Below are 121,896 nucleotides of genomic sequence, written 5' to 3'. Positions count from 1 at the left end.
GGGTTCCTCCCTCCCCCCACCTAGTGCTGGGATGAAGCTTGATTAAAGCAGAGGTCTCAAACTTGAGCACACCCCAGCATCGCTTGGCAGGCTTATTAAAACAAAGATGGCTGGGCCCCACCCAGAGGTGCTGATTCAATAGTTCTGGGGTGAGGGCAGGTGAGGATCTGCATTTCTAACCAGCTCTCTGGTGCTAATGATGCTGCTGGGCCTGGAACTACACTTCAGAGCCACTGGAACTGGAAGATGCCTGAGAAGGTGTGCTGGCCAAGAACAGGGGTGTAACCCAGATTTGTAAAAGGAGCAGAGAAGTTGCCAGTTGCCCTGTGTGCTGTGTGGACAGCTCCCTGCTGCTCTGGCCAGGGAGGACTGAGTGACCACAAAATGTTTAATCTGTGATTTCTGCGGATCAGGCCTTCCCCCACCCCTCCGCATTGTGAGAGAATTAAATTCAGACCTTCAGGGACTGTGATCACTGAGAATATGGTGCCCTCCCCCATCTGCCATCCAAAGTAAAACAACACTAAACCCTGAAATGACTGTAAAAGGAAGTCCAACAGGGATCTGATTTTTCCCATGCCGGCTACTTTAAGGATTTTTTTTCAAATATCAAAACAGTCTTTGTGGTGGTGAGGGATGAATAAGCGGAGCACAGAGGATTTTCAGGGAAGTGAAATCACTCTGCACGATAGCATAAGGATAGGTACATGTCATTATGCATTTGTCCTAACCCATAGCATGTGCAACACCAAGAGTGAACCCCAAACTAGGGACTTCGGGTGACCATGGTGTGTCAAAAAAGTTGTATCAATTGTAACAAATGTACCAGTCCGGTGAGGGATGTTGATAATGGGGTAGGCTCTGCAAGAGCAGGGGCAGGGGATATATGGGAAATACTTTCCTCTTAATTTTTCCCCCCTTTATTGATTTGAGAGACAGAGGAAGTGAGAGGGAGAGACAGAAACGTCGATGGGAGAGAACACTGATTGGCTGACTACTGCATGACCCCCACTGGGGATCCAGCCCACAAGCTGGGCTAGTGTCCTGACCGGGAATCAAACCAGCAACCTCTTGGTCTACCACTGAGCCACACGGGCCGGACCTTTCTTAATTTTGCTGTGAACCTAAAAATGCTTTAAAAAAAGTCAATAAAAAACAAACAAAAAATCAAATAATCTTTTAAATGTGTGTTTCGGGGCTGTACCTGCTTTGCTGAGACCTCAAGCATAGCCTGACCTGCAGTGGGCAATGTGGTGTCAAAGGAACCGGTCCCAGGCTCATCCTCTTCCCCTTCACTTTGCATGTCTTTCCCTCCAAGCACCATCCCCTCTTGTAGACATGAACCTCTTGCCTTAAAGGAAATTCCCCTTGACTACTCTCTGCCCTTCCAGCCACCTTAATCTTTAATTTTCCCTCTTTTATCCACCCAGCCAAATACCCCATACCTGTTCTCTCTCTCTCTCTTTTTTTTTTTTTTGGTACATGCCCCTAGTGGGAACCGAACCCGGGACTCTCTGGTCCGCAGGCCAACACTCCAACCACTGAGCCAAACCGGCCAGGGCGTACCTGTTCTCTTTGTTGGTTCCTGGCTCCCCCTCCAGCCTGACTTCTGGGCAACCCCCAGCTCCCCTAGGCTGCTTCCCCCACTGACTTCCTTCTTGCCAGATCCAGTGACCTGATATTAGCACGGGATTCAGAGTCAGAAGACCTGGCAGGAGCTCTGTCACTCACCAGCTGTGTGACAGTGAGCAAACTGAAGCCCTTCTCTGGGCCTTGAGTCCATCTCTTTGAAAATGGTTTACAATCTCTGCCTTCCATGAATGCCAAGGAGTTCTAAAAGTTCAGATTCAAGTATGTTAAGAAGGTCCACCATTTGGTGCAAATCAGATGTGATAAGGTACATGACAGAGCTGGATAAACTGTCAACTGCGCCCCACCCCCGCATCCATGCATTGACATTGACTGTTAGAATGATCAAAGACTGAGGTTGCTGGGGGCACCTGCAGACTGTGGTGGAAAGAGCAGGGTGCTGCTATCAGGCCTGGGTTGAATCCCAGGTCTTCCCCTTACAGCTGTGTGGACTTCGGCAACTCCTCGAGCCTCACAAATTCCTCACTAGTAAAAGTGGTTTATGAATCTGAATTTATAAAGTTAACTGGAATCATGAGTCCTGATTTTTAAAGGTGAGAGCACTGGAGTAACAGAATCATCATAGCTCCTTTTTTTTCTGTGTACCTACTATTTGCTAAAAACTTGCAATGCATAACCTCATTTAATCCCCCCACAACCCTTTGAGTGAGGACTGTTCCCTCCTCATTTTACAGACAAAGAAATGGAGGCACAGAGAGGCAAAGTACCTTGTCTAAGGTCACACAGTCAGGAGGAATAAGAGCTGGAGTTTGAACCCAGGAGGTCTAATTCCAAAGTCTATGTTCTATGGCTTCCCATTGAAGGAGCTCCGTACAGGTAAGTGGGAGGCTTGGCGGTATTATTATTAGGGCCTCTGCGAGTCAGCCTGGGAATTGCCATTGCCCCGGGGCTACGGATGGCAGGTGTGTTTGTGGATGGGGGTGGGTATGTGAGTGATGCTCTCCCCGGAGGAAATGTCTTGCAATATACACACCTTTCTGCTTCATCCTAGACACAAGTGTCTTCTCAACATCCTGCCAGGGCCTCTCAGGCCTGGCTGCCCCTCCCCTCTCTGGCAGGTTTGGGAGAAACAGACTTGGAGTTCCCCCATCCTGGATAGGGGGAGAGATTCCTCATCTCGTGAGGCTGACCCCGGTCTGGGGGCCTGGAGTTACTAATAGCAGCCTGCAGGGCTGTGTCATCCAGCTGGTGACTCAGGGCACCAGGATCAGCCCCCTCCTCATCCTGATGGGGCCTCCACCTGGGTGAGGGGCTTAGAGGCCAAGCTATGACTCTGGTCAGGCTTAGAGAGTACCCACCTGGGGGTGTATCCTGCTTCGTGCCTCCTCTCCCAGGTCCTTGGCTAAACTGTGGCATTGGAAGAAGGGACTGAGGAAATGGGGAAGGGGATGTGGTAACCAGACCACTTCCTGCTATTGCTGTGTTGAAAGCCAAGCTCTCCCCAAGTTCCCCTTGATGGGGGTTGGAGAACTAGGGGTAAAGGAGGAAGTTGAGAGGGAGTGAGGAAAGGAGGCTCCCTGTTGGGCTGACTCCAGGAATCAAGTTCCGAGGTTCCTGGTGGAGTGTTCTTTTCCTGCTCCCCAATTGGTAAAAACAGCCAGCAGGTCCAGAGGCAATCATAATTAGAGTAGCCCAAGCACTTATTACCAGGCACTTTATATCTATTATTTCACTTGACCCTTATACCCCATGAGGTAAGCACTATTATTACCCTCATCTTACAGATGGGGAAACTGAGGCACTGGCCGGTTATGGCTACTACACAGATCACACAGCAGATCCATGCCAGCGCTGAGCTCTGAACGTAAGCAGCTTGGCTCTGGAGTGCAGGCTCGTAGCTACAGTCCTGGCTTGCTCTGTGACCTGGGAGGCAGATTCTCTACTCTGGGCCTGCCTCAGTTTTCTCATCTGCATGATGGGGGCAGTTGGAGTAGATAAGTATGCCTCCCTCTTGTGATGTTTGTCTTCCTGGTAATAAATTACTCATTTGATTTCTTCCTACTGGACTCTCAGCTCCATGAGCATAGGACAACTGTCTTGGTCACTACCGTATTCCCAATTCTTAACATAATGTCTAGCCAGTAAAAAGGTCAACCAATATTTGTTGAGAAAGTGGTCTTTAAAAGTTTGAGGATCATCATCAGTGGTTAGAGTATAGTATGAAAGTTTTGGACCCTTTACATAGGAAAATCAGCATATACCAGTGGGGGTGACTTTGTCCCTCTTACCCACCCAGGGGATATTTGGCAATGTTTGGCAACATTTCTGGTTGTCACAACTGGCAGGGGGAGGTGCCACTGGATCTAGTAGGTGGGGGCTGGAGATACTACCAATCATCCTACAATAATAGATGGGACGGCCCCACCACAAATAATTATTTGGCCCAAAGGTCAATTGTGCTAAATTTGAGAAATGTGACATATGTACTCAGATATGACATATTTTGTACAATTCATGGCAAGTTGGGGGTGGTTCATAGATTCTCCTAAAGCCCATGTTAGCCTCCAGATGAAGACCCTCTGGATTAATGAGTTTCTTTGTTTCCATTTCTAAAATCATATTGCTCTGACCCCATACTCTCAAGCCTGGATTATAGTCCCCTGGGGTCCCTTGTCCTAGCCTCTGATTCCCCAAAGGTCCAAGCTTCCTCTCTGATCTTTAGTGAGTTCAGGGGATGAGGGGAGAAGGGTCCAGGTTTAAATCTCCCCCCACTCCTCTCTAACCCCTAGTTATCTCTGTTCCCTGTAAATGGCCATAAACATAAAACACTTCAGAAACTAGGAGCCTTAGGCTTGAATTCTGGTTTTGTGTATTAATTCACTGGGTGATTAAGGCGAGTTCCTTAACTGTTCTGAGCTTCAGTTCCCTCCCCTGGAAATGGGAGGGATACTCATTGAAACTGCCTCCCAGATGGTGGCGAGGATGAGATGAAATGTTTATAGGGAAGTTATCCCAGTATTCCACAGTAAATCTCAAAAAATGCATTATTATTATGGCTCACAGGTGAAGTGACTTGCCCAAGGTCACATAGCTGGGGAATGGCAGAGCTGAGACTAAAAACCAGGACTGTGTGACTCATTCATTAGTGAACTCTAAAGTTTCCACTTTCCATAAGGGAAGCTAATTGTCTCCATCTCATAGACTCATTTATTAGATAAGCACATGAAGTGCCTGGCACAGAGTAAGCCCTATAAATACAGCTTGTTGAATTTTTATTGTTGTCCTTCTCAAATAACGCCTTCAAGAAGGTAAATGTGGATCCTGGTTGGCTGGGAAGAAGGGCGGGAAGGAGGCTGCTGGTTCATTAGCATAGGTGGTGATCATTGGGGCTGGAGCTTGTGTGGGTGAAGCAGAGACCTGAAAGGGCTCCTGGAGATATCCCCCCCACCCCATATTACAGTTGAAGATTTCAAAGCCCAGAGAGGGGAAGGCATTTACTCCAGGTCACACAGCAGATTAGAGACCAAGACCCCAGTCTCCTGATTCCAAGTTGGAATCATGATCTTGGCCCAGATAATTAAAAGCAACCATGGCCGGCCCACTGAGGACTTGCAACATACACCATCTTAAGTGTTTTATGCATTTGATCCTCACATCAATTTATTTTTTATTTTATTTTTTTTGTACATGCCCCTACAGGAACCGAACCTGGGACTCTCTGGTCCACAGGCCGAGGCTCCAACCGCCGAGCCAAACCAGCCAGGGCACCTCCTCACATCAATTTAGGGACAAAGAGCCCTTTTTTTTTTTTTTTTTTTTAATCCTCACCCGAGGACATTTTTTTTGTTTTTTGTTCAGGTAGAGCAGGAGGGAGAGAGAGGAACAGAGAGAGAGAGAGAAACATCGATGTGAAAGGGACACATCGAGTGGCTGCCACCCGCACGACCGACCAGGGCCGGGGACAAACTGCAACCGAGGTACATGCCCTTAGCGGGAACCGAACCCGGGTCTCTCAGGACCGCAGGCCGACGCTCTAACCGCTGAGCCAAACCGGCCAGGGCCAAAGAGCCCTTTTTTACAGCCAAGGAAACAGATTCAGAGTGGTGAGGACATATGCCCAAGGCACTGAAGAAGGAGAGGAAAGCCATGTGTGCTGGCTGCCAGGGCCACGAACCCCCCTCCACTACCCCAGGGAGTCAGCCCCTGAACGTCGGGGGTTGCCCAGGTGGAATTCCCCAATCCTGCCTAGCGGAGCCCACTCATTTTGGGCCGGGTGGAGCCAGGGAGAGGAAGCTGAGTCAAGGGAGGCGTCCAGGGAGGAGAAAAGTGGGAAGAACCTGAGAATGTGGAGAGGGACCCACAGAGGGAGTCTGACCAGGAAGGGGGGGTGTCACTAGGTTCAGAAAAAGACCTGAGAGAATCTTCCATCCCCTTTCCTTAAGCTGACCACTGGGGTCTTCAGATGAAGGGCTCAGGGAGTCCTCCAGTTTTGTCTCCCACCCTCTCATAAAGTTCTCACATGCTGTGCAGTTTGCAAAATCCAACCTTCCCGTATGGGCCTGCGGTTTCCTGTGGGTCTCTGTGGGGTCCTGCCTGACTCAGCAATGGGGACTGTGGGCAGCAGGGAGAGGAGGAGGTGGTGTAAGCCCTTTCCTTGTCTTACCATGCTGGGGCTGCCCCCACACACACACACACCATCCCCTGAGTCAGCCCCTGCCTAGCCTGGCGGCTAGGGGCGGGGTCACTGATGCAGATAACAGTGCCTCCTTAAAGCCCCCACAAAGGGCAGCTGCAGCCAGACACTGCTACCCTCACCATGAGTCCCTGGCGGTCCCTGGTCCTGGTGCTCCTGGTGCTGGGCTGTTGCTCTGCCGCCCCCAGACCACGCCAGCCCACCACTGTGGTTTTCCCAGGAGACCTGCGAACGACTCTCACCAACAAGCAGCTGGCAGATGTAAGTGAACACCTCAGTCTAGAGTTGGAATCCCAGGGAGGGCATGGGGCCTCAGGAGATACTTTGGGCCACACTGGGGGTAATGAGTATGTTTAGAGAATAGAGGTGTCTAGGATCAGGCACTAGGGGATGGGTGTCCTGTGGAGGCTCTGGGCATGGATGGCCAAGAATGGGTTAATGATAGTTTCCTAGGTGGGCAATGGGAAATGGTGTGGGGGAACACTGGAAGGTTCTGGAGTGTGCATGGGCTGGGAGTGAATAGGGGTAAACCCTAGGGGCCCCTGAGGTAGGAATGGCCAGGAGCATCCAGGACTGGGAGGGAGCTAAGAATGTCTACAGGGAGGGGAGATGCTTGCACCCAAGCAAAAGTACTGACGTCCAGGGAGCAAGTCCTGGGTACAATCAATGCCTTGTTGCTAGTCCCTGAGCTCCTGGGGGGATGGAGTTCTGGCCCAGCAGGGCAGGGAAAGGGAGTCAGTGCTTTAGATGTCTTTGCCCCTCCATTCATAGGAGTATCTGTTCCGCTATGGCTACACTCCAGTCGCCGAGTTGAGCAGCGACAAGCAGTCCCTGAGTTCGACGCTGAGGCTTCTCCAGAAGCGCCTGTCTCTGCCGGAGACTGGTGAGCTGGACAGCACCACCCTGGAGGCTATGCGTGCCCCGCGCTGTGGCGTCCCAGACCTGGGCAAATTCCTGACCTTTGAGGGCGACCTCAAGTGGCAGCACCAAAACATCACGTACTGGTGCGCGGCGGGTCCCGCTGGAGCGGGAGGGAATGGAGTGGGGAGGGGAGGTGGGTCTCTGTGTGCACACCGGCAGCAGATGAACACGTCCTGTCTCAGATCCATGCCTGAGTTTCACGTGCAGCCTGGGGCAAGTGGCCCCACCTCTGAGCCTCCATTTCTTTTGGGGGGAATGGGCCTCCCGATCTGAGTCCTCCTGCCATGGCCATTTGGAGTGTCCAAGGGAAAATGCAGCTGCAGTGCTTTATTGATGAAAACCTGGAGCTGAAGTCGCTTACACATGGTGGTTGCTGCTACCCCGGCTCCCGCCTCTTACTTCTGGCTGGTCTCTGTCCTCCTGCCTTTCTCCTACAGGATCCAAAACTACTCGGAAGATTTGCCGCGGGACGTGATCGATGACGCCTTCGCCCGTGCCTTCGCGGTCTGGAGCGCGGTGACGCCGCTCACCTTCACTCGCGTGTACGGGCTGGAAGCCGACATCGTCATCCAGTTTGGGGTTAGGGGTGAGGAAGCGAGAAGGGAAAAGCCAAGAGGGCCTTGACCGGGGACAGGAGAGGGAGGACCACAGAGAGTAGAGGGAGCCCTGGGCCCAGCTTTCTCTTGTCTGTGCCCAAAGCCTTGGCGGCCACTCCCCCTTATGGCGCTTCTTCCTTCGCGACAGTGCACAGCGCGGGGTCGCAAGGTTTGGGTAGCAGCTCGTGGGTGGGCTTTCACCCCCCATTCAGTCCAGCACCCCTGGGGTATCGCACAATCTGCACATCTGTACCCAGACGGCTCTCTTCTTCCCATCTGCTTCTTCAGAGCACGGAGATGGATACCCCTTCGACGGGAAGCACGGGCTCCTGGCACACGCCTTTCCTCCTGGCCAGGGCATTCAGGGAGACGCCCACTTCGACGATGAAGAGTTGTGGTCTCTGGGCAAGGGCATCGGTGAGATCCTGAGCCACCGCGGCCCCATTCCCTTTCCCCATTCACATCCATCACAAGCCGCCCTGACCCGGGTCCCTCCCCCCCTGCAGTGGTTCGGACCTTCTTTGGAAATGCGGATGGCGCTCCCTGCCACTTTCCTTTCACCTTCGAAGGCCAATCCTACTCCGCCTGCACCACGGACGGCCGCTCCGACGACTTGCCCTGGTGTAGCACCACTGCCGACTTTGACACTGACCGTCAGTTCGGCTTCTGCCCCAGCGAGAGTGAGTTCCGGGTCGCGGAGAGGGTGGGGCGCCCACCATCCTCGGAGTCCAGAAACCTGGGTTGTAATCCCAGCTCGGCCTCTAATGCTGTGTGGTCTGCAGGTCACCCTTCTGTTCTTTGGGTCCAGTTTTCTCAGCTGTGAAATGAGGAGAGGAGGGATGCAGAACACAGGTGGCCTGTGGGTCAGTAAACTCAGGGTGATGTGTGGGCCTCCCCAGGACTCTACACCGAACACGGCAATTCGGAGGGCAAGCCCTGCGTGTTTCCTTTCACATTCGAGGGCCGCTCCTACTCCTCCTGCACCACCGCTGGTCGCTCAGACGGCTTCCGCTGGTGCGCCACCACAGCCAACTACGACCAGGACAAGCTTTATGGCTTCTGCCCGACCCGAGGTACCTCTGCCCCGCCTGACAGATTCAGCATTAACCCTCGAAACTGATGGGTCTCCTCCACCCATCAGTTTGTCTCTCCACTTGTCGTTGGTCCTCTGGACCGGAACTCTGTCCCCCCCTTCCCCCCCGACTTCCAGTTGCCACCACTCCATTCATGTGGCTTGGCCTTTTAGCCCAGCCTGCTGCCTCTCCCTTGGTCTCCCCTCTCCAGGCCTAACCTGGGCTCAGCTGTGCCCCACATCGCCCCCTAGGCTTTAAAAATGGTGCCAAGATTCTCTAGCTCCTTGTTTGACCCGCCCCTGGCTCCCTATTGGACCCACTCACCTGGCTCACCCAAGGCCCTGGGTCTCTTCAGTGGACTCTACGGTGACCGGGGGCAACTCGGCCGGGGAGCCGTGCGTCTTCCCCTTCGTCTTCCTGGGCAAGGAGTACTCGACCTGTACCAGGGAGGGCCGCGACGACGGGCACCTCTGGTGCGCCACCACATCGAATTTCGACAACGACAAGAAGTGGGGTTTCTGCCCAGACCAAGGTGGGCAGGGTTCCAAGGTTCGAAGGCTGCGGGTAGTGGGGAGTGTGGTGATGCTGACGGCAGGGGCTGGGAGCGCGGCCCAGGGCTCACGTCTCAGGCTTTCTTTTCCCTCCAGGTTACAGCCTGTTCCTCGTGGCTGCGCACGAGTTCGGCCACGCACTGGGCTTGGATCACTCGTCCGTGCCAGAAGCTCTCATGTACCCCATGTACAGCTACACCGAGAAGGAACCCCTGCATGAGGACGACGTGAAGGGCATCCAGTATCTGTATGGTGAGGTTCTGTGGCAGGGATGAAGGGAGGAGGGGGAAGGGTGGAGAATGTAGTGGAAGGAATTGGGACCTCATCATCTGCCTGTGGAGGAACCCGGGTCTAATGGGTGTAATTGCTGTGGGGTCAGCGCTTGGAGATGGTGGTAAAGAGCCCAGACTCTAGAATGAGACAGAGGAGGGTTCAAAAGCCAGCCCAGCCTCTTCCTGGCTAGGTCACCTGGGATATATTACTTCACCTGCAATTTCCTCATCTGTAAAGTGGGGCTAATAATAGTACCTGCCTCATAAGGTTGTTAAGAGGTTTAAATGAGTTAGAATAATGCCTGGCATGTAGTAAGCACTACATAAGCATTTGACATTTTTATTGTTATTATCACTTAGCATTAGTATTATTTCATTTAAAGAATGGTGGTATTAAAGAGTATACTTCATAGGTTTTGGTTTTTGTTTTTTTAAGGTTACACAAGCTAAGTGTGAGTTTATAAAGCTTTTAGTACTCCTTGGCGCTCAGTTTGAGTGCTCAAAAAACACTTCTTTCCCATCTGTGGGGTGGGGGTGGGGATGTTCCTGCCTGTCTTATGTTCATAGGGCCCAGGGATAGGATGAATACGGATTGAATGAAAGGTGAATGTAGGAAGGGATGAGGCCTCTCTGTGGTTGGGGGAAGACAGGCTCCAGCAGCTAAAGTGAGGGAAGTTAGTGCCAGGGGGGAAAACCGATAGGCTTTGGGGAAGATTCCAGGGCACAGAAGTATTCCGGATAGGGGTGTCTCATTTGGTGTCTCTTTTTAGGTTCTCGCCCTAAACCTGAACCTCGGCCTCCAACTACTGCACCTGAAACCCAGCCCACCGCGCCCCCAACGATCTGCACCACTGGCCCTCCCACTGCCCGCCCCTCAGAGAGCCCCACTGCGGGCCCCACAGGCCCCCCTTCAGCTGGTCCTACAGGTCCCCCCACGGCCCGCCCCACGGGTCCCCCCACGGCTGGCCCTTCTGCGGCCCCTACAGGGTCTTTTTATCCAGAGGATAATGTCTGCAACGTGAACATCTTCGATGCCATCGCAGAGATCGGGAATACCCTGCATTTCTTCAAGGATGGGTGAGGGGCAGGGATGTGTGTTGGGAGTGGGGAGAGGGTTGGAGGAGGGACCTCCCTGTCCCTCCCTGCCCACTGGAAGGGCACTTTGGTTCAAGCTTCAGTGCCCTTCCATTTCCTTTTCACATTCCCAGGAAGTACTGGCGATTCTCTGAGGCTCAGGGACGCCGGGTGCAGGGCCCCTTCCTTATCAGGGACACGTGGTCTGAGCTACCCTCCAAACTGGATTCCGCCTTTCAGGATCCGCTCACCAAGAAGATTTTCTTCTTCTCTGGTTAGTTTCCTCCTTTCTCCTTTCCCTCCTCCCCATCCTCACCAACATAGGACAAGAGACCGAGGATAATCCTTAAAACGTCATGTGCGGATTTAAGAAAACGCGCCCCCTCCTGGCGGATGCAATTCAGCAAATTTGACGGGGTCTGAATTTCAGCTCCCCTCTTCACCGAACCCCAGCACCGTCGTACCGAGTGGCTCTACTTGTGGGCACAGAGACTGCGGACACGCCAGTCTCCGAAAGATCTCGCTGGGTTTTCCCTTCTGGCGTTCAAGGAGAATGTGTGCCTTCTCCCTGCCCCCAGGCCGATGTGACCCTTCTTTCCTGCAGGGCTCCAAGTGTGGGTCTACACAGGAGCGTCGGTACTAGGCCCGAGGCGTCTGGACAAGCTGGGCTTCGGCCGGGAGGTGACCCAAGTCACCGGGGCCCTCCCGCGCGGCGGGGGTAAGGTGCTGCTGTTCAGCGGACAGAACTTCTGGAGGTGAGAGCCACGGGGACCGCCGGCAGGGGGAGCTCGTGCGCCATTTGCCTGCCCGCCGCTCAGCACCTGTCTTCTCGCCGCCTTCCTGCAGGTTTGACGTGAAGACGCAGATGGTAGATCCCAAGAGTGCCAGCCCTGTGGACCAGATGTTCCCCGGGGTGCCCTTGAACACGCACGACATCTTCCAGTACCGAGGTGATGGCTGTATACGGGGCTTAGGGGAGGGTCCCTCTCCGAGATACCTCTTCTCATGCTAGGCTCACCTGCTTTAGAGATTGGTCACATTCTGAGCGAGAAAGGAAAGGGCCCTGGCGATTGAGGCAAATGTCCCCAGCACAGTTATAGAGGCATGGACCTTCCCCACACCACACAAGGGCAAGGGGCACAACTAGAACTAAGATCCAGATTTCTGGCTTCCCAGATGAAAGCTCTTTCCCCTATGATACAGGACACATGGTTTGCACGAAGGTTCATTACTTTATTATACAATATCTGTCGAGAGCCAATAATGTGCCAGGCCCTGTGCTGCCACTGGGAATATAGTGATAAACAAGGCAATTCATAGCTGTGTATCTTTGGGCAAGTCACTGCTATTCCCAGAGCCTCAGTTTCCCCATCTGGAAAATTAGGATGCTAGTTGGAGTTATACCTACTCTCTCCTTTTCACTGCTCACATCCAATCAATTGACAAGTTCTGCTGATTATACTGTGGAAATATTTACTTTCACTATCTCCTTTGCAAACACCCTAGTCCAAGCCATCCTGGTTGTCCAGTATTGTTAATATATTCTTTGGAAGTAGGGAGGGGTTAGGAGTGGAGGCAATAGTTTTGAGGGTGACTCCAGACCTATTGCAAGGTCAAAGAAACTAACATGATCCGACCCCTCACCCCGTCCTACTCCATCTGTCGTTCTCTCTGCTCACTCCACCCACACTGACCTTCTGGCTGCTCTTTGCCCACATCAAGGTCGATCCTCGCTCAGGGCCTTTGTGCCAGTTGTTCCCTCTGCCTGGAAGGTTTTTTCCCTCAGATTGTCACTAGGCTGTCTCCCTCTTATCCTTCAGGTCTCAGCACTATACCCACCTTAAAAAGAGGTCTTCTCCGACTCTCATTATCTATTCATTTCCTTGCTTTTGTTTCCTTTCCACTGTCAAAACCAACCTAATTTATTTACATGTTTGCCTTACTCCACTAGAGCAGTGCTTTCAGCCTTTTTCATCTCACGGCACACATAAACTGATCACTAAAATCCTGCGGCACACCAAGAAATCTGTATTTTTGCCGATCTGACAAAAAAAATAGGTATAATTTTGATTCATTTACACCAGATGGCCATTGTTGTGTTGGCTGTTATTTTTTTTTTAATTTGAAAATCTAAGGGAAAAGAGGTCAGTGCCCCTGACTAAATAGTCAGGTATTGCACATTTTAAAAATTCTGCGGAACACTGGTTGAAAATTGCTGCTCTAGAACGTAAGCAGCAAAAGAACTGAGACCATGCCTGCAGTTTTTCTCTGCTTTATCCCCAGTGCTTCTAACAGTACTTGGCATGATAGGTCTTTGTTGAGTGAATAAATGAGTGAATGGATTTGCTGAATGAACGAATGTTGAATGAATTGCCCTGAGCACCTACTGTGTGCCAGGCTCTGTGACAGTGCTTTGGACATCCGGGTCTGTGCCTTCCAGCACCTCTGTGAGAGAGATGAAGTTGTCACATGAAAACCTTGGAAAGATGTAGAAAGAGCAGGAGGGATGATTGTAAAGATCTTGTTTCTGCTTCTGTATGTATATGTGGGAGGTTTGGAATCACCCCGCTTGTACCTGCCTCTCCTCTGCAGACAAAGCTTACTTCTGCCAGGACCGCTTCTACTGGCGCGTGACTTTCCAGAATGAGGTGAACCAGGTGGACGAAGTGGGCTACGTGACCTTTGATGTCCTGAAGTGCCCCGAGAATTGAGGCTCCCCATTCTGCTTCAGCACTGCAGTGTGGGTCCCCACGGGGCCCATCCCGATGGAGAAGGAGCCAGTTTGCTGGCTACAAACTGGTGGGTCTGTTCTGAAAGACTAAGGATGAGTGGAGGTGGGCTGGGCCCTCTTGTTCCACCATCCTTTTTTGTTGGAATGTGTTTAATAAATTTGGATTCTCTAACCTTGAGATTTATGTATTATGTATGTATGTATGCAAGCACATATATATGTATGTATGTATACGTGTGTATTTAACCAACAGAGTGCTTACTATGTGCCAGGCAGTGTTCTAAGCACTTCATATATATTAACATATTCAATTCTTCCTATTAGGAAAGTATAATGTGATTATTCCTGTTTTACAGCCAAGGAAACGACCTATTATTTATCAAACATTTATTGAGCCCCTACATGGAGCCAGGTTCTGTGCTAGGCACTGGGGATAGAGAGATGAATTGGGCTCTTTCTGTCCTCAAGGACCTCTCAGTGGTCCTCTAACTTTTGGGTGCATAAAACTACCCTCAGAACTTGCCTAAAATGCAGACTCCAGGCTCTGCCCCCAGAGAGTCTAACTCAGTTATAAGAGTGGTTCTGTGGCCAGTGGGGGTGGGATCACAGTCGGAGAGTGTGCAGTTGTGACCCTTTATCCTAAAGATGTGTGTGTGTGTGTGTGTGTGTGTGTGTGATTCTGTGTGTTGTGCTTAAAGTCAGGGAATGTTCCTCAGCCAAGATGACACCTGAACTGTGCTGAAACTAGGAGGATGAACAAGAGTTTCTTGTAGAAGTAGGACTGTCTTCTAGGAGAGTTGTTTACCAAGAACCTAAATGAATTTACTCTGTAACCCTCACACACCTGCACAAAATAACACATAGAAGGATGTTTGTACTGGCAACAACCTAAGTGCCTGGGGGTAAGGCAGTGGAAAAATAAAATATGAACTATATATGGATGATGATAGTGAAATGAACAGTTAAAAGTAAACATGTTTAGGTATTAGATTATAGAGTCTAGAAATATAGATATAGGCTTTAATTACATGTTTTAATTGCTTTGGTTGTCATGTAGCTTATAGTCAAATATTAAGAAAATATGTTAGTTGCCCGGCCGGTGTGGCTCAGTGGTTGAGCATCAACCCATGCACCAAGAGGTTGCTGGTTCAATTCCCGGTCAGGGCACATGCCTGGGTTGCAGGCTTGATCCCCACTGAAGGGGTGCAGGAGGCAGCCAATTGTTTTTTCTTTTTCTCTCTTCCTCTCTATCTAAAAATCAATAAAAACATATTTAAAAAAATAACATATGTTATTCCTAGAGGCCTGCCTGTAAAGCAAGTTTCAGGAAAAATGTTTAAAAGTACACTTTGCCTGAGATAATAGACAAATGTAACTAGTTAAGCACAAAACAACGACTTAAACAATAACCAAGGTCACAAGATGTTTAGTTTCTGCCTCTTGCTTTAAAGATAATATCACTTGATGTGTCTCTCACATTGATGTTTCTTTCTCTCTCTCTCCCTTCCTCCCTCCCTCTTTTCTACTCTATCTGAAAATCAATGGAAAAATATCCTCGGGTGAGGATTGAAAAAAAAAAATAACATCACTGATGCACAATTATGAGATATTTTGCAGAATCTTGGTTCTGCAACCTAGTGAGATCATCTGACTACAGTGACAAAGACACCAGACAAGATGATGTCAGAAACTAAATCAGACAAAGGAAAATTGCTGAGGCTTGCACAAGAACTAGCCAATCAGTTTCACCCATGACCCCTAACTCCTAACCCTTGATCTTGGCCAGTTTTGAAAGCCATGAAGGAGTTTGGGTTTTGATCAAAAGTTATCAAGGAGTTTGGATTTTGAACGCTAGTTTGCTGTTTTCCTGGCTTGGTGCCCAGCCAATAAATTTCTTTAATTTTTCCACTGCAAGACTCGGTGTTCAGTGTTTGGCTTTGCTGCATGTTGAGTGGGCAGACCCTCTTCTGTTTGGAAACAATAGTAGCTATCCCTAGTACAGCACTCACTATATGCCAGCACTGTTCCACGTGTTTTCTGTGTCAACAGAGCTAATCCTTAAATCAACCCTGTGAGACAGGTACTATTACCATATAGGTACTGTTCTTATTGCCATTACCCCCTGCCCGATTTTACAGATGAAACTGAGGCACAGCTCACCTGAAGTCTCATAGCTGGTGAGCGGTGACAATGGGATTTGAATGTATGCTCTTGGTGAAGAGAAAAGCAGGCAGTGTTGGGGAACTACAAATGGCTCAGAACTCATGTGTGTGTTTTTAGCAGGTGGATGAGAGGGGAGCAGAGAAGATTCTGGAATGATTGAGGTAGGAATGGTGGGTTGGACTAGATGAGAGAAGGTCTGAATGCCAGGCTGAGGAGTGTGCACTTGACCTCAAAGGATGACAGAGGGACTTGACTGAAGGGTGGGGCAAATGAGTGGAGCAAATAGACATCCTGGATGCACACACTTCAGATTTGATCATCTTCTGGACCCAGGGTTCAAATGAGAGTTTAAGGAAGGGGTAAGAGAGCTTCTCCCTAGGGTTCTCTGGGTGGAGCGCCTTGCTCCTAACTCATCCATTTCTTGTTCAGGAATGATCAACTCCCATTGGCATTCACAGATTCCTTATTGTGGCTTGTTTAAAATTCCTCTGGACCCCTGACTCTAGATACTGTTCCATTTCTCTACTCCCCATCCCCATCTGTAGTAGAACTTCCTCAAAATATGGATTTCTACTCACTGTCTCCACTTTCTCAATTCCCATTCTCTCAGCTACTTCTAGCCTTGCTCCCACCTTACTACACCACTGAAATCAGTCTCTTCAAAGCCACCCATATGACCTTTCTGCAGCCAGATGCAAGGGAGACAGTGGGTACTCCTCTGTGCTCACATACCATCTCTCAGGTTCTTTGACACAATTGATCATGCCTTCTTCCTGAAAATGTTCATCTGGTCTCTGGGACTCCTCTTACTCCTGTCTCTCCTCTTACCTCACTGGCTGGGTCTTTCTCTTTCCAATCTCTAATTGATAGTGTGCCCTTGTGCTCAATCCTTGGACTTCTCTGTGTACACTTATCGTCTGTGATCTTGTCTAGCCCCACAAGCTTGAAGTAGCATCTCCAAAATTTTATCCCCAACCTTAGCCTTTCCCCTGAGCTCCAGACTTGTAGGTTCAACTGCGGACTCTGCATGATCCTCGCATGATTAATAGGCTTCTCAACCTAACAAATCCGACTGAACTCTTGGGCTCCACCTTCCAAACATGCTTCTCCATCTTGCTTCACTATCTTAGTAAAAGACAGCATCATCTGCCCTCAATCATGCTTAAGCATGATTTTAAAAACCTGGTCAATCCTAAGATCTAGGAATCTGATAAACTCCTTATTCTAGGACAGTTTCTCAAACTCGGCACCACTTCGTGCCAGATAGTTCCTTGTGAGGGACTGTAAAATGTTTGGTGTCCTCCTCCAGGAGGTAGCAGGATCGATCCATGGACAAATGCCAGACTCATTCCGACTCAGTCCTCCTCCCCATACCATGGACCTCAACGTGGGGTGGGGGGAGTGCAGGGAGATGATGGTAAACCTGTGGCTCATGGTCAGGCAGCCTTGGTACAAGCCTAGATGGTGCAAGTTGCCTCTACCACCAGATGCCAGTACCATCCTCTCTCTGGTTGTGACAACCAAAAATGTCTGAACATTGGGAGCTCAGCGGGCACTAGGACCCTGCGCGGCGCCGCATCCGGCGGGGGGTTGGAGGGAATCCGCATTTTCTGCCTCTTAGAGCCAAGCTGCGGCCACTTGTACGATCCGGACCGTAGCGCGGCCTTACGGCCCCTTTCCCCACCATGAGCCTCAGGTTCACTGTCACCTCGCTGCCCCCCGCAGGGCCCGCCGGGACCCCTGACCGAGAGTCCCACAGGCATTCGGCCGCTGATGTCTGCCACCTCTCAGGGGAAGACGCCAAAGGTAGAGGCCGCAGGGGGCGGGGCCTGAATGAGTGGGCGGGGCGAGAGAAGGGGCGGAGCCACGGTAGGCGGGTCTTCTGCTGGAAGGGGCGTGGGTTCCAACCGCAGGCTAGAGCGCGGAGAGGAGCTGAGACCTAGCGGGGCTGGAGAGGAGAGGGATGGGAAATTGTGAAGGGAGGGGCCAGATTCGAGGTGGGCGGGGCCACGGGAAGACATTGGAGCCAAAGACGAAGGGCCGATCTTGTGATGGAGGCGATAAAGTAAAGGGGGGCTGGACACTAAAGGGGCGGGCTCATCTCCGGTAGGAGGCGTGGCCAGAGGGGAAAATGTGGAACCAGGGGACGCAGAGGGCGGTGTGATTAAGGGTTGGGTACGGAGCCAATGAGAGGAGGTAAGACTAGCTCGGTTTGGGGGCAGAAAAGGGTGTGACGAGAGGGAAAGGGGGTGGGCCAGGAGGATAGGAGTGAGATCAGGGTGGGGGTGGCGTTGAGGGTGGGAGGAAAAATGAGTCCGGATTGCTGAGGCAGGTGCTGGGTCCGTCGGTCACAGGTGCGTGACAGATCCTCCAATCTTCCGCCTCCCTGGAGGCATCGTGGACAGCGCCGGGTAGCCGAGGAAGGAGACGGTAGAAAGGGAAGTTAGTTTAGACATCGGGCAAGTAGATCCTGGGAGGATCCCATGGGGACTCCAGTCCTGACCCTCAGGGACCCACTTAGCTCCCTCTGCTCCAAGACCAGAAGAGATGGATGGAGCCAATTCCAGAGGGATTGGGGGCGTCTTCTTCGAGGGCCCAGTGCAGTAGTCTTGTGATGGAAGTTGCAGGTAGGGTACAGAAGAGAGAGGAAAGGCAGGATCCTTCTAGCCTTCGGTGAGAAATAGACATCCTGGATGCACACACTTCGCAGGGGGCTCTTGTTGGGGATCCCCCTCCCTGGCTCTGTGCCGCTCAGGTCTAGGAGGAACTTGGCGAATCCGCCTGGAGTGGCCCCTGCGCCGGGAGGAGGAAGAGCCTCCCCGGGCCGCCAGGGGTCGCTGATGAGCCGCAGGTGAGCTCACCCAGTCTCCAGCAAAACTAAGCACCTCAAACCCTAGAGGGGCCCTTCAGGGGTTTCTTTGGCGAATCTCCTCATTGTATAAATGACCAAACTAAGACCTAGATTTCCACTGGACTCCAGCCCATGAACCAATCGCTTCCTGGACGTGGCCACCCGGATTTCTTGGGCTCCTTCCACTCTATCTTTTCCATAATCTGTCTGCCCTCTTTCTCATTTTCATGAATGTCCTTATCATCCTTGCAGATTCAAAAGTCAACTTCAGGAGCCATTCTCAGTGCCTTCTTTCCTCTTTCCAATGAGGGGGTCCTCATGTCTTGACCACTCCATTTCCCAAACTCCTGAATTTGGCCACATTTTTCCTGTCAACATTACCTTGGTCCAAACCTCCATCATCTGTCACATGGCCACCACCAAGCCTCCTCACTGGTCTGCCTGCCTTCAATTCTATCCTAACCACACTCCATACATGATTCCCATTGCTTTAGAATAAAGGCCAAGCCATCATTCAAACATGTTCCTCGTGGGCTCCTGGTATACTTGATCGTGTTCATCTCTCCAACTCCATTAGCCAGGGAAACTCCTACTCACTCTGTAAGTTATTTAGCTCATTTAACCTCTTCTGAAAAACTTTTTCACTTTCCCTCACTCTGAGACAGAGGCAGTCATTCCTCTTCTGCCCACCCACTGCATCATTAGGGCACAGTGGATGGAATGTCTCCTGCAACTCAAGGGCAGGGACAATATCCTTTTCATTTTAAAAAATATTTTTATTTAATTTATTTACTTATTTATTTTTAAAGTATAGTTGACATACAATATTATATTAGTTTCAGGTGTACAACATAATGTAATTTATAAAGTGATCACCATGATAAGTCTAGTAACCATCTGTCACCAAAGTTATGATATTATTGACTATATTCCCTGTGCTGTGCATTATATCCCTGTAACTTATTTTGTAACTGGAAGTTCGAACCTCTTAATCCCCTTTGCTTTGTTCACAAATCCCTCTACCCCCTTCCTCTCTGGTATCCATCAGTTTGTTCTCTGTATTTATGAGTCTGTTTCTGTCTTGTTTTGTTTGTTCATTTGTTTTATTTTTTTGATTCCACATTTAAGTGAAATCATATGGTATTTATATTTCTCTATCTGACTTGTTTCACTTAACATAATACCCTCTAGATCCATCTATGTTGTCATAAGTGGCAAGCTTTCTTTCTTTTTTGTATGTCTGAGCAGGGACCATATTTTTTAATTTTTGCGTTCCAAGTTCTAAGTCCACAGCCTGGCACTTAGCAGGGACTTAATGCTCATCAGATGAGAGGGGGAGAGGCTGTAGGGTCCTGCTTCTCCTGCCCCTGCCTTCTCTCCTCCCATTCCTCACCCCCTGACCTGAGAATGAGACGGTCCTCTCTCATCTCAGCTTTCAGTTTGGAGTGTGCATGTATCTGTGCAAACTGTATGTGAATCTGGAAAACTGTGCTTGCGGCAGAGGTCTTGTGTATATGTCTTTGTGTTTCTTGAGGGAGGAGCATCCCACACTAGCTCTAATGACCTCTGGGATGGTCAATAAGTCAGTACTTATGTGTGTCACTGTATGCCAGTGTGTTGTTGGTGGGCATGTTGATGTGTGTATTTCTGTGTCTATCTGTAGGGTGGGTACCTGTGTGCTGAGTTTATTGGATGTTCCACCTGGAGAATGATTTGGGTGACTTTTAACCTCTTAAGGACTTGAAACAGACTCCAGTACCTCCTCCTTGATATATCATTGCATGGGGAACTGGACAAGGGTTCCTTAGGGAAACCAAGTATCTGATGGTGTCTTTCCCACAGCTGTTCTTATATCAGCCCTATGACCCTAAGGAGGTACTCCCCCACCTTTTGTTCTCACTCATGCCCACAGGGAGAGATGGCAGCACGTACAGGGTAGGGGAAGGCTTGGAGGAGGTTTTGCAGGTCTCTTGTGTATGAGCATTGCCTTTCATTCTGGACCAAGGGAGGGGAGTTTGTCCCTGGAGGTGCTTCCTGCTGCCAGGAGATCAGCTATAGGTGGGAACATGACTACAGGGATGAAGGAAGCAAGTTAGAGGCTGAGCCTTGAATCTACTGGTAACCCTGTGCTGCAGCCCCATGCCTCAGCTGCCTCATCTATACCATGGGGAGACTGATGGCTGGATTGAAGTGGACCTGACCAGTTGTTGTAACTCTGAGCTACTCCCCTGCCCCTTTATACCACTCCCTGCTGTGCCTCCGTTTTCATTGAGGAAGGCAGGGTACTAGAAAGAGCCCTGGGCCTGGGTTAACACTAACAGGAATTGGGATGTGTCCCCATAGAGTGAGAGGGAGCCAACTTATGCTCCTTCCAGGACGATGGAGCAAGACCACAATAGCCCATCCATGCTCTAGCTCAGACTCTTTGTGTGGCTTTGCTTCCCCTCTCTGCACCTCAATTTCCTCATCTGTTTTATAAAGGAGTTGACCAGGAAACTGTATGAGGGTCTTTCTAGCCATAAACAGGCTAAGATTCTTTGATAATCTGGAAGGATGAAGTCCTCTGCTTTTCCCATACCCAAACCTATAAATTGGGAAGAATGACCTGGGTTATTGGTGTAAATATATGATTTATACCTGTCCAAGAAGTTCTCCAGTCACCTCGTCCTCAAGTCAGGGCTCAGAGCCTCACTGCCCAGTACCTCAGCCCAAGGTGAGCCCTGGGAATCTCCATGGCAACAAACTGGTTATGAACGTGGCTGCAGTTGCTATGGTGACAGGCCTCTCTCTCTCTCTCCCTCTCTCTCTCATCCCCCTCATCTCCCCTCCCCTCTTCTCAATGAACCAGAGAGATCTCCAGGCCTCGGCTCTCTAGGTGGGGTGGGGGTGAGGGTGGGTGCAGTGAGAAGGGGGTGCAGGTTGAGAAAGAGGGAAGATGGGCTGAATCTGAAGGGGAATGGGAGACTGTTGGGGTGCCACTGTCATGGTGATAGGGCTGCAGCCTGTTAATTAGCCCCCGGTTGCCACGGAGACAATGGTGGTTGATGTGCTCTGCTGTGAGCCTTGTGTGTGGGGTGTGCTGTACTCTGGACTCATCAATTCACTGAGAGGGTTTGGGGTCTGGAGGACAGGGTGTGCGGGGGAGAGAAGAACAGATGAGGGAGTTCAGGCCTTGGCTCCATGGGGTCAGAGCTGGGGGTTGTAAATTAAGTCCTGGGGTAATGATATGGGCATAAGGATGGACAGGGATTGAGTCACTAGGAGGAACACTATGCCTGCTTTCCATGAAAGAAGGACCCAGTCAGGTGGCCCCAGCTTCCTCGAAATGGCCCCTCATTTTGGTTCAGCGGATGGAGCCCTGGGCTGGAGGTAGGGGAGCTAATTCTAGTCCCCAGTCTGCCACAAGTCCACCTCATGAAGAAAATTTGCACACTTCTATTTCTAGACCAACTTCCTTCCCCATAAACGGTGAGTGATAAAAAATAATTTATAAAAGTCTCTTCTAATTCCCAAATCCTGATACTTAGGAGGCAGCTTCTCTGAACACTTTTTCTCTCTGAGGAACATAAAGTGGGAGAGGGGGTCAGTTTTAGAGACTCAGAGTTCAGAAACAGGAGCCCGCTCAGCTCTGCCTCTTGTGTGCTTTCATGAGAGGGTTCCCCTCTCCCTAGATATTCCTAGGGCTCTAGGAGGGGATGGAGTGCTGAGCTGGCAGCCACGTTCCTGGGGCTCAGAGCTGAGGGACACCTTGCTGGTGACCTTACTGGCCAAGCTGGCAATGCATGAGGCTCCTGCAATGTGTTTTCTCAAAACCTCACTGCAGAGCATTGGCCTGGGGCCAGAATAGGGACCAGTCTCCTTGAAAGGTGAGGGGTGTGAAATGAAGGTCTGGGGTCTGCCCTTGGGGCTGTGACTTCACTGAGTCTGAGCTCCTTAGGAAGGGCTCCTTGGCATTAGTCTGAGATACTGGAAAGAGCACTAAGAGTTTTCAGAGGGAAGAAGTTCCATGGATTATGCAGCTTCACCCTTTCATTTTAAAGATGAAGTTACTGAATCCCGAGAGAGGACCCCCATCTTGCCCAGGGATACACAGGGTTCTGGGGCAGAGGACAGGATAGCAGCATTATTTCTTGAATTCCAGATGCCTCATGAGATAGGAACTCTCTAGAGGGTGGACAGATTGGAACCCAAGGGAAGAGGAGTCACTCCTGTCTTCACCTGTACTCCCTTGGGATGTAGGTTTCCCTCGTGGATGGGTTCAGTCCCGAGGTGGCTAGGCCTCTGGGCTACAAATGAAAGACATATCCCCAGGAGAACATCCCAGGTCTGAGTTTGCTGGGGGTAAAAAAAAACCCCACACCAACCCTCTCAGCACTTAATTTATTTCACAGCATATCCCCGGCAAGCATACTACCTGTTTTACTATGTTACCTGTCTCTACAGAGGAGTGGAAAACCATAATGCTGCTACTGGTGTGTGTAGTGGAGTGCTCAGAAGTTCTTGAACACTAGGCTACTCTTCTTTTAACCCCTGTCACCAATCCAAACTTATTTCACTTTTTTTTGTTTGTTTGTATTTTTTCCTCTTGGAAAGCTAAGGTGAATTTTCACACCTGCCTGAAAAGCTAGCTCTTCACCCTGGTGTCCTTCCAGCATCCACAGAACCCAGTGGCAATGATACCTTATTGATGGGTCCCTCAGGGGCTCCTCTCAGTCAGCCACGGAAGACTGTGGTTGCCTCAGTCTGAAGCCACCGACAAATGCGGGCACGGGAATCTCAACCGAGAGCCCTGTCCATGGTCCTGAAAAGTCACATTACCAGAACTGGATCTCCAGTCACGTGGATGGCTTTAAAGGACTTCTAAAGGCCTTCTGGGCCCACCTTCAGTTGCAAGCCAAGAGGCCACTCCAGTCTGGTAATTCTGAAACCTGAGCACAAGAAAAGGAACAAAGTTCATCTCAGACACAGTCCCTGTTCCTTTTTTAGTAGCCACGATTCAGAGGTCTTCTTTATTGGAGACAGGGGCAAGTTAAAAAGAGGTTGTGTTCACACACACACACACACACACACACACACACACACACACACACGAGCAGAGTCCTAAACTGCAATAAAGCAACCTGGATCCTAGACCAAGTTCTTCTATTCACTGGCATTGTGTCCACATGTAGTCATTTATTTCTCCTCTTTGGGTCTTAACTTTCTCATCTGTAAAATGAAAGCTGTGCATGAGATAAAATGATTAATGTCATCCCTTCCAGCCCAGGAACTCTTGTGGAACTTAGAGGGCTAGTGGTGGGGGCTAGCTAGGGTGGGTCTGAAAATCATTTACCCTTAATCTGTTCTTACCCTTTGATGTTTAGATCTTTCAGCGACTCAAAGTGTCCAAACCTCTGATGCTACTTTCTGAGATGTCTCCACCACAGGCTCCAGCCTGGATCTAGGGGTGCTGAGGGGTCCCAGGATAATCAATCTTCTAGGAGACCTGTGTCAGGCAAGGGAGAGGAACACAGACAGCATGTCAGCTCTGGAATTCACAGAAAGCAATCCTGGATTAGGGGATTAGACACTCCTGCCCCAGGAGAAAATCTGGTCCCAAACCCACAGGCGGCCTCATTCCCCCCTCCCCCATTCTGTCCCTGGCTTGCCTCTGACTGGTCTGCCTTCCCTAGAGCCTGCACCGTCCCTGGTGGGGAGTCAGCGTTCCCTGGAACCTCACTGATGCTTTTTCTCCTCTTCACCGTGTCTCCTTCCCAGTGTCATTCCACAGTTAGAGGGTCCATGTCTGTGGACTCCAGGGATTTTTCTTGGGGATGAGGTGCTAGGATTCTTGTCAGTCTAAGCACAGTGAGAGGGTTCATTGCAACTCCTCAGGCTCCAGTTCTCCCATTTTAAGACTGGATGAGCCAGATAGTTCAGCCCAGTGACCCCAAGCCCCCTCCCCCACCATGGGTGCAGCACAGTGCTTCAGTTAAAGCTCTGGCCTCTCCACACCCCCAGCACCAACCTCTTGAACAGCGATATGAGAGAGGGTCTGGCTCTCCACCCCTCTTCAGGGCTTGCTTCCGGGCTTTGCAGACAGGCTCTCCAGGGACCCATATTCCATGGTGCCCCACCCTCGAAGTCTCATCTTCCCCCTAGGGGTCGTCCCAGACCCCTAGCCAGGCAGCCACTGCGGGGCCGCTTCCCCGCGGCCGCGACCTAGTTCCCTGCCGTTATTTTTAGGGCGCGGGATGGCACCTGCCCACGTGCCGGCCCCGCCTGCGCCGGAGAGTGGGGGGGCGGGCAGAGCTGTGTCTGCTCAAGGGAGGCGAGGCCCCTACCCTCTGCAGCACCCTCTCTATTCCACCCGTGCAAGCCCTCAGTTTTAGTGCGAGGGGTCCACCAGGCGAGCTCTGCCCGCCCCTCGTCCCCTCTTCTTCCTCCCTCCTGCTCTCCCCCCCAAAACCTCGCCAGTGGCTCACGCCTCCTGCATACGGGATGAGGTGAGCAGCGCCGCCGCTGAGAGGGGGCGCGCGCGGGTGTGAGCGTGTGTCCGTGTGCGAGTGTGTGTGCGCCGGGCGGGCGGGCACTGCAGCTTCTTCCTCTGTGGAGCGGAGGGCGAGAGAGAGCTAGAGCGAGCGAGAGAGCGGAGAAGGCGGGCAGAGGGGCGCGGGCGAGGCGGCGCAGCCATCCCCGGGCCCGGCGCGGCGCCGCCACCATGCTCAACAACCTGACTGACTGCGAGGACGGCGATGGGGGAGCCAACCCCGGTAAGCAGCGGTACGGGGGCGGCGAGGAGAGGAGGGCTGTGGGGTTAGAGGCAGAGCGGGGGCCGCCTCCTTCAGAGAAGAGGCTGGGAATGACTGGGGCGGTGGGCGCCCACGGCGGCCTGGAGCCATGCTCCATTGGAATGCGCTAGGCGCTGTCCGAGGTGCTGGAATGCGCTCCGCCTGGGGCAGGGCTGGGGGCCGAGGGGTTGCCATTGCCCACTGATGGGGGGCGGGCAGACGTAGGTTAATCGAGCGGGGGAGGCGGTGGGAAGGGTATGGAAGAGCTAGAATGGGCTGACGTGGAGCTCGACGGGCGGAAAGAGGGCTTATTCCTCCCACAAGGGACCCCGGCGTCCTGGCGCAGAGTATTGACTGGTGGCGTGGTGGTGGTGGGGGAGCACAGTCTGCTGCAGTCCCTCGCTCTGAGACTTCCAGCTGAAAGATGAAGGGGAAGGTACCTCTGAGGGGTTGGAGCCATATGACGGTCCCGTCCCGGCTGCGGTGTCTCCTTATGAGGACACTTGGTGCAATCTAGGCCCCCTCCCCCAAAGCTGCCTGAGGTCCGACTTCAGAATGAAGCATACCTCCCCCGGAGATTTTCAGCTCTACTTTGCGGAATCTGCCTCTTCTTCTCGCGTCCCCGTGGGTTCCTATTCAGGACGGGAAGCAAGATCACCCTCCTTTCTTCCCTCTTTCCCCTTCCTCTCAGTACCCTGGGATGGCAGTGAGGTTTCCAGGGCGGGGCAGGGGGGAGTCTTTTTAGTCAGTTCTGCTAGCTTTCTCGGTAAGGCCTCAGGAATGGGGTTCCAGCTGCTGAATCCCCGGCGCCGCGGCGCGGACACTGCGGACGCGCTGCGGTGGGTGCGGAGACTCGCTAGGAACCGATGGGTTTGGAACAAGTCCTTGCGCTGCCTCGGTTCTCCCCCGCCCTCCTTCGCTGTTTCCCAGCTCCGAGGTCTTAGGGGCCAGCCACCCCGTTGGGCTCCCAGGCCCCCCGCCGCCCCCCAGCGGTCTCAGCCATCCATCACGGCTGTCAGCCGCCCCCACCCCCCACCCTCCAGCGGCGCTGCGTCCCTTGCTCACTAGCGCGCCTCCTGCTCCTGCTGTCTGCGCTCAGTGCCTTCAAACGTTCCCCTGGGCATTGCTTGACCCTCTGGGCCCAGACTCTTGCAGATCTCCCCAGGGGATGGCCGAAAGGTCCCAATGGCTGAAAGAGTGGGGTCTTCCAAGGACTGGCAGTCTTGACTTGAAGTCCTTCGGATCTTGAATCGAAATCAGAGCCAAGTGGCCACTTGGGAAGGCTGTGGACACCAGGGTCCCCAATCCTTTGTCTGAGACCCACTCTTCTTCTCTGGGTCTGAGTGGTATACAGGGGTCTTAACTACTGGCTGGTCATCTCATCTATCTCCCCAGTGACACTGGGGTTGCCTCATCTCAAAGCTTCCCCCCTCCCCAACAAGCTTAGTCTGGGGCGGGGGTGGGGGCCAGGGCGGGAGGGAGGGTTTGGTTAAGTGGAGTCTGCATCAGCACCGGGCATCCCAACGCTGATGCGCAGGGAACGAGGAGGGGTCATTTCTGCCTAGAACCCCCTTCAGATGCCTCCACTATGAGGTCAGGGGCTCAACCTGAGAGATAATCTCTCTACTAGCCTAGAAAAGGGGTATGGTCCGATCCCTGAGGTTGGTGCCTTACTGAGCCTTGGGGTTTCCATGGGGTCTCAGGAGGCCTAGAAAAGAGGCACCTATGTGTGCAGAGAGGGAATCAAACTAGGAACTCCCTTCACTTCTATATCCTCCTTATTAGTTTCTAGACTCTGAATGTAGTAAGACCATCTGGAGACCCTTTCTCTATAAATAGTGTCCAGGACCTGGAACTAGAGTGGTCTGAACTTGGATCAGGCGTTTTGAGTCCCAGAGAGAGAGAAGGCCTCTCAGAAGCAACTGGAGAAGATGGTTGGGGGCTTTAAGGACCTGCTGGGGTTGTGGGAAGAGGAATCCTCAGAGGAGAGTCCCTGGCACCTCTGATCTTAAGTTCTTGAGGATGTGGGTGGGAGGAACCTGGGTGTTGACCTCGGGGAGATAGGAATGGCCCAAGTGAAAGGACTCCTCTGGACTAAATAAGAATCCAAGGATATTATCTCTGGCCTCCAGGTCTTTTTTCGTTGAGGTCTGACGCCCTTCCCCACTGCCCCAATCTCGCTTGGGGATTCCCCCAGGCCTGGCCCCAGGCCCACCGGGAGGAGGCTCCTTAGCCGCGCCGCTCGCCTGTTTCCTCCCCGGGAGCTCTGGCCGCCGCAGCTTAATTGAAAGCCGATTCGGGCTGAGAGCTCCCAGGGGGCGGGGGCGGGGGCGGAGAGGGCTCAGCCTCAGTCTGGCCCTACCTCTCTTGCGCGCGCCACTGGGCGCTCCCCCGCCGTCCTGACTGCTGGCTCTAGGGAATCTGGATGAGTTCCCCCTTCGCAATCCTGCCCCTTTGAGAACTCCTGAAGCTCAGCCACCCCATACTGCCCCCAACCAGTGCGCCTGGCGTTCCAGGGAGGGGCAAAATCAGCTCTGGCAGACGAGGCTGGGAGCCTGGCGTCCAGTCCAGTCGACTGGTGGAAAGACAGGACCCAGAACAAGCCTACAGAGCCGCCCCCTCCCCGACCCTTATCTCCTGGCTGAGATCCTGCCTGGAGTCTGGCTCCGCGCTGCGCGCCGCGTTACATAAGCGGCTGCGGGCGCGTGGCCGGCTCTGCGCTGCGCTCTCGGCCCGCGCGGTCGCCTTGGAAACCGGTACCGGGCTACCTAGTTGCAGAGTCTCCAGCCAGGACTCCCCACTTCCTGCCCCGCACGCGCCCCGGGCCTCCACGAAGGAAGAGGGGCTTGGGAGGGGGCGTGAAAGGCAGAGAGGAGGGGCCCTCCTGTCTGGTTGTCTTGGCCCCGGCGCTGCGTGGAGAGGAACCCAGTCCCACAAGAGACCGGGCCCCTGAATCTTGCAGCTGGGGAAGTCCAGGCTGGGAGGGGCACCACGTATGCTAATAATAGCCGTGATCGTAATAGCAGCAGCAATAGCTCCACTCTGTGCCAGGCATACACTACAGGCATCACTTCGCTTAATCCCAACGGTCCTCTCAGTGAAATACGGTTATTATTCCGTTGTACAGGAGGAAACTGAGGCTTAGAGTTTGAGTTGCCCAACATGGCAACACAGCCAGTGAAGCTGGGACTAAAACCTAAATTTTGACGCTAACCTTTTTTCTTAACCACTAAGAAATGTGTCTTCTCATTTCCCCTCAACCCCACTAGTTCCTATCATAGCTAGGTGAGAACACAAGACATCTTGTCAGCATTTTAAAAGGAGAAGTAACCCACCTCGCTTTTATTTCTCCTGTTCTCCGACTCCAGACAGCTCTTCTGAGACCCTGGGGTCAGGAAGGGAGCCTGGGGAAATTTCTGTCCAAAAACTTTTTTCTGAGCACCCATTATGTGCCAGGCTTCTACTGGGAGGGCAGATCTACTATTCTCAGGAACTCACATATGTGAGAAGAAAGCGCAGGTGGTGGCCCCCTGTTTGGGGACCAGGAGTACCTGACTTTGATGGACAAGGTGAAGGTGGTGGGCAGGAGACAGTGAGTTTCCTTTGGGCCTCACCTCTTTCCCCCTTTACAATTTTGAGTCAGGATGAGATTGGATTTATAACAGGTCATTCTTTGGGGATGGACCCTGGCTGGACTAAGTGAAGTTTCCAGGAGGTGAGGAGTTTGGGGAGGATTTGGACTGAAGGAGAGAGAAGAAGGGGGAGAGAGAGGGGAAGTGGAAGAGGGAGAGGGAGAGAGATTTTAGGAGATAAGAGCACAGGTAATTCAGAATATGTAGGGCCTCAGCTTCACTTGGACTTCGGTCTGTGGGGAGTTTCTGCGGGGTCCAGGGAGAGATCTACTACAGGGATTCGGCCCTGGCACTGAGGAAGGGGGATGGCTGGAGCTAAAGGACTGTGCCTATGGGGGTCCCTAATATCTCTTGTAAGGGACCCTCTCCTTGATGGTGAAGAGACTTTCTCCTTGGGTGATCTCATCCAGGCACATGGTTTCACACACTTCCTACACACACTGTTTTATTTTTATTTCTTAGTTACTCCCATTGCTTTCTCCTGCCCAGCCTCTTTGCTGGGTCTCAGATGAATCTGTATATCCAAGTGGCTTCTAGTCTTATTCAGTTGAGTGTCCTACAGTGCCTCACTCTCTATCAAATTCAGCATATTCTCTACCTCAATCTCCCCCTTTCCCATTTATTAAATAGCACCACAACCCACCTATTTATCCCAAACCACAGGCATTATTCTAGATTCCTCCTTTCTCCACTCCCAAACATCTGGCATAGAGATATGTGCCAATAATTCCCGTCCACTGTCCTGCATTGCGCAGGTCTGGGTCATCAGCCCTTGTCTAGATGATTGAAAGTCCCTAACTAGCTAAAGGCCAGAGTGATTGCTCTAAGGCACAAGTCTGTTCATGGTACTTCTTTGCCTGAAACTTTTCAGTGACTTCCCATTGTCCTCTGGATGAGATCCAAAATCTTTAACATGACCTGCTAATTGTGTAAGGACCCAGCCCACATTTACCATACCAGGCTCATCTTTTCAGATGCTACCACCCATTCTTCAGGTCTACCCACCCTCATGCTCCTTCTTCAGACTCCAGCCAGATCAGACTTCTTTCAGCTCCTCTAGCCCACTCTGTTCACTCACCTCTGGGCCATCGAACAGGCTGTTCTGCTCTTCTGTCTGCCTGGAACACCCTCCCGCCTTCCTCCCAGTCTATCTCTTACTCATCCTTCAGTTCTCAGCTGACACGTCACTTCCTCTGGGAAGCCTTCCCTGACCTCCCAGGCGGGGCTGAATTTCTCTCCTGTGTTCCTATAGTCCCTTATTCAGCTTCTATCACAGAACTTACCAGTTTGGGTTGAAAGTTCCTGGTTACTGGCAGGAATGGTGTCTTATTCTGCCTTTTACTTTCCCTCCATTCCTGTGCTCATGTTAGCACATGGAAGACATCCAGCAAATACATGTTGACTGAAGATGAATGAGGGCATAGAAGGTGCCAAGGGGATCACTTTTCTAAGATGTGGCGTATTCTTGGGGCCTCAGGCTGTAGTTTTCTCTGCCCTTCCCCCAGAAGAGAGCATGCTTCTACCCTAAAACACCAGATGGGCCCAGTTATGGTCAAGGAAGGGACCATGGAGAGTCTAAGGTGCCCTGATGAATGAAACGGGACCCCTAAGAGTGAGGAAGCACTTGCACATTTATTAAGTACCCAGTACATGCCAAGGAGTGCACTAGGCTCTTTATACCTGCTGTCAACTAAAATTCTGCAAGGGAGGAATATTAGCTCCATGTTTCCAGTGTGCAAACGGAAGATCAGAGAGTTCAAGTGGCCACACAGCTGCATTGGCCCAGGCAGATGGATGACAACCAGTTGGTGCCAGACCACTGACTCCTCTGCCTTCTCAGGTGATGGCAACCCCAAGGAGAGCAGCCCCTTCATCAACAGCACCGACACGGAGAAGGGAAAGGAGTACGATGGCAAGAACATGGCCCTGTTTGAGGTGGGTTTCCAGGGGTGTTGGGCCTCCACCCACAGTTCATCTCTGCATTTATCAGATGCTCCCTCACTCCCTCCCCCTCTAGGGAAAGGTGCCCTCCCTCCTCTCCATCTCTCCATCCAGCCCACCCACCTTCCTCTTGAGCCTCCCCCACCTCCTTCTCCTTCCCTTTCCCCTGCTGCCCTCTCTCCCCATCTTACCCTCCTCTTTCCCTGTTCTCCTTGCCTATTCCGCCTCCTTTCCCATCTCACCCAGTCTCAAAGGGGTGCCTTCCTTATCCTCGAACCTCTCTGCCTCCTACCATTTAGCCTCCCCTCCCTTCCTCTAGCCCCCAGCATCCTAATACTGCGACCCTCCCTCCACAGGAGGAGATGGACACCAGCCCCATGGTGTCTTCCCTGCTCAGTGGCCTGGCCAACTACACCAACCTGCCCCAGGGAAGCAGGGAGCATGAAGAGGCAGAAAACAATGAGGGTGGAAAAAAGAAGCCAGTGCAGGTGAAGGCCTTGGGGAAGAAGGGATGAGGGAGGACGCCCCGATGGAGGGGAGAAAAGATTGGAGAGGGAAAATAGATTCAGATGAAGGGATATGAGTTGGGGGCAGAGAGGGAGGGGAAGAGGTGGGAGATGAGGAAGAGAGATGGAAGGGAGGAAGGAGGGGTTGGTTTGAAGGAGGGGTGATGCAGGCATGAAGGCTGGAAGATGGGGGAAGGGCAGGGATAAGAATCAGAGCAAAGAGGGATGAAGACATAGGGATGGAGAGAATAAGAAAGTGGGGGATGGTCCTGGCCTGTTTGGCTCAGCGGTTAGAGCGCCTGCCTGGCCTGCGGTCCAGAGAGACCCGGGTGCGGTTCCTGCTAAGGGCACGTACCTCGGTTGCGGTTTGTATCTGGCCCTGGTTGGGTCATGCGGGTGGCAGCCACTCGATGTGTCTCTTTCACGTCGATGTTTCTCTCTCCCTCTCCCACTCCATCCGAACAAAAAATGGATAAATGTCCTCGAGTGAGGATAAAAAAAAAAAAAAGAAAGTGAAGGATAAAGGAAAAAGGGAGGAGTGAGCCTGGGGTTTTGGTAGTGATTAGGGGCTACAGAAACTGACACTGGCCTCTCTGACAGGCACCACGAATGGGCACCTTCATGGGCGTGTACTTACCGTGCCTGCAGAACATCTTTGGTGTCATCCTCTTTCTGCGACTCACTTGGGTCGTGGGCATCGCAGGCATCATGGAGTCCTTTTGTATGGTCTTCATCTGCTGCTCCTGTGTGAGTGACACCCTCCCTTCTCCCACCGACAGCTGGGCTGGGCAGGGACCTGGGGATGGGAGAGGGAGGGGGGAAGCATGAGACCTGAGCTTTTTATAGGAACCACTGCATATGATCTTTGAGAGTAAATTAGGTCTGACTGGTCCTTCCTGCCTCTCCCAGGCTGGTCCCTGATGGCTCTTAACCAGGTTTCACCTGGATGTGCATTGTGTGTGTATGTGTGTAATTACACAAGTAATGCAGATTCATTGATGAAAAAGATAGGTGTGCAGAGAGAAAGAACATTCACCTACAGTCACACAGGAGTTAGCATTTTGGTAGGTTCAGACTCAGAAAAAATGGGATTAGGTGTCACAAACAGCGTTGTAAGAGAAGTCTTCCTATCTTCTCTAAAACATCCAATATTCACTAGACACCTACTTCTCGTCACATTGCCGCTTCTTCACACGTGACCCTCCAGCCACCTCTGCATGTGAGGCAGACAGTGCTGAAGCTAGTCCCCTGTTTTGTAGGTGAAGAAACTGAGGCTTAGAGAGCAAAATGACTTGTCTCAGGTCAGACAGCTGGTCAGAGGCCAGGCTGGGATCTCCAGAGCTCTCTGATGCTATAGCTTGTACTAGGTCCATTGAATGGTGAATCCGAGCTTTCCGTGACAAGAAGGACTTGGCGGGAGCAGAAGTTGGAGGGGGACCAGGGAGAAGCTCAGTGGAAGGGGATCTGTGGGTTTGGCGGGTATTTGGCTCCCACCCAGGCCTCTGTGGCCCCCACTTCAGCTGCCACTCTGATGCTCTCTCTTCTCGCAGACGATGCTCACCGCCATCTCCATGAGTGCAATTGCAACTAATGGTGTTGTACCCGGTATGTGACTGGGGCTTCTCAGAGGGGAAGAGGCCTGAGTGGTTGGGTGGGGGGCCTGGGTAGTTGGAAGGAGGGATAGTGCCCTGAGGCCATACTGCAGAACTGGGGGCTGGGCTATGATGCTTGTGGGTTAGGCTGGGACAGTTCTATTAAGGGGAAGCGAGGGAGGTGATTGATGGTGTTGGACAGGGCAATGCAAGCTCTCCCTTTATCTGAGACCCTCTTCTCCAACCTCCTATTTTCTGAGCCATGACATCTTTAGAGGGGTAATTAGCAACATGGTAATTAGTGCTGCCAAATCCACTCAGAGTAGCTCGCTGGGTCTCCAACCTGTAAGGCCCACGAAGCCCAGAGTAATCCCCTTCCTGCCTCTGTCCCTGAGCCCCCTCACCCCTTAATGGCAGCCCAGTGCCCCGTGAACCTATTGCTGATACCAGGTTTTTTCTGCAGCTGGTGGCTCCTACTACATGATTTCCAGGTCTCTGGGCCCAGAGTTTGGGGGCGCCGTGGGCCTCTGCTTCTACCTGGGCACTACCTTTGCTGGGGCCATGTACATCCTGGGCACCATCGAGATCCTGCTGGTGAGAGGGGCCGAGGAGGAGGTGTGGGGCCCCAGGCTGTCAGTTAGTTAACCAGTGCTCCCTGGACGCCTCCCATAGGCCACTCAATGAGGCCAAATCAGATGTGGTTGTGTCTTTAAAGAGGTCTCCGTCTAGTTGGGGAGACAAGATGCAGTAATTACGTCACATGAGCAGCTGCCGTTCATCAGGCACCCACTGTGCTCTCAGCAGAGTTCCAAGCGCTTCACAGTCATTATCTTGAATCCTCCTGAAGTTTAAGTATTATTATGCCCATTTTACAAATGAGAGGCTCAGAGAGATGAAATGACTTGCTCAAGGTCACTCAGCTACCAAGTGGCAGAGGTGGGTGGATAAGAGTAAAATCATGATAGAAATAATAACCATGCCACACAAGAGTGACCATTTTGTGGCTGCCGACCACATGCCAGGGACTGTGCTAAGTCCTCTATGAATGTCCATTACAGAGGGCTAATGACTAGCGGATTGCGAAATGGAAGAAGGCTATGAGGGAGCTGAGTAAAGGGATCTGTCAGGAGCAGTGATGATGAGAAGTCAAGTCCCTGGGCAGTGTTTGAAGGAGATGGTTACTGACTTCAGTCTCCATTCTTCCTGCTCCTCCAGGAGGAGGTGGGAGCTGAAGAGGGTTTATAGAAAGTGGGGCTGACGTTTCCCAAGCCCCTACTTTATCCAGGCCCCGTGGCCTGCAATGTATCATTTTATTTTATCCCTGACTCTCCCACGAGTTAGAAGATGTCCCCGTTTTACAGATGAAGAAAGCAAGGCTCAGAGACTGTAGGAAAGGATATGAACATGTGGAAGGGGTGTGAACCTGTGTCTTTCTGACCCCCAAACCAGTGATTGTTTACTCTACCACACTGCTTAGAAAACTAGGACTAAGAGATGTCACAGCTTCTGGTCTGGGGGCAGAATGGAGGAGCACAATGGGTGGGGAATAAAAGACCTGGGGAGCCACATTGTGAGAGAATAATACTAGACCTTTATGACTTTTACAAAGCTAAATAATTTGAAAATTATTATAAAAGCAATTCTGCCCCTTGCATAAAATTGGAAAAATAACAAAGAATGCAAAAAAGGAAATAACAATTGCCCAAAGAAAATCATTAATATTCGGGTGTATTTCTTTCTAGTTTTTTCTTTGTGATAATGTGTTCTCTCTTTGCATAACTATGTAGATTTTCCTAACTAACTCAAAACTCTCTTTGTAAATATAATTTGCAAATGCAAATAACTTTTATAAGATTACAAACACATTAATATTTAGTAGAGAAATTATAGAAAATACAGATGTGCAAAAAAAATACTCTCCACATTTTCACCACTCAAGGAAAACTACTGTTAACATTTTGATGTATCTACACACACAGAGACACTATTATGCATATGTGTATATGTTTACGTATAAGTATACATGTATATTTACAAAAATGAGATCATAAAAACATTTTTTAAAAACTTGATTGTGCCCTGGCCAGTTTGGCTCAGCGGTTGGAGCATTGGCCCATGGACCAGAAAGTCCCGGGTTTGATTCCCGCTAAGGGCACATACCTTGGTTGCAGTTCATCCCCAGCCCCAATTGGAGTCATGTGGGTGGCAACCAGTCAATGTGTCTCTCTCACATCGATGTTTCTCTCTCTCTCTTCCCTCCTCTCTTCCTCCTGCTCTATCTGAAGATAGATGCAAAAATGTCCTCGGGTGAGGATTAAAAAAAAAAAAAGTAAAAACTTGATTGTTTTTACCTAATATAACATGGATACCTTTTTGAGTCAGCTCATATAAATCCATTTATTCTTGGAATAGCCCCATAGTCTATATGGGAATATCATAATTTATTTGCCTAATCTTCTAATGATGAATAATTTGTTTCTGCCTTTCTATCAGAAATAATGAAACCTATAAATAATCATTAAGAATTATATTTGATAAAAATAATAGAAATGAAAATTGCTCTCAACATCTTTGCAATATTATTTTTAATGACTGTGTAATAGTCCTTGTGGGCTAGCCCATGATTTTCTTCACCATTCCCCTATCATTGGATATCATTTCTAGTCTTGCACTACTGTACATTTGCTGTGACCAGAATCTTTTCTCCAAAGCCCTGCCTGCACTTCAGGTTATTCTCTGGGGTGACTCCCAGTTGATTCTTACTCGGTTACTTGCCTGACCTCCTTGCCCCTTTCCCACAGGCTTACCTCTTCCCAGCTATGGCCATCTTTAAGGCAGAAGATGCCAGCGGGGAGGCCTCAGCCATGCTGAACAATATGCGTGTGTATGGCACCTGTGTGCTCACCTGCATGGCCACCGTGGTATTTGTGGGTGTCAAGTATGTCAACAAGTTTGCCCTTGTCTTCCTGGGTTGTGTCATCCTCTCCATCCTGGCCATCTATGCTGGGGTCATCAAATCTGCCTTTGACCCACCCAGTTTCCCGTAAGTGCTGCTGTTCTGAGCCTAAGGCATCGCCCTCCTCCCCCCTGGCCTAGTTCCATGGTCTGCGCACCATTCTCTGCCAACCCCTTGTTCCCACCTCAGAATCAGTGGACTTAGACAACCTCCTTGGGAGGGAAAAATCTCTCCTAGTTTGGGGGCAGACTATTTAGAATGGGATAATGTTTCTGGAAGTGGGCACCGTTTCTCTTGTGAGGGTCTAATGCTTGCTCGTGGGGTTGAACTTAGGAAGAACTAAGTGGAATAATTTCTGGAAGGATAAACATCGTGTTGGGGAAACATTTTGTGGGTGGTGACAACCTCCAGGAATGGGGCAGTCACATAGTTTTAAACACCCTTTTTACCATGGGAAAGGACACAGAAGAGAAGGTTTAAGAGCTCCGATCTCTGTTGGTCCTGCCTCTTTCCCTAGGACAGGTTCCCCTACCTCCCACCGCCCACAAGGGCGGGGAATGCAGAAACTGCTGTCCACGGTGCTGAAATATAACATTGCACTAACGTGGTGGTTCACGGCCCTAGGCCCTGGCTGCATACTAGAATCACTTGGAGGGTCTTTGGAAAAACAAACAAACAAACAAACAAACAAACAAACAAACAAACAAACAAACAAAACCGCCAATTCTGGGCTCCAGCCCAATTAAATCAGAATCTCTGGATATGAGGCCCCGGCATCTGTTTTTCAGAGCTCTCCTGTCGGTTCTACTGTGAAGCCAGAGCTGGGTTATGTCCCCCCCATCTTCCTCCCTTGTTTCTCTCCCTAGGATCTGCCTCCTGGGGAACCGCACACTGTCTCGCCACGGCTTTGATGTCTGTGCCAAGCTGGCTTGGGATGGAAATGAGACAGTGACCACAAAGCTCTGGGGCCTTTTCTGTTCCTCTCGCTTTCTCAATGCTACCTGTGATGAGTACTTCACCCGAAACAATGTCACGGAGATCCAGGGCATTCCTGGCGCTGCCAGTGGCCTCATCAAAGGTCTGGGGGAGGGAAGAGGGCTGGTGTCTAGGGAATGCTGCAGGGGTTGCAGGTTAAAAAATTAGGATTAAGGGACTCTATCTGGGATTTAAATTCAATCAGTTTTAATTGATCACCTACTCTGGGCCATGTTCTGTTCTTGGGATTGTGGAGGGGTAGAGATGAAAGGTGGCCTTTGATGATCTCATCACCTAATAGAAAAGAAATCCATTAGTTTAACAAGCACCTACAAAGTGCCTAGCACTGTGCTAAGCACCAAGAATGCAATGTAAATAAGTCACAGGCCTTGGCCTCAAGAAGTCTAATGGCAGACACAGATATATCAGCAAATATGCATAGATGTGCATTCAATGAACAGAAACCTCCCAGGAGAGGGAGTGGTTGTGTGTAGAAGGTGATGAGGCAAGGCTTTCTGGACTCATCTGAGACAGCTTTGAAGGACAAAGAAGAGATTTTCAGTGATATTAGGGAAATAAAGGAATCACAGGCAAGAGAACAGCTTGCTTAAACGCATGCAGACACAGAAGAGCAGATTGTGTCCTTCCAACCACAAGTAATTTGGAATGACTGGGGCACAAAGTGAAAAAGGAGGGGCAAGGAATGATGCTGGAGAGGCCAGTATGAGCCAGACTGTGGTGGGTCTTGGAAGCCATATTGAAGAGTTTGAGTTTGGACTATACCCTGAGGGCAATGAAGAGCCACCAAATTGTTCTGAGTGAGGGACATAGCCAGCTTGTCATTTTTGAAGGTTTACTCTGACTGCTAATGTGGATGGGCTAAAATGGGAGAGAGAACAGAAGTAGGGAGTCCAGCAGGAGGCTACACAGTCCAGGTGAGAGATGATGGTTTTCTGACCTAGAGTGATGGAGTGACGTCAATGCAATGGAGCAGTGGTTCTCCACCAAGGCTGTTCTGCCCACCAAGGAGACATGTGGCAACGTCTGGAGATGGTTGTGGTTGTCACAACTGGAGGCTTATTACTGGCCTCTAGCATGTAGAGCCCAGGATGTTGCTAAACATCCTACAATGCCCTCCACAACCAAGAATTACCTGGCCCCAAGTGTTGATAGTGCCAAAGTGGGAAACCCTGGAAAGGAGAGAAGAAATATATTTGAGAAATATTTAGGAGTGGTGGACAGGAGCTGGAGATGGGTTCGAAATGGAAATGGGGAGAGGGAGCAGTTGAGGGCAATGCCATGGTGCTTGCACTGACGCTAGTGCCATTTACCAAGCTAAGGGATCCAGGAAAGGAGCTGGTTTGGGGTGGGTGGGTATGAGATCAGTGTGGGATATTGAATCAGTCTGAGATAGGTGTGTCTTTTTGCCCCAGTAGACTGGGCTATTTAAGAGCAAGGACCAAATCTGATTCGTGTGCAAAGCCCCTGCATGTGGCCTGGCCCAAACAAAGCAGTAGCTTAGTTAACGTCAGTAGAAATAAAACAGAGCCAAGGCTCATGGGGATTGAGAGGTGGTTGACACTAAGCCTCCTTTCCACCCACCCCACCTCCTGGCCCCAGAGCTACGGCACTCTGACTTCTGGTCTTTCCTGAGTATCCTGTCTCTCCCACAGAGAACCTCTGGAGCACCTACCTGACCAAAGGAGTGATTGTGGAGAAGCATGGGATGCCCTCGGTGGGCCTGGCTGAGGGTGCCCTTATCGACATGGACCATCCTTATGTCTTCAGTGATATGACCTCCTACTTCACTCTGCTGGTTGGCATCTACTTCCCCTCAGTCACAGGTGAAGGGGAGCTCAGAGAGGGAGGGCTGTCCCTGGGAGTGGATGTGTAGGAGACAGTCAGTGATATCACGGGGATATTTCTTAGTCCAGAACCCCATCACATAAGCAGAAGCCAACAACTCAAGTCCCACTGGACAGATAAGGGAATTAAGGCCAGGAAAAGCCAAGCATCCTACCCAAGTTCTCATGCAAATCCATATGCCAAGACCAGATCCCAGGCTTCCTGACTCCGAGGCTGGGGTCTTCTCTCCCCAGTCTGTCTGGTCTCCTGTGGCTCCTGTCCTAGCTGCTCTGTTCACAGGGATCATGGCTGGTTCTAATCGCTCCGGGGACCTGCGGGATGCCCAGAAGTCAATTCCTACTGGCACCATCCTGGCCATTGCCACCACCTCTGCTGTCTGTATCCTGTACTGCTGGGCTGGGAGCACATGGGCAGTGAGGGCTAGAGAGTGGGCAGCTGCTGCTTCACCCGCTGCCTCGGGAGGGGTGGTGATGCAGGGGGAACACCACGCAGGACATTCTCCTTCATTCTCTGCTGCAGACATCAGCTCTGTTGTTCTGTTTGGGGCCTGCATTGAGGGGGTCGTCCTACGGGACAAGTAAGTAAGAGAATCAGTGCTGATGCTGTTTTGGGGGGTGGGCATAGGGGCCCACGTCCTGGGAAACAGACCCAACAGGAGTGCTGAACCCGTGCGAGGGGCTTTGTGGGAGGGAGGTGACGGGGAATTGCTTGCCAACTCAGCTCCTTACATTCTATCATGTCACTCCAGCTCAAGAAGCTTGGATAGCGTCTCACTTCCTTTAGGATGACACTTTCATTTTCTTTTTCTTTAAAATCTATTAATTCATGTAATGTTTCTTGGATTTCTATGTGTTGGTCACGGTCTGGGGTTCTGGGGGTAACAAAGATAAATAACCCATGATTTTTGCCCCGAAGGAGCTCTTTGGGGATGGAAACTGTACTTGTCAACAGACTTGGGGTGCAGAGCAGTAGGGGTGGTGATAAAATAAAGCACACGGGCTATGGAGGCTTCGATCCGGTCCTCAGAGGGCGTGGAGGAGGAGGCAATGCTAGAAATGCCTTAAACACATTTTCTCATCTGTCCTTCCCACTTTAAATGTCGAGTAGAGATTACTTAGCCGGTTGGGGGGAGAGGCATTCCAGGCAGTCGGAGCACATGAGCAAAGGTGGAGGAGAGAAACAGCTGCGTGTGTTTGCACACGCGGGCGCCTGGAGCTATGAGCAGTGAGCCTCGGGAGCACACCCTTCTGAAGGAGGGCGAGTAGGAGGCCCCATCCCAGAAGCCAGTTTCTTTGTTCCCACCCTGACTTCTGTGAGGTGGGGGCTGGGGGACACGAGGCTGGAGACAGGCTGGAGCTAGTGCTAGAGGCCTGGTGGTACCAGGACACCGGAGTTTTAGTTTATAAAAAATGGGGGAAACTCCAAAGGGTTTTAAGCCGAGGAGTGACCTGGCCAAATGGATGATTTGCATGTATTACATCTATTCGCTTTTAGGGCAACTGAACCTCCACTTATCTCATTGTATTGACTCGGAGACCTCTCGTAAGAGTGCAAGGGATGCAGCAGGTCACCAGTATAACCCGTCACCTGATCCTTGAGGTCCTTCAGCCAGCGGCCTGTCTGAGCACACGTCTGCTCTGCTCACACACTTCAGGGACAGGGCTCTCGACCTGCTCAGGCAGCAGCTTCCATTTTTTTAGACAATGCCATTGTTGGAAAATGCTTCTTTCGATCCTCACATCACCTACCATCACCAAATGATGAGGCTAGAACCCCCATTTTTCAGATGAAGACACTGAGGTTTTAACAGGTTAAGAGATTGCCCAGGATCACATAAGAAACACAAGTGACCTTATTGGAATCACTGTCACTACCATGTCCCAGGCACTGTGCTGAGCATTTTACACGTGTCGTCTCCTTTAATTCTCTCACCTGTTGCATGAGACGGGTTTATAAGTATGCTTGTCTTACAGGAGAGGAAAGCGAGGCAAGGAGAGGTTAAGTGACTTGCCCAAGGTCACGCAGGCAGAAAGTGCCCAGGACATTAGGGACTTTTCTCTCCCTTTGCCCCTGTAGAGCCCAGCTCTGTGGTGGGCACCATGGGTCCAGAAGTTGGTCCAGAAGGGAGAGCTGCCTTGGAAATCCAGGTGGAATTTCTCACCCAGCATCTCCTGTCCCTTTGCTGCTTCATTCCAGGTTTGGTGAAGCTGTGAATGGCAACCTGGTGGTAGGCACGCTGGCCTGGCCATCCCCTTGGGTTATTGTCATCGGATCCTTCTTCTCCACCTGTGGGGCTGGGCTGCAGAGCCTCACCGGGGCCCCACGCCTGCTGCAGGCCATCTCCCGGGATGGCATAGTGCCCTTTCTGCAGGTCAGTGGGGGGCACAGTGTGGGGAGAACAGTCCACTCCCTATGGCAGCCAGGCCCCTGCCCAGAGAGACTACAGGGTAAGCCAGGTCCACAGTAAGCCTTGACCTGCCTTTTGGGCTCCTTCCGCTCTGTGTGCCTTATTTGGGATTTGGCCCATGGTCAATACCATCTTTTTGGGCAGAGTTGTCTGCTCTTAGGGGAAAAATAAATGGCCCTCCTTTGGCCTAGTGATGTGGCAGGGACTCAAGGAGGCAGCCAAAGTGCAAGTAGGGGGCAACTCTCTCCATGAGGCTAAAAAAGATATTTGTGGCGCACATAGTCATGGCCACTTGCTGGCCTCCTGTAGTTCCTCTCCCATCTGTTCCCTTTTTTCCCCTTAAGGGAGCATTTTAATTTCATTACATCTGGGTACCAATGTCAGTGTGGGTGAGATACAGCAAAAGCCCAGTAACCCCTTGGGTACCACTACCAGATGAGAAATCCAGCATCCTCTCCCTACCTCCTCATTGGCTAGGGGATCCTGCCCCTGCTGCACTGGTCCTCAAGACTGGAAGAGACACAGGAGGTCCTTACGGTCTCAGGCTCCCATGACGATTGCTCTGTCCTCAGGTCTTCGGCCACGGCAAAGCCAATGGAGAGCCAACGTGGGCCTTGCTCCTGACCGCCTGCATCTGCGAGATCGGCATCCTCATCGCATCTCTCGATGAGGTCGCCCCCATCCTCTCCATGTGCGTGCTGGCCTCTTGCCTTTCCTGCAGCTCCGGGGTCTCTCTCCCTGGATCCAGCAGCCGTGACCCTGGGTGACCCACCCAGACACTTTACCATCCCCAGAGGTTCCCCTCTGTCTTAGACACCTGTCCTTTGTGATAGAGGGATCTATCCCCACATGCGTCAGGGTGTGTTGTAAGGGATTTGGCCTTTGAGCCCCTGCCTAAGCACCAGAATGCGATTGGGCCACCTTCCCAATTTCTCTCCCCCTTTCTCCCTTCTGTTTCTCTTTCTGTTTCTGCCTCTCCTTGCATCTGCCTTTCCTGGCCTTTCTCTGTTCCAGGTTCTTCCTGATGTGTTACATGTTTGTGAACCTGGCCTGCGCGGTCCAGACGCTGCTGAGGACGCCCAACTGGAGGCCACGCTTTCGATATTACCACTGGTGGGTGCCGCCCCCACAGAGCCCTCCTCTCACCTCCACCTCGAGGCCCACCTCACCCTAGCACATCCCCTCCTGGTCTAAGGATTCCAAACTCCGGTTTTGGTAGCCCAGCTAGCATGTAAAAGGTCCTAGAGAGAGTTTTCCTATAATCACAAATAATCATATAACGTAGCCCAGTCGGTGTGGCTCACTTGGTTGAGCACGGTCCTATGCACCAGGAGGTCACGGTTCGATTCCTGGTCAAGGCATATGCCAGGGTTGTGGGCTCAACCCCCAGTAGGGGGCGTGCACGAGGCAGCCAAGTGATGTTTCTCATCAATGTTTCTATCTCCCTCTCCTTTCCTCTCTCTGAAATAATTAAAAACACATAAAAAAATAATATAACACAGTCATAAATGGTCTCAGCTATAACCCCTCCCTGTGCATAATGCTCACCAGCTTACCATCTGGATGAGGAAACCTCAGTTTCTCCAGCTGTGAAATGGGATGACAACTGTTCCCACCTTCTAGACCCCTTGTGAGCATTATGGTGCTTGGTGCACAGAAGATGCTCATTGTGTGCAGGCTGAGGTGCTTCTGATTATTTTGTTTTAAGGCCCTTCATCCTCACAATTGACGCCTGAGACAGGGCAGGAATGATCACGCTTGCTCTATCAGAAGGAAGCAGAGGTTTAAACAGGGGAAGGGCCTGGCCCCAGGCCTCAGCAAGGCCAGGGCTTATCTGGATGAGAGCCCAGGCTGCCTCACTCCTACCTCAGTGCTCCTGCTTTGCCAGTTGCCTCTTCCTGGGGGCACAGTCTTCCTGGGAGATCCTGCCTCAGAGTCCATCTGGCAAGGCGGTCTGGCAGCGTCTGAGGCCCTGGGACAGGGAGGAGCGGTGACTCAGGAGTCGGGTGGGGCGTGGGGTGATGCCCTGTCTGTGGCAGCTCATTCATTCGGAAGCTCCTGCGCCCCTGGGGTGCTCTTGGGGATGATGGCATGAGTTCCCCTAGACCCGGTCCTAGTCTCCGGGTCCTGGTACCAGCAGTAGCCCTGCCAGGGCTCAGAGGCCAGGGCTCCTCTCATTGTCTAGGACGCTCTCCTTCCTGGGCATGAGCCTCTGCCTGGCCCTCATGTTCATCTGCTCCTGGTACTATGCCCTGGTGGCCATGCTCATTGCTGGGCTCATCTACAAGTATATCGAGTACCGTGGGTAAGTGCGGGAGGAGGGACGGCTGGGAGAGACTGGGGTCAGAGGGGTGAGGAGGGGCATGGGGTGCTGGTGATGGGTGGCTGAGGGCTGGGGGGGGGTGAGGCAGGAAGCAGGGTAGAGTAGAGGAGGCGTGGCATGGGGTGGGACTGGGAGCTAGGGCATGAGAGTAGACGGAGAGGCTGAAGCTTCCAGAAAGGGAGGTGGCAGAAGCGACATGCATGTCCTTTCTGAGCCGGAGATAGATGGCTGCCCTGGGGACCGGCACTGCAGTGTGGACTGGCCCCCCTGCCGCCCCTGGCTTTCTGCCCTCATATGGTCCCTCCCGGCCCCCAGGGCAGAGAAGGAGTGGGGCGACGGGATCCGAGGCCTGTCTCTCAGCGCTGCCCGCTATGCGCTCTTACGTTTGGAGGAAGGGCCCCCGCACACCAAGAACTGGAGGTGAGTGGTGTGAGCACAGGTGTGAAGAAGGCTCAAGGAGGGCGAGGATGGAGCCTCCCTGACTTACCTCCCCTGCTTCGTTCTGCTGAGTGGTGGGCTCATCCTCTCCCCCAGCTCCCTCTCCCCCGGGGCTGGTCTGAAACCTTCCCACCTACAGCACCGAGGCTGGGCGGAGTTCCAGACATTTGTTCTCCAAAACCTACTCCCATGCCAGCCTCCTGACTATCTATTCATCCATTCATTTATTCCATTATTTGTTTTTTAAAAATGTATGAATGCATGGTATGTGCCAAGCCCTCTTCTGATCTCCGGGGACACAGTGAGCTCACAGTTCCGTGGAGCAGGCACACACAGGAACAGATGAACATAACATCATGGAGCATTTGCTCCGGGAGAGGCAGAATCATCCACTTTGAGAGATACAGGGCTTTTTGGAAATCTCTCCATTTTGTGGATGTGGAAGCCAGGGGGACCAGAGAGGGTGTCCGAGGTCACGGAGGCAGCGCCTTCACCCCGCCCCTCAGCCCCAGGTGCTCTCTAACCCGCCGCTCTGCAAGCCCCACCCCTCGCCCACCTCTCTCAGGTTCACTCTGCCAAGAGCAGAGCCCGGCACTCTGAGCTACGCCTTGGACGTCACTGGCGTGTCCTTGATTATGTCTACTACACTGGGGCTTCCACAGACCAGGCCTTTGCATTATTTGTCTGCGAATTCTCAAATGCTTAGCACAGGGCCTAGCCCAGAGCAGATGGTTAGAGAATGCTATTAAATTGATGGGTGGTTGGATAGACGAGCTGGCTCAAGGAAATGAATGGATAAATAGATGGGTATGTGGCTACATATATATGTATGTGTGTGTGTGCGCGTGTGTGTGTACATGTGTGTGTGTGTACATATACATGTACATATGTACGCACATACATATGGGAGGGTGGGTTGGGTGCATAGATTTGTGAATGGATGGTGGTAGGTTGATGGGGTAATTAAGTGAATAATGCATGTGTAGGTAAGTTAATTTGCATACAAGTGGATGACTGGAGGATTAACAAGGTGGGTGGTTGAATGGATTTAGGGATGAGTGAGGTGAGTGGAGAGATGGATGTATGGGGGGTGGTTAGATGGGATGATATTTAAAGCGATGGATGGATGGATGTTTAGGTGGAGGGGTGGGTGGTGGGGACATAGGTGGCTGGGGGTGTAGAGGACAGATGGTTAGTGGTTCACTGGTGTACGGCATATAAGTGTATGTGTGTATGGTGGGTGGGGCCTGGGTGGGTGGCGGAGGGATCACGTGACGTTCCACCCTCTTCAGGCCACAGCTGCTGGTGTTGGTGCGTGTGGACCAAGACCAGAACGTGGTACACCCACAGCTGCTCTCGCTGACCTCCCAGCTCAAGGCGGGGAAAGGCCTGACCATTGTGGGCTCTGTCCTGGAGGGTACCTTTCTGGACAACCATCTGCAGGCCCAGCGGGCAGAGGAGGTGCGTGGGGGCTCTGGCGGGGGGAGGAGGCAGGGCACTCAAGACGACAGTCCCTCACGCTTTCCTTTCTTCCACCTTTGGGATCAATGGGGGCTCAGACTTTGCTGTCCTCTTTCTTAGAAGAAGGGTCTAAGGGCGCAGGGAGTGAGTTCCTTAGACTCCAAACCAGAACCAAAGACTCTCAGAGCCAGAAGGGCCAATTTTATGGATAAGGAAACTGAGGCTTAGAAAAGTCAGATCACTGGTCTTAGACAGAAAACAGAGACTCAAATTAGAACTGCTTGACTCCTACCCCAGACTCCTTGCTGCCAAGGGTAAGCCTTCCAAAGTGTTTTCACACGCACGGATTCTTCCTGCCCCCTCGCGGAGCGGAGTCAGCAGGGTGAGGATCCACATTCGGAACAGGAGGAATCTGCTGCATGAGGGGAAAGCGACTTGCTGAGTCACAAAGCTGGCTGGAAGCACAGTCAGGATTTGAACCCGCGTCCCTGGCTCCATGCTACTGGCTCTGTCCCCACCTAGTGGTCTGTGCCCACAGAGCGGCGCACAGAGCCAGTGTGGACTGGGGCTTTGAGAGGCACTGTCGGAATCTGGTGGGTGGCCCAGGACGTGGGTTCTGTTTCCCATTCAGGCCTCTCCCCTCGGGCTGCGACCAGTTGTGGAGAGAGCAAAGGGAGCCCCAGGGAGGTGAGGTGAGCTGGGGAGGGGCCCCCCTAATGGCTTGTGACAGTTGCTGTTTCTGCCTCACTGGGCCGTTCACACCAATCTGTCAGGGCCCAGAGATGGAGGCTGCCACTGGTCAGCTCTATTCAGCGTGCAGAGGCTGAGGATGTGCTGTGCCCCGGGCTAGGCACGGGGCAGATGGGAACGTGTGAGACCAAACCCCAGCCCTCAAGGTGGTCACAGGCTGGCGGGGAAGATGGACATTCACAGGAGGCCCCCAACCCGCCTGACGCTGATAGGTGCTTTGCTAGAGTCAATTACAAGAGTAACAGAAAATGCTGAGTGTTCACAGCCTGCCAGGCAGTACACCCACATCGTGTCGTGTCATCCTTATTCCTAAATGAGGTAGCTGTCACGATCCCCATTTGACAGACGAGAAAACTGAGGCTCACAAAGGTTAGGTGATTTGCCTAAGGTCACACAGCAGGAGGTGGCAGAGGTAGCAATTGAAGACCCTCTGTTTGCCATCAAGGTAGTGGTTAAGAATGTGGGGGATGGGGTCAGACACCTGGAGTTGAACCCCAGCTATAGCATCTGTTAGCTGTGCTCCCTTAAGCAAGTCTTACTTCCTCTAAGCCTCAATTTCCTCATCTGTCAAGTGAGAGGAATAACACTTTCCTCACAGTACAGGTTGAATGTGCTTTTTTAAAAAATCCTCACCCCAGGATATTTTTCTCTTTATCTTCAGATAGAGTGGGAGGGAGAGAGGGAGAGAGAGAGAAACATCGATGTGAGAGGGACACATCCACTGGTTGTCTCCCGAACCACCCCAACCAGGGCCGGGAAGGAACCGCAACCGAGGTGCAAGCCCTTGGCTGGAATCGAACCAGAGACTCATTGGTCCGTGGGCCGATGCTCTACCACTGAGCCAAACTGGCCGGGGATGAATGTGCATTTAAAACACACATCACTATGTTAACTTTTAAAAATTGTTAAACACATTGGCCATGCAGAGGAGACTAGTTTGACTTTGGGCGGGGTGGGGGGCAGTATCTGAAGAAAGTGACGTTTGACTGGGGGAGGGGTCTGGGTGGTAGTGGAGAGCTTGCAGGGGACTGTATGAGCAGGCAGGTGGTGGGAGGTGTGGCGCTCCGTCATGAAAAGCTTTGATTGTTCAACAAGGAATGGGGGCCGTGGGTGATGGGAGCCATGCACAGTCCTGGTGCCCCAGCCTGACATGCGCAGAGCTGAACTGTAGGAAGATCAGGACCATGGAGGAAGGGAGGCTGCAAGGAGCAGGGCAGGGCTGGAGCGGCCTGAGGCTGGGCCTCATCTGATGTCCCCTCCCCACCCCCCAGTCCATCCGGCGTCTGATGGAGGCAGAGAAAGTGAAAGGCTTCTGCCAGGTAGTGATTTCCTCCAACCTGCGGGATGGCGTGTCCCATCTGATTCAGTCTGGGGGCCTCGGGGGGCTGCAGCACAACACGGTGCTCGTTGGCTGGCCCCGCAACTGGCGGCAGAAGGAAGATCATCAGACGTGGAGGAACTTCATTGGTAACGCTGGGTGGGCCGGGGGCAGTGGTGGGCTGGGCGGGAGGCTGGGGGTTCTCTCTCCTTTGGGCCTGGGGTCGTCTCCCAGGCATGACAGTTGTGGGCTCTGCACATGCAGGTGACAGAGTTCAAAGTCGGCACTGTGCCAGGTATTGTGCTAGGTGCTGGGGACTCAGGTGTGAAGGAGACAGTCTTGACTCCTGCAGGGCTTACAGCCCCGGGAGGAAGACAGTGCAGGGCGGTGGTAAGAGCTACAGCTTTGAAGCCACAGAGGCCCGTTCTAAATCTCACCTCTGGTCCTTCCTAGCTGTGTGATTGTTCACAAGTGACTCACCCTCTCTGAGCATCAGAGTCCTTGGTAATAGTAATATAATGATGGACGGGTAGAGACTGGTGTGCCAGACAAGTTGAGGCTCTCTCTGAGTCTCCAGTTCTCTCAGCAGTCCTGCGAGGGCTAGGCATTGCTATCTCCATTTTATGGGTGTGAAACTGAGGCACAGAGGGATTACGGAGTTTGCTCCAGGTCACACAGCTGATAAATCAAGAGGCTGCCTTGTTAACTCCGGGCTACTCTGTCTCCTTAGAAGGTAGATCATAGCTACAAAGTAGTTGGAAGGATTAAATGAGGCCATGCATGGTTGAGTTCTTAATAATCAGAAAGGGCAGGTGGGGAAACTGAGGCCCAGACAGAGTGAGAGGCTTTCCCAAATCCAAACAGCAAGTAAGTGATGAGGTCCAGGTAGTTGCCGGTCTTCTGACGACTCAGCCCCAGGCCAAGGCAAGCAGGGGTGAGGCGGGTGCTGGGAGCCCTTGTGGCTGCTGCCAGGTGCAGGAGGAGACAGGGTCACTGTTTTCCCATCTGGCCTCCCCCAGAGCTGGTCCGGGAAACCACGGCTGGTCACCTGGCCTTGCTGGTCACCAAGAACGTCTCCATGTTTCCCGGGAACCCCGAGCGCTTCTCCGAGGGCAGCATCGACGTCTGGTGGATTGTGCACGACGGAGGCATGCTTATGCTGCTGCCCTTCCTGCTGCGGCACCACAAGGTGAGCGTGCGCGCGCGCATGTGCGTGTGCACCCGCACACCTCCGTGGGCGAGGCTCGCGGGCTCTGGCCAGGGCCAGCCTCTGTGTGAGCTCCTGGGAAAGGGATGTGATCACCTCCTTCGTTCTGAGATGTTAGGAACTGACTGTGTCTCCCTTGCAGGTGTCCTTGCATTGTAAAGGAGAGCAATGCTTAACCCAAGCAAGTGATACTTTAATGGGGGACCCTCACCTAAGCAGGGGAGTTTTTGTAGGGAGTGGCCGCTGAGAGAGAGGATTCGGGTCTGCATGTATGTGTGGCAAGGCGGGTGGGAAGGGTGAGGGACAGGGTCCTCTCTAGGTTCCTGCCCGGGGCCTCCTCACTACATCTGGGCTGGACCTTTCTGGGTCCCTTTCCCCCTCCAGGTCTGGCGGAAGTGCAAGATGCGCATCTTCACTGTGGCCCAGATGGACGACAATAGCATCCAGATGAAGAAGGACCTGACCACATTTCTGTACCATTTACGTATCACCGCGGAGGTCGAGGTGGTGGAGATGGTGAGTGTCCAGGAGTCACCCCTGACGTTTTGGAGTCCCACCCACCCAGCCCTCTTTCCTCTTGGTCCCAGCCCCAGTCAGGGCGATCCCAACAACCATCAGCATATGATGCTGGATCCCTTCCCCCATCCACTTCTTTTTTTTTTAATCCTCACCCGAGGACATTTTTCCATTTTTTGTTCAGATAGAGTGGGAGGGAGAGAGAGGATGAGAGAGAGAGAGAGAGAGAGAGAGAGAGAGAGAGAGAGAGAGAGAGAGAAACATCGATGTGAAAGGGACACATCGAGTGGCTGCCACCCACACGACCAACCAGGGCCGGGGACAAACTGCAACCGAGGTACATGCCCTTAGCGGGAACCGAACCCGGGTCTCTCTAGACCGCAGGCCGATGCTCTAACCGCTGAGCCAAACCGGCCAGGGCCCCCATCCACTTCTTAACCTCTCACATATTCACCTGAGTCTGCCCGTCCGTCCATCCATCCATCCATCCATCCATCCTTCTCTTTGTAAGAATAGCCATGTCTAATAGTGCTCATGATATGTGAGGCACTGTTCTATGTACTTTACATGTATTGGTTCTCATAGCAACCAATGAAATAGATACAATCATCAGCATTTTCATTTTACAGATGAGGGAGTTGAGGCCCAGAAAGTAATCTGCCCAACAATGCTCACTAAGTAGCAGAGCCAGGATTCAAACCCAGGCATACTGGCTCTAGGATCACACTATACAGCCTCTCATCCATCCATTCTCCTCGGTTTATTTATCCATCAACCCATTCTCTGTGTAATCATTAATCTACCCATATATTCATTAATGTATTCATTCACTCACTCACCCATCCATTCATTCATGTATGTATTCATTCATCCCTTTGTTCCTTTTTTTATTTCTTCTGCCTTTCCATTCAACTTGGTAATTAATTAAACTACTCATTCATTCATTCACCAGTTCACGTGACTGACTGGTCCTGGGCTGGACTGAGGAGGGAGGGATCTGTTTGCCTTCAAAGAGCATCATTGTTGCTTCCCACAACTGTCCATGAAACTAGGTCATTGGGTGGGGAAGCCCTAGGCTGGCAGAAGGAAGGGGGCCTGCCTCTCTTCCCTTGGCCTTGCGTGTGAGCTCACGGTTCCCCTTTCCTCCCTCGCGCCCCCACCCCGTCCCCACCCTGCCTGCCCACAGCATGAGAGCGACATCTCAGCTTACACCTATGAGAAGACTTTGGTGATGGAGCAGCGTTCCCAGATCCTCAAACAGATGCACTTAACCAAGAACGAGCGGGAACGGGAGGTGAGGTTGCCCTGGCTGGGCTCTCGGAGCCTTAAGCTGCTGCCAGCTCTGGGCCTGCACAGGTTGGGGATGGCTCAGGGCTGGCACACTTCACCTACTGCATTACTCATCACCCTTTTCCTTGTCACTGGGCTCCCCAGCAGTGGGGTTACACACTGCAGCTGCACCTACCCAGCCTTTTGGCCAGGATGCAGAGAGGCTGTGGCATGGGTGATAGACTTGCCCTCTGTGTGTGACTTCTGGGGCCCAAGGGAGAAGAGCGGATCCTAATTATGTGTGGATGATGGACAGGCTGCCAGTGTGGAGGACAAGGAATCATGTGATAGCCCTTCAGAGAATGGGTAACAGGTGGATATTTAGAGTGTGGTGGGTGAGTTCTCAGGGATAATGATGATAAACCTCCTGTAGGGTCTGGGTGTAAGATCTAGGTGGGGATAATGTGGGACCACTAGTCCACTGGAGTTTGGATGAAAGTCCCACTCCAGGGTGCGGGATCCTTGAGGAGTGAATGATGGTACCCAGGGGCCGGGGATAGGAAAGCCCTCAGAGGGGGTGACAGGTTGCCTGGGGAATGGGTGGCAGATTCTATAGGTAAGAGTGACAGACCATGACTGATGGTTCTCCCAAGTGTGGATAATATATTTCTCAGATAGTGGTTGAAAGATCCTCAGGGCAATAAGTGATGGGTACCCCCTTGAGCTGGGAAGGATGGAGCCTCTGAGAATGTTATCCAGGGGTGACAGTGAAAATTGTGCATGTGCACTGACCAGTCAGCGCTGACCGGACCATAGTGCTGAGGTAAAGCCCTTGCAGGGCCAGGTGTTAGCCCTTTAGCTGCTGGGTGGTGGGGAGGTCAGGGGCTCTGGAGAGGTGTTTGAGTGGCTAGGTCAGTGGGGCAATAGCTATTTGGTACAGAGGCGGTATTTTAACACTGGTCCAATTCCCAAAAGTGTGCGTCCTGGCTGAACATCAACGCTGGTGGTAGCTCTTTGCAGGGCATGGGTGGTAACTCAGCAGAGCTGGCACCGACCTTTGTCACTCTCTAGATCCAGAGTATCACAGATGAGTCTCGTGGCTCAATCCGGAGAAAGAATCCAGCCAACACTAGGCTCCGCCTCAATGTCCCAGAAGAGACGGCTGGTGACAGTGAGGAGAAGCCAGAAGAGGAGGTATGCAGCTGGGGTAGTTTGGTTCCAGCCAGTGGGAGCAGAACCTTTGGCCTCCAAAGGAGTCATGTGCTGTCCCTTTGTTCATCCCTCAGGTGCAGCTGATCCATGACCAGAGTGCTCCCAGCTGCCCCAGCAGCTCACCCTCCCCGGGGGAGGAGCCTGAAGGGGAGGGGGAGGCAGATCCTGAGAAGGTGCATCTCACCTGGACCAAGGACAAGTCTGTGGCAGAGAAGAATAAGGGCCCCAGTCCTGTCTCCGCCGAGGGAATCAAGGACTTCTTCAGCATGAAGCCGTATGGGTCTGGGGGCTCAGGGCTGGGGTCTGGGGTGAATGTACAGGGACTTTGCACGCCACGGCAGAGCCAACGTGCAGAATGAGTCCTGGGCTGGCAGTTGGAAGACCCAGCCCACACCTGTCTTGGTTTCCCATTTGAGGACTTGGGTGCCGGGCCTGATTGCTAAGGGTCAGAACTCCTGGCAGTGGGAAGGTGAAGGCTGGGAGACTGGGAGACCAGGACCCGTGTGCGGTCAAGGTGGATGATGGTGACTCTAGTCCCTAGCCTCTTCTCCTTTTTCTGACCCCTCTCTTTTCTTCCTCTTTGCTTCTCTTGTGTTTCCTGAAGGGAGTGGGAGAACTTGTAAGTGCTTCAGAATTTTTTATTCTCTTTCCTGGGTTGGCCAGAGTCCCCGCTCTCCTCACTGTATCATGAACCCTCAATTCATGCCCCTGACCTCTGGGGTCTCTGAAGAGCTCAGCTTGGAGAGGTCTGGGTTTGGTGGTCCCTGTCTTGCGAGAACTGGGTCCCAGCAGCCCAGTGCGGTTGGATCCAACCCGCCCCTCTTCCAGGCTCATGGGCCCTCCCCGCACCTTCCTCTGCAGAAACCAGTCCAACGTGAGGCGCATGCACACGGCTGTGAGGCTGAACGAGGTCATCGTGAAGAAATCCCGGGAAGCCAAGCTTGTTTTGCTCAACATGCCTGGGCCTCCCCGTAACCGAAACGGTGATGAAAATTGTATCCTGGACTTAAAATTTGGGGGAAAGAGGGAGGTGTTAGGGAACCTGGGTCCTAGCTCTGAAACGGAGCACCTGAGCAGGTCCTGCTTCAGGATCAGCACCTCGTACAGGGCCGCGGGTCCAGAGGTCCCGGGCGGCCCAACACGCCCCAGTGCCGTCCGGAGAGAAGGGACGGGTCTTTTTCCTTGACCGGCGCTCAGACATGGAGTTCCTCGAGGTCCTCACCGAGCACCTGGACCGGGTGATGCTGGTCCGCGGCGGTGGCCGCGAGGTCATCACCATCTATTCCTGAGAGCCAGGACCTGCCACCCGGGCCCGAGCGCGCCCGGCCCGCGGCCCCGGAGCCCTCGGCGCGCACCCCGCCGCTGTCACCGTTTACATACAGACCCTGCGCCCGCGCCCTGGCCCCTTCCCCCGCTGCCTGCAGTCCGGAGGCCACGTCAGTTGGGGTTGGCTCGGAGGGGACCGCTCCCACGTGGAGAACGGAGCCTGGCTGGCGCGCTGCCCCGTCGCTCCGGCTGCTCTGCCCTGTTTCTAAGCCGGGCCTCTCCCCGCCGGAGGGGACGCTGCAATAAAGGTCGGGAGCAGGTGCGGAGAGGAGCTGGGGCTTTGAGGACCCCCAGACAGTCCGGTTGGCCCCTTCTCCTCTTCCCACGCCCCGCCCCGGTCGGTCCTGCTCCGCGCTCCGCCCGCACCGCTCCTGACTCCGGGCGGGCGCGGGGTGGGGCGGCCGCGCTCGGCCTCCTCCACGGTCCCTCCTTTCGGAGCCTCGGGCGTGGGCCGGCCGAGCCTATACATAGTGTACAGGAGACATCGCGTGTATTTTTAACGTCCCCATATTTCCGTGACTAGAAGCGCAACGGACTTCTCGCGCCACTTTCGAGCCCCTGCTCGGGGCACCCAGGGCGGCGGAGGCTCGGGAGGCTGGGTTTTCCTGGGCGGCCAGGGTTTGAGAGCAGAAGTGCTTTAGGCCCAGGCGGGGGTCCTGGTCCTGGTCCCTCGACACTCCTGCCCCGCTCTCGCCTCCTCGTCCGTTCAGTGCGCCCTCGGCTTCCCATCCTTCCCTCGAGTTCTTTTCGGAGATGAGGTGAGACGAGTGTCTGGCTTTTCTTGGATTCGCCACCCAGCGGGTGTGAGCTTCACCGCGGCTGCAGAGATGCACGCAGCCTCGCGGGGCTCTTATGCAAGCTGGGGGCAGGATGGCGCGCGGGGGTAGGGCTGGGGGTGCGGTGGCGCTTCTCAGCTTCTCAGGGGGAGAAAGGGAGAGAGGACTCGCCCTACCCAGGAAGCCCGCGCCGGTGCCTTCGCTGGGGGAGTAGGCGCCTCTCCTCAGCCGGCTGCTCCCCCTACCCCATGGCTCCTCGCCAAAGACTGAAATCGGGGAGCTGGAGGGCGTTCCCTACCCGGAGTTTCCTTTCTGGGACTGGTGAGGGAGGAGGCCCAGCACTGCCCCTGATGTTCCTTCCCCTAATCCCGTTGGGCAGCTCCAGCCTCGGGGACCCAGCCACTTTCTCCGCGTCCCAGGGAGGACCCTCGCTGTTTAGCAGCAGCCTCTAGCTGCGTCTCCCAGGCACCTGGGCCTGGGGAGGGCTGGAATCGCCATGTGCTGGGTTCTTAGCGTCTCTCTGCCCTCCTCCCACTAGGATCCAAGGCCTTTGGCTCCTCCAACTCCAGTCCTTGGCGCTTCTGCCCCACCAGTCCGGTCAGAGGTGCCCTCTAATTCCTAGAGAAGGCGCATTGGCCAGGTTCCCTTCCCCCAGGGCACATTACTAAGGGGGACAGGCACTGCATGCTCCTTCCAGTGCCCTCTGGGACTGCCTGGGTTCAGTACCTCCAGTCCCGGGGCCCTGACCTTCACACCTAGTTACACATGCTGCCCACCTCCCAGAGCTGGGGCTACTAGGTATTCCTGACCACACCACCTCCTTTCCTTTGAGTCGTAGGCAGAGGTGTGACTGGAGGTAGGTCTAGACGTCTGCCAGTTAGGCCAAGGCCCATCTGAGATTTGATGAGGGGGCTGGATACTCTTCCAGGTAATAATCAGAAAGGTAGAGATATTAGACACCAGCCTCCTTGCCCCCTTCCTCCAAAAGACCTCTGAGAATCACAACCTGGTCTAGCCTTCTGGGGGCCTGAGCATCCCGGCTGAAGTGTGGGCTGGGCAGAAGGGAGAGGGGCTGCATCAATGCCAATTAGGGAACCAAAGTTGCACTATCTGGGCCCAGACTGTCTGGTTGGCAAGAGCAGTCTCCGTTGATGAAATCAAACATCCCACAACAAAAACCCAAGTTTTCTGTGCTACATGTGCAATATTTGTTATGAATGTTATCATGTCATTCATCAAATTATCTTTATAATCATTGTAGCTAGATGTTTCATGTCCATCCAAGTGACTTTTATTCTGAGTGCAATATTTCAATAGCCTTGTAGTGAAAACTAGTGTTGCTTTTGTTTTAGGCGATCTACGTGCAGGGCAATGCAATGAAGTTGAAACCCCTTGTAAATAGGAGAGGTTGCAAACCAAATCAAGAGCATTTATTACTATTATTAGGCCTGCCTTTAATTTTCAGTGTGTTTCAGTATTCCGCATTCTGCCTCAGTATTGATCTTGTGTTTTTTTTTGTGCCAATATGAAAGGAGAGGGTTGGTTCTTTCCTTTATTGTTGAATGCTCCCACTTAATGCTTTACAGCTTTTACTGTATTAATTTTTTAGACTCCCGTCTGCACAAAATGCAATAAAAATAATTTTATTATACCCTTCACAGCCTGAGGTATGCTGTTTGGACACAGAAGGGGGGGAAGAATTAGTAGGTGGGAAGAGGCTTACTCAACGTGGCTCTCCAGGAGTACCCCAGACTGCTATTAGAATCACTGACCTTCACTGACCTTCACCCCCCAGGTCCGGCTGCCTCGTTAGTATACTGACAGTTCTGGGGCTCTGTTCTAGAGGGACAAAACAAGTGGCAGCAGGGGCTAGTGGACAGAGCACTACCAACATCATCTCCTATGAGGTGGAGCACGCACGCGTCAGGTTGTGCTGCCTGCATTTTTGTCCCTAAGCCACTGGAGGCCTTGTGCCAGTCACGTCACCACAGCCACCCCAAGTTTGCTGATGGAGCTGGCTGTTATAAATGCTCTCTAAGGCTTCCACAGGTTCTGTAACTCTATGGGTCTGTCAACTCCCTGCATAATGGGCAGAACAGAGGGTGGCAACTGAGATGAAATAAAAACAGGAGAGCACCCCACTCCACTGGCCAAAAATGGCCTCCTCATAGGGCTGTTTTCGTTTACTAGAAGAAGAGGACGAGCCTGCCGACACACGGAGTCTACCACAAACAAGGATGTTTAACGCAGCATTGTAACTAGCCAGCAGGCTTCTGCTCTGAACTGTTCCTAAAGCTGCTAACGAGGTGAGCTAAGAGAAGCTAGGGTTAAAGGTTCCGGGGCCTGAGCACAGGCTGACGAGGGGGCAGGCCTCACAGCAGACTGGAACTAGTCAGCGCTCCGTCAGGGCCCCTCATCTTCCAACCCCGGGGAATGCCCCGAAAAAAGGTCCTGCAGATAGTCACGCCCAAAAAAGACGACAGAGCTTTTCCTTTTTCATTTTAATTAAAAAGTAATCATCTCATCTTATTAACAACACAAATTCCAAAGAGGGAAAAACACTATATAACACAAACAGGTCAGAACATAAAATGCTGCCACCTGGGGACCTTGAGTTTTTGAAACCATTGTTCGCTTAGCCACTGGCAGGGACTCAGCTGAAGTCAGGGCTGTCCCTTGTCTCTGCCAGCGGCCCCTTGGGACTGTGATCCACAGGGCTCTAATGAGCACCATCCCTAGGAGAGGGCAGCTTCCTTTGGCTCCATTTAGAGCAGCAGCCGTAAGTCCTCCCTCCAGTAATTTCACTCTGGCTCAAAAGTTATGAACAGCCACCTGTATCAAGGACATGTCCAGCTACCAAAAGTCTGACATCAAAATGGTCCCTACCTCCTGCTACTCAGAAACAGAACAAGAGTCCTGATGAAAACGAGAGATTGATTTTTAAGCCCAAAACTCAAAACAATCACTGAAAAATGGGTGTTCAATGCCAGAGTCTAGAGCTGCCTTCTCAGAACTGACTCCATCACACTGCCAGTGGAGGAGGCTGACAGAAATGTTAAGGGGGGAGGTGGTGGTGGTATTGAAAATGGTTGGGGGCCCAGATTCACAGTTCGTGTTAAACTGCCGGTGACTGGAACTGTTCAGTCCATGGGAAAGCCTCCAATGAAATGAAAGCAAAAGAAGAGAAAAATGAGAAAATCCAAAACCAACATTACTGGGTCAGGCAGAAAAATGTCTGCTGTGTGGCTGCCACGGACATTCCCAAACTCCAGAGTAGCTGAATTATCAATCTGAAAGCGGACCCCTCGACATGGGGGTGCGGCACAATGACACCATGCCTGCCAAGCCCAGTCTGCTGTGCAATTCTGGGCAGGAGCTGGAGCTCTGCTTGGCCTGTGAGGCTGGAAAATAAACAAAGGCAGTGGCTACTGACATGAAAATGCCGTTCCAAACTCAGCCAATTGGAGTTTGGCTTTTTCTCCTCCACCCCGCCCCCCAAATCCAGCTGACAAAGAGCCCAGAGAAACCCATGTTTGAAACCCACAAAATATAAACTGAGCCCAGACATCTATACTGCCACCCAAGTGACCCCAGAAATATTTATTTTCTACAAAAAACAAAAAACAACAAAGAAAGACACACCCCCAAATGCAATATAAACTCTGACTCTGGAAGGAATAAGCAACACAGCCTCGGGCAGAAGAGAGCAGGTGGTAGAAACTTATGACACTTGATGTGACCTGGATAGGTGCAGAGAACATCCTCCAAATAACTATTTAGAACGCAATAGGTGGGAGGCGGCCAGGGATGAGGGGGCAGGGAGTAGTTGAGATGGAGCCTCAGTAATGCCTCTGGTAAGATCCCATGGGCGCCTGGGGCCGCCCCACCTGTGCTGTGGTTTGGCTAACCAGGTGGGAGAGAGCAGGGCCACTCTGGATCAGGGTGTCCAGAGCCTTCTGTACACTTGGATTGTCAAAGTTGATACCTGTGGAAGACACGGGCCTCTGGCTAGCTATGTTACTGGCAGGTGCCAGGCGACTGGAAGGCTGGCCAAAGAGCCCTTGGGAAGGAGCCCCAGGCCTGGGGCCCATGTTCCGAGCAGATCCTGCCTGTCCCAAAATGTTTGGAGGCTGATTGCCAGAGGCCTGTGATCTTTGCTGAGGCTGGCTGTTCACTGCTGTGGAAAAATTCTGGTTCTGGGTATTTCCGGGAGCGACAGAGGGAGATGCGGAGCTATGGGCCACAACCGTGCCACTATTGAAGAGGCTGAGGATTTTGGCCTGAAGCTCCTGCTGGGAGGTGGGGGGTGCAGCTGGAGTTGATGTAGCAGAGGGGAGCACTTGGCCGCTCTGGAGCTGTTGGGAGCTTGGCTGTGTCTTCAGCGAGGCACCCGAGGTCGCCCCGAGTGGTTGACGGGAAATCGGGCCTGCAAGACAGGAGGAGGAGGTATCTGGTTGAAAGTACCCTCCTTGGGCAGGAGGCTTAGCAGTCCAGGGAAGAACAACAGTCATTGATCACATCAATTACACAGTACACAGACTTTAACATCAATTTCCCAAAGGGACCACTCCATGGCATGAGCTGTCTCCAGAAGACAGCCTAGTACCCCCGGAAAACTAATTAAAGATAAAAGGGCATTCACCTCGGTTATCAGGGAGTTAGCAATACTAGTCTGCCCATCGCTAGATTAACTAAAGCAGCGGTTCTCAACCTGTGGGTCGCAACAACCCTTTCACAGGGGTCGCCTAAGACCATCGGAAAACACATATTTCCAATGGTGATTCATAAGAGTAGCAAAATTACAGTTATAAAGTAGCAACGAAAATAATTTTATGGTTGGGGGTTACCACAACACGAGGAACTGTATTAAAGGGTCACGGGCATTAGGAAGGTTGAGAACCACTGAACTAAAGAGATCAGAATTCTGTGCCCCAAACTTAAGTCATCATTATATCAGTATAAAGGCCCATGGACGAACACAAGGGGTGGGCTCATTTCCCTTACCCACCCCAAAGAGCCCCGGCCCTCCCACCCTCCCAACAGAGCCTGGGAATTAGAGAAATGCAGAGTCAGAACTTCACCTCGGCCCTGCCACGTAGCTCACCAGGGAGAGAGTCGGTGCTGCTCCTCATAAGCCGCTCCTTCCTCTCTCGCAGGTAGTTGATGATCTTGTCAGTCTCCTCGGCGGTGAGGTACCTGTTGTCTGCCAGCAGGTTGATGAGGCTTTGAATGGCTGGAGGATGGCCCCCGCGCACGCCTTCGTCGGGGCCTCCCCGCTCTCTTTCCTGCAGAATGGCCTCACTGGCCATCTTGGCGGCCTGCCTGGCGATCTCCTCGCGCTCCTTTTCCCGGCACTCGTTCTTGTAGCGCTCGTAATTCCTGGCCACCAGCACCATGGCGTCCGCCTGGGGCATGTTGCGGTGCTCTGCAGGAGGGCATGACAGGAGTTACTTTCTTCCCTGGCAGATTTCAGTGCCCACTTGCTGAACTCTATCCGCCAAGCCTTCCCTAACCTCAAACCAGCAAGAAAACCAACTCAGTAACAAAAAGTCTTGGGATGGGGGATAAAGAGGGGAGGGGAAGGAAATGAGACTGGGAAGACAGGTGAATGGATTTCTTTGGTGGGGAATACACACCTTTGTACAAAGCTGGTTCTTTGTGGAATTCCTAGATCACAGACTTGTAAAACCAAAGAAACGTGATAGTCTCCCACAGATTCAAAAAGACCCCGTGGGGAATAACCATGGAAGGCAGGCTGCAGGGGGTCAAAAAGCCCTTCTGTAAAGCCTGGCTCTCCACTGTGCTTCTCGGGAGAGAGCTGGCCTACTGTTTTTGAATTCTTAAGTTCAAAGGTCATGGATGAAGACCAAATTGTGACCCTAAATAACCTCCTCTCCTCACCCATGGGCAACACGATTTACAGGGTTGCTAGACAATGTCTCAAAACCTTAGATAAATGAACTCACACATCTTGAGGACTATTCCTCAGACAGTCAGTGACCCACTGGAGAGCTTTATGTATTTTATGGTTACGGCTGTAACCGGTCAGGCAAATAGAGATCTCGAGTGTGGTGGAAAGAGGGAAAGGTCTGCTGTAAGAACAATAAGCAGGGCATCAACTGGCCAAGTCTCAACATTCTGGGTGCAAAGCACTAAAAGCCACTTCAGGGCAACTCTTCAAGGAACCTACCCTGGACCTCTAGGAGATCAGAGCCCCCTCCCTGTTCCCACCGTCCCTCTGCTCAGCACACTTACAAATAGTATCCCAACTGCCTGTTGTATTCTCTGTCCCCCATTACAAAGTGTGGAGAAGGCAAGGATTCTATTGCATTCAGTGTAGTATGCACCAGAGGTGTGCTGGAATTTCTCACTGGTGAGAGCCAACTGTGCATCTCTTCCCAACTCTCCCTGAAGTGACTTCATATTGGTAGTTTGAACTAAGACATGGTAAGAGCATTTGCACCACAAACATCAGCAAATGCTAAAAACCACACTGCCCTCATCTCCCCACCCAGAACTGGTTGTTAAACACTTGCCAGCACACCACTGTTTATACCTAAGGGCTAAGAATAATGTCTTATATAATATAGCAGGCCCAGAACTGTATCCACTAAAAGAGTATCAGACAAATAAATGACTATGTAAATGCCCTCCAGTACACATTTGAGCTGAAATATATGAGTCACATGCCCAAAACCTGCTTCTTCTGAGTAAGGCATGAAAGAATTAATGGACTAGTGACTACCTCAGGAATTCTGACCCACTTGGGTCTCCGTACCTTGTGGGGTTCCAAACATGATGTTGACTGTACAGGAGCGGTGAATCTGGTGTTGCTGGGTGATGACAATAGCAAAAGGAGACCCTCCCCTGCTAACATCCTCCAAGGCTTGTGACAGTGAAACCTCTGTGTTGAGGAAGATCAAGTCCACTACCATGCCTAGATCTCGTACCTTCCGCCCCACAGATTCAGCATAATCTCTGTTAAAACAAACAGGATCCAGGTGAGCACTCCATGACCAACTCCCCATCTGTGCACTGCTACCTCAGCCAGCTGTGTGTGTTCCTTTGGAGAGTTCAAATCCTAGCCCACCCAGTGTCTTCCCAGTGTCCTCTTCAGGCTCCAGGGATATAGACCATTTCCTTCTCTTTACACTGGCTCAGAATGGTTACATATTAAGTTACTGGTAGAACAGTATTTAGTAGTCAGGTCCTTCTCTTGATTCTCTAGTCCAGAGGTCCTTTTTAAAACACCATCTCACTGCCTAAGACATACCTGTCTTTGGGGAGGCTGCATAACAGTGGGAAAAGCATAGGCTTTCATGCTAGAAAGGTGGGTTTGGATCCCAGCCCTAACATTTACTTGCAAAGTTGCGAAGTTTTAACCAGATCCTTTTCCCTCTTACAAACCTCAGTTTCTTTACCAATAAAACAAGACTAATATGGCTCAGCTCCTAAGTCATTTCCTTGGCCTTCTCTCCAATCTAAATTAGATTCTTGATGTATTTCTTCTCATAGGACCTGTGGCCAATACATCTGCCCAACTAGGGTGTAAGCTCAATAAGAGGAAAGGGCTGTGTGTTAGCTTACCATTATAGCTCCAGTACCTAGCATCTGCCATACATACAAAAAACCCTGCTAAGTGAATACATATATACCAAGATTATTGTGAAGATTAAAAATATGTAAAATGCCTAGCACGGGGGTAGTATAGAGCAATTGCTCAGAAAATGCTATTATCATGAGTTAAAAAAACAAACAAACAAAAAACCCCATTTCTATAGTTAAAGCAGCATCTATTTCTAAACAAGGCAACTCAGAGCCTGTGAACTCTGCTTGATGCTTGGTGTCTCAACACCTATCTCCCTAGCCTTTGCCTTGAAATTAGCTCTTTAACCCCAAACTGCTAGAAATACATGAAGTTATTTACTAATCACCGAGGGAAAGAACACATAGCTACTGTCAAGCCTGCAAGCTGCTATACTCCCTGCTGCTTCTCTGCTCTGCCTCCTGAAGGAAAGAACGTAAAACAGAGGTGGAGTAAAATGGTGCTGTCAACTCTGGATTGACTAGCATGGTCACCTAAAGAGTTCTGCAAGGCCAGGGCACTTCACAAAGAAGGCTTGGTACTTGGCTCACAAATGCAGAGACATGCCTAACAAATTACTGGGGATTTGGAATCGTCCCATGAAGGGGGGCATCTACTACTTTGCCTGACCAGCATGTATTCTCACTTCCATTTTCCTTTGGGAAAGCATTCCTCTCTAACACAGTTCACATGGCTCCACAGGACTAATCCCAACGTAAGCTTTAGGGGTGGCCATATGATCTAGTCCTGGCCAATTATGGCATCCCAGCATTGCTGGCCAAAGTGACTAGTCCAGCAATGGGAAAGTAAACCAGGTCAGTCTAATGAAAAACAATTCCAGGACTTTAGGTGGAAGCACTGGGAAAGAAAAGCTCTCTTTCTATTGTGCTTGCTAAGCCAAGACGATACTTATCTAGGGCCAGTGCCACTGTGCCATTCTGCCTTTTCAAGTAGAATGCCTATCTGAGAATGAAGGCAACACAAAGACCAAAAATTGGTAACATGGAGGTGGCCATACCTGAACTTAAAAAATTAAATTTTTAAATTAAAATTAAAAAATTTCCCTTTGAGGCCTAAGCCACTTTGTAATGAATTTTCTGTCACTTACAAGAGAAATAATTCTGGCTAAGACATCACAGCAATGCCAGAATACACAGACCAAGTTCAGGGGTAGATCTACCAAGTAGGAGCCTGAATTTCAATTCTGACCCTTCCCTTTACTCAGGAGAAATATCCAAAGGGTTCTTACTTCGTCTGCTTGTTGACCACAATCACAGAACAATCAACAGGCCTCTCAGCATCAAAGCGTCTCTGGATTTCTTCAAAATATTGACGATAAAGCTCTTCTCTACGCCGTTCTTCACGTTTCAAACGCTCTGTAAGATACCACCAGGGAAAACTAAAATATGAACTGTGCTTTCTATAAAAATAAGTCACAGGCCTTACTTTGATCCTGAACTATCTGTAGACAAAGGTCATAACACACACACACACACTCTCATTCTCTCTCAGTATTAATCCTCTAGACTCTCTCCTAAAAATAACCATTAGTATTATTTTTTTACTATTATAAACTCATTGAAAAGAAATAGTTGGATTAAAGGGCATGGTCATTATAATGCTTCATCTGATATATACTGCCACACTGTCCTCTAGAAAGGCTCTTAGTAATTTATTCCCCACAGGGGTGAATCACCAAGTGCTATTACTACACATCTCAGTCAACACTGGGTTTTGCTATTTTAACTTGTTAACTTGACAGGTAAAAGATGGTATTTCATTATTATTGTAATTTGCATTTTGGGACACTTATTTAAGACTCTTTACTGACAAGTACTTATAATTTCCTTTTTTGGGGGAAAAAAATTAGGCAGTAAAAGTTTTATTGCAAATTAAAAATAAGCCTTGGCTGGACTGGCTCAGTGGTTATTAGAGTGTCAGCCTGTAGACCGAAGGGGCTTGGGTTTGATTCTCTGTCAAGGGCACATTACCTGGGTTGCAGGTTCGATCTTCGGCCCCTGCAGGGTCATGCAGGAGGCAACCAAATAGTGTGTCTCTCTGACATTAATGTTTCTCTCGTTCACCTTCCCTTCCACTCTATCTAAAAATCAATGGAAAAATATCCTTAGGTGAGGATAAACAAGAAAAAAACAAATGAAAAATGAGCCCTGGCTGGTTAGAGCACTGGCCTGCAGACCAGAGTTTCCGGTTTGATTCTGGTTAGAGGCACATATCTGGGTTGCAGGTTCAATCCCCGGCCTCAGTCCGGGTTGTGTGGGAGGAAACCAACTGATGTGTCTCTCTCACATTGCTGTTTCTCTCTCTCTCCCCCCTCCTACCCTCCCTTCCACTCTATCTAAAAAAAAAATAAACAAAAAAATACATTGAAAATGAGGTTCTTAACTCAACCAAGTATGAAGCAATGTAAAAATCTTTAAAGATGTATTGAGAAAACCAGGCTTTTAAATATGTTTGCCTATACCTAAAAAAGAGATGCTATTAGGTATGAATTATAAATAAAACAAATGAAAAAAACCCCAAACTCCATGCTGCATAGATAATACAGATAGTTATAGTTATAATAGTAATTTGCATTTAAAAATACTCTTTACTGCCGGGCCTGTGTGGCCCAGTGGATTGAGCGTTGTTGTCCCATGGACTGCGAGGTCCGTTTGATTTCTACACAAGGCACATGGTTGGGTTTCAGGCTCAATCCTCAGTGGGGGACATGTGGGAGGCAGATCAAAGTTTCTCTCTCACATCAATGTTTCTCTCTCTCCCTTCCTCTCTCTAAAAAAAATCAAAACAAACACATTAAAAAAAATAAAAACAAAATGTTAAAAAAATACTCCCTACATATCAATAGTCTATTTGTATTTTTTCTTCTTTTTGTGAATTGCTTAGCCAAGTCATTAGCCCCTTTTCAGTTGGTTATTTATTAGTTTCCTCTTTCTTTTGTAAAGTATTCTACCAGTAAGAGGAATAAACTGTTTCTGCTACTTTACCTTTTGCACGAGACTGACTTTCTGGGCCTGGAGGGCCCCGTCCATCAAAGCTATCCCTGTAACGGTCAAAGTAAGAGTCATCTTTTCTCCTGCCATAGTCATCCATTCGCAGGTATCGGTCATAAGAACTTTCTCTCCTGTAAAGTTAAAGAAATTAGCACAGAATTAAAATTGCCCTATCCTGCAAAAATCAGATACAGAGAATTCTTCAAGACCTAGTCCCTATGAGGAAGTAAACATAGTCAAGCACAGGACTTTGGGATCAGACAAACAAGGTTTGTACAGGCATACCTTGAAAATATTGCGGATTAGGTTCCAGACCACTGCAATAAAGTATCACAATAAAATGAGTTGTAATCTTTTTTATAAATCCTCACCCAAGGACATTTTTCTATTTTTTGTTCAGATAGAGTGGGAGGGAGGGAGAGAAAGAGAGAAACATCAACATGAAAGGGACACATCTAGTGGTTGCCACCCACATGACCCAACCGAAGTACGTGCCCTTTGCGAGAACCGAACCCGGGTCTCTCTGGACCATAGGCTGACGCTCTAACCGCTAAGCCAAACCAGCCAGGGGGAATTGTGATCCTTTTGCTTGTGGAGGTTCTTGTCTTAAATTTGTGAAGCGCAATAAAACAAGCTATGCCTGTATCTGAGACTCACTGCTTATTAGCTCTGCAGTGAGAATGAGTTAAACTGCCTTGCAAAATGACTGGATGTGCAGAAAAGTGCTCAGCATAGTCCCTGGCATAAAGCAAACACAAAATAACTGGTAGTAATTATTGATATTAGTTTTGAAAAATCATTCCATGCTCCCCTTCTCCCATCTCTTTCCCTGTGCTTTTTAAAATTTGTGGTTTGAAAAAAAAAAGGATGTGTATTTGTATATGTATATATATAAGAATTTTCCATCACCCTAAACAGAAAACTCTGAACAGAAACTCTGTACCCCTTAAGAAGTATCTCTTCATGCCCCATCCCTGTAAACCTCTCATCTACTTTCTGTCTCTCTGAATTTGTCATTTCTAGATACTTCATATAAATGGAATTACATGATATTCGTCTTCTGAATCTGTTTGGCTTATTTCACTTAGCATAATGTTTTTGAGGCCCATCCATATTGTAGCAGGTGTCAGCACCTTCCTTTTTTATGGCTGACTACTATTCTATTGCATGGATATATCACATTTTTTATTCATCTCTTGATGGACTTTGGGTTGTGCCTACCTTTTGGTTACTGTGAATAGTACTGCTGTGCTATAGTGTCTGTATGTCTCTTTCCAGTTCTTTTGGGTATACTCAGGAGTGGAATTGATGGATCAAAGTAATTCTATTACATTTATAGCTTTCTGAGGAACTGCCAAACTATTTTCCATAGTGGCCACACTATTTTACATCCCTACCAGCATTGTAAAAGTGTTCCAATTCCTCCACACCTCACCAACATTTGCTATTTTCTATTTTTTAAAAAATAAATGATTATAGCCATCCTAGTAGGTATGAAGTAGTATCACTGTGGCTTTGATTCGCATTTCCCTGATGACAGGGATGTCAGGTATCTTTCCTCATATATATTGGTCATTTGTGTATCTTCCCTGTGCTTTTGCATGCCAAAACAATTTGCACTCCATCTTTTTTCCATTTGCACAATGTCGCCTTCTACAGGCTGTGGGGAGAGACCCAGATTTGTTCACTAAAATACTTATTGAGCAGCATATATGCCATTTGATAGACAGTGGAAATATAAGGCTGATAAAAACCACTGCCCTTCAGTGTTTTCAATTAGTTTAGTAGAACACATAAAAAAATAACAGCCCTGGCTGGTGTTGCCCAATGGTTAGAGTGTCGACCCACGCACCAAAGGGTCATGGGTTTTATCCCCAGCCCAGGTTGGGGCTTGTGTGGGAGGCAACCAACTGATGTGTGTCTCTCTCACATCAATGTGTGTCTCTCTCCCTCCCCTCACTCTAAAGAAACCAATGGGAAAAAAAAATATCCTCGGGTAAGAACTAACCAAAACAAACAAACAAACAAACAAACAAACAAACAAACAAACAAACAGTTAAATAAAAAACAAACAAACAAGCAGAATAGCTGTACATGTACCTGTACATGGGATCTCGGGAGTCTCTCATATTTCTGTATCTGTCGTACATGGGGTCTCGGTGATCTCGAAAATCCCTAGAATCTCTTAGATCACGGAAGTCTCTAAGATCCCTCATGTCCCGAGCATCACGCATACTTCTGCTGTCTCTGTGATCCCGAACGTCTCTATCTCTGTGGTCCCGCAAGTCTCGAGGGTCTCGCATGTCTCTGTTATCCCGGGCATCCCGACCATTTCTGCCATCCCTGGGCTCTCTCCTTGGACTTCCTCGAATTGGGGACCGATCTCGTCTTGTATCTCGACTGTCTCCAAAGCCATATGGATCTCTGTGAGAGGCAGCAAGAAGACGCTAAGACAAAGAAATTGAAGGTAGGTAACCCTTCAGCTCTTTTTCAGAGGTAGCCCCCACCCTCCAAGCATTTTTTTCTCTAAAACATGGTAGCAAAACAGTGAGAACATGACTAAAACTTTAAGAACAGTCACTCATTTGTCCAGCAAATAAAGACTAGTAGGTTCTACAATCTCAAAAGACTGGGACAAAGAAAGAATATATGACCCAAAGCCAAAGGTTTTGACTGGGGTCACAGTACTTAGCAGGCTTCAGGGAGTAATTTGGCATTCCTTATGCATGCCAATCTATCATCTCAATCTCAACAGGCTTTCAAGGTAAAAGTGTCTTTCTCCTAGAACCTATTTTCTCCCACCAGACCTGTTTGAAAGACATTTTAAAAGGGGAAAAAAGTTGAGGAGACACAGTAAGGGGCAAGACTCATGAAGAAAAAATAGAGCAAATGCACAATTTCATACAAAGTTAATGGTGATCAAAGGAGTTGTCCTTGAAGTACAAAAAACTTCACTTAAAATATCTAGCAGGATAATCAAATTAAGGGAAAAAAAAAGAAAAAGTATAAAATGCTACATACAGTAAAGTGTAAGAACACTTTGTCTTCTCAACATAGTTACTGAGTAGTGGTCTCTCTCAATTTGAGGTTTATGAAAAATCTAGTTCCTTTTTTGCCAAGGTTTGTTGTTTTTTTAAACAGAGCAAAGATATGTCTGGCCTGCTCTGATTCAATATTCATGAGACAGTCTACTACACTGGAAACTTAACCTTAACATATCTAAAATGAAACTTCTTATTCAACCCACTGAAACTTCTTATTCAGTCTCATTCCTGGCATTTGTACTTCTGCCAAAAATCATCTTCCCAATTACCAAGAACTTCCCATTTAAGTTCTTGAAAGTAAACTTTGATTTTTCCTTCCCTAGCTCCACTAACTTACTTGAATCCTATATTTTCCCTTTTCACTGGATTTATAAATTCAATCCAACCCTTATACTGGCACCAATAATTTCCAAAAAACAACAAAAACCAACCTTCCAGATTTCAATCCTTTCAACACACAAAGACCAGATTAACCACCCAAATTACTACCTGCTATCAACTGCAGCATGATTAGTGGACTTCTGGGCACCCCCTCCCCAACAAACTTGGCTTCTTCCAACTGTTACCTGTCCTTCCTTTTCTAATTCAATGTCCTGAGTTTTACTTAAGATGTTCTTACGACTTAACTCACATGACATATCAATCACAATATTTCTGTTCACATGGTTTTTCAACCTGGAATATCTTTCCTGCACTAATCCAAGTTATAATCCAGTCCTCACAGGACAGTTCATGTCCCATGTCTTCCAAGAAATCATTCTTCTCTTTCTACTCAACTCTTAGAACACTATTTCTATTACTCCTCTTGATCTGGTATTTACCTTTTTACAACACTGTCTTTTTGTTTGGCCCACGTTAAGTATTACCTCCTCCATAAAACCTGTCCTGAACTTGATCTTCCCCAACAAATGCTTCTCCTCTAGTCCTACCCATCTCAATAAATGCTACATCCACCTACTCACTCAAGCCAGGAAACTGGATGTTATCCACTCTTCCAATAACATTTCCAAATTTCATTCATTCTCATCTCTGAAGTTGATATCCATTCTGTTCACATTTCTTTTTTTTAATCCTCACCCGAGGACATTTTTCCATTTTTTTGTTCAGAAAGAGTGGGAGGGAGGGAGGGAGGGAGGGAGGGAGGGAGAGAGAGAGAGAGAGAGAGAGAGAGAGAGAGAGAGAGAGACATCGACGTGAAAGGACACATCGAGTGGCTGCTACCTGCACAACTGTGTTCACATTTCTTTACCTCCACTGGTACCACTGAAGGTCAACCCATTATTACCTCTCCCTAAAGTCACAGCAAAGGCCTTCTAAAGTAGTTTCCCCATGTCTGCTCTTACCGTTTTTCTAGTCTTTTCCCAGATTATTCCAGTGATCTTTTAAATATGTAACATCCTTCACTGGTTTCCTACAGTATTTACAAGTCAATCCAAAATCTCTAGTGCTAATAAGATCTTGCATGGTCTTGGCTCCTGTCTTCTCCAACCTCATCTTATCCTCTTCCTATTTTATTGCTCTCTTGCCATATTGTCCTTTCAGCTATAACTAGCTAAGGTTTTTCTTGACGCCTTTACTTGAGCAGTAGGCATGGATGCATACTCATTTTCTAGGTCTCAGCATAAATATATCTTATTCCCTCATTTTGTTAGTTTAAAATTTATCTTCTGCCCCTAAATCCTGGCCGCATCCTCTCACACTTTGTTTTTACTTGTCTATCTGCTCTACTAGACTGCAAGTCCATGAGGGCAAGGGCTATGAGTGACCCTCCACTATAAACTCCTCTAGATCTAGAATGCAGATGCTCCATGAACATACTGAATGAATATTGCTCCAGCATAAATTTCTATTACTGCACTTACCACACTGTTCTGTACTTGTTTACATGGCCTCCCTACTAAACAGTAGGCTCTATATTCCTAGGACATAGCACAAAGTTCAGGAAATGTTTAATGAACTGTTCAACTAAACTGTAAGCATCTCAGTTGCACGAGCTGTTTTGTTGACACTTTTGTCATCTACCATGATTACACATATTAGGCATTCACCATGATGCCATCAGCTTGGTAGAAAACCTCAATTTCAGAAAGTCCTTGTCATATATTTTAAGGCTTACAAGAACTCCTGATTTGTGACAGCAAACATGGGAGACTAGGGGATTTAAATGAGGACAGCTAAACTTTTTTCTATTAGAATAGAGACTAAATAAGATTCTTACTTCAATTTTCCTTGTCATATAATCCCCCTAACATACATAACATCTGATATAGTGTATAATGTGGGCAAACACTCAAATTCCAATGGGAAGGGACAACTGTATTTTTGGATTAACAATCGGCAGAAAAACCGGCCTTGGGGAGCAGTTAGAATTAGTTATTAGAGGTGGAATCAGATTTCAAGTGTTCTTGGCAATCAAGGCTGAGAGAGATCATGAGCCTGACAGACCACAGACCACACACAAAGCCTTGGGCTGGTGGAAATGGGGGTAGGGATGCAGATAAGAACACCGTGTCAGAGAATGTGTTATTCACAGCCTTAGGATAATTATAAGTGCCACGTTTGGTTCTCATTCTTTTGAATCCACTGAAATACCTTACTTACCTGTTGGTTACTTCCCTGGAGGTTAACCATAACTCTAAATTACCAAAGCCTGGGTTCATGCTTACAGTTTAAAAAGGCAAGCACTCCCTCTTCCCCTCAATGAATCCATTAAATCCATGTGTAACACAACTATTAATTCCCCCTCAATTGCTTTCTGGGTAAAAATGTAGATGATAGTCACAAGTGGGAAAAGAACCAAAGTGGTGGAAGTAGGGATAGAGAAAATAGTAATTCTCTAAAATGAAAAGGCAAAAATTGTTTCCTTTCTCAAAAGATGAGCAGTGTGGTAAACTACTGTTTCTCTGAAGACAAAACAAAACAAAACAAAAAACCCTTCAGGGTCACTTCAAAACCCAAACAAAGAAGTTCCCAGGATCAAAGGGCTCCCTGGGCTCCTGCAGCTGGCCCCAACATCTTTCTCAAAGCAAGAATCAACTAGTAAAGGGTGGTAAGGTGTGCAGGATTCAGAGCTGCAAGGAGGAAGTCTGCTGAATGAGATGCCTGACCTCAGATAACAAATGGGTTAGAAGCAGGTTTCTGGAGCATAATAAGATTCAAAATATCATCTCATGGCACCAGAGGTGTTTGACTAGAGACCAAATGCAGTGTACCCTCAGGTACCAGGTCACTAGAGGCTAAAAAGAAACTAAAAAGTGGTTAAATAAACTTCAGCACTGGAGTCCACAAACTGAAGGCAGGTGATAAACACTACTAAAATTCTGTTATATATTCACCTATTCAGCAGGGGAAAAATAGCCAAATGCTCATTGTCTCAAAAGAAATATAGCCATCATTTGGAAACATTTGAAAGGTAAGGGAGGGATGGGTGAAGGGAAAAGACATGCATGGCTCAGATGGCAAGTGATGTGCTTCTGGTAGAATTGCTTTTCCTCCTGGGGACTAAAGGGGTAGTGTAGAATACTATTCATTTGAGAGCCTTCAGAGTAAGAACTGATAGGCGATCATTTTGAAGACTGTGAGGAACTTTGAACTTGTCTTCAACCAGAGGCTGAAACCTCAAGCCCAGGATGTTTTTCTTTGGCCTTGGCTGTACAGAAAGGTCAGGAAGGAAGGCGTTTGTCTTTTTCTTTGACAACATCTTCTTTTTGTTCACCGTAATATTTTCCTTGGTAGGTCCAGCCTTTCCCCCCCCCCGAAAAACAATCCTTCATCAGCTCTTCTTATTTCTGTTCTGTCACAGATACTGTCCACAGATATAATTATCTAAATGGCTGGCTGCTGTGTGACGTTGATTCTCCCACCATGATGGCTCCAAGCTACTGTCAGAAATGAAGACAACAGACTTGTGCAGAATTTTGCTGTTAGATACACGTAGGATATAGAATGCAATGAGAGATCATACCTCATGGATCCAAATTTTGTAAGTGCCCATGTTTCTCCCTAGGTAGCATACTGATGATTTTTTTCAAGCACAAATATGGCTTTTCTGTTGGTAGAGATGGTACTTGCTGAGAACAAACAGCTCTTCTTAAGTATTAGTACAGAGGTAATCACAGCCTGGAATCTTTAATTGTGAGGCCCATCTAAAGCTGGGGCTGTCTCACACCCAAGGAATAAGCAGTTGTCAAAGGAATCAACACTGTGGATAGGTAGAAATCATCCCAGGCCATAGAAGAAACTTGTCTACAGCGAGGTTATTTCAGATGAACCCAGTCCTTGATGACTTTCACCGGACACACTAGGCCTAAAATTCTTAACAAAAATATGAGGAAAATTCTCTGCAGAACATTTGAGGTGGGTGAATTAATTCTATTTGCTCTTCTTCAGGTCATATGGGAAAGATGAGGAAATACAGAGTCTCACTTGGAAGCCACATCTGCGCAGGGATATGTTTCAAGACCTGGATTATCAAGGCGTTGAGCTACAGATGGAAATTGAGAACATCTGAGGTACAACCAGAATCATGGTCCAGTCTTTGAGGGCCTAACTTGCATGGTAATTATGTAATATACTTAAAGGAGTCAAATGAAGTGGTCCAAGGGTTAAATGATGAGAATTCAGGCTGAAATTTGATCCACAGCAGGACTCTCTGATGCAAAGTTCCGTGCTTGGCTGGGCCAATATGGTCAGAATTACACACTGATAGCTGGAGTCATTAGGGAGGCACATTATTGAATGGAGAGCAATGCCAGCAGAACTGTGCCTTACAGAAACATTTGAAGAGGTGATAATCCTGTGAAAACTCCCAAAGATATCTAGGTGTTTTGACATTCAAGGTTAAAGTCTAGCAGAACAAGGTGTTACAAAGGTCTTGACAGCATAGTTAAAAACAATTTAAAAGTAGTAGCACTGAACACATAAAGGTACAACTTAAGGGAAATATTTGTCATAGGTACAGTGATTTATTTCCCCCCTGTGAACAATGCATTCCCCATGGCTGGGGAGACATAAAAAATTAGGGTTGTCAAATGAAGGCAGCATGGTTGTTAACATAATGGTACATTTGGAATTCAAGATTTTGACTAGAGGCATGTACCTAAAAGGGTGATATCCAGTGTTCACCCTTAGAGAAATGATCAGCCCCTTCCAGGTTAACCACTCACCCATCTTGCCTACTTACTGCATTTTATTTCTGCCCCATTGGTATATCGTAAGATATAATGCATGACAATGATCAGGGCAAAGATCAAAATGTTAATGTTCTATTTTAAATGTTTATAACTTGTTTGGTTTTAATATTTTTATTTTTAAAGGTAAAAAACTGGGACTCTTAGCTTAGGTTTTAGATGGGGCTCAGAACAGATTTTACTAAATGTGAACACCTTTCTTCCCTGAACCTTATTAAACATGACTATATGAAATTTCAGCATGTTAAATAACATGCTGAGGAACCCAGTTAGGGACATATCACCAAGGGAAAGACTGATTCTTAATGAAATTTGAATTAGCCTAGTTGTCCTCCTATTGACTGTTAATAAAGCAGGAAGCCAATGTCTTATCCATATCCTAAATAACCTCCTTTGAAACTTCTGAGGAAGGTGATATTTTAAAAGGTATATAAAAGTGACATAAATTTATATATCTGGTGAGAAGAACATTTTAAAAGGCCCCCTACAATGTTTGTCTGTTTGTTGGTTTTTTGGGGGGAGCGGGCAGGGGAAATTACTTTTTAAAAAAGTCATAAAGCTATTTCTTCCATTAAAGTTGAAATTATGGAGTTGCATTTTAGCTTAGTATAAAATTAATCTTTTAAACTTAATGTCCTGGCAATGTCTATACTGGATTCCAAACAGCGAAGTTGGTTATTTCCCCAACACTGCAAATTTCTGTTCAAAAGTATAATCAGTTGGTAATATTAAAAGCATTTGGTTAAGTATCATTTAAGGATGACAAAATATTCTCAATTCATAGCACAAAACAGAAGTTACACTGTATTCTGCAATGTGCTCCCCACCTTTTGTCTGCAGAAACATACAGACATTATCCAGAGATCAACATCATGGGGACAACAGAGTAGTAGAATTTTACTAGTGGAGTCAGTGTCCTTATATCGACCAATTCCACACTTTTGGTAAGCTACCTAGTTCAGCAACACATACGTTAGAGCTCCATGGAAATCGAATACACACTGTATCTTCTTTTAAGCCATTTAGCAACCACATTTTCCAGTAGGAGTCCTCTAGTTCTGACCACTAGATGCCAAGTTCTTAGCCACCTGTATTCTACATTAATTGGGGCAATGGGATGCAACACAGATGGTACTGCCCCAAATCTGCAGCACAGTTAGATGAAGCATAATGAAAGCAATTAAATGGAACTGTTGAAGTTCTGCAGGATTTGTTTACGTTCTTCAGAATACTTACATATACTCAGAAAATCAATCAACAAAGTATTTACTTACAAGCTGCAGGTATTCCTTATGGTGTTAGAACAGAGAGAATACCAATGTATATGCTCACTTCTGCAGTGAGACCAGGGCATCCACCTGACAGCTGTAGTGGTATCAGATTCTACTCTGCCCAGGCAGAGTGCTCAAAGAATCTGACTGAAATCAGCAGCATTACCTTGCCACTAGGGTCTGTGTGAACTCTGTAGCAAACATGTGTAATCTATTCCTGGTAGCTTAGAAAATAACCACCCTTCACATCCAGTGGAGACATACACATCAAACACACATCAACCATTCATTCCCGTAAGTAGGTAACAAAATATAAGTGTTTCTGTCCCAAAGCAGGATAGCTGTATGTTATGTGTAAGTGCTCAGTTGGGTATAACACCAGGTAACCCGTGGAGCTACCAGTACAGACTAGGATTCATTGTACTCAACAGTGTCCAGTTCATTGTAGGAAATATAGTTTACTATGATGTAGTTTTGGTATGTAGTTTACTGTGGAAAGTTGGCATTTTTACTTAAGGATAAAGGCAAAATCACCCTAAGTGTCCAGTTGGGCCACAAAGAGAAACCAGATACGAAATATATCATATCTGCTTGCATTCTACACAAAACTGCATATACTGCCATCCACTTGTGGGCTGTTATGGGGCACAACACTTTGGACACAACAGACTCATCTTTGGTATAAATGGTAACAATAAGGCTCTTCTTCGCGAGAAGGGGCCAATTTAATGCCTATAGCCAAGGTACACATCAGGACTATCTCTTTTGTATATGCTGGAAGAAAGAGTGTACTGGGGGAAATGACTTTTATTTCCAGAAAGCTAAGAAAAAGGGAGACTTTTGAGAGGTGGAATGTTTATGCCCTTTTTATTTCCCCTTGGTGGGTAACCAAAGCATGCGAGCAAACGGGATCTGTAGCACAGCAGCAATCTCTCAAGCAGCACTTTCCGTAAACCTGGGTTAACATCTGGACCGGCAGCCATTTGGAATGAAGTGTCGAATCTCTGCTGCCCGCTGCAGCAGCACGGTACACGGCACACACCAACGACCCCAGGGCACTCCTCCTGCTGTGGAGGCTCCCATTGACACGTGAGCTGGGGACAGACAGAGGTTTATCCTCTTCCAATTGCCTGCAACTCATGTTGCAAGCTGAACTTGCTGGGTTTGCCACCGAAAACACAAAGCTTCCTCTGCATCTCCTGATCCATGTTTTTAAAAAGCAGCAAGGCCCTTCACACATGGTTCATGTTCTTATTGTTTGCTTGAATGTTTCTGATTTGTTGGGGGGAAGAAAAGACCCTTGATGTACGAAGTTGGGCTTAACTCCCCAGAGCCCAACTCTCCCAAGGTAACTCACTGCTTCAGGGTACTTTACCTTCGTGTGGGGCTGGGTCTTGATGGAGCCGTATTCATATTTCTTCTTTCCGCTGCCTTATTAATATCTGAAAAGAATAATCAACCCATCTGTTCAATGCTACGGAATAAAAACAAGATCATCAGCATATTTCAAATGAAAGCAACAACAAAAGAACACAATGACAACCAGATGGTGTAAGAAAATCCATTCAGCAGACACACTGTCACTTGGGCAGTTTTTATTAAGTTACGGCAGTACATTGTCATGGCTTGGTAAGCAATGTCCTCAGTCTTCTAGCAAACACATAATTTGTGTAAAACCGATTATGTCAATGCTTTAACACTTTGCCAAGCCCTAAACCTAACACTTGCCCCCGACCCCAAAGGGGAAGATTGCTTTTTGAGGGGAGAAGAGTTGGAGAAAAATAAGGTATGTTAAAAAAAAAAAAAAGAGAGAACAAAGGCAAATAATTCCATTTTATGTTACAAAGAAGCAAGATGGACTCCGTTGTCTTGAAACTTCCAATATTCCATGAAGCAGGGTCTCCTTTTAGTGTGCCTTGTGTTGTATTCCATTGCATAGACTCTTCCAGAATGAGATGTGGGAAAGAAATGGATTAACTTTTTTCTAAACAAAGTATATGATATGTTAACATATATGACCCTCAAAACACTCCTTATAAAGGAGTTTTTATTAGAGAAGACTGGCATATACAACTAGGTTGACGAGAGAATCATACAAACTTATAGAAAAGCCAATTTGTGCAGTTCGTCTGGTTGCTAAAAACAAACCAGTTTTGTAGAAATTGAAGTAAATAAAAACACCATGTACAAATAAGAATTGATGAAGTATCTTAAGAAATGTACCAATCTATGCCCAAAAGATAAACTGACAATTTCACATGATCTAAAGATCTAAATGGATTAAAAACTTCATACTTTAGTTGAGAAATAAAATTGCTTCCTGCTGCAGTGTGGTTTTGTTGCCCTTGTTCCATATTAAGCAAATGATATTGTATCTAATGACACTAAATGGTATTAAGCACTCACATAGAGTGCTTAAAAATAGTAATTATGTATTTTAAAAATTTCAACCAGAGCCCTACCACATGAAAGACCACAATAATAATAAAACAAAACAAAACTTAAAGGGCTGGTATAGACTTTACCCTGCTATACTGACAACTTTTGAGTTCCTGTTCTAGTGAGAACAATCTTCAATTCCATTTTACTTTCCATTATGTCTAGAAGAATGACTTTTGACAAAACTGAAAATAAAATTGCCTCTTACTTTTTCAATTATGCAGACAAGCTATAATCCCTCTATTTAATTTTTTTTTCTTTATTGATTTGAGAGAGACAGAGGAAGGGAAAGGGAGAGAGAGAAACATCGATGACAGAGAACACTGACTGGCCACCTCCTGCATGTCCTGCCTTGGGGATCAGGCCCACAACCTGGGCATGACCGGGAATTGAACTGGCGACCTCTTGGTGCATGGGTCTACACTCAACCAGAGCCACACTGGCCAGGCTGTACTCACTCACTTTGTATTGTTTTCTAATATAGGGTGACTATGATTCAGACAGAAACATGATGCCTTTGATTATTTAAGTAGTTTTCAAAATATCTCTGGAAAACACTAGGAGTGGTGGTGGTGTCAGGATTTCTTTTAATCAGGGGTATTATAATGAATTATATTGTAACTATCAGGGAAAAAGAATGCTCTGCTTTAACCTTTATGCCCTCTTTGAAAATTACACTTTCCTGCCCTGGCCAGTTTGGCTTAGCATTTAGAGTGTCAGCCCATGGACCAAAGAGTCCTGGGTTCAATTTTGGTCAAGGGAACGTACCTCAGTTGCAGTTTGATCCCTGGTCCTTGTTGGGGTTGTGTGGGAGGCAACCAATCGATGTGTCTCTCTCACACTGATGTTTCTCTTTCTCTCCTTCCCTCCCACTCTATCTGAAAATCAATGGAAAAATATCCTCGGGTTAAGGATTAAAAATAAAATTATGCTTTCCCTCATATTTATTTCTTTCATTCTCTAATTATTTCTTTCATTCTCTAATTAAAACAATTATATCTTTAACTGAATTAGAATATTGTTCCTGGGAACAGAAATGGGGGAAATGATGATAACTTATATTTATAGAATGCTTACTCTGTCCCAGAGCCTTTACTAAGAACATTACATGCATTATCTCAATTCTTTTGACAATTCTTGGAGTTAAGTACTATTATGATCTCTATTTTGAAAACAAGAAAATCTGAGGTTTAGAGAAATCAAATGACTTATATGAGGTCATGTGATGATTAGAAGGCAGAGCTAGGACTCAAAGCCAGGTCCGTCTGAAACCAGAATGTTTAAACATTATACTATGCTGCCTCCAAGAGGGAGTGGAGGACATGATTTCCATTTTGAAGACTCCCTGATCAAATGTGGATGGAACCTGGAAAAGGCCCAATGTTTAAGTGACCCAGACACCCAATAGGGTAGAACCTACTTATTAAATTACCACTTCAATTTGTATCATCTCAAACTACAATTTTGGCTTTTGCTACTGACATTCTATAGTCACTTCAACTCTTCAGACAAAAAATCTCTACAAAAATTTAATTTCCTGCCCTTTTTACTTCTTTTGAGAGAAAAAAACAACAACACTTGGCTAGGATCAGCAAATATGAGTTGTAGTCCTACTTGGGGGGGGGGGGGGGCGCTTAGTCAAGTCATTTGATTTCTCTGAATGTGATAAAATGGATATTCTACTGTGTTGGTTATGTTGATTAAAAGAGAATATCAGCTAAGAGAAAAAAACTCATTAATTTGAATTCACAAAGGTTGAGGTAATCAAAATTAGTAAAAAAAAGTCTGAGCTACAAAACTTTAAAATATAGATTTAAAACAGATAAAGTTTCAACGAAACTATACAAGTGGAGAACCTTAGAGAACTAAATTACTGAACCTGAAAAGGACAGTTTATAGTCAATACATCAAATGCTTCTATGCCTACCATGTGTCACACTCAGCACTAGGCCTTAGATATATGGAAGTAAAAAAGTTAAAGACCCTGCCTTAAAGGAGTTCACTGTTTTATAATAAAGAAGAGAGGCACATGTACACAGATAATGATAATATAATCTAAAGTGGGACTATGGCAGAGATAATGAAGGACTATTTAATTTTGTGTATGGCAGGGGAGAGGACACTGGGAAGAATAGGAGGCCAGGGCGGTGGGGAGGTGAAGGAGGCAGAGAAGCCTAAAAGTAACATTTACTGGTTGAGCGTGCACCCATGCACCAAGAGGTTGCTGGTTCAATTCCCAGTTAGGACGCATGCCCGGATTGCAGCCTGACCCCCAGTAGGGGGCATGCAGGAGGCAACCAATCAATGTTTCTCTCGTATTGATGTTCTTATCCATATCTCTCCCTCTCCCTTCCTCTCTCTGAAACCAATTAAAATATACATTAAAAAAAAATAAAAGTAATGTTTAAAGTGAGTCTTAAAGGATGAGAAGTTTACCAGAAAGAAAGAAGTCATTCCAGCACATGCAAACGTAAAGGAATGGTTTGAAGGACATAATAAGTTAGAAATACTACAGGAAGTTTAATGCAGAAAATGGGGATAGGAGGAGAAAAAGAGAGGAACTACAGATGCAAACCAGAGTTAGACTAGATCACAAAAAATCTTTGCTATGGGAAAGGAAGAAACTGGTGGCAAGAGGGCCTGTTAGTAGGCTATAAACTAAATGAACTACCATAAACAGAGTCTCCGTGAAGCCAAATACTAAAGGCTGGCTGTATGTATATTATCCAAAAAAGGGAGGAGGGTGTATTTAAACCTAAGACATTTAAAATAATACCCATTATAATGTTCTTCAAGTATCACTGGTTTGACACTGAAGAGAACAGGTGGGAGAAAATATTTAAAAGGTTATGATTTTTTACCCTTAATAAAGGGATATAAATGAACTGACGGCCAGAGAAGTCAGTAATGAATAACCAACAATCTATTAGTTTAACCCACTGTTCAGAAAGAAATAGATAACAAATCACCTTATTTTTCTAATATATTTAAAAATATATTAATTGTGATAAAAAAACATAACATTCGATCTATCATCTTAACCATTTTAAAACATACAGTTCAGTAGGGTTAAGTATATTCACACTGCTGTGCAACAGATCTCCAGAACTTTTTCATCTTGCAAAACTAAAACATTCTATACCCATTAGACAACTCTCCATCTCCCATCCTTATTTATATCTTCTTTTCATTCTCTGCATCATTTTTCTTTAATAAAGATATATCAGCATCACCTGATAGGATGGTTATAAATCAGATTCTCAGACCCTGCCTCAAGCTTTTAGAATCTGATAATGAAGCCTAGAAATCTGTATTCCAATAAGCTTCTCAGGTGATTCTTGGTAGGTATTTGGGAAATACTACTCTGTTATCTATTTATCCCTTTAGCTTTTACTAATATACTAAACAACATAATATAGTTAGGTCCTCCATTTAGAAATCTCTCTGAACTCCTGTGTTAAAGGGGAAATAACTCATAATCTGGCATAAAAAATATCATGACAATGGCTAAAATCTGTAAAAGTATAATCCCTGAAAACAGTACAGAAAGTATAATCACACAGCTACCTTCAAAGGAAATGGAATCATGAGCCCAAGTTTTCACAGTGCTAAAGGTAATAACAATATTCAATTCTAAAGTCAGTTGCCCCCATCCTCAAGGAGGCATGTGCAGCCCACCACCTCTCTTCAATTACACCTGATCATTGAAAACACAGCCTGAAAACTTAAGCCTCTTTTTCCAATTATCTAGTTATAAAATGACAGAAAAATTAGCCACTGAGCTTGCCACTTTCTGATAGCATATTAGACACTTTTTGGCTAATAAAGGGCAAACTGCCAACTAAAGTTCTCTCTAAATGCTATAAACTAAAGCTGTCAGTTTTGCTGGTAGGGGCTTCTCCTGAGGCATTTTATTTTTATATCTAAATGCAACTCTTTGCAAAAAGAGAAAAATGGCCACATATAATTTCACATCCACGACACTAAAAGAAAACTGGAGCAAATTTAAAGTTAATAAGCAGACCATGGAAACCTGGTAGGTTGGCTTTCTTTGTTCTCAAGAAGGTGAAAGCATTCTACTGAATGGAAGAAATAAAACGTTAAAAACTCCACAGAAATTCTAACTATTCCTATTACCTCTTGTTCTAATTATGAAGCCAAAAACATTTTATAGTTAAATTAATGTCTTGCTTAAAACAAATACATTAATGTAAACCCAACCATAAACCAGAGTTGTCATTTCTTATTAATAATTGGGATATGAATAGATTAGTACTAGAATTTGCATCAACCTTCTATTTCCAATTAAAACTCATTTCCTAAAATCCTAAATTAAGGGTTCTCAAACTTTAATGTACATAAAAAACTGCAGGGGTACTTTTGAAAGACAGATCCCCTAGCCTCCATAGACCAGTAAGAGATAGGCAGCTGCATCCAAGAATCTGTATTTCCATTGAGCTGTTCTAGTGATTCTGATGCTGTCCTAATGTAAGTTTCTCAAAGGCTGTAAAAGGTTGATTTACACATTTATAAATTTTAAAACTGAACAAAAATCACATCTTTCCTAATATTTTTTCTTTTGGATATCAAAAATAATTATAAGAGATTAAAAATAAACTTCGTGTATCATCTCTGATCCTAAATACATATTATCAGTACCTCAATCTCCAATTGCATAATTAAGTACACTCACTTAAAACCAAATTGCTTATTATCTAAAGAGGTTTTTTTTTTTTTTTTTTTAATTGATTTCAGAGAGAGGGGAAGAAGAGGGAGAGAGAGAGAAACATCAATTGGCTGCTTCCTGCACACCCCTTACTAAACATCGAGCTCGTACCCAGGCATGTGCCCAAACCAGGAATTGAACTGGTGACCTTTTGATGCATGGGATGATGCTTATCCTGAGCCACACTGGCCAGGGAAAAACGAAATTACTTATAATTTAAAGTTCTCCAAACCTCACCCACTTGCTGTAGGATCAACCAAATCTTCAATAACTCAATCATTCCAGATACAAATCATGGGACCACTCAAGACATAAAGTTATAAGATACTCTGCTCTCCAAAGTAACTTAAGTTGCCTTGATTCTTGTGCCTAAAGTCCTTGATCTTTATAAAGGTCAACAATAATGTTGTTTTGAACATGTAATAAAGGGGGGAAAGTCTTACGGACTGAAAAAGTTCTGATTCTTTGAGGGGAATTACTTTCTTCACATAAAAGTTATCGGCCCAGCTGACTATTATCTCCTATTTTTCAGTGATAGGATGAAGAATGAAAATGACCATCCCTATAAATATTCATATCTGGTGGTAATAAAACCACCATTTAAAAAGCAGCAGGCATGCTGGTATTATATATTTAGCTGTCAGTATACTTCATATTTTCCTAATGTGCTGCTGCTTCAGACAGTGGCCTTACCCTGATCCTTTCATTATGAGAACAACATAGAGGGTAACTTTCTATTGGTACTACCCTTCTAATTTCTTGATTGTTTACTTTAACTCTGTTTAAGCTGGATAGTCTAGAGTCTAAGCTGGATAGTCTAGAGTCTAGACAAACATGTATTCTGTTCACAGAACAAATGTTTTGGTACAAAAAAGCTAACTGAACTTTAAAAACACTTGTCTCAAATACACACAGTAATCATCAGTAAACCACAGGTATAGAGAGAAAATGAAATGTAGCAGAAAGAGTAGTAAGTTTGGGGAACAGTGATACTTCAAGATGTTCATGGGAGGATAGTGAGAGAAAGGCATCATGGTATCTTCTTCTCTGGGACATCTACATTACATGTGTTTAGCACGTTAAACGCCTCTGAGAAGTCCTAGGGTAAGAACACCACTTTACCTCAACATGTCCCAATTTTGTTTGATCACGAACTTTTATCTCCAATATGTGATTTGAGCAAAAAAAATCCTGAGACATTATTTCCTCATATGCAAAAAAGATTTAATAATACCAGTCTACCTATCTCACAAGATGACTGACAGGAGCAAATGAGTTGGTATCTGTAAACCTGCTTTGTAAACCATATGCACTGCTGGTTATATGTTATCATAGTGAGTTTAGAAATAGACACTTCATTCTTCAAGGGAGTACAAAAAAAAAGTTGCTGAAGGGAATAAAATATTAAATATATTTCCTCCAAAGGATTTCCATTCTTAAAAGCTCAGCCGAATTTTAGTATAATTCTCACAGTAGTAACAAGCCATACAAAGGTACTGCCATCTGCAGGCCATAGAGACGGAATGCTCGCAATGGTGATTTAAAATGAAACCATCAGGCACTTTCTCATCAGACTTCTAAAGCCTTTCCAAAAGATGTTTATTCTTAGCTTTTGAGCACTTGTAGATGAGGCTCCACCTGCTAAAGTTCTGAAACTGACTCGAATAAAATCACAGGACTGTTGCTTAGAAATATGAAGAAAATTACCTTAGCCTTATACTGTGCTCATACCAAAGTAATCCCCCAAAATACGGATTTTTTTTTACACGGCCTGAGGAAAAATTTCCTTGAATAGTCTGAGCTGAATTTTCAGAGTAACCTTTCAATGAATTAAAGTGAATGTGCTTTCTCTCATACAAAATCAGAAGTTATGAACAGACTACAAATAAGCTTATAAATAAGTTGTCAGCGCCTCCTTTAAATGTGTGGTGTTTACAGGCAAGGGACACTGAGTAACCTGCACTAGAAAAAGTCCTTCCACTGGGCCTTGCAATAGGGTTTCTCCAGCACATTCTATAAGGAATCACGGTTTCTATGTTTTAGGTTAACAGATTTTTGCCAGATGTTTCAAAGACTATCTGGAGCTAAAAGAAGGTGAAGAAACCAGAGTGAAGGAAGAAACCGATGTTAGCAAACAAGTGACCTTCAATACCCACAGTGCAATGTTTGGGCTTCATTGGTTTGAAAAAGTCAACGATGAAAGTTAGTTTCCACACCCAGACTGACTGATATATAAAACGTTAAACCTTGAGTTGTCAAAACCCCAAACTGCTCCATCAGCCTCTGAAGAAATACCTTTTTGTGAACTGTCAAGTGACTACCACACCACAATGCTACACGAAAATCCAAGAGGTACACCGGGTGGATTTGGGGGGACAGTTCCTGCAGTTCCCCCGAAACAGCACTTTTAAGTCAATAATGAGAACAGTTTACAACCAGAGCGCTTACAATATTAATTATCATCCCTTAAGACCCTGGGGCATTTCACAGAATCTGCTGTGCCTCAGGGGAAAACTGTGCACAGCCAAGGCCAGAGGAACAATTAACCCCACTCCTAGGGCAGCTTTCCCAAAGCGTGGAATGCAGAATAATTTCAGCAGGAACAAGGACGCACTGTTTATTTTGATAGATAGGTATTTATTTTTTTTATGAGCATTAGAAAAATAACCGACTTCCATCATTCGGATGTGATTTACGTTTCCGCCTTAAACAAATATATTTAAGAAGGGGGAAATAAAGAGAGTCAGTTTAAAGGGAAAAAATTAACAGTCGGTAAAAATAAACAGCAGTACAGATGGTATCCGGACATAAAGGTGCAACGCGAGAGCCTGGAATTTGGGGAACGCCGTCCTAAAAAAGCCCCTGGCGGGCTGTCCCGGAGTGGAAAGGGTCATGGGTCACGACACAGGAGAGCCAGCAGGTTGGGGCGCGACTCTGCCGCTAATGTGCGGGGTAACCTCGGCACGGATTATTTTCCCGTCCTCCGGGCCCCGGGTCCGCGATAGGAACTCGCTGGGGGTCACGTGACAAGACGCCTCGAGGATGCTGTCAAGGGGCCGGGAGGCGGCGGCGATCCCGGACAGCGCTTGGCTCGCCGCACGGCGCCGTACGCCACGGAGAACGCCGGGTGAGGCGGCCCGGTTCGGCCCGGGTTCGAATCCCGACTGCACCACCGACTGGCTGAGGACCCGCAGGCGAGCGACTTCACCATTTTGAGAAGGGGGCGAGATGTGCAGCCCTACCCTACAGTGGAGCCTGGCAGGCTATTGTCGGCGATTCGCGCACAGACAGGCGGCTGCAATGCGGCGCCGCGGGACCTGAGCCCACCACCGGCCTCCCGGAATGGACGGGCCTGGGCCCCACGAGAGCTAGAAGAGGCCGCGCCCCGCACCGGGCATGCGCAGCCCCGCGCGCACCCGGAGGGAGCCGCGGCCGCGCGGCAAGCGGGCCCTCCCGGCTCAGCCTCCCCCTCCGGCCCGGGTCCTCCTCAACCGTCTGCCCATCAGCCCCACGCCTCGGCGGACGGCCACCGCTTCCCGGCACTCACCGCTACCAGCACGGCGGGCTCCCTGACGCTTCTTCGCCTCAGGCCCGCCGCTGCAGCCTCCGCCTCAGCCCACCTGCCCGCCGTAGGACAAAGGCGCCACCAACCGACCGGCGCGGGCACGAGGCAATGGCGGTTGGGGCGGAGAGTGGGGGCAGAGGGCGCGCACGCAGCGGCGGGCGCGGCAATGTCGCAAAAGCACGCGGGTTTACGGCAGGGTTGAGTTGGGGAGTCGATTTCCTTAGCAATGAGGGTGGGGAAGTGGCTCTCCCACCCCCCCGCCGGCAGTTGAGAACGCTAGGGGTTGCCTAGTAACGGCGTCCGCGGCCTGCTGTCCCCACCCCAAAGGGCTTTGTCATTCTAATTTTCAGAGAGCCTTCCTTCCCCACCGGATAAATAGACCACACAAACCCTAGAATACTTTGCATAAAACGAAACAAAAACACCTTGGAAGTGTGTATTGGAGAATAATATATCTGTAGATATAGATATATATGTATGTATAGATATAGGTATCTAGATATCGATATATGTATATATATATACCCATAACCTCCGGATCACAAGGAACAAAGAGAGCAGAGAGGTAGAGAAAATGTTTTATTGAATTTACATTTAAATAGGTTGTGTATGTACCCTATTCGTTTCACTGACAAGAGGCAAAAGACTTCGGTGATACAGTCAGAGGTTCTTCTTGAATTATTTATTTTCCTTGGAATATTCAATGCCCAAAGTAAATTTCCCAGAATGTAAATGTTGACTGTGAAACATGTATAATGTTGTATTGTTTATTTACCCTATAGAATATATTTGTCACAGAAAATGGAATTCATTGCAAATACGCTGTATTTGTCACCTGTATCGCTATATGGATCAGGTAGGCTCTTTTATTGAGAAATGCCTCAGACCCCATGGGGGTCTAATTTCTCTCCTTGTGCCAAGTAAAAATGGTGGCTGTGGAATTTGAACACTAGGGGAAGTCAGATTTCTTTGACACCCACTCATATATTCACTCCTTCCCTAATTTACTCACAGGATGTCATGTTTTTCATACGCCTTCCTTTTGAGGCATTATCATGAGCAAATGCAAGACCCATCTCTGCTATCTTGGAGATCACTGTCTAGTAGAGAGATAGAATTAGGTGAATAATCACACTTGAATTGTAATTGCAAACAGGTAAATAAATATTTGAAGGAAAGAAATAGGGATGCACGCCATTGCCTAGTTTTTCTTCTTGTTAATAGTGCAGGATGTGTCCAGTGCCTGTAAGCAGGTGCTTGGCTTTGAGATCCTTACCATAATTCATCACGGCACCTGGGATAAATGGAAGGTGGGTGGTTTTTTCCCACCTCTGCTGAGAGCTCCTGGAGGCAGACTAGGGACTTCTACTCTCAGGAATTTTTCCTTTAAGTTTCCCCAGGTTGTTTTGTTCACTCATTCTAGGTGAGAATTTTCTTGTGTAGATTCACCTGCTTTCCTGGTGTATTCTTGTGGGGTAGGTTAAGAACCACACTTGACTCAGTTCAGAATCTTCTTTTTCTTTCCTTGGTTACCCTCTTTTTGATGCTTATGCCTTAAAGTTGTACCCTTTTGTCATTTGGTTGAATTGATTAATTATTTTAATTTTTTGATATCTTTAAACTTTAAAATTATTTTTTGGTTAGATATACAGGGACAGAGATTCTGTGACCCAATTTCATCTGGCTATTTTTATTCACTAAGGAGTTTCACATGATATCATTTACTCTCATGACAACCCCATGCAATAGATACTATATAACCTAAACTTTAAAAATTCCTTAACACTTGAAGCATATTAAAGTACATAAAATATTTTACATATCTTTATTACTCACCACTAAGACTCTCCTCCCATCTCCTTCCTCTCACTTCCCAGAGATAATCACTCTCCTAGATACATTCCGATGTATATTCTGTACTTTTATTATAAAGATATATATTATCTCTCCCCAATTGTATACTATTGTTTAATGTGTTTAGATCTATTTTATGTATCCTTTCACAATTTGCTTTTATCTTTTTAACTGTACTAGGTTTTCAACATTTAACCGTGTTGAAATATGAAATATATAACTAGTTTAGTGGTTCTCAAAGTGTGGTCCAGTAAGCAGAATCAGTAATACCTGAGGACTTGTTAGAAATGCAAAATTTCAGCCCATCCAAGACCCACTGAATCAGAAACTCTGACCTTTTTTTAATTTTGAAAGTCCTCCTGCTGATTTTGATGTACTATAAAGTTTAAGAACTACTGCTCTAATTTATTAGTTTTAATTGCTGTATAGTACTTTATTATATGAATTGGCCACGATTTATGTATCTGTACTAGGGAATAATTAGATTTTCTTTTTCTTTTTTTTACAAAGAGTGCTGCATTAAACACATTAGTAGATATCTTCTTGGGTACAGGAGTGGAATTGTATATCACATCTTGAACTTAAGGAGATTTAGTCAGATTGTTCGCCAAAGGTGTATTAATGTATACTCCTGCCAACAGTGTTTAAGTTCCATTTCTTCATATTCTTGCCAACTTTGGATATTTTCAGACTTTATTCATTTATGTATTTTTGCTGATGACTGAGTGTGCAAAATCTTTGTAGTTTTCGTTTTAATTTTCCTGAATTAGTGATATTGAGCATCTTTTCTAGAGGCTCTTCAGGTTTCTTCCTTTATGCATTGCCTGTTGATATTTCTGGACCATCTTTCTATTGGGTTTACTTATGTTTTTTTATTGATCCATAGAAATTGTTTACATTTTCTGGATACTGGATACTAGAGTTAGTTCTTCTCTCTGTGGTTTATTGTTTTACTTTGTTAATGGTGTCTTGTCATTCAAAAGTTTTAAATTTTAATGTAGTCATATATTTCAACCCTTCCCTTTATGGTTTGTAGTGTTCTGTGTCTTAAGAATTAATTCCTTGCTCTGGCTGGTTTGGCTCAGCGGTTAGAGCGTTGGCCTGCGGTCCAGAGAGACCAGGTTTGGTTCCCATTAAGGGCACGTACCTCAGTTGCAGTTTGTCCCTGGCCCCTGGGTGGCAACCACTTCTGGGTGGCAACCACTTGATGTGTCCCTTTCACGTTGATGTTTCTCTCTCTCTCTCTCTCTCTCTCTCTCTCTCTCTCTCTCTCTCTCGCTGTTTCCCTCCCACTCTACCTGAACAAAAAAATGGAAGAATGTCCTCAGGTGAGGATAAAAAAAAAAGAATTCCTTTTTCTAATGTCATATAGATATTCTAAATACTACTACTACGTCCGTTATACATGCGACTCAGTTGAGGCAGACAGCTTACATGACTTGCCCAAAGTCACAGAGCACTGGAGGTGAGTGACTTGGGCTTCTGACCCTTGGGTTGCACTGTACTCCACAGTTCAGGAACTTGTTGCTGTCCTGCTCTGCTAGTCGTTTCATGAGGACACTTCTCAGCCTTTTCCTGTAGATGTAAAGGATGTGCAGAGCTCAGATAGGTTCTGTGCAATTCTCACTCACTATATAATGAAGCACTCTGGATTCTTAAAAATTTCTTTAAATTTTTCCAATAACTTCAGATTTAAAGCATTTCCAAAAATAGTACAAAGAATTTCTGAATGTTCTTCATTCATTTTCCCCTAACGTTGAGCGTTTACCTTGCTTGCTTTATAACTCTGTCTCTCTGTGTCTCCTTCTTTCTCTGTATTATCTAATCTACAGGTCTTATTTGAATTTCACCAGTTGTCTCACTAATGTTCTTTAGAGCAAAAGAAACAATTTTATCCTGGTCCAGGATCCAATTTAGGGTTACATGTTGTCTAATTTTCAAGTCTTTTTGGTTTCCTTTAATCTGCAACAGTTCTTCTGTCTTCTTTGTCTCTTATGACCTTGATATTTCTGAAGAGTATAGGGCATTTGTTTTAGAGATTGTTCCTTACTGGGCTTGTCTGCTATTTCTATTGTTAGATTCAGGTTATGCATTTTTGGCAGGAGTACATAGAAATGATGCTCTGTCCTTTTCAGCTAGTGTGTGTGTGTGTGTGTGTGTGTGTGTGTGTGTGTATAATGTATAGAATCCTCTACAATATTATGTGCACAAATGCATTTTTCAGGCAAAGGGATTAATATCTTTTATTTCCAATCCCCAAAGGGTTCACATGACTTAATAAAGGCCAAGAAAGTCTTCATTTACCTATGCTGATCTTGGTGGGAGTCCTTGGTCCATAGGACCACCTGAGAGAGTTGAGGAGCGAGGCATTGGGAGTGTGGACAGAAGGGTCTGCGACTTAATCTCACAGGCTTCACAAAATTCCACCCCCACCCCACCCCCAGGAGCTGTCTGTGCTGTTCTGGGGATTTCCTCAGTGCATCATGTAAACAGACTTCCGATGCTCCAACTTTCTTGTCTCAAGTCTACTACGGGAATTGACTATTTATGAAGTCTTGGTGGATCAGAACACAGGCTGTGGAATCCGACAGGTCTAGTTCACAACACTACTCCCCGTTGCTAGCTGGGCAAACTGCAGCTTATTCTTTACCCTCTCCATGCCTCATTTTCTTCATCTGTAAAATGGGGGTAAGAGTAGTATGTACTTCCCAAGTTCTATGTAAAGTAAGTTAAATTAAGTGAGGTAGTGCATATCATGCATAAAGCTTAGAAACAAGCCTGTCTCATTGTGTGAGCTCATTAGCGCATATATCTCATATTCTCCAGGTTCATTTTATGACACCATGGTTCTGTCTTTCTGTAGATTTGCTTGTGCTACAGACCATCCCTAGAACACAGAAGCCCTTGGGTTTTCATAGACTACTCTGTTCACATGTGGAATAAATGTCACTGGAATGTGACTAGTGAGTCCTTTTTCTCCAGGACCTTGGGGATGGGGCTGGAGGGGACTTTGTTGTGATGGTATTGAGTTTGTGATGAGCCCCAGCAGAGCTAATAGCTCCTCAAAGTAAGATTCTGCCAACAAAGTGGATCAGAATAGGACTGCCCCACTTGGCAAGTTCTGGTGTATGTTGAAAGAAGTAGCTCAGGGAACTGCAGAATAGTCACCCAAAAGTCCCTCCTATCCATCAGGAAGCCCAGCCTCTATGACACACCCACTTATATCCTTATAGCTTTGTACAACTCTGGCAGTCAGAATAATGGCCCCCCAAAGATATCCACGTCCTGTCTTCTGGAACCTGCGACTATATCACCTTACATGGTGACAGGGACTTTGCAAATGTCATTAGGTTAAGGGTCTTGAGATGGGGTGGTAACCCTGGATTATCTAGGTAGGCCCAATGTAGTCACAAGGGTCCTTATAAGAGGGAGGCAGGAGGGTCAGAGTCAGAGGAGATGTGATGATGGAAGCAAGTTTGGGGTGGGGAGGATATATTCATTTATATGGAGAAAAAGAGGGAGAGAGAGAGAGGAATGAGAAAGATAATAAGATGTTACTACAATGCTGGATTTGAAGATGGATGGGGCCATAAACCAAGGAAGGCAGGGGGCCCCTAGATGCTGGAAAAAGCAAGAAAGCAGATTTTCCCTGAGAGCCTCCAGAATGAACTCAGCCTTGCTGATTCAATTTTTACTTTCCTTCCTCCAGAAAATGTAATAAATATATATCTTCCTTTTCTAATTTTACCATGGTTTACTTCCCCCCTTTAATAACTAAATACTTAATCCAATTAAAATGGGTGCTGATGTGTGAAGTCACAGATAGGTATACTAGATTCTCTCTTTCTCCTATCCCAATACCAAGTAACACCCTCAAAACATTCCCTCTGCTTAAAATACTGTCCCAGCCTCCTTTCTATATCTCCACTCTCTCTCATCCCTTCTCTGTCATCTGTTTAATTAACTTCTATTCATCCCAAAGGTTTTAGCTAAAATCTCACTCCACTTCCACACTCAGAGTAGAGACATGGTATAGCATGATAGCCAGGAGCACAGACTACGGATTCAGACTGCTTAGGTCCAGATCTTGGCTCTACCATTTACTAAACTGTATGACCTTGGGCATGTTACCTAACTGTTCTGTACCTTATTTTCCTTCTTTGCAAAACAGAAATAGTAATAGGACCTGTATCAAAGGATTATTGTGAATGGTGCTGAGTTAACATATGTACAACACTTAGAACAGTGCCTGCTTCGTACTGCTCGTTAAGCAGTTTGCCATCTTATTGCACACTCTGGTAGGACTGTGCACTTTTGTTTTGAAATTACTTTTCCAATCAGAGGCCATAATGGGATGTGAGGAGAATTTCCAGGTTATCTCTTAAATCTGTGACAACTGTGGATAAATGGGTACTAAATATGTTGTAAACTTGGGGTTCATGAACTTGGATGGGAAAAATTTACTTCCTTATTTTCATTTACCTCTAACTGAAATTAAGCCCTTTAATTATGAATGTAGGCAGCAGACAGTAGTATTAGCAGAGCCTGCTACATTGTCTCCAACAGAAAGCACAGATATTTCATATCACATTACAGTCATTGCAGATGTCTTGAATTACTGTTTGCACTCATCATTACTTTGAAATTATGGAAATTTTAGATTTGCCACTAGATCTTATTATTTAATCCATTAATAGAGAAGCACGCACAATGCTATATCACACATTTGCCTTTTAAATATTTTGATGACCATATTTCAACATAATTGGTTTTCTTTGCAACTTTCTTTGATTGTATTTTATGCATTTACAAGCATTTTTCTGAGCAGCGTCCATAGGCTTCTTCAGATGCTCAGAGGAGTTCACAATATTAAAAAACAAGAATTCTGCTCTAAGGGAAATAGTCAACAACAGGAATGATAAGCTCTCCTCAGGGCATGCAAAGATGTGTGTGCTTTCGTTAAGTCAATCATCATCTGAGGACTTTATATATATCCTTATTTAGTCCTCCCAACACCCTAAGAGGTGTTATTACTGTACTCGTTTTATAGATGAGAAAAGTGAGACTCAGAGAGGTGAACAAATTACCCAAGGTGACAGAGCAGTGTACTAGTGGTGGAACCCATGCTTTTTAATGACTTCAGTATCCTGCTTCCCATATAAATCCTTGTAGTCCTTCCACTATCCTGCAAAGTAAATCTTGGTATCCCATTTCCCCATTTCACAGATGAGGAAACTGAGACTCAAAGAGGATTTTTTTTTTTCGTAGTTAAGCAACATAGGATTCAAACCCATGCCTGTCAGGATCCAAAGCCCATGTATCCTACTGTGTCCTGTGGAGTTAATAAAATGTACCATGGAAATGTAGCCTGGGAGAGCTGAAGGGGGATCAGATATATGACTCAGGCAGACCTTTCCATGACATCTATCAGCATTATATGGTTTGGAAAGAAATGACTACTTTTACTGCTTTTGCTGTGAGGTTACATTGCCATGCAGGGAGCATCTTCATGGATGTGAAATACACACTAGCACTTGGAAAACTCCATTAGCCACTATTGTCTAGACAGAGAGTTAAAAGTAGGAAGCAGGAGATAAAAGAATACAGAATTAGGAAGTTCTGTATGAGGCTCATGCCAAAACAGAACTATTGTTGAAACCATTAATGATGAACTTGGTAAGGATCAAAATAGTCTTGTGACCTGTAAATCTAATGAAATGAAAATGAGGTAATGGTATGTTTTATAACTACTGAAGATCTGAGAAGCTGGAAATTATCTCAGCGTGAATACTATAAAGGAACAGGGAACAATGGAAGCCATCTAGAAAAGAAACCTCATTCAGCTTTATTTATAGCAGATATTCATCTTATGTTTCTTTTAAAAAAGTTTTTTTAATTGATTTTTTATAGAGAGAGAGGAAAGGAGAAAGAGATAGAAACATCGATGAGAGAGAAACATTGATCAGCTGCCTCCTGCACACCCCGTACTGGGGATCAAGCATACAACCCCAGGCATGTGCCCTGACCGGGAATTGAACTGGGACCTCTCAGTCCATGGGACGATGCTCAATCCACTGAGCCACACTGGCCGGGTGATCATCTTATGTTTCAACGCAGGGATCACAAAGGAGTTTGTTTCACCTTGCTGAAACAACAGTTGTCACAACCCCTGATGTTTCCTTTCATAGAACCAAGCCAGTAGAAAGGAGGGGAAGGAGAGTGCTATGCAGAGGGGACTGAATAGCTGGGGCTGGGAGAGGTGACAAGAGGAAAGATAGAATGGGGGAGAAGAAAAGAACTAAGACTCTTGCCGCCATCATTCAACCCCCATTCTCTAGACCAGAGCTGTCTACTATGGTAACCACTAGCTATATGTTACTATTTACATTTATCATGAGTAAATAAAATAAAAACCCCACATCTTCCATTGCACTAACATTTCAAGTGTTTAATGGGCACATGTAGTTAGTGGCTACTATAATGGATGGTCATTATCACAGAAAGTTCTATTGGACATCACTGAGAACCATCCAATTCCACCCATAAGTCAGAGAGTATTCATAGTGCAGGACAAGTGGAACTCTATGACTATAATATCCTTGGCTCATGGAAAGACAGAAGACTAGGGTCTTCAGAAATGGGACATAAGAGTCCCAGGTTCCCATATGACCTTACATGAGCTACTTGTGCTTTCTAGGACTCAGTTTTATAATATGAATGATTAATAACACCTTTTACTATATATTATAGAAAATTGCATAATTAATTTTATCCTTGTATAATAACGATGTGAGTTATTAGGCCCATGCTACAGAGGAGGAACCAGAGATGAAGAACGTATGTGCTCAAGGCCACACAGGAGCAGACCCGAGCTTTAGACCCAGACCTCTGACAGCTGAGGCCACACTCCTAACCACCAAGCTACACTGCCTCTTGTTGCTAGTTCCTCATCTCTAAATCCAGGTATCTTAATTGGGGTCTCGCAGAAACAGAAACAGGGACAGGATTTGAGTATAAATAGTTTTTTGGGGGGAGGTGACCCCAGGAAGCACCAAAAAGGGAGTGGGGAAGTGAAACAGGGAGGGGAAGGAAGCCATTACAAGGTGGGTTAATGAGCAGGTTACACTGTGAGCAACCAGGGCTTAATCTGGACTGGGGAGACAGCATAGAACACACACCTCTGAGTCTCTCTAAAGAATGAGAGGACTGGGGTTTCAACAGCTCCTATCTGTCATTGGGAAAAGGCGCTCTCGAGGCATTAACTCTGGCACTTTTATTCTGACCCCCTCAAGAGCTAAACATGCTCTTGTAACCATAAAAGGCGGACCCCCCTCAGGAGAAGTAGGGACGGAAAAAGTGAATTACAAAAGGCACCGGAGTGGGGTCCCAGCAAGGTGCTACACAGGAGATTGGACTAAGTACTCTTTCTACTCTAACAAACTAATGGCCAGTGGCACTTATTATTTGGTCTTTTTATGTCATAAAATCTGAAACCACAATTATTAACAATTTTCCAGAAAATGTGGACAGGAGACCCGGAAGGTACACTTAGACATCTGAGCTGATCTTCAACATGGATGACAAAGTAAGGGTTACTATCATTGTCATACAAAGAGCTCTTTATTAAGGCTGGGACTTTGTCTAGTCAATGGTAAAATGCCAACACATGACACATAGTAAGTGCTCAATGAGTGTTTGTTGAATAAATGAAATTACCCTGGCCAGTTTGGCTCAGCGGTTAGAGCGTCAGCCTGCAGTCTAGAGAGACCTGGGTTCAGTTTCCACTAAGGGCACAGACCTCGGCTGCAGTTTGTTCCTGGCCCTGGTTGGGTCGTGCAAGTGGCAGCCACTCTATGTGTCCCTTTCACATCAATGTTTCTCTCTCTCTCCCTCCTGCTCTGTCTGAATAAAAAATGGAAAAATGTCCTCAGGTGAGGATAAAAAAAAAAAATGAAATTGATAAGATAAAGACAATTCAGTAGAAAAATGGGCAAAGTTACTTCATGGAAGAGGAAATCCAAATGGTTAACAAACATTTGATAGGATGTTCAATTTCACTAATAATTGGGAAAATGTAAATTAAAGCAACAATAAGTTACGTCTCTTCATTAAATCATCAAATATTAAACTGAATAATAGCATATAGTGATGGAGAGAATATAAAGTCAAGGTACTTTTTATATATGAGTGTTTCCCAAGTTTTTTTTTCTTTTTTTGGAAAGTATTTTGAAAATATTTGTTAGCATTTACAATACACATACTCACAAATTCCACTTTTAGAAGTCTACCGAAATAACAGCACAAATGCCTAAAGTATGTGTTGTTACAGCAGGCTTCGCAGTGGTTAAAACTTGGATGCAGCCCTGGCCAGTTTGGCTCAGCGGTTAGAGCGTCAGCCTGCGGTCCGGAGAGACCCGGGTTCGGTTCCCGCTAAGGGCACGTACTTCGGTTGCAGTTTGTCCCCAGCCCTGGTTGGTAGTGCGGGTGGCCGCCACTTGATGTGTCCCTTCACGTCGATGTTTCTCTCTCTCTCTCCCTTCCTCTCTCTCCCTCCCACTCTATCTGTACAAAAAATGGAAAAATATCCTCGGGTGAGGATAAAAAAAACAAAAAAAACAAAACTTGGATGCAGGCTAAGTGTACAGCAACAGAAGAATGGTTGAACCAATCCTGACACGTTCACATGGTGGAATATCATAGTTATTAAAAAGGAAGATGTAAGGTCTGTGTCTACTAACCTGGAATGATTTCTACAATATATTAAGTGAGAAAAGTGGTTACAAAAAAAATTGATAGAGCCCTGGCCGGTTTGGCTCAGCCATTAGAGCATCAGCCTGCGGTCCAGAGAGATCCAGATTCGGTTCCCACTAAGGGCACCTACCTCGATTGCAGTTTGTCCCCAGCCCTGGTTGGGTCGTGCGGGAGGCAGCCACTTGATGTGTCCCTTTCACGTTGATGTTTCTCTCTCTCTCTCTCCCTCCCTCCCACTCTATCTGAAAAAAGATGGAAAAATGTCCTGGGGTAAGGATAAAAAAATAAAAAAATAAAAGATAGAGCCCTGGCCGGTTTGGCTCAGTGGTTAGAGTGTTGGCCTGTGGTCCAGAGAGACCCGGGTTTGGTTCCCACTAAGGGCACGTACCTTGGTTGCAGTTTGTTCTCAGCCCTGGTTGGGTCGTGTGGGTGGCAGCCACTTGATGTGTCCCTTTCACGTTGATGTTTCTCTCTCTCTCTCTCTCTCTCTCTCTCTCTCTCTCCTTCCCTCCCTCCTACTGTATCTGAACAAAAAAATGGAAAAATGTCCTCAGGTGAGGATTAAAAAAAAACGATAGCGATTCATTTTCTCAAGAAATAAACAATTACACAGGTACAAGGATACCTGCCAGGCTGTTATGGGGAGGAAGGTATAGAGATATCCTAAGCAAAACAAGCCAAGCAGAAAAAGACAAATATCACATGATCTCACTTATTTGTGAAATATAATGAACGAAACAAACTGATGAACAAAATAGACCCAGAGACATAGAAGTAGGGTACAGGCTGACAAACCTCAGAAGAGGGGGTGGGGGGGGAGAGATAAACCACAAAACTTATATGCATGTGTGCATAACCAATGGACATAGACAACAAAGCTGGGGACGGGGCAGGGAGTAGGGGGTTTGGGAGGAGGGTGTCAATGGGGGAAAAAGGAGAAACATCTGTAACAAAAATAAATTAATAAAAATAATTTTAAAATAAAATAAAATAAAAAAATAGATATTTACAAAAGTGGAAATAATAACATGGTATAAAGTTATAGGAGAATGTAAAACAGAAAATGTATCTATGGTATCCTTGGGAAGAAAACTCTGGAGGCACATACAGACAAGGATGAAAAGGTGACATGTACAAAGAAAAACATTGATTTAATTTGGGGATGGGACCATGGGTCATTTTTTGGTGTGTAATAAAGGGTTTGTTTCATACATACAAATTGAGCAGGAAAGGTTTGATTATTCACTGTGCTTTGACTATATGAAAAGGCACAGAATTGTATCTCTTGATCCCTGTTCCCAAATTTGATATATCTTTTTCCATTAATTCATTGAGAAAAAGTTACCTTCTCATCTTCTCATGTCTTTCCTCGTGGTTTGGCATTTTTAAAGAAACCATACTTGACTTTTGAAGATATTTCCTCCATATCATTGGGCTGGGAGAAAGAATATCTGCTTCCTTTAGCTTTGGGGTCTGGTGTGTGCCCAAACTTAGGAAGAGGATGTGGAAAGGAGAAAAATACCATCCTGCCTAGAGAATTGCAACTTGGGGGAAGTGTTCTGAAGGAACATATATAGCAGGGCACATGAATTGTCTTGCATCTGAACATCCTTCTTATTTGAGGGGAGTGGGGAGGGGGACAGGACCCACCTAGGAGGCCAAGAGGGTACAGATAGTTTTTCCTACCTCCTGGAAGCCAGAATATGGGGTGTAAGCCAAGAGTGGCCACTTGATGTTCCTTCCCAAGACTTTGAACACTGAGGGAATGATGCTCAAGTTCATGGTCAGTGAGAGCTTGTATTAGTTATCTATTGCTGTGTAAGAGATTGGCCTAAAACATGGGGACTTGAAATGGCAAGCATTCGTTATCTTCCAGTTTCTGTGGGCCAGGAATCCAGGAGCAGCCTAGCTGGGTGGTTTTGATTAGGGGCCTGTCACAAGACTGCTGTCGAGGTGGGGCTGCAGTCATCTGAGGCTTCACTGGGGCCGAAGGATCCACTTCTAATGGCCAGAAGCTTTGGTTCCTCACCATGTGGGCTTCTCTAAAGACTGACTGAGGGTGCTCATAACATGGCTTCTCCCGAGGGCCTGGCGAGGAGCAGGGTGGTGGGAGGAGAGAAGGGGAGAGAGAAGATGTGACAGAGCACATAAGACGGAAGTGTCAGCAGTTCATAACCTCACCTGACACTATCACTTCTCTGGGCTTCCACTGGTCACAGAGACCAACCCTGGCCCAATGACAGAGGTACTACACAAGGCTGAGAAGACCAGGAGGTGGGCTCGCTGGGCCCTCTTGGAGGCGGGCTAGCACAGCATTGGTTTGTTCTGTAGCAGGGTCTTGTCTATGTCCCACGTTGTGTGGTTTCTGCTTGAGCTTGATTCTTCAGCCTTCCTGTCAATTCTTTGAGCCACCTGATCCTTTCCAATAATGTTCTCGTCTGTGTATTTATTTATTTATTTTTTATCCTCACCGAGGACATTTTTGCATTTATCTTCAGGTAGAGCGGGAGGGAGAGAGGGAGGAAGAGAGAGAGAAACATCGATGTGAGAGAGACACATCGAGTGGCTGCCACCCACACAACCCCAACCAGGGCCGGGGACAAACTGCAACCGAGGTATATGCCCTTAGTGGGAACCGAACCCGGGACTCTCTGGTCCACGGGCCGACTCTCTAACTGCTGAGCCAAACCGGCCAGGGCTTGTCTGTGTATTTAAATTGACCAGCTCTGTCTTTTCTTGCTTGCAATGACAGCCCTGACTAGAACAGGAGCTATGGAGAGGACAGCAGTGGGGAAGGGGGGTTGGTAGTGGAGGAACTCACTTTAGATAAGGTGATCCAGGAGGGCTTCTCTGAGGAGGTGCCATTTGCTGAGAGACCTGACTCTGACTTGAGGTGGCCAGAGGATGAAGAGTGGGAGGAGGGGCATTTCAGGCAGAGGAGCAGCACAGACAAAGGCTCTGAGGTGGGAACTGAGGGGCCTGTTTGGCTAGAGCGTAGCAAGCAAGTGGGCAGGTGAAGGGAGAGGTCATGGTGAAGAATTTGTATTATCCTCTCCCAACCAAAGCCATCTCTCATTCCAGACATCAGAGCCCAAGAAGGCTGAGAACCAGACCCAAGGTCTCCTCTAGGAATCAGGATCAACTAAATTATAATTAGGTCACGATCAAGATAAAGATCTATACTTTATTAACTTACCCATCTGTTTTTTGTTTTATTTTCCATCTATCTGTTTTGCTGGCTCTTAATTTCTGGTTGGGTTATTTTCTGAGTTTCTTAGTTCCCTCTGATAAATCCCAACCCAATGCCGCTGAGTTAAAGGAAAAGATTTTTGTCCATAGTTGGGCCCAGGAATCCCAGCTAGAGAGCCTGTTCATCTGGTGGAGATTGGCGGCTACCCAGAGCCGTGTGGAATGAGCAGGTGGATTCTGTGGATTCCTTCAGTCTCATATAGTCCCACTTCCACTAAAAAAATACTTGCTCAGCATCCAGCATGTTCCTGGGCTCTTTGTGGGCATCAGGCTACAATGATCCTTCTTTCCAGGGATCAAGTTAGGTATGAGGGATGGCCCAGTCTAAAGGTTATTGAGAGGGAGTTGGCACTATGGCCCATGGCCAAAGCCAACATGTCCTGCGTACCCTTTATTCCAAATAGGAGCCAGATACTTTCCTTCCAAGGTTTGCTAAAGAGGGCAGAACTGGCCCTCTGTCCCTTAGCCACACATCACCTTGCCCATTTACTGCTCCTAGGGGGAGAGGAGTTCTCTGATTTTATTAAGGATTTTGTATTATGGTGGAAGACGATACTCCCCACTAAAAAAAATTTTTTTTCTTTATTGATTTTTAGAGAGAGAGGAAGGGAGAAGGAGAGAGAGTTAGAAACATCAATGAGAGGGAACATTGATTGGCTGCCTCCTGCAGGACCCTCACTGGGGATTGGTCCCACAGCCTGGGCATGTGCCCTGACAGGGAATCGAACCCTCAACCTCTTGGTGCATGGGTCGATGCTCAGCCAGTGAGCCATGCTGGCTAGGCCAATCCTTACCACTTTAATCGGGAGTCTCTCATGGAGATTGATGGGTGACTACAAGTAAGGATGCTGGGATGCTGTTTCCCAGTGAAGTCTACTTGGCAGTGAACTTGCTGATGTCCCCCTGTGCCTATCTGAATAGGGGAGAAGAGAGGTGGAGCAGCTGGCCAGGATGCATGCGTTTCTCTGGGTCAAGTGGACCCTGCAGTAGTTAGCCAGGCTTTCTGGGATCCCACCAAGCAGTCTGACTGCTGAGCAAGAGGGTCTCCCCAATGGCAGGAGCCTAGGTGGTGAGGCAAGGAAGGAGAGCTCAAGTCTAGGCTGAATGTCCCCTGTCAGAGAACTGTGCAGTGGAGAAGCCTCCAAGAAACTTACTTATGTGCCCGATGAGAACCCACATTTGGACACTTGTCACTCTGCATTGGCTAGGGAAGCAGAGTTGACCAAGAGGGATGGGGCTATTACTGAGGGCTGTTTCCATTCCCTCCTCTCAATTTCAGTAAGGGGGAGGGTACTGGGGCATGTCTCCCAACCAGGCCATGCCCCCCACCTCACACACCTGTTATCTAAGCAGGCAGGGACCTGGCTCAAGTCAACCGTTGGATGAGTAAGGGAGAAGATAAAATTATATTTAAATTGAGTTTGAGAATAAAGCTTTCAAGGATGGAGGTTTAACAACAGAAAGTGACCCACAAGTAATGCAATCTGCTCAAGATGTCATTAAGGGATGGAAAAGGGAGATTCAACACAGCAGGGCTGAAGGCTGAGATGAGGGGAAAAAGTTTCATTACTATGCTCCATTGAGTTGAGTCGCCTCAGCATACTAGTTTCACGAGTAAGTAGAGTAATTGAAGCATGTCTTGCATAGGTAAGCAGCAGTAGGGTTCTGAGAGGGCCCGGGCATGTGGGTGTGTGCATCCCAGGTTGGCTGTTGGAGAGGGCTTTCCAAAGAAGGGGCTTTCCAGGCAGAGGTGACAGCATAGTCTGGAGCAGCAAGCTGAAGGCAGGAAGGACAGACATGCAGGCCAGGAAGCCCATGTCCTTGGGCCCTGTGAACTCAGGAGTGGGGGCTCTGGGGAGTTGTTTCAAATCTGGGAGCAACACAGTGGGGTTTGCACAGTAGAACCATCTGGTTACCAGATTGTGACAGTGCTATGGACTTGACCTTCAGGCACACTTCTTACCCATTCATCCAACCCCATGACCCCGAACTCCTCTATGAAAGCCAGTTTCTCTGTGATTCCAAAATCCTGGGTCATCACTCTTTTATTGAACCCTTCCCAGTCCTCTTTGATGAGACTCTGAAATATTGCCACCCTCCCCATAAATCATCTTCTCGCGCTCCTTCTTCAACAGACTCTTCCCAGCCTAAGTAGATTCTTTGCCTTCTCTGGGCCAGCACATGTTTTCTCAGGATATGCATATACTAAAATATCTTCCTTTTATCTTATCTGGTCTTCGCCCCATGGGGCAACCCGCAGGCTACTATTTATTCTTTCACACATTAATTTAAGCTGCTTTAATTGCCGCTTTGATATGTTTTATATAATATAATTAATGTTTTAATTCTGTGTACTTGCTTCCCGAGGCAGTTTTGTGAAGGGCCCAATTTTGAAATCAAGCAAATAAAGAATAAGTAATGGCTGAAGTGATCACAGTGACGCCCCTCGCTCCCACCCCAAAGGAATGAAGACTGTGCTTGGTTTTTTTTGAAGTGGCTTAAAAAGGGAAGATAATTTTAATGTTCTCTTCATCCTGGGCCAGTTTGGGTGGCTTTCATGAAGCCCCCTGGATGCTGATTTCAAGTGTTCTGCACTGTTGGTATCTGACCAGCAGCTTGAGGTCTGAGTTACAACTACCAGCTCTCTGCAGCTCCTGTCCACTTCCTTCCTGATGGAGGCTGTGATTAGAATGAGAAGTTACTGAGCCCACTCACTCACTCATTCATTCAGTCACTGTAGATTGGTATTTTATTATGTGCCCAGGGATAGATTCAGTCCCGTCCTCAAGGAGCTCACAATCACATATGGCCAGGCAGAGGGAGTTATAGCCCAGCATGCTAATGCTGTGGGAACACGAGGGAGGGGGGAAGGTGGGGCAGAGTATCTACCTGTGTCTCAGGGAGTTAAGAGGAGACTTAAGAGGAGGTAAATTTAAACTGGTTACAGAAAAGAGAAGAAAACAGCAAGACACAGTAAGAAAAACTAAGGAAAAAATACTGTGTGTTTGGAAAATTGGGAGGTGAGCACAGCTGAAGCCAACATCATGGGAGGACATGGCAGGGAGTGAGTGGGGAGAGAGGTTGGGGCTGAGTGGAGAAGGTCTCGCTCTGCAAGGAGAAGGAGTTTAGACTACCCCGAGGGTATAGGGGAGCCCAAAGAGGTTTTTAGGCAGTGGAGTGTCCTGATCAGATTAGACCTGGGATTTATAAAGGGTTTACAGTATGAGAGAGAGAGAGAGAGAGAGAAAGAGAGAGAGAGAGAGAGAGAGAGAGAGAGAGAGAGAGACTGTTAGAGTTGCCTGGCACATCATAGTAGGGGCTCAACAATATTTATTGAATGAGTGAGGCTGTTGGGACAGCCCAGGTGAAAGATGATGAGTCTCTGAATTAGGGTAGTGGCAGAGGTGATGGAAAAGAAGGGGTGGATTCCAGAGGTAGAATCCACAGGACCCTTTGCATCCGAAGCCAGGAGCATGGGGTTAGCAGCCCCCTCCTCTCCCATCCTCCCAGCTCTGCACACCTTGGCCTTTCATCCTGGCCCAGAAATTCAGAGCTTGGAGGGTCATCTCCCTAACCACTGTCTAGTTCAAGTTCTTCAGGTTTCATTCAGAAAAAATTGTGCTCAAGGGAACTCCACACATCAGAGGCAGAGCTAGACCAGAACCCAGGTGTTTGCTACATGCTGCAGAGCAGACAGTGTTAACACTGGTTTAAGAAAGGCTCGGAGGGCTCTGGCCGCTTTGGCTCGGAGGGACCTGGCCACTTGGGCTCAGCCGTTAGAGCGCAGTCCTGTGGACCAAAGAGTTCTATTCTGATCAAGGGCACGTACCTCTAGGGTTCCGTCCTTGGCCCCGTTAGGGTCGTACGGGAGCAGCCGATCGATGTCTCTCTCTCACATCAATGTTTATGTCTCTCCCACCCCCATTCTATCTGAAAATTAAGAAAAAATGTCCTTGGGTGAGAATTAAAAAAAAAAAAAAAAAGGCTCAGAGGGCCAGAACTGGGAAAATGTAGGTAGAAGGGCGTGTGTGTTTCTAAGATTCTCAAGGGGTCCTGCGATCCCACCAAAGGCTAAGAGCTTAGAGACAGATGGAAACTGGGGTGGAATAGAAACTAGTGGAGTGGGGGTAGGGCGGATGGATGGATGGATGGATGGATGGATGGATGGATGGATGGACGGACAGGGAGGCAGGGACGCTGGTCCCACACGAGGGAATTTCCTTTGAAGGAGAGCGAAACTCTAAGTGGGGAACTATTTTTCCTTGAAATGCCTCCGCGCCCCAGCTGTGGCCTTCCCGTTTCTTTTGGGATGAGCGGGGACTTCCTCAGGCTTCTCCAACCGCTTTCGGTTCTGCTGGGGTTCCCAGAGGTGGCGGGGGGAGAACCGTGGGGGTCCCTGTGGTGTCTTCCCAGCACCCGGGGGGATCTCTCTTCCCTTCCTTCGTCTCCTGGGAAGCCTGCTGGCTCCTTCCTCTCTTCAGCTTGGCCTTTCTAGTCCCAGAGGCTAAGAAGGAAGAGCCTCCCTGGGACCCCCCATTCCCCCTTTCCCAGCGCGTCCCTAAACTCCCTGGGGAATCAGACTCTTGGGAATGTCCTGGGGAAATCCCAGAGTAGCTAGTAGCCCAAACTCCGCCCTCCCCAGCGGAGCTGGCCGCGATTGGCCCTAGAAGACCACGCCCCTTTGGTGGGCGAGGCCACAGCTGGGGCGGGGAGTTACTAGAAACCAAGTCCCAGGCCCTCCCCCCGGCCGCCTGTTTCTGACCTCGCCATGGTTCGTCTGCCTCTGCAGTGGCTCCTCCTGGGCTGCATGTGGACCGCGGTGAGTCGACTGCTCCGACCCTACGGGGGAGTTTGGGATTTGAGAGGGGAATGGGAGGAGAAGCAATACTTTCGGGAAGGGACCTTCCTACCTGATTTTCTGGTGGACAGAAGGGCGGGTGGAAGCTGGGTAAGGTTCCCCTGGATGAATTAGGTGGCTGCCTCTGTCTCCTCTCAGATTGGGGTTCCAGGTAGCCCACAGAGGGTGCGAAGTGGGGGCACTGCAGGAAAAGTGCCTAGACAGTGTAGATGGGGTTGGGGTTCGGGGTGCCTCCACTCTTCATCTAGTCAAAAGGCTGGCTAGTTTCCCTCCAAGGCTGACCAGAGTGGAAAGGGAGGCGGGCCAAGGGAAGCAGTGGGTCTGGCTGGTTTCCTGTCCCTCTCGCGTGTGGACAGATGCCAGCCTCAGAGAGCAGTTATCATCTCTTTGCCAGCAGGGGCTGCCTTCTTCCAGGGCATCTTGTGGGAACAAGGGGTGATCCAACTGAGGGAGAATACTCAAGGCTATGCCTCTGCATCCTGAGTTTAAGATGACGGAAGGGACGGATCTGGGGGAGATGAACAGTTCAGGGGACTCAAGAAAGGGTTTCTCCGGGCACCAGAAAGGCTCAGATACATCCAATCAAGCATATCTCCGGGATTTTCAGAAGCCTGCATTTGTCTCACTTTTTGTTTCAATGTATTTTTGTAGTTCCTCATTCTGGAGGCTGGGAATCCCCCAAGTACCATGCCCTCTCATCCCGACCCCTCTGCCTCCCCCTACCTTCAAGGGCTGTAGTTCCTGGCATGAAGTCTGAGCAGGAATGACCCATGGAGTGGGTAATAAGGGAAAAGAGTCAGTAGGGAAGCTACTTTGGTCCAGAACTTTCATTTTCACTCTAAGCAATGGTCCTTAGGGAGAAAGGAGAGGGTGGGGCCGGACAGAAGAGCAGTTCTTATAGGAGAGCGTGGAGGAAGAGCCAGGGGAGGGAGGGTGAAGGGTGGTTTGGCTTATCCAGAGCACACTCCCAGTTTTGGCTCCAGGTAGAGACTGGGCTGGAACAACAGCAAGGGCAGCTGCTATTTGTTGAGAGTTTCCTGTGCGTCAGGCTCTGAGGAAAATGCTTTTCATGCATTTTTTTTAAATTTCTTTTAACTCCCCATTATCCACATGAGGAAACTGAGGCTCAGAAAGAGGAAATGTCTTCCCAGAATTCTCATAGCTAGGTGGAACCTGGATATAAAGCTACATCTGCCTGGTTCCTGAGCCTCTCTCTCTCTGATGGTGAGAATTTCCAAGCCTTGGTCGGGAACTCCTTTGTGTCAGAGGCCTGGAGTGGGAACTGGGGATTGAGCAACTTTCAGAAGAGGAGCTACATTTCTCATGTGTTTGAAAGTGGCATAAAGGACCTTCATTGCTCTGGGATTGTGGTGGGAAGGGTTCCAGGGTTGCAGGGAGAACATTCACAGGATGAATGCTGTGATGTGATGGCTAAGGCAGCTGCCTTTCTACTTCCTTCCCCATTTGGGGTAAGAGTCATTTCTGTAAGTAATGGCCGAATGAGAGCCACCAGTTAGGCAGGACCTGTACAGCCAGCCAGTTAGTCAGGGCGCTAGGCATTCGAGCAAATACTCACATATGTACGGTCATTAAAACTGCCATTTAATGAGCACCTACTATGTTCTAGACACTGTGCCAGGCCACATACATATATTGTTTCTCATCTTCAGAACCTAAAATGGGGTATTATTACTCCCATTTTAGAGGTGGGGAAGCTGAGACTAAGAGAAGCAAAATAACTAGTAAGTGTCACAAAGTCAAGGTTGGAGCCTTAGCTGTTTGTCTCGCAAGACTGTGCTCTTTTCATTGGCCGTTCCCCAAAGTGTGGGATGATTGTAGGCAGCACACACATACAGAACTAAACAACAGAGATTCACTTTCCAGTTTCGTTTAAAATCCTTTTGATATTTTTTCAAGGAGGAAGTCTCTGGAGCTAGAATATAGTTAATACCTCTCCAGCACTTGTTAATCCTCCTTTTACAACAAAAATCAAGAGCAGGCCTGGAGTGGAGGGCTATCGGCGAGCAAAGCGACCAGCTGGGGTTTCATAACAATGTTTTGTTTCTGCTGAATTTTATTTTTAAGGCTACCTTATATTTATAAGCAGTGAGACCGGTTCTCTCTCATGGCAATGCTGTGAGGTTTACATGGAAAAGAGGTGTACTTAATTTAGTGAGAAGTAATCAATAGCATGGATGGTAACTGGAAGTGGTAAAAATGCAGGCGAGACCCAAGTTGGTGGAGAGAGGGAGAGTACTGAGACTGAATTCTCACTCGGATTCTCTCACTGTGAAACCTTGGGCAAGTGAGTCAGCCTCCCAGGCCCTTAGTCTCACCATTTGTAAAGTGAGAGTTGGATTTTATCTTCCCAGCTTCACAATTTTCTGGCATTTCATGAGGAAGGTGTTGGAGGGAAAAACCATGATGAGGCTTGGAGAGGGAAAGGGGTGGGGAGCAGAAGAATAATAGAAGGAAGAGTCCAAGTGCTAAATATAGCCCCAACTAGGACGAGGACCAGCTGAAGTCAGCCAGTCTCAGGACTCCAGGGGAGGTTCGGGGGGCCTCATGCGCCTTTGAATCTTTGTGAAGAGGAAAGACTCAGGAGTCCAGCCAAAAGGAAGATCTGTTTAGTTCAGAGATTATGGTGAGGTTCAAGCACAATCGCTTTGTAAAAGACCAGAACGATCCTCTGGGCGCTTTTACAATCCTATCAGTTGGCAGTTTAGTTAAAAATAAACACACCAAGTAATAGGCGGGCTCCAGTTTTCTGCTTTGGACTTCCACTTCAGTTCTCGCCTCTGTCCTGGCTGATGTTCATTTTCCTGCCAAGGAGGCTACAGCAGAGATTTCAAGATCCCTTCAAACTGCCCAATTCTGTTTTTAGGTCCACCCAGAACCACCCAATGTATGCAGCGAAAAGCAATACCTAATAGAAAGTCAGTGCTGTAATTTGTGCCCACCAGGTGAGATGCCAACCCTCTAGCCCCACAGTGGGTGACCCCTCCTGGTTTGCTGGCAGATGCAGGCCCCATGTGCCATCTGTAAACTCGAGTCTTAAATGACCCCTGGGATTTCCCATCCCTGCCCTGCTGTCAGAATGTTCTGGGTTCCCTCTCTGCCTGCCCAGGACTAGGGTTCCTGTATCTTGCACGCCCCCTCCCCCACTCCCAATCTGACTATGAAAGCTGGAAGGGTCCAAGACTGTCATCTTTGAATCCTCGGCCCTAAAGCCCAGCCTGATCAGTTTTTGGTGAGCGTCTGACTCACTGAGCTGGTCAGAGCTGCCTCATTTCCTGATGCCTTTTCCAGGTCACAGAATGGTGAATGACTGCACAAAGATCACCGACACAGAATGCTCCCCTTGTAGTCGAGGCGAATTCCTGGATTCCTGGAACAGAGAGACACGCTGTCATCCGCACAGATACTGCGACCCCAGTGCGTAGGCTGCTGGGGAAGGGGTGCTTGGGGGCTGGGCTGATATTCCAGCTCATTCTTGTAAAGTGAGAGTTGGATTTTATCTTCCCAGCTTCACAATTTTCTGGCATTTCATGAGGGAGGTGTTGGAGAGAAAAAACATAATGAATGCAGCCATTCATTTAAAAAAAAAAAGCCGGAGTCTGTTTTGATTGGTGGAGTCTGAGTTGTACTGGTTGTTGAATAATTTGATTGTTATCTGTACTTGGAAGAGGGTCTAAGAAAAAAAAAAGAGCAGGAAGTGTGAGGAGTGCCCGAGAGTGCCCACCAAGGGGTTCCCGTCCTTCCTACCCATCTCTGCACAGACCAAGGACTCCTGGTCCTAAGTGAGGGCACTTCGGAAACAGACACAATTTGCATCTGTGATGAAGGCCAACACTGTGTCAACGAGGCCTGTGAAATGTGCAGCCCGCACAGCCCTTGCAGCGCTGGCTTTGGGGTCAAGAAGAACGGTAAGTGGCCTGTTTGAGAATCAACTTTAGAGGCAGAAGAGAGGAGCTGAGGGCCAAGGCGAGGGGCCGGGCAATGGGCACTCAGCCCCAGAGGGGGAGGGAATCACAAGACTACAGCCTACATCAGTACATCCCCTGGAGTGAGCAGGAAATGAACCTTTTTCATCCCGGCTCCTGCCATGGTATCTGCCTTGGGAGGGCAGTGGGAGCAGCCTTCCTAGGGGCAGCAGCTGTTGTGGGAGGCTGAGCGCTGGGGAACAGTGCTCAGAGCAGGGAGATCTCCCTGTCCCGCTGGCCCACCAGTTCCCTGGGGAGCCAGACTGGTGCTCCACTGTGCTGATTAATGCCTCCTTCTCCCTCCCAGCTACACGGGTTTCTGATACCATTTGTGAACCCTGCCTGGTCGGCTTCTTCTCCAATGTGTCATCTGCTTATGAAGAGTGTCAGCCTTGGACAAGGTATAAGAACTCATCCCTTGTGTTTCCTGCTCCAAGAGGGGCATGGGATCTGCTTCCGTTCTATCCAGCCACCTACCCGTCAGCCCTGGCTCCCCATGTCCACACACACTCATACAACGTGTAAAACATCTAGAGTGACCTCATGGAAAAGCAACCAAATGGGCACTTTTCAGCATTTTCTTGTCTGCTCTCTCTTGGTGGTAATAGACACTGTTGATCTCTCCATCTGCATGAAACTCTCTTTTCTTGGGGACATTGTGATACCTCTCCTACTTTCCTTCTACCCTCGCCTGTTCCTCCTTTCCACATTGAAGGAGAGAGACACATTGATGGGTTGCCTCCCACATGACCCCAACCAGGGCCAGGGATCAAACTGCAACCAAGGCACATGCCCTTGACTGGAGTCAAACCCATGACTCTGGTCTGTGGGCTGACGCTCTAACTTCTGAGCCAAACTGGCCAGGGCTCAGCTACTTTTTAATTGCTTTGCCTACCTCCCCTGGGCTATCTCATCCATATCCATGGCTTCAAGCTACCATTTCTCTTGGGTGGTTCCCAATCAACATCTCTTGTCTAGATTTGTCTACTGAGTCCCAGTGGTCATATCCAACTGCCAGGGGTACACCTCCATGCACGTGACCCACAGGCACCAAGTGGGCTCAGCTTCTTGCTCCCCTCACCCTCTGTGAAGCCACCACCATACCTCTGGGCACTTGTCCCATGGTCCCCCCCACCTCCACTCCCAAATCAGTCACCAGGTCCTGTCTGTCTTGCCTTCTAGATGTTTTGGGACTCCTCCTTCTCATTAAATCAGTGTTGCCACTTTAGCCTGGGTCTCATCACCGTGCTCTGGTTGATGCCTTAGCATCCTCACTGACCTCCTGCCTCTAGTCATCTGGTTCTCTGTTCTCTTGCCAAAGTGAGTTTTCTGCAGTTCATTTTGGATCACAGCACTCCCTATTTAAAATGTTTCATGGGCCTGGCCGGTGTGGCTCACTGGTTGAGCGTCGACCCACGTACCAAGCGGTCCCTGGTTTGATTCCCGGTTAGGGCGCTTGCCCAGTTCTGGGTCCAATCCCCAGTGGGGGACATGCAGGGGGTGGTCAATCACTGTTCTCTCTAATCGGTGTTTCTCTCTCCCTCTCCCTTTCTCTCTCTCTCAAATCAATAAAGAAAAAGTATTACATAAATAAATAAATCTCTGGGCCTTTAGGACAAAACCCAAGCTCTTTGGGATGACCTCTGACATTCCAGTTCCATTTGCTAACCTCTTCCCACATCCTGCTACCTGCAATCCCCTCAACACACTGCTCATTCTCTTGCATCAAACTCTTCTGCCTGGAATACCCTTTAACACATGCCCCATTAACATTTTACATTTAAATTTAAAAATGCCCCATTAACATTTTACGTTTAAATTTTTAAAATGGGTAGGACATGCACGTGAGGCAGAAAGCACAGAAGGGCCCACAGTGATAAATCTCCCTTTCACCCCTGTCCCTCAGCCACCCAGTTCTCCCTGGAGGCAGCCACTGTTCCTTGTATGTCCTTCCATAGACAAACACACAAACACACACATGCAAACACATTCTTCACACAAATTGTAGCATCTCATAGACACTTTGTTATTTGTTTACTGTCTGCCTTTTTCCATTAGATTGCAGACTCCTTAGATATAGAGACTTGGCTTTTTTTTTTCTTCCCCTGATGCATCCCTTATGCCTAGAACGGAGTAGGGGCTCAGTACATTTTTATGTTGACTGGTGACTGGTAGCAGGTTGGGGCAGTAGAATCAGAATTCCAACCTCAGTGCAGCTTAGAAAGGAGGTGGCCCTGTGCAAGCGTGTGACCCTCATCTCTCTGAGCCTCAGTGTCCTCATCTGGAAAAGGAGAATGACCTCCATCCCGTGAGGCTTGAGGAAGACATGCAGAAATGTTTTGTAAGCTCGTAAGCACTCTCCTCATGTATGTGCGTTCCTTGAAGCTTCTCTCTCTTTCTCCATCGTAAGATTTTTTTTTATTTGTGATGTTTGACCATTCCTCACCATTTCTCCTGGGGCCATGTTGGACTGGGTCTTCTTCTCACATCTAGACTCCTGCCGTGGCCTCCTGGCTGGCTGCTTCTCGGTAATTTCTCCTCCTGTGAACTCTCTGACCAGCCGAGCCCTCCCTCTCCTCCAGCCATCTGATTGGAGGCTGATATGACTCACCAGCGGAATCCAGGGGAAAACTTCATGGCTGATTATCAGTGATCTGGTTCTAAAGACCCAGTTTTCCATGGTTCCCTAATGCCATCTGGCACGTCACCCCCTAATCTCCATCACATCGTTCTGCTTATTGGGAATGGACCACTGCTTTAAATGTTACATCCTTCAGAGCCCTCTCAGACCTAACTTCCCCAGGGCAGTCCCTCTGGATGAGCCTTAAACCAGAGGTTCTCCACTGAGCAATTTTGTCCCCCCTGGGCCATTTGACTTGAAAGGGGGATGCCACTGATATATAGCGGGTAAAGGCCAGGGATGCTGCTAAACATCCTATAGTGCAAAGGGCAGCCCCCATAACAGAGAGTCACGAGGCCCAAAATGTCAGTGGTGCCGAGGTTGAGAAACCCTGCCTTAAACCAAATGGATTGTCTCTCCATTCCTGCCGCTGTGGAGTTTATCTCCACTTCTCCGAACGATTCCCAGTTGACTTCAGCCTATATCCCAACACTTGGCACTCATTAGAGACTCTCCGATTATTACCCCTTCAAGACGTGTAATCATCTCTCCTCTGCACTTGTGAGTTCCACGAGAACAGAGTTGGCATCATAACCAGCACAGGAGGGTGCATGTAATATGTGCTCAGTGAACCTGGACTTGTTGATTATTGTTGATGGTCTCCCTCTGGGGTTGGAAATCTCATGGTTGGGGAAACTTAATGTCTCTTTTTCTCTCTCCTTCTCTCTCTGCACGTATGTGTGCGCACACACGTGGGCACACAGCTGTGAGATCAAAGGCCTGGTGGAGCTGCAGGCAGGGACTAAGAAGACGGACGCAGTCTGTGGTGAGTTCCGGAGAATGGGCCCTGGCAGCAGGCTAGGACGGTAGGGAACTAAGGAGGGAGACTGAGGCACACAGAAGCAACGGGTGGGAGGGGGTAGTTTGGAGTTGTGGCATCTCAGCTCTGCCACTATCAAGTCCTCCCCAGCACTCCGTTTCTGGAGCCTCAGTTTCTTCATTTGCAGAATGAGATGATGACAGCCCTTCCCGTGGCAGGCTGTTGTAAGTGCCTGGCATGGGTTCTTGCACTTTGGAAGTGCTCTGTCACGGCTGTTCCACTTCACGTACCAGCATGGTGTGACACGGTTTCCCCTCAGGGCCCCAGCTTTGATTTTAGAGCAGCGAGGTTGGCCTGCAGCACAGATCACAGACTTAATAACTACAGGGACGAGGCAGGTCATGTTAATGAGTGAAAAAGGTCAGAGGTAAGAAAAATGCACTCTCCGTGCTTTTTCTTAACATCCATTTTCCCTTTGGCAGGGCGGGGACTGGAGGGGGGCGAGCGAGGCACTTGCCTTAGGCACAATATTTAAAGCGGTGCCAGGAAAACGAAGTAATCGTGATAAATAACATTTTGATGCAGTATTTAAAAGAGAATCAAAGTTAATGTAAAAAAAAATCCATAATTAACAAACTATAAAATTTTAGCTAAAGACGTGGTCCAAATCTTGTACTTGTACAAACCTGCCTGACTTGCCTCAGCCTAATCCTGGTCCTTGTTTCAATAAAACTTTATTTAAAAAACAGGCAGCCATCCTGTGGGCCATTATTTGATGGTCTGATTTTTCAAAACATGACATTAAAATATGACCTATCTTGATCACTGAGTTATTTGGTGTCCCCCCTAAATTTTTTCCTGAGGTGTATGCCTTACCCTAGTCCCTGCCCTGCCTCTTGGTCTTTCTTTCACTTTCCCATTTGGAACGGAGACTTAGGTGCAAGAAATACTTTAATTTCCCCTCCATTCTTCTATAACAAAGACAACAGTGCAGACATAAATGATGCAGGTCCTCAGCCTTAGGCAGAGAGTAGGGAGGGGTGGGGAGTGTGGCGAGCGGTAGAGACAGCCACCAGCACTCAGTTTTGGTCAATGAGTGCCAGGTGGGGCTGCTGGCCTGCTGGGGCTAGATCTCCCAAATTTCTAAGAGAAACCAGATATCTAGAGTTTAAATATACAATCTCCCCAAATTAGAATGTTTAAAAGAATTTAAAAATGTGCTGGTCCTACTAAAGACATCTGCTGGCCACATTTTACCAGGGCCACCTGTTGGAAGCCCCTGAGGTAGCTGAGCTCAGACATGGAAGGATGTTAGAGACTGGTCAAGTACGGCAGCTTTGGGCATGGGGGTGGGAGCCATCGCTGAAGTCTTGAATCCTCCAGATTTCCCACGGCATCGGATGAGACCCCTGGTGGTGATCCCCATTGTTGTAGCGATCCTGTTTGCCATCGTGTTGGTGTCTGCCTGTATCAGTGAGTCCCCAGGTGGGCAGTGATGAGGGAGGCGGGAAGAGGAGAAGGTCAGGTACAACAGGCTAACTCTCTGTCCCTTTCTTTTTTCTCTCTAGGAAAGGTGCCCAAGGCGGCAGACAATAGGGTAGGTACCCCTGGGAACTGGGTCTGAGTTTTGGCGAACTGTTAAGAAAATCGACTCATTGTTGCCTAGGTGGCAGTAAAACGGATTCAGGGTCTGTCCCGGTGGCAGTGGGGTGGCAGCAGAACGGGCTACCCTCCCCCGCAGCCCACCCTGTGCTCCGGAGCTCCTCCCATTCGCCCCCTCAGCACAGACCTTTGTCATTCTCAGAGCTCACCTCCCCACAGAGCTGCCCTGGCACCATTGTCAAAGTCAGTGGCGTTATCTGCTGTTCTTTCCTGGCATTCAATATGTGGGGAACCACTTTGGGGCCTTGGTGCCCCGACCATGGGCCAGGCTGGAGGGGTTGCACCTTGAACCCACTGGAATTTTCTTGACACCCTCAGTGTGGCCAGCAGGGGGCAGGAGGCACCCATGGAATCAGCCCTGATTTGGGAGAGGGGAAGGGGCTTGAGGAGGATCCCCTTTGAGGGAAGGGCTCCTCAGAAGTGTTGCTGGGGATAACCTTACTCCTTGGCTCATCAGGCCTTCTACCAGAAGGACGAAAGGCAAGACCCTGTGGAGGACTCGGAGGAACTTGCTGGCCACAGCACCGCCGCTCCGGTGCAGGAGACCTTACACTGGTGCCAGCCGGTCACGCAGGAGGATGGCAAAGAGAGCCGCATCTCGGTGCAGGAGAGACAGTGAGGCTGTGCGTGCCCAGGAGCGTGGCAGGATGGACAAATGTGCACGTGACCGTGGAGCCTGGAGCTGGAGCTGGGACACGAGGGCCAGGGACTGGCGCTAAGCACAGCCCCCCTCTGCCTGCACCCCTGCAGCTCAGAAAGTTCACCTCAGGGAACCTCCCACTCCAGCCTGGAGCCCGTTCAACCTCCCAACTTGCTTTTAAAGATGGAGGCAAAACTTCTGCAGGGGTGTGTGTGGGGGCATCTAGTAATATCATCAAACCCTGCAACCCAGCAGTTCAGTGCCCATGGTGGTTTCTATGAGCCCAAGGGGGCATCTACATGAATATTGCAGTGTTGTTCGTGACAGTAAACAACTGGAAGCCACTTAACTGTCCATCAACAGGGGACTGGCTAAATAAAACTGTAATATATTTATGCAACAGGATTTCAAAAACACTGTCCTGGGGGAAAAAAAGCAGGTTGCGGAATGATGCACGTGGATTTTTTTTTTTTTTTTTAAAGCACATATCCCCCAAACGATATGATCTATCACCTATGGGTGTGTGTCTACACATAATATGCGCTGTGTATGTCAGTATAACAAGGGTCCTGGAAGCATACACAGAAATGTGCAGCTCAGAGAGTTGCAAAGTCTGGATTGGGGAAGGAGGCTCTGGGGGAGGGTTGGTAAAAGATTTGACTTTTCCATAAGGTTTCATTTTTTTTTTCCCCCCTAAAAGGAGAGTGAATTCACATACTGCTTATATAATTAAAAAGTCATCAAACATGTGAAAAGAAAAACGGGGGTGGATATGCTGGGTGACATGAGCTGCTTAATTTACTGTCAAACTCTTAGGGCACTTTTGGAGAATAAATAAGAATGTCCCCAGGCTGCGGCCCCTCTGTGTATGTTCACATTTGGCACCGTGTTTGCAAAGGGTTCTCTCCATTTCATTCCTGTTCACAAAATCAGCCTTGGGGGCAGGCAGGGCCTGCATCTCTCCCCTTTTAAGGTGGAAACAGAGGCCCAGAGAGGTGAAGTAACTTGCCTATGGTCGCACAGCAGTTGGTAGTGGTGCTGCCCAGAGCTCCCCACTCCTGGTCCTGCTCTGCTTCCCCCAGACCTGCCCGATCTCTGGAACCCAAATCTGTAGCTCCTTCCTAGGGAGACCTTGGGCCTCCCACCTCCTTCTGACCTCCCAACTGTTATAGGAGCTGCTGCTTCTCAGTCAGATGGTCCCCCCTCCCCCCCAGCAGTATCTTAGGATAAAAATAACCATCCTGTTCTCTTTTCTTGCTGTGCCAACTGAGGGGGAGCCTAGCCAGGAGGAGCAGCAGATGGAGTAGGAGCAGAGGGGAAGGGGGGAGGGGAGGGGAGGAAGGTTGTAGCACATGGCGGAGAACGAAGAGTCATGCAAAGCCCTGGCAGGAAGATTAAGATTCATGGTGTGGATGAAGCCAGGCTGGCTTAACCCAGGGATCCCCCACCCCCACCCCTGAAGGAAGTTCTTTTGGATTCCCCCAATGTGTCTTATTGCCTGGAGGGTGGGGATGAAGAGGGCTTGTCTCTGCTGAAGGCTGTGGGGGCAGCTGGGAATTAAGAGAGGGCCACCTGGCTTGGCAGTCTTCCCAGAAGAGCAAGAACCATTTGGATGCACCAGGTGGAGAGGTTTGGTTTAGAAAGTGGAGCAAAGTGGTGGTGGGTGGGGTAGGGGAAGGGGAGCTTGGGGACCTCACCTTCATCCCCTACCTAGAGTCCAAAGACTAGTGTTACTCACTTCTGTGCATGGCAATATGGTGGAAGGAGACAAAAGACCCACCACCTCTGCCACCTATCATCTGTGGGTCACTGTTCATCTTTGAGCATCTCAGTTTCCTCATCTGGCAAATGGAGACAGTACCCATAGCAGCTGCTATAAGTGCCTCTTTTGTCTTCTCCTGGGTCAGGGGTTCTCAGTCCAGAGCATGTATTCTGCTAAATGCACTGAAAAAGACAGATTGCCGGGCCCCAGGATTTCTGATTGAATGGGTCTGGGATGAAGCCCAAGAATTTGCATTTCTAACCAGTGTCCTAGCTGCTGCTGCTGGTCCAGGGACCACATTTTGAGAACTTGCTCTTGGCATTCAGATTTCTACATAAGCAGTTGGTTTCCTACTGCAAGTACTTGGGATCATCTGCCTCGGGGCTTTCCCTGGTCTTGAAGACGTGCTTGGTGCAGGTGTGACGCAGGTTAGACGTACTTAGGGGAGTTAATAACTCGGAACACTCTCAACTAGGACCGAAGATTGGAGGATAAATGACCAGCCTTTTTGCCCTTGGGAGAGACAAATCTGAAGAGTGATCTATACTGACTCGAGAAATGGAGCCCCAGCTGCCCCTCTGCATTGGCTTCCTTCCCTTCCCTGTCTCACTTCCCCACCCCCTCTGGTGTTTTCGGAATTCAACTCCCTAATAAACTACTTGCGTTCCTTCCTTGTCACAAAGTCTGCTTCTGGGAGAAGTCCCCCCTAAGAGCCAGCAGAGCTCATGCCTAAGAAAGTACGCTTTTGCGTAGCAGCCTCCCTTACTTTCTGTGCTTTATAGTTACCTGCAGTCCAAAAAAATTTTAAATGGAAAATTCCAGAAATGAACAATTCATAAGTTTTAAATTGCATGCTGTTCTGAGTATTGTGATGAAATCATACTGTCTGCTTTATCCCGTCTGGGACATGAATCATCTCTTTGTCCAGCATGTTCACTCAGTATACGCTCCCCAACCATTAGTCACTTATAACTGTCTCCATGATCAGATCGGTTATCAGAGAGATAACTTAAAAAAAAATTTTTTTCCTTTATTGATTTTAGAGGAAGAGAGTGAGAAGGAGCGATAGAAACATCAAAGAGAAAGAACATGGATTGGCTGCCTCCCGCATGCCCCCCACTGAGGATCGTGCCCATACCAGGCATGTGTCCTGACCGGTATCGAGCTGGTGACATTTTGGTGCATGGGTCGACACTCAGCCACTGAGCCACACCGGCTGGACAACATAATTATTATTACAGTTATAATTATTCTATTCTATTATTAGTTTTTATTGTTAATCTCTTACTGTGCCTAATTTATAAATCAAACTTGATCATAGGTACGTATATGCCTATGTATAGAAAAAAAACAGTATATGGAGGGTTCAGCTCTACTCATGGTTTCAGGCATCCACTGGGGGTCTTGGAGTGTACACCTGGTGGATAAGGGGGTCTGCTGTATCTCTTAGAGTTCCTGACAAAGGGACGGGGTTGCTTTTCATGGCAGCTGTAGCAAGTTCTGTCTTGTAAGTGGAGCTCAGCCAGGAACCTGTGACCTTGGGAGAGTTACTCTGTGGTTCTGGGCTCCCGCCTCCAGATGTGTAATGAAGAGCCGGGGCCCTAGGAGTTCAAAGGGTCTTGCTAATTCTACAAATAAGAGGATCAACTGGGCCCTCTCCTGCGTGAGTGGACGGTAGGTGTGAGGCACATATCATCCAGAGGGTGGCGCCAAGGTAACGTCCAAAGACCCTGGTGGCTGGCTTTTGCTGACTCGAACACCTCATCCTGCCCTTACTTTGGAGATGAGGCCTTTCCTCCCTCCGCCCATGGGTCTGAGCCTGCTGCAGCCTCCACTCTGCAATTTCACCCTTTCCCCAGGTCAGGTCTCCCTCGCCACTGCTTCCTTCATTTAGCAGCATCATTGCTACTGTGGCCTCCTCCGGAGCCAGGCTGCGCACAGGCGCACACGAAGAGTGCACACAGACTGAGTGCTCACTTTATGCTGGGCACAGCGCTCAGAACTTTCTTTGCATTGTCTTACTCCGTAGGACAACCCTGCCCAAGGCCGTCTCTTGTGAATCACCCATTTCACAGACGGGGCTCAAGGCTAAGTAACTCATGAAGGCCTGAGGAACCAGAGCTGGGATTTGGACCTAACTTGGTTGACTTAATGCCTGTGGTTTTCACTCATTTAGCGAACAGAGAAACAGGTACATGTTAACATGCCTTTAAAAGACATGTGACTTCCCAGGACAGAGGGAAAGCTCAGAGCGGGAGCAATTAACCTTTAGGGCAGGGTTGCCAACTCATGTACATTGGGGCTGGAGAGTGAGGCAGGATGGCAGAGACTGTGGCAAAATGAAGGGGCTCTGCTCATCTTTGGGGGGCAGCATCTATCATTTCCTTCCAATGGTTGCCTTACAGGAACGAGCATTATATATTGCTGGGGATCTAGATTTCCATGGGAAATCACCCAATATTTAAATGCCCCAAATTAAAAAACTCGACGAAAGCCCAGGAAAGTATGCCACAGAGGCTTGGAATGAAGAGACTGGGAACGTCATCATGTCCAGCCCTTTGTTTCCTGTATGGGGAAACTGAGGCCCTGAGAGGGTCCAGATCCCACATAGGCAATGTGGCTTAGGAGGTTGTCTCCTTCCCCCGCACCCCAGCCAGGAGGTTTCGGTGCCACCAGTGCGAGCGAGCTGGTTAGCCGGGTCTAGGGCACTGAGGGAACCGCCTTGGGACAGAGGCTGAGCTGGGTGTAGAGGTCCTCTTCATTCCGTGACCCCCCATCCTGACGCTCCCAGGCCTGCACACACATACCCTCCCCGTAAGCCTTCAGGGCCCCGCAGCCGATTCCTTGGGCAGCAGAAGTTATTAAAGACTCTTCCCAGAAGGGCTTCTCTCCCCCAGAGTGATTCTGGCACAGAAAATTACAAACCCACCTGCGGGGGTGGGGAGATACAGTTTGAATTTATAAAAAAGAAAAAGAAAGAAAACAACAAATCCATGCTGTGGTCCCGGAGTCTGGGGAAGGAGGAGGCTCATGAGGGGGCTCCCCTGGGACAAGCAGCACTGTTACTGGGGGGCTGGCTCAGCAAGGTGAGTGAGCAGCTTTGCCCAGACAGATGGGGCCAGTAAGGGGGGCGCTGGGCATCACTCCTCTACTTTGATCCCCTCCCCCTATCCCCGGGGGCTCTTGGCCTTTCTCCATGATGACTGGCACACCCATCTGGGCCTTGATACCCAGCTAGCTCCTTGCCTCCCCCACCCTCCAGGACCCCCTACCCTGCTTTCTGCCTTGCTCCCTGACCAACTACCTCTTTCTCTTCTCCCAGCAATTCACCTCACTCTTCTTGTTCTCCTTCCACAAAATATTATTGTTTTGGCTAATTAGGAAAGTCCGACCTTGCCTTGCACACCCCATCCAAGCAATAAACAGGAAAACAGGACCACCTCCTATAAGCCTCTCACTACCCCTGCCAACCACCAGTTACAGGTCCTTCCAGACTTAGTTTCAGTGCCAAAAATATTTTTAACACTTGGGCTATTATTGCATATACTGTTTTGTGAGCAGCCTTCTTGGCTTAGCAGTACACGGCGGACATCTCTCCACGCCAGTAAATATAGATCGGCAACATGCTTTTTAATTGCTGCATAGGCGTCCATTGTACGGCTGGAGCCGATTCATGTCGGGGCGCTATAGTGATGGGCTTTTAGGTGGCTTCTCTTATCCCCTTTCCCCCTGAGTCCCTTCCTGCCCCTCCCCATTTTCCTCTTTCTCCTCACCCCTCCTCTGGCATCTCCAGTTCTCTCTCCATCCTTCTCCCTCCCCTCCTCTCCTGCTTTTACCCCCAGGGTCTCACCCTCAGCTTTTCCTCTCCTGCCCCCCATTCCCTCAGAGCTTCAGCCCCCTACGGCGGGGTGGGGGGCTGTCGGTGTTTAACGCCTGCTCCCCCATGTCAAACATGTGCCATTTCATTAGTGCGCCTGTCCCCCCAAGTGAGGCAGGCAGGAACCACAGTGGCAGCGAGAGGCCTAATTGAATGTAACTAATTATTCACTCCCTTAAATGGGCCTGGGAGGGACAGAATTACTCACTCTGAACTGGGGAGACAGGGAACTGGCCGGCTGGCAAACAAATCCTGGGGCCTGTGGAGCCAGCTCTCCTCGGAATACTAATTAGGCAGGAGTGACGACTGGATAAAACCAGGAACAGAGTTGCCAGTGGCTCCCCCTCTGATCCTGGAAACCCGGGCTGGGAGGAGAAATGAATCCTTGTGTGAATCTAATTGGAGGCCTGATCCCACCCTAGACCCCAGGGAAGTGTTCATGTGGGAGGTGGGGGACTGGAGAATGAAAAGCTGGGGCCTGCAGCTGGGAGAAGGCGGGGGGCTAATGTTTAATATGGAGAGAAGCAGGAAGGCACAGCAGCTCTGAGGGAATGCCCAGGGTGGGGGTGGGTGCAAGGAACCCCAGTCCCACCTGGAGCCCAGGAGGCCCTGCCGGCTCCCAGCTCCCAAGCACCACCAGGGCCAGACCCTGTGCTGAAGACCAATGCCCCTGGTCCTCACTGCAGGGTTGGCACGCTTTTTATCTGAGATGAGAAAACAGGGCTCAGAGAGGGGACGTGAGCCCCCCAAGGTCAGAAGCCAGGCTGGTGCTCAGTTCCACCCAGTCCTGTCTGGCTACACAGCTTGAGTTCCCATCCCCAAGAATGACCCAGGTCCCATCCCTGACCAATCGAATAAGATGTCTGGAGTGGGGTGTGATGGTAGCAGACCTGACATCAGTGTTTTTGTTTTTTGTTTTTTTTTGAGCTTCCCCAGTGAACCCACCATTCAGCTGCGACTGGAAACCACTGGTTTAGACCTCAGTTCCCTATCAGAGTCCCTGCTCCTACTTTATTGTTTGTGACGTCCTTTTCTCCACTCACTTCTGTCCTCTCATCCCTCTGTGCCAAATGACCTCCAAGCTCTAGCCGTGCCTGGGACCTGGGTTGCTGACACCCAGGGGTGGGAAGTTTGGGCAGATGGCCCTGGGTGGAACGGGATGAGGGAGGTGACTTGGGCGGAAGCCTGGAGGAGAGCCAGGGAGGAAGACCTGAAGGTAGCCCCAGGGGGCTCTGGGCTGCACATTTCTGGGCATTTCCTGGAGGTCAGAGGTGAGAGGTCAGTTAGGGGTTGTGCAGAAATGGAAAGAAAGGTGAATCAGGCTGTGGAGAGATGCAGAAAGGAGAGTGTGTGTGCCTACGGGCATCGTAATCACAATTCTGCCTACTGTGTGTGGGCCAGGTGCTTCTCATACATTAGCTCATTCGATCCGACAACAACCCTTTGAGGGAACATTAGTCATTCTGGCCGCTGAACAAAGTGAGGCTCAGAAAAGTCGAGCAACTGGCCCAAGGAAACACAGGACAGCCAGTACCCACTTTCTAGCTCTCCTGGAGTCCAAGTCCCACGCTCCCGTCTCCCACGCTGCTTTGATTCTGCGATTGCACTTGTGGTTCCTTCTCTAGCAGGTGTAGTGTGGGCGTGCTACTATTCTGCAAGTGTATGTGTGCGTGTTTGTTGATGTGTGCAGCATGCGCTGCGCTCTCCCTCGTCAAAGGAGTTAGCTGCGGACAAGCCTCCCTCTCCTGTCCAGCAGTGATGACCGGTAATAGGAGGGAGGAAGGGACACCTGCCCCTACTTCTTGTCCTCTCTCCTTCCAGCCAGCTCCAGTGCCCACCTTCCTGGTGGGGGAAGGTAGGTCATCCTGTCATTCATGTGACAGATAGCCTTCTTTGTGACAAAGGTGGAGAGAGAACCCTGGCAGTTCAAGGGCTGGGAAATCCCCCCTTTCCCATGCTTCCCTGCTGCCTCCTCTCCTGTTCCCAGTGGAGGTGTCAGGGAGAGAAGAATGGTGGTCACACTTACCCCCCTCCAAGTGCAGGGACTTCCAGGGAGCTTCACAGAGGTGCAGCGAATTTATGTGCCCAGCATAGAACCGGCAGCCACCTCGCTGGCCACTTCATCTTTCGGCGTCTAGGGATGAAAGAAATGACCGTGAAATAAATCCGTACAGATAAGGGAGGTACTGGCCGGGAGGGGTTGCATGGTGTGAGCGGCAGAGGAAGCGGGGACTCGGGGGAGGGCCATTGTCACTGCCCTTGGCTGAGACGCAGAGTAGGGGCTCCTCTGACTCTCCTCCCTTTGAGGTCTTCAGTGGGAGGGCTGTGTTCCTTCTATGCTTGTAACTGCCTTGAAGCTCCAGCCCAACAAGACTCTTAATCTAAAGAGCCCATGCAGGACCCTCCCGACTGTGACTGGGTCCTGAGTCACCCATGCTTCCAGACTCGCAGGGTAAAATGAGAAGGGTGTCTGGACCAGGAGGAGCTAAGGGTGGGTTTGGGTCCAGGGTTGGGTCCAGGGTAGAGTCAGGGTCAAGACCAAATCCTGGGTGATACTCCACATCTTTTTTCTTTTTCTTTATTGATTTCAGAGAGAGAGAGGAAGGGAGAGGGAGAGAGAGACAGAAACATTGATAAGAGAGAACATTGATTGGCTGCCTCCTGCATGGCCCCCACTGGGGATTTGGCGTACAATGTGGGCATGTGCCCTGACCGGGAATCAAACCGGCGACCTCCTGGTGCAGGGGTCGACCCTCAACCACTGAGCCACACCGGCGGGGCAACACTCTACATCTTTATTTATGCACCAGTAAACATGGCCAGGAACCAATCAGGTGGACCCTTTCAGGGGCAGGGTCCCTGGAGGCCCCCTGCTGGGACCAGTGTTGATTCTTTAATTTCTGGAAAGGAGGAGAAAACCAGTGTGTTGGGGCTACTTGGAGAGCTTGGGGCAACACCGTGCACCAACGTGTCTGGAAGTAGGTTAGTATTTTAACATCCTTTATGGCATGACAGCTGCCTCCAGCTGGATCACAACCTTGGAGCAGAGCAAGGGTTTGGGTCAGCAGGTCCCAAAAGCCCTGGTGTCCCTCTCCATCCCTTTTGGCCAGCAGTGTCTGGGTCTCCTCCCCAAAGACCCTGCCTGACTAATGGCTTTTAGGCCGGTGAATCAGGGGATGGGCCCAGTGTTGAAGGGCCCACAGGAACTCCCAGAACCCAGAGTGCCGTTCCTGC

At 48.3% G+C, this 121,896-nt stretch overlaps 4 protein-coding genes and 1 long non-coding RNA gene across 12 annotated transcripts; 3 read left to right on the top strand and 2 right to left on the bottom strand.

The window, feature by feature from the left end:
- Positions 1-6,280: 6,280 nt before the first annotated feature.
- MMP9 (matrix metallopeptidase 9) lies at positions 6,281-13,657 on the top strand. The gene is made up of 13 exons (XM_036245153.1): positions 6,281-6,544; positions 7,055-7,287; positions 7,642-7,790; positions 8,089-8,217; positions 8,307-8,480; positions 8,700-8,873; positions 9,229-9,405; positions 9,521-9,676; positions 10,467-10,773; positions 10,905-11,044; positions 11,375-11,525; positions 11,617-11,720; positions 13,363-13,657. The coding sequence occupies exons 1-13, from the start codon at positions 6,407-6,409 to the stop codon at positions 13,479-13,481; spliced, it is 2,151 nt and encodes a 716-aa protein (XP_036101046.1). The 5' UTR covers positions 6,281-6,406; the 3' UTR covers positions 13,482-13,657.
- Positions 13,658-23,090: 9,433 nt separating this feature from the next.
- On the bottom strand, positions 23,091-25,039 carry LOC118618322. 3 transcript variants are annotated; one of them, XR_004957049.1, is made up of 3 exons: positions 24,523-25,039; positions 23,636-24,000; positions 23,091-23,443 (listed from the first exon to the last, which is right to left on the bottom strand). It is a non-coding gene; the product is annotated as an uncharacterized LOC118618322 (long non-coding RNA). The 3 variants fall into 3 exon arrangements; XR_004957050.1 differs by having other exon boundaries at positions 23,091-23,723; positions 23,865-24,000; positions 24,523-25,008; XR_004957048.1 differs by having other exon boundaries at positions 23,091-24,000; positions 24,523-25,018.
- An 18-nt stretch (positions 25,040-25,057) lies between these two features.
- On the top strand, positions 25,058-54,410 carry SLC12A5 (solute carrier family 12 member 5). The gene is made up of 26 exons (XM_036244544.1): positions 25,058-25,267; positions 30,758-30,852; positions 31,215-31,346; positions 31,965-32,111; positions 32,915-32,969; positions 33,420-33,550; positions 35,758-35,999; positions 36,779-36,990; positions 38,561-38,731; positions 39,033-39,131; positions 39,273-39,330; positions 40,950-41,124; positions 41,733-41,851; positions 42,175-42,273; positions 43,346-43,465; positions 43,799-43,903; positions 45,214-45,382; positions 47,404-47,599; positions 48,470-48,639; positions 49,042-49,173; positions 50,360-50,467; positions 51,514-51,636; positions 51,729-51,928; positions 52,259-52,273; positions 52,516-52,649; positions 52,852-54,410. Exons 1-26 carry the CDS (start codon positions 25,216-25,218, stop codon positions 52,941-52,943), a joined length of 3,351 nt encoding a protein of 1,116 aa, XP_036100437.1. The 5' UTR covers positions 25,058-25,215; the 3' UTR covers positions 52,944-54,410.
- Positions 54,411-56,280: 1,870 nt separating this feature from the next.
- Positions 56,281-84,695, bottom strand: NCOA5 (nuclear receptor coactivator 5). 5 transcript variants are annotated; one of them, XM_036245248.1, is made up of 8 exons: positions 84,569-84,695; positions 75,232-75,298; positions 66,453-66,776; positions 64,347-64,483; positions 62,591-62,717; positions 60,535-60,734; positions 58,861-59,181; positions 56,281-58,182 (listed from the first exon to the last, which is right to left on the bottom strand). In XM_036245248.1, the coding sequence occupies exons 2-8, from the start codon at positions 75,267-75,269 to the stop codon at positions 57,596-57,598; spliced, it is 1,734 nt and encodes a 577-aa protein (XP_036101141.1). In that variant the 5' UTR covers positions 75,270-75,298; positions 84,569-84,695; the 3' UTR covers positions 56,281-57,595. The 5 variants fall into 5 exon arrangements, with proteins under 5 accessions (XP_036101141.1, XP_036101144.1, XP_036101143.1 ...); XM_036245252.1 differs by having other exon boundaries at positions 58,032-58,182; positions 58,838-59,181; XM_036245251.1 differs by lacking the exon at positions 66,453-66,776.
- Positions 84,696-103,203: 18,508 nt separating this feature from the next.
- On the top strand, positions 103,204-113,443 carry CD40 (CD40 molecule). Of its 2 annotated transcripts, none has more exons than XM_036245157.1 (9): positions 103,204-103,259; positions 106,183-106,261; positions 106,608-106,733; positions 107,078-107,224; positions 107,589-107,682; positions 110,666-110,727; positions 112,105-112,194; positions 112,290-112,318; positions 112,841-113,443. In XM_036245157.1, exons 1-9 carry the CDS (start codon positions 103,209-103,211, stop codon positions 113,000-113,002), a joined length of 840 nt encoding a protein of 279 aa, XP_036101050.1. In that variant the 5' UTR covers positions 103,204-103,208; the 3' UTR covers positions 113,003-113,443. The 2 variants fall into 2 exon arrangements, with proteins under 2 accessions (XP_036101050.1, XP_036101049.1); XM_036245156.1 differs by having other exon boundaries at positions 112,105-112,206.
- Positions 113,444-121,896: the final 8,453 nt, after the last annotated feature.

This window comes from Molossus molossus, unplaced genomic scaffold (genome assembly GCF_014108415.1).
Source record: "Molossus molossus isolate mMolMol1 unplaced genomic scaffold, mMolMol1.p scaffold_m16_p_6, whole genome shotgun sequence".
NCBI lineage: Eukaryota > Metazoa > Chordata > Mammalia > Chiroptera > Molossidae > Molossus > Molossus molossus.
This window is presented reverse-complemented; position numbering and strand designations above follow the sequence as displayed.

Bases quoted from the DNA above. Each gene is read 5' to 3' on its own strand.
- MMP9 (XM_036245153.1), top strand. From the start codon at position 6,407: ATGAGTCCCTGGCGGTCCCTGGTCCTGGTGCTCCTGGTGCTGGGCTGT. The intron at 8,218-8,306 runs GTGAGATCCTGA...CCCCCCCTGCAG, and splicing joins GTCTCTGGGCAAGGGCATCG to TGGTTCGGACCTTCTTTGGA. The intron at 11,526-11,616 runs GTGAGAGCCACG...GCCTTCCTGCAG, and splicing joins AGCGGACAGAACTTCTGGAG to GTTTGACGTGAAGACGCAGA.
- SLC12A5 (XM_036244544.1), top strand. From the start codon at position 25,216: ATGCTCAACAACCTGACTGACTGCGAGGACGGCGATGGGGGAGCCAAC. The intron at 32,112-32,914 runs GTGAGTGACACC...CTCTTCTCGCAG, and splicing joins TCTTCATCTGCTGCTCCTGT to ACGATGCTCACCGCCATCTC. The intron at 38,732-39,032 runs GTGAAGGGGAGC...CTCTGTTCACAG, and splicing joins CTACTTCCCCTCAGTCACAG to GGATCATGGCTGGTTCTAAT.
- NCOA5 (XM_036245248.1), bottom strand. From the start codon at position 75,269: ATGAATACGGCTCCATCAAGACCCAGCCCCACACGAAG. The intron at 59,182-60,534 runs GTACGGAGACCC...GCCCTCCTGCAG, and splicing joins CATGTTTGGAACCCCACAAG to AGCACCGCAACATGCCCCAG. The intron at 58,183-58,860 runs GTGAGCTACGTG...CCTGTCTTGCAG, and splicing joins CAGCACCGACTCTCTCCCTG to GCCCGATTTCCCGTCAACCA.
- CD40 (XM_036245156.1), top strand. From the start codon at position 103,209: ATGGTTCGTCTGCCTCTGCAGTGGCTCCTCCTGGGCTGCATGTGGACC. The intron at 110,728-112,104 runs GTGAGTTCCGGA...TGAATCCTCCAG, and splicing joins GAAGACGGACGCAGTCTGTG to ATTTCCCACGGCATCGGATG. The intron at 112,207-112,289 runs GTGGGCAGTGAT...TTTTCTCTCTAG, and splicing joins CTGTATCAGTGAGTCCCCAG to GAAAGGTGCCCAAGGCGGCA.